Source organism: Balaenoptera musculus, chromosome 15 (genome assembly GCF_009873245.2).
Source record: "Balaenoptera musculus isolate JJ_BM4_2016_0621 chromosome 15, mBalMus1.pri.v3, whole genome shotgun sequence".
In the NCBI taxonomy this organism is placed as follows: domain Eukaryota; kingdom Metazoa; phylum Chordata; class Mammalia; order Artiodactyla; family Balaenopteridae; genus Balaenoptera; species Balaenoptera musculus.
In genome coordinates this window covers 68,452,278-68,575,563 of record NC_045799.1, presented here as the reverse complement: position 1 = coordinate 68,575,563, position 123,286 = coordinate 68,452,278, and the positions used below count along the sequence as shown (strand labels likewise).

Genomic DNA, 123,286 nt, shown 5'->3' with positions numbered 1-123,286 from the left:
GGACGGCCTGAGCCTGTGATCTGCAGCGGAGGACTCAACATCAGGAAGGCAGAAGATGCATTGCTCCACCAACCTGGGGTCCAGTCCTGATTTCTTGGGGGCATGTCTGGGGGACCACGGGCACGTTCCACGGTCACGGTGCTACAGACAACGCACACAGATGAGAGAGGTGGGCCAGATACGGCTGTGGCAGACAGGAGAGCTACATCCCAGCCATGACTCAGCTCCAACTGGGGGAACACAGGCCCAGTGGGACCAGACCTTCCAGTTGTCCTAGAAAAATGGGAAGTCCAAAAAAAAAAAAAAATGGGAAGTCCAGAATTTTTTAGCCTCATGATTATTCATCTGTGAGGGCTGATTGTGGCCCACTGGTCACTGGCATGTCACCTCTCACAGTTTCTCTGATTGTCAGGCTTTTTTGGCCCTCTCTTCGTGCTGTAAAGAATAGGAGAGAAGATGGTGCAACCACTTTGGAGAATGTTTTGGAAGTTTCTTATAAAGTTAACATACCGGGGCTTCCCTGGTGGCGCAGTGGTTGAGAATCTGCCTGCCAATGCAGGGGACACGGGTTCGAGCCCTGGTCTGGGAAGATCCCACATGCCGCGGAGCAACTAGGCCCATGAGCCACAACTACTGAGCCTGCGCGTCTGGAGCCTGTGCCCCGCAACAAGAGAGGCCGCGATAGTGAGAGGCCCGCGCACCGCGATGAAGAGTGGCCCCCACTTGCCGCAACTAGAGAAAGCCCTCACACAGAAACGAAGACCCAACACAGCCAAAAATAAATAAATAAATAAATAAATAAATAAAATTTAAAAAAAAAAAAGTTAACATACCCCTACCTTATGGCCCAGCAATTCCACTCTTAGGTGTTCATCAAAAGAAATGAAAACATAGGTTCCACAAAGACTTCACACACATGTTCCAAGCACCTTTGCTCACAATAGCCCCAAGGGGGAAACAACGCAATGTCCATCAACAAATAAATGGACAAACCGTGATGACTTCATACTGTAAGCAGATAGGTTAGGGGGTCCCTGGAGAAAGAGAACCAGGCATGGCTTTCTTGACATAAGAGAACCCATTTTGGCCGAAGACGTTTTGTGATCTACACCTGGCCACAATGCTTACCCTTGAACACAATATTCAATGATCTTAAGGGAACAAAGGAATGCAGGAAGAGAAAAAAGGCAGTCAAACAATGGTGCTGTGATAAGTCAGGGTCCTGGTTCCTCAAGGAATATACATAATAACATACCTTTGAGTTCTGCAGGAACTAAGGCCCCCAGCCAGTTGGAGGATGGAAGGATGATGTTGACCCTCTTAACTTCAATCAACTAAAGCTTGGACTCTGTTGACCTTTGCCCCAATTCTACGCTGAATTCTCCTCTGCTCAAGTCCCCTCATGAAGATGCATATACCCTTCCCTTAAAACTTCCCCAATTTTGCTGTTCTGGGAAACACTGCTTTGGGAAGGATCCCTGGTGTTCTCCCTACTTGCTTCAAGTAATAATAAATCCTTCCTTCTTCCGATCTTAGGCTTGGTTGTGTCTACTGACACCATTAAGCTGCAAACCTGTTAGGGGAACGAGTGACTGAAACCGCCCGCCCTGGCCAGGCCTGATAGTAGCCACTTGCATGTGTTATCTTACAACAGGAGGTCCTGGTAAGGAACGCAGAACTAACAAGCTACCACCAACTGGAAGAATTTGGGAAAGGTCAAAAGGAGAGAGGAGATGCCAGTCCATATGTCCTACCAACCTCCCAGAATCCTTCTCGCTGGAATCCATCTTGGCTGAGCAATGCTCGTGCCACCAGGAAGGACCCTGAGTCAAAATGATTGGCCAGAGACAACCCAGAAACTAACCCCATTACCATAAAACCCGAAACTGCGAGCCACGTGGCAGAGCAGTTCTCCTGGGTTCCCTTACCCTCCTGCTCTCCACCCGGGCCCCCCTTCCCAATAAAAAGTCTCTTGCTTTGTCAGCACGTGTGTCTCCTTGGAGTCTTAGACTAGAGCCCGCTCTCAGGCCCTGGAAGGGGTCCCCCTTCCTGCAACAAACCCATTTTTTGGGTAGCAAAACTCCATGGAAAACCACATTCGTTTTCAGTAAGACAAACTAGTGACACATAACGCCATGCATGAATCTCAGAATTATGCCAGGTGCAAGGAAGTACACACCTTATGATCCATTTATGTGAAGTTCAAGAACAGGAAAGATGAATCTATGGTGATAGAAGTCAAGAGAGTTAAAAGCATTTTCTGGAGAGACGGAAATTTCCATATCTTAACTTAGGTGGTAACTATATGGGTATATACCACTGTTCAAATCCATTGGACTGAATAAGATTTGTGCATTTGATTACGTGCAAATTACACCCGAAAAAAAAATTGGGCAGAAAGTGTGAATGATGAGTTTGGCAAATGCAGCTCTTGCTTCTCTGATGGTAGAGACTGTGGTCTTTACTCAAATCTTACCTCCCAGGATTTAGTTCCAGCCCATTGTCTCACGTAAGAATGTGGGTCCCATGAAGTGCCTGATTTTTCAAGAGAAATCCCAAAGTCTGGGCTTTTATATGAACGCTCCTGTTTATAAGGTTTGGCAAGTAATTTGGAGTTAACAAAAACCGTTGAAATGCTGTACAGTCAACCCTCTGTATCTGCAGTTCAGCATCCTGGAATTCAACCACCCACAGATCAAAAATATTCAGGGAAAAAAAATCTGGAAAGTTCCAAAAAGCAAAACTTGAATTTGCCACGTGCAGGCCACTATTTATATAACATTTACATTGTATTAGGCAGTGTAAATAATTTAAAGATGATTTAAAGTATACAGGAGGATGTGATACGTGTAGGCTATATACAAATACTACACCATTTTATATAAGGGACACGAGTATCCTCAAATCTGGATATCCATGGGGGTCCTGGAACAAACCACCTGTGGATACCAAGGGACCATTGTGTGTATCAAGAGATGCATGTGTGATGTTGTGATTTATAGGAAGAAATATACATTTGGTCTTCGCCCCCATTTCTGGCACAGAGCTCCTAAAACTTTTGGAATTTTCTAAGTGACCAGAGTGAGTAAGTTGTCTTTTGTTTTGTTAATGAGGCTACATTGGGACCTCACCTATTGTTGGGGCCTGGTTACCAGGACAACTAACCAGGTGTTTAGAGGGTTGGAACTTTCAGTCCCACCCTCTGACCACCGGGGAAGGGAGAGGGGCTGGAGGTTGAATCAGTCACCAATGGCCAATGACTTAATCAATCATGACTATGTAATAAAGCCTCCATAAAAAATCCCAAAGGACAGGGTTCTGAGAGCTTCTGGGTTGATGAACACGTGGAGATTTGGGGAGAGTGGTGCTTTTGGAGAGAGCATGGAAGCTCCTGGCCCCTTCCCCATGCGTTGCCCTGGGCATCTCTTCCATCTGTCTGTTCCTGAGTTATATTTTTTATAACAAACTGGTTATCTAATAAGTAATATGTTCCTCTGAGTTCCGTGAGCCACTCTAGCCAATTGATCAAACCTGAGAGGGGCTTCCCTGGTGGTGCAGTCATTAAGAATCTGCCTGCCACTGCATGAGACACAGGTTCAATCCCTGGCCCAGGAAGATCCCACATGCCACGGAGCAACTAAGCCCATGCGCCACATCTACTGAGCCTGCGCTCTAAAGCCCGCGAGCCACAACTACTGAAGTCCATGCGCCTACAGCCCGAGCTCTGCAACAAGAGAAGCCATGACAATGAGAAGCCTGCGCACCGCAACGAAGAGCAGCCCCAGCTCGCCGCAACTAGAGAAAGCACGCGCGCAGCAACAAAGACCCAACACAGACAAAAATAAAAACAAATAAATTTATTAAAAAAAAGAAATCAAACCCGAGGAGGGGGTCTTTGGAACCACCGATCTAGAGCCGGTGGGTCAGAAGCACATGAAGACCTGGATTTGCAACTGACGTCTGAAATGGGGGAGGAGGTAGAGGAGGGCAGTCTTGTAGGACTGAGCCCTTAACCTTTGGTATCTGATGCTACCTCCAGGTAGTTAGAGTCAGAATTGAGTTGAATTGGACACCCCGCTGGTATCAGAGCATTGCTTGGTGGCCAGGGGAGGGGGCTGGGGAGAGGGACCCACATGCTGACATTGGTCCCAGAATCTTGCCCAGTATCCCCAGGGCACACCCTCTGCTAGACTGGAATCCAGGCTGAGCTCCACATGAGGTCATGATTTTTTCCTGTATTTTCTACAGACTTTTAGAAACACACCTTCATCCACCCACACACTATACTCCAGTGTTGCTATTTATAGTAACAATGGAAAAGAGTTGTTAAAAACCCTGAAAACCCTGAAATAGGTGAGTTTTCCTGACCAGCAGGCAAGGGTGGTGCAGTGAGCCCAGCTGGGGGATAAAACGGGATACATTTTTTAACTTAGTAGCTGTGAGACCTGGGTGCAAACTGATGTTCACACGCCTGCTTGGCAGGAGATGAAACAAACGAGATGCCACAGGAGAACGAGAAACACCGGGCTAGTAGAAGGTGCTTGGTCAATGCTGGCTCCTTCCCTCTGCCTGAACATAACCCCCAGTTATCTGTGTGCTGCCTGCCTTACGTTTAGTTGCCACTGGGAATCTCAAGCCTTATTCTTTCTCTTTATGATGACTTCAACCAGGAAACACTGAGCATTCTCTCTCTGTCTCTGGTTATGTTTGTTCCCTGCTCCCAGAGTCACGTTTCCCACAAATCTGTGACTTGGGTGGCCTTTCATCCGCAGCGGCTGCAGGACAGTGCGCAGCTCAGGAGCCCAGAGATGGGGGCAGGCGGACCCCAGCCTCCTTCTGATTCCTCTGCTGCCGGCTGTGTGTTCTTGTGTAAATGACTTAAGTGCTCTGAACTCAGATTTTCTCATCTGAAAAAGGGGATGTCATAACAATAGTCCCGAGCCATTTTATCAGGAAGACTCGAGATAATCCATATAACATTCTCCATAGTACTAAGATGCTATTTTTTTCTTTTTTCCTCCCATTATTTCGTGAATGTCCAGTTGAGTTTCTGGAAAACTACAAGACCTGAGGCGTCACGACAGACTGAAGGCAGAAGCAGATGTCGACATCCAACTCTCTTCTATTCAACCAGTCATTAAAGAGATTTGCAAATGTGTAAAACAATGCCACTCTTCTCACTAAATCTTTTGGGAAAATATGGTTGTTTTTCATAAAAATGTTATTTACTTAACACGCAAAGGGTTTGTTATTGTTCTTCTGAAATTAATTAATATTTTAAATTGTTTCTTCATTTAAACACCTAATTTGGTAAATATCTCTACCTATAACCCACATCAATGAAATGAAGGTGTTCTTCCTTATAATGGGATCCTGAGACAAAAAGTTTGAGACTCCCTGCGCTGTGACAAACTTGAAAGGAACCTGTGGATCTGGGAAAACTCTTGGAAATGGTCTGTCTAAACCCAAATCCATACAATTCATTAAAAGGTGTGTTCTGATCAAGTGGACCCTACCTGGGAAGCCTGTTCGTGGCCATAGGGTCTGTGGGAGAAAGTTGTTTGTAACTCAGGAGACCTTGCCGGTCAGTGTATAGTGTGGATCGTTAATGAATCAACAAGGATCCTCCTTAATCACTAAACACTTTAACAGCAGGTCATCTGTGACAGCGAGGTTGAAGTTTGGTGTGTGACATGGCCACACTTGGAGATCATTGGAGTGGAACAGGATCCCGTGAAAGCCAGCTTGACCAACACTGCCCCCACTGCCCCACCAGACACTGCACGCGAGTCTGGGTTACAAGAGGTGGTTGTAGTGACAGCCCACGGTCATTGCCATCATGTGAGTTCCAGCCTGGGGCCAGCCGTATGGCTTGTACTTGAGTCCCTGGGCTCTGCCTCCAGTGTTTGTTGAAATCCTGGCTCTACTAACTTGGTGGCTTACAGCCACCTCTCTGCTTTACTGTGCTGTGCCTCAGTCTCCCCCATTTGTCAAATAGTTAGGGTTGTTGTAGGGATTAAATAAAAGAATTATTTGAAGTAGTGACTGACCAGCAAAATCTGCCCTTCTCCCTCCCTGCATGACATGTGAGAGGGGGTGGAACGAGAGGGGGTGTGATCTAGGTGATTTCTGTCTCCCTTGCTTAAGAGAGAGCCATTCTTTCCTGCCTTCCTGCTGGTCAGGATGGGGATGAACCGGAGTGACGTTGGAGGCACATGTGGAAGCCAGAACTGCTGCCAGCAGCCTGGGTTCCTGGTGAAGCAGAGAAGCCGCCAACGTGGAGCCTCCCCGTGGATGGAGAAATGAAACAGACAGTGTTGCAGGAAGGGGGACCCCTTCCAGGGCCTGAGAGTGGACTCTTTTCTAACACTCGGAAATGAATAGTCTGAGGAGACACACGTGCTGAGTAAGCAACAGACTTTATTGGGAAGGGGCGCCCGGATGGAGGGCAGGAGGGTAAGGGAACCCAGGAGAGCTGCTCTGCCATGTGGCTCGCAGTCTCAGATTTTATGGTGATGGGGTTAGTTTCCGGGCTGTCTCTGGCCAATCATTCTGACTCAGGGTCCTCCCTGGTGCCATGAGCATGCAACCGCTCAACCAAGATGGATTCCAGCGAGAAGGATTCTGGGAGGTTGGTAGGACATATGGACTGGCATTTCCTCTCTCCTTTTGACCTTTCCCATATTCTTCCTGTTGGTGGTGGCTTGTTACTTCCATGTTCCTTACCAGGATCTCCTGTCGTAAAATAAATCATGCAAATTGTTTCTGTCTTTGCCTGGCCACGGCGGGCAGTTTCAGTCAGTGTTTTCCCTAACAGGAGTTTGGAGCAGAGAAAGGTTTCTTGCAGGGCCAAGCAAGGAGAACGGGTGGCTTGAGCTCAAGAAACCTGAACTCCCCAATTTTTTTTTTTTTTTTGGCCAGGCGGTGCAGCATGTGAGATCTTAGTTCCCCAACCAGGGATCGAACCCATGCCCCTTGCAATGAAAGCACAGAGTCTTAACCGCTGGACTGCCAGAGAAGTCCTCCCCAGTGGTTTTGGGGGAAAGTTTTTATAGGCAAAATTTGGGGTGAGGGCTGCAGGGTGTGTGACTTTCTTCTGATTGGTTGGTGGTGAGGTAACAGGGAGGTGCCCCAGGGATCTTGCTCTCAGCCTAAAATTGCCATCCTCCACCAGGGTGGGGGCCTTAGTTCTACATCAGAACTCAAAGATATTGTTATGTATGTTCCTTGCAGAGGAACCAGGACCCTGCCCCATGGCTGCACTATTGTTTCTTGACTGCTCCCTCCTTTGTTTCTGCATTATTTTCCTTCCCTGATTAGCAAGTTTTGCCCTTGCTCTCTGCCCTTTGGAACTCAGGGAAGGTCATGGAGGCTAAATGAAGCCTATTTCCTACAAACAAGAAATGGGACACACAGAAAGGATTTGTACCCGGGAGCCCCACAGGGTCCTGCTCAGTTCCACCCACCAAATATGGCCCCCTGCTTGTTTTTGTAAATAAAGTTTTATGGGAACACAGTCATGCCCATTTATTTGCATATTGTTTCTGACGGCTTTTGTGCTACAGTGGTAGAGTTGAGTACTTGTGACAGAGACCATATGGGCTGCAAAGCCTAAAATATTTATCATCTGGCTCTTTACAGAAAACTTTTGCTGCCCCCTGACCTACAGTACCACCCAGTGAGTTAGTGTCCCCAGAGTTTAGGGCACTAACAGGAAAGATTTTCATCCCCAACTTTCCCTCTCAGAAGGTAGTACAACCCTCTGGTTGGGGAAATGTGAGTGGAAAGAAATGTAATCCAAAGCAACTCTCTGGTAAGAAAGATAAGCCATTCTCAGAAACCCTTCAGGGGACTTCCCTGGTGGTCCAGTGGTTAGGACTCCGCCCTTCCACTGCAAGTTCGATCCCTGGTTGGGGAACAAGGATCCCACAAGCTGCTTGGTGCAGCAAAAAAAAAAATGTCCTCCAGTCTGGTTAACAAGCCATGAACATCAATATGGTTATTTTGAGGCTTTTAACGTAAATATAATCCTTCTATATCTTTATCAGCTCCATTGAGAAAAGCAACAAACAGGATGGGATTGTGAACAAAGCAATCTCTAGAGACTTCTCTCTGTTACATGCTTTCATACTTAAAATCTCAAAATAGTTTGCTGAGGGGAAGAAGCCGGACGAAAAAAGAGTACAGACTGAATGATTCGGTTTACACAGGATTCTAGAAAATGTACATGAATCTGTTGTGACAACAGATTAACATTTGCCTGGGGGTGGGGATGGCAGGACAGAGGGATATGACAAAGGGGAACAAGCAAATTTTGGAGGTGACGGGTCTGTTTATTAGCTGGATTGTTGTAATGGTTTTATCAGTTACACATGTGTCCAAACTCTTCCCACTGTACATGTAAATATGTGTCCTTTATCGTAGGCCCTTTATACTTCAACAAAGTTGTTTTTAAAAACTATGAGTCTTAAAAAAAAAAAAAGTATGAGTCTTAAATATCATATCACTTATATGTGGAATCTAAAATATGGTGCAGATGAATCTATATATAAAACAGAAGCAGACTCACAGATATAAAAAAAACCTTATGGTTACCCAAGGGGAAAGTGGGGGAGGGATAAATTAGGAGTTTGGGATTAGCAGATATACACTACTATATATAAAATAGATAAACAACAAGGTCCTACTGTATAGCACAGGGAACCATATTTAATATCCTGTGATAAACCATAATGGAAAAGAATATGAAAAAGTATGTGTATATATATATAACTGAATCACTTTGCTGTATACTTGAAACTAACACAGCATTGTAAATCAACTATACTTTAATTAAAAAAAACAAAGAGAACTCAGATTAAAAAAAAAGTGTGTCTTAAAAATAGAATAAAACAAAATAAAAAGTATAAGTCTTCTGTAAATGGGTTCTTATGGAGAAACACAGACCATTGCAACATGAAAGGGAAGCAGTGAGGACCTCTTTCCAGTTCTTCCTCTACAAACTTCCAGAAGGAGATGGTTAATTTCCACTGTTCAACCACATCGCCCACCCAGGATTCCTTTTCTACTCTTCCCGCTGTGCTCTGTGCCCCAGGAGGCTGACCTCAACGAGCTGTATCACCTGGCCTCCTTTGCTTTCCGGCCTCGAGTTAGATTTGACCAATGGGAGGCACCAGCAGGAGATCGGAGGGTAGAGGAGAGTGGTCGGGGTAATTTGTCCCTTCCCCTGGGCCACACTACCCCTGCTCCCTTGCTGCGTCCCTGTGGTCCTGGCAGTGGCTTCGTTCTTCCATGGCCACTGCTCTGCAGAAGCTGTGTAACATTATTGCCTCCTTCTTTCCAGTCTAGGAATAACTGTTCCCCACAGTGACTATACGACTATACCAACCCTTGTTGGTACCCCTAACCCCGCCTAAATCTCAATAAACAGTCCCTTTAATACGGTGTCTTTGGTTAAATTCTTTAGACTGTGATATCTCTTTCATGCTGGAACCCTAACTCACAAGGCTTCCCATTGTCTGTAGGATAAATTCCATATGACACACTCTGTTGGGATTATTCTCCTCTCCTCGGTTCCTGGGACCTTGGGTGTGAAATTCTACCTTTTACTTACTTACTTACTTATTTATTTTGGCATAAGTTTAGGAGATTTTCCAGGAGAAAGGCTTTCCTGGGTCTAGTTGTCTGCTCTTCTAAACAATGGTTAAAAAAATTTTTTTTTTCCTGCAGGCAATGGGGAGTGGTGTCTTTAAACACCCTCTTGAGTGTGAGCTACAGAAACCCAACTCAAACTAGCTTATGCAAAAATATTGGTTCACACAACTGGAATATCCCAAGCTTCAGGTCTGGCAGGATCCAGTGTCTCACGTCATGTCATCGGGCCCTGATTTCACTGGCTGTGATTTCTGGTCTTGTCTTTGCTCTCAAGCAGCCTTCTTCTTCACCATGGTCTTGAGAGGCTCCAGCTAACATCCACTCAGGTTCAAGTCCAGTAGGAAATGAAGATTCCCCAACAGATTTGACAGCAGTCCTAACGGTCCTTGGCCTGACTTTTACTGGTCCACATTGAGTCACATGCTTATTCTTGAACCAATCACCTGAGCCACGGAACACAAGCTCTTTTTCCCTGCCGTCCTTGAGTTGTTGCCAAAGAAAATCAAGGTTCGTATTTCTAGAAGAAGGGGGAAGGTGTGCTGGACAGGCAAAACCAATGCACATCCACCCCTTTTGCTCATTGGTTCATTATGAGGATTGAGTGAAAAGTGCTTGGCTGGGGCATGGTTTATGATGGGTTCTCCCACAGACATGTGGCTGTATCCTTTCCCTCCCAGAAATTGAATGCCCCAAATCCCTTCCGTGAGAGGGTAGATGTGCCCAAGAATGGAGACGGTCCTATGTCATCTTTCTGTAACTCCTTTCTATCACATAATCCCCTGAGGAGCCATACCCTCCTGTGAACAATTCCAGACTCTTTCTAAAACTAAGCAATGTAGACATAGAATGCACGTGTGACCCATCAACTTTATTTTCATCCAAATAAAAATGAGATTATCCTAATAGGGTTTTCTGTAACTGTACTTATTTTCACTTAACTATGTCAGAGATGGCTTCCCATAGTGGCTTATCCATATCTATCTCATTGTCTTAGTGGCTGAATATTCCAGCTTCTGGACAAACTATAGTTTATTTAACCAGTCCTTTCTTGGAGCAAATACTGCTGATGTCACCCAAAATCCAGTTTCCACTTTTTCACTAATAACAGAACACTCACATTGTCTATGGGGACATGATATTCCAAATAAAGACTCCAAGTCACAGCCCCCCAGCTCGGCGTGATTAAGTTCTGCCTCGTGGCAGGTGAGCATAATTGAGACATTGACATGGGGGTCCTGCCCTTAAAGAGAAGGGGCATGTACTCTCCATGCCACTGTATCTCTTCTTGCTGGCTGGGATGTGACCAAGGGAAGGAGATATCTCGGGCCATGCAGATGAAAGAAACACTGCAAGGATGGAGGGAACCTGGGGTACCAGCCCTGACTTCTGACAGCCAGATTGCTCAGTGACAAAGAAGCCACAGCAACATGGTCTTGTTAGTGAAGCCACTACTCTTTGGGGGTCTCTAGTCCAGCGGGTGAGCCAATACCCTGAATATGTGGTCCTCCAACCAGCATCAGCGTCACCTGGCCACACCCCAGACCTCGGGACTCTGACTCTTGCCTTTTAACAAAATCTCCAGGCGAGTCCAAGCACGTTCAAGTTTTAGGACAGATCTGATATCCTTAATGAAGGGCGGTTCCACTGTCTGCAGTTTTCTATTACAAGCAAGGTTGCAGTGACGATTGCGGTCAACGTCCTCTCCTAGACTGGAATCTCTCTAGGTCAGATCCTAGGCATGGGATTGCTGGTCCATGGAAGATGGACCTTTACAAAAGTTTTTGAGAGTATTTGTTTGGCTGTTTTTGATATTTTTGTTTTGTTTTGTTTGTTTTTTTAAGATTTAAGAAGTTTCTAGTGGGAAAATCTCAGAAAAGCTTACTTCTCATAACTTCTTCTAGAAAAAGGGAAATCACGGTACGCCCCCTGGTGGCTGTCTTCTCCATTTACAGGCAAGTGGGTCCAGGGCTAAAAGACCTTGCAACCCCAAACCTGCCAAGGGTTAGTAAACCCCAGAGCAAATGAGGATTATGCTCTCACTGGGTGCCTTCAAGGCTACTCCCCACAAGAACCGCTGCAATGGTCATGCAAGCAAAGGGCTGTATGCAAGAGGACTGACACGCCAGTGCAAGACTGACAAAAAGAGTCTGAAAAAATGGCTAGATGGAAACATAATTGTTGCACAACAAACCACACATATAAAAAATGTCCAATGCTTCCCTGGTGGTCCGCTGAGTAAGACTCTGCTCTCCTTATGCAAGGGGCCTGGGGTGGATCCCTGGTCGGGAACTAGATCCTGCATGCTGCAACTAAGAGCCCATGTGTCACAACTAAGACCTGGTGCAGCCAAAATAAATAAATAAATACATAAATTTTTTTTTTTTTAAAGTCCAATGGATGAGTTTTTTTTTTTATTGAAGTATAGTTGATGTAAATATTATATCTTTCAGGTGTACAACACAGTGATTCACAATTTTAAAGGTTACATTCCATTTACAATTATTATAAAATATTGGCTATATTCCCTGAGCCGTACAATATATCTTTGTAGCTTATATATATATATTTTTTAAATTTTTTATTTATTATTTATTTATTATTTTTATTTTTTATTTTTTGGCTGTGCTGGGTCTTCGTTTCTGTGCGAGGGCTTTCTCCAGTTGCGGCGAGTGGGGGCCACTCTTCATCGCGGTGTGCGGGCCTCTCACTATCGCGGCCTCTCTTGTTGCGGAGCACAGGCTCCAGACGCTCAGGCTCAGTAGTTGTGGCTCACGGGCCCAGTTGCTCCGCGGCATGTGGGATCTTCCCAGACCAGGGCTCGAACCCGTGTCCCCTGCATTGGCAGGCAGATTCTCAACCGCTGCGCCACCAGGGAAGCCCTGTAGCTTATATATTTTATACATAGCAGTTTGCACCTCTTAATCTCCTACCTCTACCTTGCCCCTTCTGTCTCCCCACTGGTAACCACTAGTTTGTTCTCTGTATCTGAGTCTGTTTCTTTTTTGTTATATTCACTAGTTTTATTTTTTATACTCCACAGGTAAGTGATATCATGTGGTATTTGTCTCTCCCTGTCTGACTTATTTCACTAAGCACAATACCCCTCAAGTTCATCTATCCATTTGTTACAAATGGCAACATTTTATTCTTTCTTATGGCTGAGTAGTATTCTACTGTATCAATATATATATCCCACATCTTCTTTATCCATTCATCTGTTGGTGGACACTTAGGTTGCTTCCATATCTTGGCTAGCATAAGGGATGAAATAAAATTTATATTTTAAGGCAAGACAAGAAAAATTAAACAAAAAATTCTCTGTGTTTGCTTGGGCTTCTTCCCTCCCTCCCTCCCTCCCTAATGTGCAGTGTGCATCTGCATTACACATTAACCAGAGCTCCTCAAAGATGGGAGTGCCTGCTCAACTGTAAAAATCAATTTTTTTCTTTCTTCTGACACTAGCAATGTAAATTCTTAAAAGAATAGTGTTCTTTCCCAACTCTGCAGGGGGTCATGGTGACCTGCTTCTCGCCTTGTACGTGCTTACTTGGACTATGTATCCTTGGTGAACTTTATGTAAAATTATCAGTATGTCATTTTGATGTATTGTCCTTAGTCTCAAAAATGTGTATGACTGTGCTTTTGGCTCCTAACAGGCAAGTTAGCTCTCAGAGCTTTCTAAGAGTCTGTTTCCTGGGTTATAATCCTCAATTTGGCTCAAATAAAATTCTTTTTTTTTCTCCTTAACTTGATTGTTAATTGAATTTTTGTCAAAATAAGTAATGCTGTTATGAACATTGAGGTGCACGTATCTTTTTGAATTAGTGTTTCTGTTTTCTTTGGGTATATACCCAGGAGTGGAATTGCTAGGTCATGTGGTAGCTCTGTTTTTAGTTTTTTGAGAAACCTCCATACTGTTTTCCACAGTGGCTGCACTAATTTACGTTCCCACCAACAGTGTACAAAGGTTCCCTTTTCTCCACATCCTCGCCAACATTTGTTATTTACAAATAACTTTTTGATGATAGCCATTCTGAGAGATGTGAGGTTATGTCTCACTGTGATTTTGATTTGCATTTCTCTCATGATTGGCAATGTTGATCATCTTTTCATGTGCCTGTTGGCCATCTGTATGGCTTCTTTTTTTTTTTTTTAATAATTAATTAATTAATTTATTTATTTATTTATTTTTGGCTGTGTTGGGTCTTCGTTTCTGTGCTAGCGGGCTTTCTCTAGTTGCGGCGAGCGGGGGCCACTCTTCATCGCGGTGCGCGGGCCTCTCACCATCGTGGCCTCTCTTGTTGCGGAGCACAGGCTCCAGACGCACAGGCTCAGTACTTGTGGCTCACAGGTTTAGTTGCTCCGCGGCATGTGGGATCCTCCCAGACCAGGGCTCGAACCCGTGTCCCCTGCATTGGCAGGCAGACTCTCAACCACTGCGCCACCAGGGAAGCCCTGTATGGCTTCTTTGGAAAAATGTCTATTCAGGACTTATGCCCATTTTTTAATTAGGGTGTTTCTTTTTCTGATGTTGAGTTGTATGAGCTGCTTATATATTTTGGATATTTACCCTTTGTCAATCATATTATTTGCAAATATTTTCTCCCATTCACTAGGTTGTCTTTTCATTTTGTCGATGCTTTCCTTTGCTATGCAAAAGCTTTTAAGTTTAATTAGGTCCCATTTGTTTGTTTTTGTTTTTATTTCCTTTGCCTTAGGAGACAGATCCAAAAAAATATTGCTATGGCTTATGTCAAAGACAACCATTAAGTTTTGACATATGCATGCACCTATGAAACCACTGACACAAGAAAATATCCAACATCCCCTGAAGTTTCCTAGCACCCACCCCATCCCCAGACAGTCAATGATCTGTTTTTTGTCTCTATAGATTAGTTTGCATGTTCTAGAATTTTATATAAATGGCATTATGTAGCATGCACTCTTTTTTGTTTGGCTTTTTACACTTCGCATCATTATTTTGAGATTCATCCATGTTGTTGGGTTTATCTATAGTTATAGTTCCATTGTATAGATTGATTGATCAATTGATTTTTTTATTTTTTTAATTAAAAAATTTTAATTGAAGTATAGTTGATTTACAATGTGTTAATTTCTGCTGTACAGCTAAGTGATTGTTATACATATATATACATTATATATACATTCTTTTCCATGACAGTTCCGTTGTATGGATATACCACAATTTGGTTTTTTATAAATTTATTTATTTATATTTTATTTTTGGCTGTGTTGGGTCTTCGTTGCTGCACGCAGGCTTTTCTCTAGTTGTGGTGAGCGGGGGCTACTCTTCGTTGCAGTGTGTGGGCTTCTCATTGCAGTAGCTTCTCTTGTTGCGGACCACAGGCTCTAGGCACGCAGGCTTCAGCAATTGTGGCATGCAGGCTCAGTAGTTGTGGCTAGTGGGCTCTAGAGCGCAGGCTCAGTAGTTGTGGTGCATGGGCTTAGTTGCTCCACAGCATGTGGGATCTTCCCAGACCAGGGCTTGTACCCATGTCCCCTGCATTGGCAGGTGGATTCTTAACCACTTCACCACCAGCGAAGTCCTTGTTTGTTTTTTTTGTTTGTTTGTTTTTACAGTCCAGGTCTTTTATTTTCTTTACACCATCATGCCATGAATTAATAAGGAACAGGCTCCAACAGTTCAGGCTCCTTTTCATTGGTTCTCACGAAGTGTGCTTCTCTGGGTGGAACAGGCTGGCACTTCAGTTGAACCCAAGTACCTTTCTCTTTGGCTTCTTTTTTTTCTGATCATTTTCCTTCACACGCTTCAGGAAGCTATCTCGGCTCTTAGAGTGCTTAATATGCTCCATATGCACATTAATTTTCTTGGCAAGAATCTTGCCCTTAACTTGTTTGTTTACAATGATGACAACAACATTCTGGGCAACATGGTAGACTCTGCCAGTTTTGCCATGGTAACATTTATGGGGCATTCCTTTTGAACAGTGCCCATTCCCTTGATATCTACAATGTCAACTTTCTTGTACATTCTCATATATGTGGCCAAAGGAACAACTCCATGTTTTCTAAAAGGCCTAGAGAACATGTAGCGGGTGTCCCTCCTCTTTCCCATTGTGTTGGTCATTCTGGCGAATTACTGGAAGATGGCGATTCCGGCCAAAAGGAAGCCACAATTTGTTTATCTGTGCATCTGTTGGCGGATATTTGAGTTGTTTCCAGTTTGGGGAGACTGTAAATAAAGTGCTGTGAACAACAGCATAAGTCTTTGAATAGACACATTTCTTCCTTTCTCTTGAGTACACGCCTAGGCGGGGAATGGCTGGATTATGTGGTCAGTGTAAAATTAGGTATTTAAGAAACAGCCAGGACTCCCCTGGTGGTCCAGTGGTAGAGAATCTGCCTTCCAATGCAGGGGGCACGGGTTCGATCCCTGGTCAGAGAACTAAGATCCCACAAACTGTGCAGTGCAGCCACAAAACAAACAAACAAACAAACAAAAAATTGTAGATAAGGGATAGTGGACTCAGATTGTATTATATTTCTGTTGTACAACTAAGGAAGCAGACTCAGGGCTATTCAATGTCATCAGCAAGGCTACCCAGCCGTGCAACCGTTCAGCACATCGTTATTATCTGCCTGCCACCAACCACACACTCTTCCAGGCACTGGAGAATCGAGAGGGGGAAAAACAGACAACCACTGTCTCTTAGGAAGCTAATGCTCTCACGCAAAAACTGTGCATGAATGTTCATAGTAGCATTATTCATCACAGCCAAAGAGTAGAAACAACCCAAATGTCCATCCGCTGAGGAATGGATAAACAAAATGTGGTCTATCCATACAATGGAATATTATTCCATTTTCTGACACATGCCACACATGGATGAGCCTTTAAAACATTATGCTAAGTGAAATTTGCACTAAGCCAGACATGGAAGGTCACATATCATATGATATAGATGGTTTATATAAAATGCCCAGAATAGACAAATCTATAGGGGCAGAAAGTAGGTTAGTGGTTGCCTAGGGCTGGCAGACAGAGAGGAGATGGGGAGTGACTGCTAATGGTACAGAATAATGAAAATGTTCTAAACCTGACCATGGTGATGACCCCACAACTGTGAATATACTAGAAACCACTGGATTTTATGGCATGTGAATTATCTCTCAAACTTGTTATGAAAAAAAAAGAAGCAAATGCTCTTGGAGTGAAAGTAGATCAATAAAGACAAAAATACAACTGATTTTTTCCAGAAGTGGCAACCTACTGGAGGAATACACTTAAACCAGCTTTAGTTTGTCTGATCACTGCTCCTAACTATTCTACGTCTAATAGCTCAGTTATTATGCTTTCTGTTATGAGGACAGTCTCACTCTGGGATTTAAGATTCTGTGTTAGTCAGGGTTCTCCAGAAAAATAGAAACAATAGGACATTTAAGGAATTGGCTTATGTGACTACAGAGGTCAGCAAATCTAAAATCTGCAGGGTAGTCCAGCAGGCCGGGGACCCAGGAAGAGTCAACGGTGTAGTTCAAGTTCAAAGGCCATCTGCTGTCAGAATTCATTCCTTCTTGTTCCAGGGAGGATCAGCCTTTTGCTCAATTCAAGCCTTCAACTGATCGGATGAGGCCCACCTGCACTATGAAGGACAATCTGCTTTAATCAAAGTCTACGAATTTAAATGTTAATCTTGGGACTTCCCTGGTGGTCCAGTAGTTAAGAATCTGCCTTCCAATGCAGGGGACATGGGTTTGATCCCTGGTCAGGGAACTAAGATACCACATGCCTTGGAGCAACCAAGCCTGCGTGCTCTAGAGCCCACGTGCCGCAACAAAAGCTCCTGCATGCCGCAGTGAAGATCCGAGTGCCACAACTAAGACCCAATGCAGCCAAATAAATTAAATAAATAAATATTTAAAGAATAAATAAAATGAAAAATTTTTAAGTGTTAATATCATCCAAAGACACTCTCACAGAAACATCCAGAATAATAACATCCAGGGGCAGGGACAGATGGCTGCGGGCCAGGTCACTTCAGAACAAGTCCCCCCCCCCCCCTTTTAATGGTCATTTTCTTGGAGAGCCTCTCCCTTACCCTACCCCTTCCCCCCACCAGGGTGGCAACCTCTTTCCTTAGCCTGTCCCCTCACTCCCAGGATGGAGACACCCTTCTTTAGTCTGTCCCCCCTCCCCAGGGTGGAGACCCTCACTGCCAGGGGTGTGCAAGTGCCCTTGGGAGTGAGTGCCTCCTTCCATGTCACACCCCACGTACCTCCCTTGCCTCTCCATCATCCCGGTCCTGCCTCTCCAGGGAAACTGCATCCCCATCCCCCAAAGGGTCCAGTGGTCCAGTGGACCCATCCCTGAATACGGATGGATTCAGTTGTTCTCAGTAGGTCTTGCAGGGAGGGCCTGTTCCCCCCAGCTGTGACTGGAGGATGAGAAGGATGTCCCCAGCCCCCATGTGAGGTGCATGAGGAGCTGATGGGGGTGGGGGGTGGGGGGTGGGGGTGGGGCAGAGCATCCAGCCATTGCCAGCAGGGAGCCAAAGGCTGGTGGGGAGAGAGGGCTGGACGTACTGAGGGACTGGAGGCAAGCCAGTGGAAGGCTGGTGAGCGGGTGGAAAGGGCAACAGGGGAGGTCGAGGCCAATAGGGCAGGTCCTGCAGGGCCTTGAAGGCCATGGGAAGGAGCTTGCGGTTTTGCCAAGTGCAGTGGGAACCACTGAAGGACTGGTGGCTGGGGAGTGACCGGATCTGATCTTCACTCCGCAGCCTGATGGCAGGATGACAATGCGTTTGTTCTGGTAACGCACTTGGGCTCCTTGGAGATGGCAAGAGATGCTGTGAAGGAAATAAAAGAGGTCACGTGCTACACCTGGCTTCTCATCCTCCGCGCTGTTGGCACTTGGAGCTGGATCATCCTTTGCTGTGGGGTCTGTCCTGTGCATTCAAAGACATCTAGTAGCATCCCTACCCACTGGATGCCAGGAGCAGTCTCCCCTCCCCCTAGTTGTAACAGCAAAAATGTCTCCAGACATTGCCAACCGTCCCCTGGAGCGGGGCCCCAAATCACCGCCAGTTGAGAACCACTGTCCTGGACTAGAGAACAGCTGTGGGTGGGAGGGGACTATTCGAGAGGAGTCTGGGGAAGGATTCCGTGCAAAGGCACCTCTGCTCGGGGTGGGATCAGGAGTCAGCCAGCTGAACACCTGGGTCACGACTGATTCAGAGGAAGAGGGGATGCCCCGGGGCAGGAGTGAGAAAGAAGGTCTGGGGAGGACTGAGGAGAGGAGAGCAGGTGAGGACAGGGGGTGACAGCCTTGGGTACACCAGCTTGCAGGCTGCGGTAAGGGTTTGGGTTTTTTCCTAAGTGCTACGGAAAGCCATCAGAGCGTCGTAAACGTGGTGGTGATGCAATTGAGCCGAGGCCCTAGAGTTTAGTGGTACAAGAGGACTTTCTGGGGTGATAGGCTCAGGTTATATCTTGACTGGGATGAGGGCTGCATGAATGCATGCATTTGCCCAAACCCACTGAGTGGTTCACTTTAGAACTGGGCTCCAGCACTGTATGGAAATTATGTTGGTTTTTAATTTTTATTTTTAATTTTATTTATTTTTGCCTGCATTGGGTCTTCGTTGCTGCACGCAGGCTTTCTCTAGTTGCGGCGAGTGGGGGCTACTCTTTGTTGCGGTGCGCGGGCTTCTCATTGCGGTGGCTTCTCTTGTTGCAGAGTATGGGCTCTAGGTGCACGAGCTTCAGTAGTTGTGGCTCGCGGGCTCAATAGTTGTGGCTCACGGGCTCTAGAGCGCAGGCTCAGTAGTTGTGGCGCACGGGCTTAGTTGCTCTGCAGCATGTGGGATCTTCCCGGACCAGGAATCGAACCTGTGTCCCCTGCATTGGCAAATGGATTCTTAACCACTGCACCACCAGAGAAGTCCAAAATTTATGTTGGTTTTTAAAAGGGTAAAAAGCAAAGCTCGCGCTAGCTGTTGTGAGGAGGGTGGACTGTGGGGCAGGAGCAGAAGCTGGGAGAAGAGAAGTGGCTCCAGCAGGAGACGTCCGGGCTGAGGTCGTGGGGCTGAGGATGGAGAGATGGTCAGATTAAGGATCTCTTTCAGAGGAAAATCAGATGGATTTTGGATGTTGGGGGTCAGGGACTGAGCTAGTAGGTGGTCTGATGAGAATTTCAACCCAGAGTGGTCTAATTCCAAAAGCCATGCCCTTAACCAATAAAGGTTATTTTACCTACTCTCGCCCTCTCTCTTTTTTTTTTTTTTTTTGGCCACGTGGCATGCGGGATCTTAATTCTCCAACGAGGGATCGAACCCATGCCCCCTGCATTGGCAGGCGGATTCTTAACCACTGCGCCACCAGGGAAGCCCCAGGAGTTGATTTTTAAAACTATGAAATCAGCGAAAACCCAGGTGGTTCAGTGATATGGTGAAACTGAGCAGGATCCTGTGGGGCTCCTGGGCACAAAAGCCTTTCTGGGTCCCCCATTTCTTGTTTGCAGGAAAAAGGCTTCATTCAGCCTCCATGCCCTTCCCTGAGTTCCAAAGGGCAGGTTTAAACACTTGCTAATCAGGGAAGGGGGGAGTTGGGGAGACAAGGGAGGAGCAGCCTAGAAACAAGAGTGCAGCCTTGGGGCAGGGTCCTGGGGCCCCCTCAAGGGATACACATAACAATGTTTCTGAGCTGTCTTGCAGACACTGAAACGCCCACCAGGTGGGAGAAGTTAACTGTACGCTGTCCACAGGCACAGACCCCAGACTGGATGGATCCAGAAGGTTGATGATGCTGACTCCCAATTGCCTCACCATCAACCAGTCAGAAGAACGTCCACGAGCTGACCACACCCTCTTGGAACCATTACTATCAATCTCCTCACTAACCCCTCCAGGTCAGGACACACAGTTTTGAGGGCACTAGCCCGCTGTGGCCCATTTTGCCTGGCAAAGCAATAAAGCTATTCTTTTCTACTTCACCCAAAACTCTGTCTCTGAGACTCAATTCAGTACCGGGTACAGAGGCCAGATTCTGGCTACAACGGTAACATGGTAATGGGGTCCATGAATTGGATTCAGGCTTGCAGACTGTTTAGATCTTGGGATCCAAGTTTGTCCTCTTCTGGAAGTTGCTGGACTGTGGATACAGCTTCCCTCACTATCCAAAGCCCAGCCCTGCTGTACCAGAAGGTTGGGGTGCTTCCCTACCTAGTGAGTCAATGGCTGGCCAGGACAGGGGCGTACTGGTCCCTGAGGGCTGAGACAGGGCCCAGAGACCCAGTGTAACCTAGCAGGACCCTATGGGGGCCTTCCCCCAGATACTCTGCTTAAGCTCCTCTATGAAGTACCTAGATAACGGTATTTGATGCAAATTTCCTGAGATGTTCTGCAGATGTGAAACTGCCCCCTCACCAAACGGAAGATGTTAACTACTTGATGACCATGAGCACGTAGCCCCAGGCCTCCTGGAGCCTAAGGACTGATAAAGTTAACCCCTGTGACACCACCCTGTTCCCCCATCATCAGCCGATCAGAGAACTGTGCACGAGCTGATCACGTACCCTGCAACCCCCGGTCCCTCACCTGGCTTTTAAAAATGCTTTGCTGAAACCCTTGGAGCTTGAGGCTTTTTAGGGCATGAGCCACCTTGTCTCCTTGCATGGCCTTGCAATAAACCTTTTTCTGCTCCGAACTCTGACGTTTCAGTTTGTTTGGCCTCATTGTGCGTCGGGCACACAAACTTGTGTTAACATCAGGACTGGGAAATCACTCTGATGCCCCTTTACCAGAGTGATCTCTGCCACTCAAGTCATCCGGAGCTGGAGCTCTCCAGCCCTGCTTCTTCAATTCAAATAGGGTTCGTGGGCCTTATCATGGCCCATCTTTCTGAAGCACCAGAGACTTTTTTGAAGAACAGCAATTTAACTGGCTATTTGAAACATTATTTCTAGGTGAAAATGGGTATGATGGAGCCAAATGCAACATTCATATGCAGCTTTAACCTAAAGTGAAGAGTTCAAAACTCTGCCCCCAGATCCCAGCGAGATCCACATCTTCCATCCTCTCCTTAACTTTGGGAGTGTGTTGGTGGACAATTTGAGCCACACTGTACTAGGACTTTGTGTTTCCTGTTCTAGAGCCAGGCTGGGGTGCTCTGAAAATGAGAAAACACGTACAAACACTAGGTATGTAGAGAAGCCTTTAACATACTGTTACTGTTATCCCCTCCCCCCAGGACGCTGCAAACACCTACTCAGAGGCAGGGCCAAAGCCCTGGTCTCTGTAAGGGGCTCTGAAGTTTCATCTGGGTGGTTTCTGGCTCTCGTCCAGGGACCCCGCCGCTCACATCTGAAATCAAAGGATCGACTGGAAAAGATCTCCTAAGTTTTGAAGAGGGAAAATCAGTCAAGTCCCAATGCATGCAAATTACCTCTCAGCCAAATATTAAACCAGCTTGCTCAGTGCAACCTCGTTGCCGTTCCCGTCTTGATTCAGCTACCTCCTCCTTCGCCTCAGTCGTTATCTTAACACTATTTAGACCCTACCTGTCAAGGACTTCACCTCCACCTCCACCTGGTTCATCCACCCTCACAGTTTGACAGCACGGCACTACCACAATTTTTGGTCCTCAAATGTCAACCGGCAGCAGCTGTTATCCCTTCAATATCTACTCAGCAGCTACTGTGTGTGTGACCACGTGGACTACAAAGACTAGCAAGAGATTATCCACCAGCTGCAGCTCATTCGTCAACAGCAACGACCAGAAAGGGGATCATGGTTCTGAAGCACGCACCAACGGGAGGAGGTACCTAAATATGATGGAGGAAGAAAACCACCCCGTGTAAGCTGAACCCAGTGATTACTGTCTTTGAGGGGAAGGCAGGGTTGGGCGGGCCTACAGGGGAAGGAGAGTGGAGCCAGAGCAGCAAGGCACAGCAGCTCAGGATGTCCAGAGCTAACACACGTCCAGGGGCACAGGAGCTGTGTGGCCCTTGCGAGCTGTATTTGGAGATGCATGACTGGACGTGTTAAAATGTTTAGATCAACTCTTACAGGCTGTTAGTGACTTGAGGTCACAGAGCCAGGGGAATGTCATGGTCAAACTAATGGCCTGGACTAAGGACTGAGGGACGGGCAGTTGGGAGAGATTAAGAAAGATTTAGGAGGAACACAGTCGCTTAGGGACCAGAACTGTTGTATGTAAGGACTAGGCAAACACCAAACCACTTTTTAATTTTTTAAATCAAACACTTTATTTTCACATAACAAGCGCAAAAAACTCCCAAACACTTTAACAATACAATTAACGCAGTTATGAAGTCAATTATATACTACTCAAAGCCCCAAAAGGTCAATCAGCTTAACGTTCCAAACATTTCCAGACGTGGTTTTTCAAAGCTACCTTTGGTTTTTGGAAAAACCAGTATGGAAGTCAATATACATTGAATGCATTGAACAACATTTGCTTATATTAAGGTGTCCAACAACATTAGCTTACACCTGGCAAGTTGGAGCATGATTTGAAGTCATACACTGAAATACGTACACAGGTTCTGCCCCGGAGCTCCTGCAGTGAGGAGCGAGGAGGGCCGTGAAGGGGGAGGAAAAAGGCCAGTCCAGGCTGTGGCATTTCTCATTGTGTAACAGAGGTATGAGAGTTTAACACTAGAACACTGTCAAGTCATTAAGCTTCATGTTCCAAATGGTCTCTTGCTGAGGCTTGAGATGGGCACAAATGGTGGGGAAGATGAAGTCACAGAAGAGTTTTGAGCAACAAGATCCCAAAGATGCTCAAAGAGGGCAGGAAGGAGCAAGCGACAGTTTCCCATTGTCCTCACATTATTTCAGGGTGAAATTGTGTATAAGTTCGGATAAAATATTCAAATATTTGCTTAGATTTTTACCGGTTGCTCTATGAGAACCCTCATACATAGCAACTTTGAAACTTTCATTATAAAAAAGAGCGTACAAATAAATTCACAAAAAAGAGACAATTAATGTTGAGCAGCCAAAAAGTCATGGTTTATTATATCTGAAGAAATTTCATAATTCAAACACAACCAAACTGTACATTTTACAATCACATTCTATTTGTAAACAGTTAAAAGCCACTGACTTCTTTTGCATCTTAGGACACAAACAGTTAGAATCAAGGCAATGAAATGATGGCAAATTCTGTACTGTTAAAATTTTTACCCTTGTTTAGTCTCTCTTCTTTGACTAAGCAAGCATTATAATACCATTTGTGGGCAAAAAAAGGGGAAAGGAGAGAAAGAAATTTTAAAAATGGTGTAACTCGTTAGTTTGCAACAACATTTAAAATTTTCTTTATACAACGAACAATCCTGTAAGCCCAATACCTTGGTTACAGTATGCATAGTTACTGATTTCGGCTTTAAGGTACAACAGTTAAACATTAACACAGTCACAAGAGAGCAGAAACATATAGAGCCACTTGATGGGATTACAAAAAATTATTACCTACTGATAATTAGCAAACCATCATCACTCACTAATAAAAAGACAGCATCTGAAAGCAGAATCTCAAACTCCAGCTTTAAGCGTTTTTTTGTTTTTTGTTTTTTTTCCTTTTTGGCAGAGAAAATTCTTTAACAGAGCAATATGTAGTATCAGTGCTAAAAGTTGGGGTTTTTTGTTTTTTCCTATAAGAAACTACAAGGAGGTTTTTTTTTTTGTTGTTTTTGTTTTTTTTTAAACTGGGGAACTGGTTTTCCTGAGAACCATGCTCTTTGATTTAGGACAGGAATAGAAAAACAAAAGAACATGGCCAAATGCTGCTCCTTTTTCCCAGAGATAGAAAGCATCTTTTAAATCATCCTCCATTTTTTTTTTTGTCTTTTAATTTTTTTTTTAAATGATGGAAGAGTAAACATTTTTTTCTCAAAAAACAAACAAAAAATCTGTAAACAAGAAGGTTCAACGTGGGAACCTTCAAAACAAAATGGAAAGCCTATTCAAAGTGCAGGGCCCGTCCTGGGTGGCAGGTGGGCTGCAAGTCACAGCTGTGGCCACAGTTTTTCAAACTGCAGAGCGAAATTCTTTAGTTTTATAACATGAAAAAACTGGTGCAATACTTTCATTTATAGTCCTAAGTCAGTATCATAACTTGATCTTTTAAACTCCACGATACCACAATAAGGTAGGCAAACATCAAGGCATAGTAGAGAGCGCACACCTTTTAAGAACATCCTTGAGTAAACATTTACACTGGAACAGCTGCCCCCCCATATTGCCGATTAGACGGAGAGAACATCATTCAGTGCAAAGTTAAAAGCTCATACATTATCAGCCCAAAAAATGGTTTTGCAAAAAGAAGAGAAAAAGAATGAATGGGGCGAGGGGGGGGGGGGGCGGGGTAGAAAGGGGAAAAAAAAAGAACCCAAAGGCTAAACATGATGAATATACACAAGTGAGCTCATTCTATACGGTGTAGCATGTATGGCGCTATTTGGGAGTGTAAATAGATAGATACCTTTTCACATTATAATATTGGCCTGCATGATTCAAGTATTCAAACTGATATGTTTCAGGGAAAACAAAGTGGAAAATGTGCAGAGAATAGCTGTTCCCACAGGTGGCCCTGGCTGCAGGCGGCGAGCCCAACTTAGTGCTCCTTTCTTTCGCGTCTTGAGGTCGCAGTTCTGAGTCGAGTCTACACTGTTACATGGACTCTCCACCCCCACCCAGGTGGTCAACAGAAAGAAAAGCGTTAATGGGGGATGGGCTGCTAATTCCCCGGGGGTCGCTGCTGCTTGGAGGACCCCACAAGCTTGTGGAATAATGTGGGGTCCCCCAGAGGGAAGTGCCATGAAGGTCTCCACAGTTAGTTCCCGACAGCCCAGCACCATTCCAGTGATTGAGATCGGTCCGGCTGGAGAATGAGTGGGAACAGTCGAGGGAGCCCAGCCGGCTCTGGCTGGACCCGAGAGACTGCCAGCTGGGAGAAGGGGTCAGAGACTGACTTTGTGCAAAGAAACGACTGATCTCCTCTTCACTGGCAAACTCAGCAAGAATAGTAGTGTTCCCCAGTACACACCTGGAGGAGAGAGACACAAGCGGGCTAGCTGAGGGGTCTGAGTCAAAGTGAGGGTGACACTGTCTCTGCTACAAAAGCAATGGAGGGCGAGAGGGAGAGGGCGGCGCACACAAGGACCCAGCGTGCCCTCCCTTCCAGCCAGCGTGTGCCCCGGAGGCTGCACACGGCGGGGGCACAGCGCCCCGGGCTCTCCGGGCCCAGCCGTGCCACCCGGTGCTGTTGTGGCATCAAGATCATGTCCTCTTGTCTCCTACCAGGCAATTTAAGGGATTTTCTAGGGCCATTTGGATCTGGTGTGACGCACGCCCTTCTGAGCACTGCCCTCGGAGCCCAAGACACAGCGAGGCTGCAGCTTTTAGGAAGCGCTCACCGCGGGACCCCGAGTGCTGGCCCCGAGATGGCACACAGAGCCACCAGCTGCGTTTTCATACACACAAGGGAGCCCTAACGAGAGAATTCCAAACTTGCAATCCCAAGGGCATTTTCCAGGTGCCATGCGCAGAATGGCCAACTTACATGTGCAGAGACTTTTGTGCCTTCACTACCTCTTCTTTTGAACTGTAACGGACCAAAGCATTTCCATGTGGGAGGTTCAGGTGGAATGTTATCAGTGGGCCATGCTGCATGCACAGAGTGCGCAGAGTCGAGCCATCGATCTAGGAAACAGAGCGTGGCAACTGCCAATTAGATGCACCGCCATGAAGACTGTCCAGGTAGCTTGTCCCAGGCTGGGACTCTGGTCCTTTCTCTCTTGCCCAAGGCTCTGCACTCCTGGTGCCACTCTTCACTGGGACTCACTGCTGTGACAGGGTACAGTGCCCCCCTCCCCACCTCCACTGGTCCCAGAGCCATACCTCCGTGGCCTCTAGACTCCCGGGCATTCCCCAGATCCCCAACTCCTTAGTTAGTCACTGCCCCTGCTGTGGCTTCATGTCTTCTCTCTTCCCTGCCCTGAGGACAGGATGCAGCAAGGCACTGCTCCCTGGGGAGGAGGGGGGTGGGCTCTTAACACCCAGCCTCCAGAGGAGGGGGCAGTCCAGGGACTAAGAAAACGTTCTCATCTAAAAGGGCAGACAAGTTTTCTCAAAGTGCAGTACAAGGACCACCTGCATCAAATTCATCTGAATGCCCTTATAGAAATGCACATCCCTGACCCTAGCCCAGATATACTAAATGAGAGTCTGTGGGGTGAGGTCTAGGACTCCGTATTTTTGGTCAGCTCCCGTGCATTTTAGTGTAAAAACCACTGGATCAGACCACCAGCCTGCCTGAGGCATCTAAAGACCATTCTCTGCTATTTCCTCTGCCCGGCCTTGACATCTACTCAGCACCACTTGGAAGGCCTGGGCAGTCCTCATCTCAGACTTAAACCAGAATGGAAACCTTTGCTTCCATGCTGCCTGGCGTATCCACGTAAGCCAGGACACCTGATGTTCTTACCTGAGGTGTAAGGTTTTTCAGAACAAGCCAATTTGTTATTCTCCCTGAGCTGCTCTCACCCCAGCTGGAACCTAAACAAGGAAGAAAGAGGACAAGTCAGTTTTCCAAGACTGTGGCCTGAATGACTGTTCAGGACAAACATACTCCAGTCACACTGCAGACATTCAGGAGGATCATCTGGGCGCGTGGCGTCCTTCTCTTCCTTCTTACTTACCTGTGCGTCTACATGGGGTATTTTCTCTGTGGGCCCAGGATGCCAGCTCGCTCCAGCTCTGACCAGGTGTTAATTTCTGGGGCACGGGGCTCTGCCTCTGGGGGGTGGGGGCTCAGAGGGCTGCCGGCTCATCACATGGTGGGCTAGTGAACCAAAGGCCAGATGCCTTTGGGGTCTTCCCATTTATAAAGCTAAAACTATCGCAGAATGGTAGCCTTTGGGGAATAGCCTCAGCTCACGATGATCTCAGGTTATCAAGTGATGACTCTGCATGCATGTCCCACAGGCTGTGGAGTTCGAGGGGATTTAAGGGCTGGCAGTCGTCCAGACATTGCTCGCTTTAGTCTGGGCTACCACAGGGCTCCACATCTGGCCCTCCTGCCCAGCCCTACAGCATCGTCTCTCTCCCAGCAGCACGGGTTTAAGACATGATCAAGTCACTTCTGTCTACAACTATTTAAAAGTGCCTCAGACCTGATGAGGATGATTATAATTTTTGTGACTTTCTGTTTGCATAAAAAAAAAAAAAAATCCCACAGGACTCAGAGGCAAAAAATATACACATCAATCTTCACTGCAAAGTAAAGGAGCTGTTACAGTGGAGGATTACTGGACTGAATGTCAATATTATGACATAGTATGAGTGTGTTTCGTGTTTGGTAATTGCAATCATTGTTGCTTTTGTTGTGGTCATCCATGTACAATGCTTGGTGTCAGTCTCTTCATCTCTTGTAAAAATAAAATACAGTGTGTGTGTGTGAAAAAAAAAAAAAAAGTGCCTCAGAAACACTCCGGGTGGCTTAGGAAGATGGCTGCATGACACAGCCCGTGACAGCTCCAATAATTCCAACAGGAAACGCTTGTGCTTTCCCAGGTCTCTGCGCCTGGCACATGCTGCTCCCTCTGCTGGCCTGGCTGACTCTTACAGGCTTCCTGAGCCCATTCAACTCCACCAGCCCTCCTGAGGGGGAGGGTGCCACCAGGCACTTAGCTGGCACCCAAAAGACGTCTGTGGCCTGAAAGAACCACTTACACATGACACCAATTACACTAACTTGCATTCAGTAGCTTGGTACAGACTCATGTGCTTTTTTCACACAATTAAAACTTTCCCCCAAAGGAAACACTGCAAGTTTTATTTCAGCCAATCTACCTGTCCTAAGATCAGAAAATTATTAATGAGGTTTTACTACAATTTTCAGCCTGGAGATGAGAAAGTGTGGTGCATTTGGGGGGCGGGGTAGAATGGATGAACTGGTAGACGAGCTCTGAGTTGTGTTTGTGGCTGTGTGTGCTGTGTGTGTTGTGTGTGTGTGTGTTGGGGGGAGGCGGGTGGGGACATGATGCCAGTACAAATCCAGCGCTAGTCATTTACGGAAGGTGTAGAGAGGTAAGGGAACCATCTGTCCCAGTTTTCCTGGGACAGTCTGGTTTAGGCCTGTACAGTTAATTAACAGCACCCCTTTTCACTCTCAAACGTCCCTGTTCAATCAATAAATTTTATGATCATCCTAAGTACAGGCCAAGCTTTCACCCAAACAGACCCCATTCTTCAAGGCCCAGATGGGCTGCTCCCACCTCCCCAGGCCTGTCACATGACACTTCTGCTCCATGTGACACGGTATTATGACAAGCCTGCCATGAGCAGGAAGTTACTATACCTAATAAGATGAGCCCTTGAGGAACTTCTGAAAGAAAGGAGATCCCCATTCCATTAACTTTATCACTGACAGGTGTGTGTCTTTGGGGACATGTAAGTAAACTGGGCAAAATTTAAAATAAAATTTAAGACTCTCAAAAGCATGGCAATTGCAGAAGATAGCAATGAACTAGGAATCTTATGTTTAGTTAAGTTCTAATCTTACTTTATAGAGGATAATGCAACAGTCTGCTATTTAGGTCTCTGTTAAACTAGACTGTTGGTACTGGTTAGTGTTCAGCAAATAAGCCACATGAAACCACCTTACGCATGTCGTCTCACCTGGGGTGTACCTGGCGTCAGAATTTCCCCATCCTCCACCTACACGAAGGGGAGAATTATCCCACGTAGACAAGGGTGGCTTCTGACCAGTCAGTCCCGGAGGTGGGCGGGACGGAGCAGTGATGTTTTTAGGTGGCAAAGGGACCTTCCACAGCTCATGAGCCAGAGACGTGTTTGTAACTGAACCAGGAGACCATGTCAATTTGGAATCACTATTTCTGGCTACTCAAAGGAAGAAAACAAAGTGGGAAAGAGGGGAGACAAATGCTTTCAGAAAAGAGGAAATTTAAATAATGACAACACCCATTCCCCCCACTAAAAGCAAATCAAACAAACAAAAAAACTTTTAAAAAAACCCCAAATCAAACTAAACTGCAGAAGAAAAACAAAAAGCCAAAAGGAAACTGCTCCCTTGCCTCAAAACAGACTGTCTCTTATTAATAATAGTTTTAAGACCTGTGAGACCCTTAGTCCAGCGTATACAACTACACTGAACACTGCTTTGAGCTGCTCTAAAGTAGCAAGTGGGAACTCCATACCTTAACAACCATAATGAGTTGCTCAAGACCAACACTTAGGCCGTGAGATTTCAGCATTCTGTTATTCATTCATGAAAAAAGGACTACAAAAGCAGCCCTAACTCAGGGAGTCTTCAGAGCAGACATTCGCCGGGGGCTGCTCTGTGCTGAGCGCTGGGCTGCTGGGCACTTGGCGTACGCCACCTCTAATCCTCACACACATTCTACTGAGGTTCAGAGAGGTTAAGCAACGTGCCCAGCGGTCCAGTGCACAGCCAGGAGCACAGAAAACTAAATCAAAATAATGCTAAAAAAAATGAGAGAGCAGAAGGGGATAGAAAATTTTATACCTTCTGTCACCATCAATTATTTTTTCTACCTGCTCATAAGGAGCATGTCTTTAAGTCAGCACGTCTCAAAGTGTGATGGGAAGACTGGTCACAACACAGTTTATTACTGGTCTGTGACAGTACAAATACAGAAATTCAGAGTGAGTGTTTGTAAACTCTAACAGCAATATGACGCTGCTGTAACTCCCGTGTGTACTTTAGCAATTCCAAGTTCAGGTTTACTATATTTTACAAGTTATCAGTCTGCAAAGGATTGGGCATTAAAAAAATAAAAGGTCCTTCACTACAGACTGTTGAGGACTACTGCTTCGAACTGAATTACATTTAATCTGAGACAGCTCTCAGATGAGAGTGGCTATTCAGTGAAACCTGATTATTTCAGTAAATGACTACTGGATACAGTACATTTTAAAAGGGGGCAAACGGTGTTAAAAATATCTTCCCAGGCTCAGAAATATACTCTCCCAGCTCCCTGAAAAGAAGACTGAATCAAAAGAAGAGGTAAACACAACGGCCCTGGCCCCAGGTTCTGCCCCTTCCTCTGCCAGAGCCTTGGCAAACTCAGGACAAGGCCCACCTGAAGTGCTTTGTGCTGTACTGCTGAGGGGAACGTTGTAGTTGGAGGCACGAATGGATGACCAGGCACTAGTTGAAGGCAGCGTGGTGTTCAAGGATGAGGATGACCCTACACGGGGAAAGAGCACAATCAGTCACCCCCAGAGCAGGGGACACGGCATTAGAGAAGAAGCAAAAGCACCCAGTGAACCTGCAACTTAACAGTATGCCACAGAAAGGAAGCAGCCGTGTTCAGGGCCATGGGAACGGCGCCCATGACTGTAGCTTCCTTCCTGCCTTCAAAACAGCATGTGGAGAGCTTGCTCACTGTTTCCACCGTGGCTCAAAAGAGGTATCCCTCCCATTCCGGTCTTCTCATAACTGTCTGTGAGAACGCACCCCAACAGTGGGATCCAGCAAGAGACAACACCAGCCCTGCTTCTCAGTAGTGGGCTCCACCGGAGCTCCCAACCTGTCTCTGAACTCTGACTTCTTATTGGGCAGCTCACCAAGGTGCCCTGGCACTGGCACTACCAGCGAGCCAGGCCTTTGTCCTCTCCCATCGTGCCCCACGTTCAGTCTCGAAAACCTAGCCTTTCTTCCTATTTTTTAAAAAACCCCCTTGACCACTACCCTAGTTTAGCTCCAGGCCCGACCATTATGTGGATCACTGCAACAGCTCCTGCTGCCAGATTCTTTCATTAACTACCAGGCTGTGAGGTTTTATTGTTGGCTCTGTCCCCACGTTCTCCTGTGAAAGTAGTGGCTTTAACTATTTCTATACATAGTTGTCTGCTAAATTCAGTCATTTTAGAATGATGAGGATTCTTATCTTACCATTGTGATCTGGCAAACACCTGTTAACAAATTATGTATTTAACAGAAAGTGTTGACTGTTTTATATTTTCTTTATTACAAACTGTTTAAAGGGAGAGCTGTGAGGCTGTATGTTACAGAAAGAGAAGATACCGTCATTCATTTCATTCACCTTTCTTCTACTGCATGCATGGAATACTTGTATATGCCTGGGGTGAAAAAATAACCATGTGGTAGGTAGGAGGAAGATTTTATTTGATAACCCATTAAAAAGTGCATCTGGACTGTAGGGACCCTTAAATTTTTCTTATTTTCACTCTCTGTGAGACAAAGAAAGCCAATTCCTTCTGCAAATGAAAGTTCTTTAACATCCAGAGTGTATAAACAAATAATAATATAACATCTTCCTTAAGAAACACCCATTTCTTAATAACCACAGTACAGAAACTTGTTATAAAATGGGTAACAACCTTCAGTTGTTAATACAGTTACTGGAAAGCAAATGTTTGCTGGTCCTTTGCGTTTACCATATCAAGTGATAATAAATCCTCATCATTTTAAAAGTGGCTAAAGAGTCACCTACGGGAAATCGAGAATTCTGTTATCACTGTCACGAGCCCCGTGGAGGTCAGGCGCTGTGTTGTGCTGGAGTGACTCTCGCTGCTCAAAGTTTCACATCTACTTTGAGCCACTGGCCTGCATCATTCAGAAATCCTGAGTCGTATCCGCCTACATACCACTATTCCTGTCCCTGAGGTGGTCGACTTCCCGCACAGTATTAATTGAAAGATTGTTTATGACACTGCCAGGAGTGACATAAGGGTCAGTTTCAGGGTCAATGTTTGGATAGCCTTTCCATGGTTCACCAGGGCGAAATTCTGGAAATAAAAATTTAAAATTTGTTCAGGCTTAATCATCATCTGAAAATCCATCAGTCACTACCCAAAAGTTTTATTCCTGAAGTCTATGCAATTATCAAATATCTTCCAATACTCTCAAATTATTTTCCAATACCCTAACAGGCTGACTCAACACCACAATTAATATAAATTGTTTTTTATGAATAACTTGCAAATTTTTTCTGGGTTTATATATTCTTAAAAGTAACATTTTAAAGTGCTTTATTACAAATCACAAAGCCACAACAACTTGGATAGAATGAAACAGGTCATAGGTGCATTTCTGGTGATTCCTCAGTAAATGGAAATGCTGTCACCTCTGTCCCCAGACACAGCTAGAGAAGAACAATGAACGAAGGTTTATATCATTCTTCCCACTGGCCTAATCCCTCTGTGGGACTAATCCCACCTTCACAGATTGGAGCATAAAGGCACTGGTAATGGGCCAGGTCACTCATCAGCCCAAGACCTGGGCTCAACTTCCCATTCACATTTCTGTGTTCTTGCTCATCCTTCGCGTAGTTCAGTCCAATCACACAGAATCGGGGCCAAATCATTAGTATATCTAGAGGTATCGACATCTTAATGGGCACAAACTCTCATAAAAGAAGATGTCGGCATCTTACCTGGTGGCCAATTAACACTGCTAGAGCCGCTGGGCGATTTGGCACGTGGCCAGCCGTCCCCTACGGAACCCGGAGGGCTGGCTGGTGAAGCACTGCTGTTCATAAAGTCATAGGGAACAAACGGAGACTCTTCCAGCCTGAAACCACTTGAAATAGCACCTACAAAGAGAAAACGGAAGGGAACTGTCAGCAAAATATAGTATCACATTTATTTCTTGTAGTTTGTCAAATATAGTAAGACAACTTTTTATTAGATCTGTGGGTTCCAAACTCTTCTGTAGATGATGTGAAGATGTGAGGAGGAAAGAAAGCCCTGTACTTTCTTCCAGGCTTCAATCACTTCTAGTCTCTGATATGAATGAGGTCCTTGCCCACAATGACAGTATATTCTCACAAAAAGCCAAGTAAATGGACAGAGGGCAGAAGGAGAGAATGTGTGTCAAGGAGGGGGCAGGGACTGCATGGAAAGAGTCTGGGGGAAAAGATTCTAGCCAGTGGGTGCGGCCTGCACAAAGACTTGAGGAGAAAAACTGTTCGGCACATTTGAGGAACTGAAAGATCATTTTGCCTGAAAAACAGTAAACGGGAGAGAGAACAACATGAAGGAGTGGGGCCCTGATCTTGAAGGGCAGGGATGACCAAGTACATTTTGTTTAAAATGTTTGGAATTCAAAGGTCCTGAGGTGGGGTGTGCACACTCTAGCTGTCCCAGGCCCTACCACTCCAGACTGGCCTATGCCCTGCCTGTTCCCCAAAGGCATCAGAATTTACAACACCCTCAGACAGGGCTTTGTAGGACTTGGCAAGGAGTTCTTTATACTGAGGGGTTTTAGGAAGGGAAGTAATACAATCCCATTTGTTTTGAGGTCCCATTTGCTGCAGCGTGGAAAATGGAAGGAAGGCTAGCATAGAAGCAGGGAGACCATTAGGAGACACAACAGATGCATAAACTATGTATTTGGGAAGCAGAATGGGTACTATTCACAGATGGACTCAATGTGCAGATTGGAGGAAGGAAGAAATCAAGAACATCTCTTAGGCCCAAATATCCATCAACCGATGAACTTGCATAAACAAAATGTGGTATATATTATCCAATTCAACTATAAAAAGGAGTGAAATACATGTGCATGCTACAACACGGATGAACCTCGAAAACATTACGCTAAGCCAAAAATGCCAGTCATAAAAGACAAGATATTATATGCTTCCACTTTTATGAAATGTCCAGTACAGACAAATCTGTAGAAAACAAAAATATTAGTTTTTACTTATGGCTAGAGAGATGGGAAAATGGAGGTGGGAGGAATGACACCTAAGGGGTTCTTCTAGGGTAAGGAAAATGTTCAAAAGTTGATTGTGTGGGGCTTCCCTGGTGGCACAGTGGTTAAGAATCCGCCTGCCAATGCAGGGGACACGGGTTCGAGCCCTGGTCTGGGAAGATCCAACATGCCGCGGAGCAACTAAGCCCGTGCGCCACAACTACTGAGCCTGCACTCTAGAGCCTGCGAGCCACAACTACTGAGCCTGCATGCCGCAACTACTCAAGCCCGCGCGCCTAGAGCCTGTGCTCTGCAACAAGAGAAGCCACCTCAATGAGAAGCCCACGCACCACAACAAAGAGTAGCCCCTGCTCACTGCAACTAGAGAAAGCCCTCGCACAGAAACGAAGACCCAACACAGCCATAAATAAATAAATAAATAAATAAATAAATAAATAAATAATAATAATAAAAAAACCCCACTTGGAAATAAAGTGGGATATATAAAGTAGTAGTTGCAAGTAATACAGTAAGCAAGCATAACTGCCAAATTTTAAGTGATTAATTCTTACGCAAGAACCAGCAATGATAAAAGCATCTGCCCCCGTTTTTAACAAGAAACAATATCTACTTATTCAAACTTCACTTTACTAAAAAGGACAATAGACATAACTTAAGCGGCAGCCACGATCCAATTACATTCTATTAGACACTGCATGGGAGAGCATCAGAAAAATGAAATGTAAAATTTATGTGGTAGGTTTAGTTTAAGCAAACAGAGCTGGATTTACACTGGAGAAATGGTGCTGTCTTAGAGGCAGGGCGCTCATGAGATGACAATGATGGCAATAACAGTAATGCTGAAGGCTGAGACCCACTGGCCACTTACGTGTCTAACCCTATTCTAGTGCTTAGGTGCTTCAGAGTTATTGCCTTATCAATCCTCAAAACATCACAAGGGGTACTATTATTACTCCCATTTAGCAGATGAGGGACCGAAGTTCAGAAAGGTTAAGTTACTTGCCAGTAGCTAATAAACAGCAGAGCTAATTAGTAGCGGAGGCAGGTGTCAATTCTAGGGTCCATATTTATTTTGACATTTTGCCATTGTCTCAGCTCCCACTCCCTCTCTTAAGGAAAATTCCAAATGTGATATACCACCGCCTGGCAAATTAGCTTAGAATTCAGGGCTGCTTGATTTCATGCTCCAATGTTCCTTCAATTACATGACAATTTCACTTTTTAATTTCTGATTATCATCATCAGTCCAATGTCTACAAACCAGCAAACTGACCTTTAAGCCAAGTTTAGTCAAAGTTTCAAGATAAAATCCAATGAAAAGGGAAGGAATGAATGTAACAAAATATCCTTTTAATACTAATCAGAGGAACAATGATTTGGTGTTACTTAAGTCAGAAAACAAGAGTTTCTCCTGGCTCTTCCCTATTATTTTAAAATCACTAAGTCCTGTCAATCCTGCTGTCTACCTAGCTCTTTTTTCTCCTCCTGTGATTGCAAAGATTTCTGAATTATTTTGTTCTGGGTCCCCCGGTATACAGAATAGAGTCAGATTTTGCTTTATGGTTCAGTATGAATTTCTTTTCATTTCTTTATAGATTCTTTAAAAACTCTTTGAAAATGTTGATTTATCTTTTCTGAAACTGTGGAAGGCTTACAGTTTTTGTTTAGTGGGTATCCTTATAACTTACACATTTAATCTTCATTTCTTTTTAGAATACTTTGAGATATAATTGACATACAACATATTAGTTTCAAGTGTACAACATAATGATTTGCTACTTGTATATATTGTGAAATGATCATATAGCTTTTGAATAACGACACATGAGATCAGACTACTGTGATCTCTCGTTTGGCCATGCTCTGGATTAGGCAGAAGTTTCCTAACTAATCTCTCTGTCCACTTCAACTCCCCAGTTCTTCGCACTGCCTCTTCAAAAATGCCAATCTGATCATGTCACTTTCCAGCTTAAAACTCTTCAACAGTTCTCCATTACAGAGGAGTAAAATTCAAACTCTTCAATAGTTTGTAAGGCTCTTAAAACTCTAGCCTCTACTCACGCCTTATGGTTTTCCCTCCTTCCACCTCTGCCTGGCTAATGCCTGTTTATCTTTCATATCTCAGCTTAAGGGATCACAGGCCTCCTGGAAACCGTTCCCAATTGCCCTCAACTAACTCTAAGACTAAAATAAATGTATTCCAGCTCCCGAACATTGTACTTCTCTCTGGGCAATGAGGAGGGGAAAGGGATTTTATAAACTCTGGTAGGTCACAGAATCTTAGGACCATAAAGTATCACAAATTCCCCAGTCCAAACCTCACTTGACCCACGATTCCCCTGTTAAACGGCCTTGCCTCCACTCTACTTCCCTTAATGAATCTCGTTTTTTGACTCTGGAAGGTGTGCAGTAAAGGGTTAGCACAGGGCTAGACTGCACATGGCAAAGAGCTTCAGGGACTAGCCCTTGATGGCTCCTGGGCTCCTGTAACTCACAGAAAGTAGCATGCCAGATAAGAGTTCCTCTGCATACACTGGGTCATGGCCACGCCAGAGAGTTTATGATAACAATGTGATTTATGGTGAACATCTGTTTTTGTTTGCATGGGGCCTGGGTCATGCTGTTTTTGTCTGAACTCTGAAGGGTCTGCAGGGGGTTGGAGATTGACAAGCAGGTGTGCTCCATGTCTATACAACTGACCCCTGACAAAAAACTGAGGACACTAAGGCTTGGGTAAGTTTCTCTGGCTGGCAATACTTTGTGCACGTTCTCACACATTGTTGCTGGGAGAGTTAAGTCTGAGAAACTGCACTGCGAGATGACAACAAAAAGCTTCTCCTGGTTTCTCCTGGACTCTGTTCTGTGTGCCTTTTTCCTTTGTTGATTTTAATCTGTATTCTTTTGCTGTAATAAACCATAACCATGAGTATTACTGTTTGTCTGAGTTCTGTGAGTTCTTCTAGGAAACCAGTGTCCTTGGGGATCTCTGACACGGAAGATTCTCTCGAATTTGCCCTTTCTTCTCTGCTCCACAACTATCTTACTAGCCCTCTAAGCTTCACTAGATGGGGATAAAAATAGAACCCACGTAAGACTGTGATGCAAAAGATCAGAGCCAGCCAAGCGTCCCCACAGGCCTCTCCTGTCTCCAGGCTCAGCCCATCTCAGCCCAGCCTGACTACTGCTATCAGATCATTCCCCCTTAAAAAATGATCTCTACACTACTCTGGTTACTATGGAAAAACAACCCCCGTTTCCTACAACGTGGAAATACAAATGCCAATGAGGCCAATCAGGTTTTATATACAAGTGAAGCAAGTTGCCTACAGAAAAAAAATCCCATGGTCCCTCCTCAGATAGAAACATGACTACAGGGAAATATTTCTCTGGTTAGGGGGTACAGAAAAATATTTCTCCACCAATGGGAGGGAAGGTACAGGTGTGAGGGGAATGGGAAGAATGAGCCAGTAAGCACATGGGCAGGAGCCACTCAACTCTGGGTGGTGACTGCTCTCGAGCTTGGTGCTGGCAGATGTTCACATTTCTACAGAGATGCCAGAAATCTGAATCTGTACATGAAATTTCCTGAATGTTTAAAAAGATGTTGGTTCAAAAAAATTATTTTCAAAATAGTGTCTAACAAAACATAACACACAGACCAGCAGTTTTGGGATCTCTTCTAGAATACAAAGTTAGATGCCAATTTTATCTTTGTAAGGACAAAAGAACAAACTGCACCAAAATAATAATGGAAATAAGATGATTAACATTTCTCTATTTTTTTAATATAAGGAAAACTGAAAACAAAGCAAACAAATAAAAAGAGTGTGCCTGAGAAGAAGATTCTAAGTCTCTACCAGGAGAAAGAGAGATAGTAAGAGACGGAAAAGAACCACAGAGCAAAGAGGAGCACTTCTGGGAGAAAATGATAGTATAAACAATTAGAGAATTATTATGATAAGAAAAAGCACTGTCTTTAAACAGACTGAAAAGCTTAAAAAAAAAACCCCAAAAAACAAAACCCCAACCTTTTAAGACTTGAAATTTAGAGGGTTCTTATATACAGATATAAAACTAACCTGGTCTTTCTTTCTAGAGATGAAGACCAAAACCACACCAGGTCAAGGTATATTTCTGAAGTCATTTTTACAAGGAAGGAAAAAATACAACAATGAAGAAAGAATAAAAGCAACCATAGAGGAGAAATTCTATCAAACATTCTTGATTTTTAAGGGGATAAAGTAAAAGCCTGGAGATCTCAAAATAATATCCATGAAGGGAAGACTACTAGTCTTGGGCTGGTTCAGATTAGTTACAGGGCCTGCTAAAGTAAAGAAAATGAGAACATTTTGGGGGTGGGGAAGCATATAAAAATTTAATTTGTATTAACAATACAAAAATAATTTTAAAAAAGAAAAAATGACAGTTTCAAGGTGTCAAGTAAATAAAGAATAGTAGAATAAACTCACGCACTTATGGTCAATTAACCTACGACAAAGGAGGCAAGAACATACAATGGAGAAAAGACAGCCTCTTCAATAAGTGGTGCTGTGAAGACTGGACAGCTGCATGTAAAAAAATGAAACTAGAACATTCTCTAACACCATATACAAAAATAAATTAAAAATTGATTAAAGACCTAAATGTAAGACCAGAAACCATAAAACTCCTAGAGGAAAACATAGGCAGAACACTCTTTGACATAAATTGTAGCAGTATTTTTTTTGGATCCGTCTCCTAAAGCAAAGGAAATAAGAGCAAAAATTAAAAAATGGGGCTTCCCTGGTGGTGCACCGGTTAAGAATCCGCCTGCCAATGCAGGGGAGACGGGTTCGAGCCCTGGTCCAGGAAGATCCCACATGCCGCAGAGCAACTAAGCCTGTGCGCCACAACTACTGAGCCTGCGCTCTAGAGCCCGCGAGCCACAACTACTGAGCCTGCGTGCCACAACTACTGAAGCCCACGCACCTAGAGCCTATGCTCCGCAACAAGAGAAGCCACTGCAATGAGAAGCCTGCACACCACAACGAAGAGTAGACCCTGCCTGCCACAACTATAGAAAAGCCCGTGTGCAGCAACGAAGACCCGACACAGCCAAAAATAAATAAAATAAATAAATTTATTTTTTTAAAAAATAAATAAATAAACAAATGGGACCGAATTAAACTTAAGAGCTTTTGCACAGCAAAGGAAACCATTGACAATGAATAGACAACCTAATGAATGGGAAAAAATATTTGCAAATGATATGACTGATAAGGGGCTAATATCCAGAATATATAACAGCTCATACAACTCAACATATAAAAAAAACAACAACACCCAATTTAAAAATGAGCAGAAGACCTGAACAGTTTTGCAAAGAGGACATGCAGATGGCCAACAGGCGCATGACAAGATGCTCAACATCGCTGATCATCAGGGAAATGCAAATCAAAACCACAATGAGATATCACCTCTCACTGTCAGAATGGCTATCATCAAAAAGACCACAAACAACAAATATTGATGAGGATGTGGAGAAAAGGGAACATTGCACACTGTTGGTGGGAATGTAAATTGGCACAGCCACTGTGGAAAACAGTATGGAGGTTTCTCAAAAAATTAAAAATACAACTACTAATGACCCAGCAATCCCACTTCTGGGTATATATCCAAGAGAAATGAAAACAGGATATCAAAAAGATAACTGGGGCTTCCCTGGTGGCGCAGTGGTTGAGAATCTGCCTGCCAATGCAGGGGACACGGGTTCGAGCCGTGGTCTGGGAAGATCCCACATGCCGCGGAGCAACTGGGCCCGTGAGCCACAACTACTGAGCCTGCGCATGTGGAGCCTGTGCTCTGCAACAAGAGAGGCCACCATAGCGAGAGGCCTGCACACCGCGATGAAGAGTGGCCCCCACTTGCCGCAACTAGAGAAAGCCCTCACACAGAAACGAAGACCCAACACAGCCAAAAATAAATAAATAAATAAATAATTAAAAAAAAAAAAGATATCTGCACTCCCATGTTTATTGCAGCATTTTTCACAAGATATAGAAACAACCTAAGTGTCCATCAATGAATGAAGAAGGTGTTGTATACTCATACAAAGGAATAATATTCAGCCTGGAGAAAGAAGAAAATTCTGCCATTTACAACAACATGGACGAACCTTAAGGGCATTACGCTGAGTAAAATATGTCAGACAGAGAAGGAAAAATACTGTATATCACCTATATGTGGAATCTAAAGAAATACAACAAACTAGTGAATATAACAAAAAAGAAACAGATTCAGATATAGAGAACTAGTAGTTACCAGTGGGGAAAGGGGCAAGATAAGGATAGGGGATTAAGAGGCACAAACTATTAGGCATAAAATAAGCTACAAGGATATACTGTACAGCACAAGGAATTTAGCCAATATTCTGCAATAACTACAAATGGAGTATAACCTTTAAAAACTGTGAATCACTATATTGTACACCTGTAACTTATATAATATTGTACATCAACTATATTTTAATTTAAAAAAAGAATAACAGGAACCTACACTGAAGTAAAGGAGGAAGAGCATCAACCTCCTTATTCTGAAGAAGAGAACGTTACTAGAATATGTTCATTAGATTGCTATGTATACAGGACTAAAACTATTTATTGTTTAAGCTAATTACTAAAAAACAAAAACTCACTGCTCACATTCCAGGTTTATGCAAAATCAAACAATAAAATGCATGATGAAAATGATAAAAAACAGATACTAAGTTTAAAAAAAGAGAGAAGATAAAAAACAAAATTAAAAATTAAAATATAAAATTACCAATTGAATTGAATGAAAAACAAACTTATAATAGGCTGCTTATAAGAAGACACCACCACCCACTACCTGCATGTCACGTGCCAGGCAATGAGATAGGAGCTTAACAGTTATTATCTCATTCAACCCTCAACAGTTCTATGATGTATCGTTTCCACTTTACAGATGCAAACACTGTGGCTTAAACAGGTTAAGAACTGGGATCAAATCCCCAGTCTATCTGCCCTCAAAACCTATGCTGCATGATGACACGCCATTTATATAACGCATACTATATACCAGTATGCCCTAGGTAAGTATGCCGAGCGCTTGAGAATATACGATATACATTACACCTAAAACAGCAGTGAGAGGAAGGAAACATTTTTACAAAGAAACTGAGGGTCAGACATGCAAAACAGACATGGAAAAATTCATTTTAATCAGAGGAGACAGAAAACCATACGGCAGAAACATTTTTCTGGGTCTCCACGTCCTATCTCTCTACCCATTCTTCTCCAGGTTTCTTTACTACTACTGGCTCTAGGATTGTGTGTCCTTATTCCCTTCTATGTACCGTCTCTCTGGGCAACCTCGTCCATGTCGACGACATCAACGTTCTGATGAACACAAAATCTTACTCTTGCCCAGATTTTTCTTCTGAGTACCAGGCCTCTAATTTTAATTTCTTACTGGGCTTTTCCACGTTGAGCTATCCCTAAAATACCACACTCAACAAGTCTAAAATCCATCCATTACCTGTCCCAGCAGGCCTGCTTCAATTCCTACATTTACTCTACCATTAACTGCATTACCGTCCACTCATCCTTTCACCTAGCAAATGTCCCCCAAGTGTGGCAATGTGCTCAGTGGGGCTACAGGTAAGCAAAGCATGGACTCTCTCCTCCAGGAATTTATGTCCTGTGACAGAAACAGGCCTAAATGGATACTTACACAAGACAGATACACATAAGAGGTGCTATTCGAACACAAAGCCTGGAGGAGGCTTCTTGGAAATGACTCTTGAGCCCAGGGTAAGGTATAGGGTTGGACTGGGGAAGGCAAGAAGCACAGGAGGCACATCACAGATAATCATATATTTGCAGAATGAATTAAGTTAGTTACCAAGCTCTTTTGTCCTTAATTCTAACACTCTCTTCAATGCACTCCGTCTTCTCATGTCCGTTGCCCTCTTTCTCACTTATGACTCCTTTAAGCCTTAGGTGCCTTTAGATATCCACCATTTTCCTGTTTAAGGTGATTTTTTTGGCACAAAAGTTTTCCATGATTGCTCAGTACCTACTATTGCAGCTACACCTTCCTTTCTCTCACTTGTACCTTCACCCCCAGACATGCCCACCTAGCAGAACTCACCAGGAGGTCCTGTCTTTGAACGTTTCACATGCTATCCTCTCCATGGTGTTCTTTCTCCACTCCTTTGGTAAGCTTGAAGACTCAGCTCAGACCCATGGTTTGTTATTCCTGACTCACTTCTCCATTAGATTTCACATTCTTATACTATTTATCCTATTGTATGTATTAACTTTTATAGCACCTATCACAGTGTAGTAAAGCTGTTTACATGTTTATTTTTGCTACCAATGAGCTTCTTCAGGGCAAGTATTTTTACTTGCTTACACACAGTCAATTGTGTGCATGTATGTACATATGTATCTATGTATATTCCAGGGGGCCTAGCACAGTTCTTGGAAAGCAGAAAATACTCCATTAACAATTACTAGATGAATGGAAAGAAACTGTTAGAAATCAAATTATGGTGGAAGTTTTTAATCCCTTATATCAGATTAAATTGAGTGAATGTTAAGTAGAACACTAAAACAATAAAATAATAGCAAAAAACTAAATGACCATCTAAAGAGGGAATAATTAAAAAATAAATGTGTAATCTGACCTGTTTTTCACAATAGCACAATAAAGGTCAATTTTTTTGGTTTTAACTAAGACTTAATAACTAACAAAGCACTTTTTAATAATGAGAAAAGGTTCTTAAGAGAATTTAGCTATGAAAATATATATTTAAAATAAAGCCTAAATTTAGTATTCTACAGTTTTTTTTTTAAAGTCAAAATATAAGAATGTATTTTATACCATGTTTGCTGGAGTTTTGATCCAAAGATGTGTTCACAGAAATGCTGTCCACTGTAGTCCACTTCCTTAGTCTTGACTGTGGCTCTTTAATACTGTTCATATCCATATTTACATTCAAGTTTGAGTTCAAGCCTAAAAATAAGATAATAATTTTTAAAAACCACTTTATAAAATATAGCATATTTTCCTTCTGGTACCACACCTTTCATTTTCTAGAAAAACATATGTAGCTAATCTAATGTTTTCAATTCTAATGTTCCTTAATAAATATCATCCTGCAAATGTGGCACAGCCAAATGATTATAGACAAAGGCAAGGCAGGCAGGACAGACACTCTGGACTCCTGGCCGATGCCACGCAGAAACAACGTCAGAAGAAAGAGCCATGGCTAGATTATCAAAGAAAGCAACACACAGAAATCCTAAATAGCTTGTCTAACACTCATTAATATAACATTTTCAAAACTGTTAGTACCATAAAACTGTTCGTACTATAATTGCATTAACTGTGGGAAACTACTCCATATAATTTTGATTATTTTTAAATTCCTTGGCAAAATAACAGAAAATTCTATGACAGCCAAATATTAAACTTTATCTATTAAAATATACCTTTTAGGTACTTCCCAAGAGAAGAATTACATATGATCACTTTCAGTTGCTAACTTTTGCTTATAAACAATTTTCAACTGCTTCACCCGCCAAAGGATATTATCATTTAAAAGTAAAAATGTCTTGCTCTAACAATTGTACCTTAGGGCAAGACTCCCGTATCCCAAGGTGCAACTTACCTGAACTTTGCTGATGACACACATCAGACTTAAGATATTCTCTTGGAACAAAGATGGAAATTTCTATCTTAGATACTATAGTCAGAAAACTGACCATTAAGCCAGTGTTTCTTAAAGTGTGATCGTGGGGACCAACATCAACAGAATAATCTGAGATGCTTGTTAAAAATGAGAACTTTTTGGAATTCCCTGCTTCCACTGCAGGCGGCATGGATTCGATCCCTGGTCGGGGAACTAAGATCCCAAAAGCCGTGCAGCGTGTCCCACCCCCGCCCCCCGAAAAGAATTGATGATAGATGTTTTCTTAAACTGAAGTATGCACAGGGTAAGAAATTACAAGTATAGGGACTTCCCTGGTGGCGCAATGGTTAAGAATCCACCTGCCAATGCAGGGGACACAGGTTCGATCCCTGGTCCAGGAAGATCCCACGTGCCACAATTACTGAGCCTGCGTTCTAGAGCCCACAAGCCACAATTACTGAGCCCTCGTGCCACAACTACTGAAGCGTGCAGGCCTAGAGCCCGTGATCCATAACAAGAGAAGCCACCGCAATGAGAAGCCCGCGCACCGCAACTAGAGAGAGCCCGGGAGCAGCAATGAAGACCCAACGCAGCCAAAAATAAATAAATAAAATAAAGAAATTTATTTTAAAAATACAGTTTAAAAAAATAATAAAAAAAATAAAAGTATATAAATGGGCACACAACGAAAAGTCAGGATGAGTTCTTAAAAAGTAAGTCAGGTTCTATTACTTTCTTGCTTCAATCTTCTCAGTGCTGAAACTCACACTAAGATCCTGCATGCCATGTGGCACGACCAAAAAAAAAAGAAAAGAAGAAAACTTTTCAGTGGGAGCCAGAATCTTTGTTTAACACACATCTAAGTGGTTCTTAATCTTAAGTTTCGAAACAAATGTTTTTTAGATACTTGCGTCTGATGAGTCCCTGTGATACCAGGTCAAGCTTAAAACTTTAATAATATAAATTCTCTAATATCACCCCTATTTGGAGAAAGTAATTAAATTTGCTGCTCTCCGGACTCATTAATTAGACCCAATACTTGGCAAGTTTTTTCTGTGAAGGCTTAGATAGTAAATATCTTAGGCTCTATGGGTCACATGGTCTCAGTGTCTCTATGCAACTATGTTGTTACAGCACAAAAGCAGCCATAGGAAATACATTAACAAAAGAGCATGGCTGTGTTCCGATAAAATTTTATTTATAAAATCAGGCAGCTGGCCAAATTTGACCAATGGGCTGTAGTTTGCCAATGCCTGATTTAGACAACCATACTGGTGCTTGCCTGGGTTAAGCAGACTTCCTTTTTTTTTTTTTTTTTTTTAAAATAAATGTATTTATTTATTTAATTTATTTATTTATGGCTCTGTTGGGTCTTCGTTGCTGTGCGTGGGCTTTCTCTAGTTGCGGCGAGCGGGGGCTACTCTTCGTTGCGGTGCGCGGGCTTCTCATTGCGGTGGCTCCTCTTGTTGCGGAGCACGGGCTCTAGGCGCGTAGGCTTCAGTAGTTGTGGCTCGCGGGCTCTAGAGCGCAGGCTCAGTAGTTGTGGCGCAGAGGCTTAGTTGCTCCGTGGCATGTGGGATCTTCCCAGACCAGAGCTCGAACCCGTGTCCCCTGCACTGGCAGGCGGATTCTTAACCACTGCGCCACCAGGGAAGCCACTAAGCAGACTTTCTTAATCAAGAAAATGTCTCTTGCTGTAAGGGCAGCGAGGCTAGGAAATCCCTTACTTAAAAACTTATCTCCTCATTGGCCCAATTTATATGTCCAGTATGTAATCAGTGAGAGTCACTTCCTTTCACTAGTGAGACCAAAACCTCTCAGTGTACACTTGGGTATTCTTTTACCACTATACTGTTGTCTCCGGGATGACCCGGCTTCTCTGGTATTCACCTACAGTGGTAACTGACAAGGGAATGTAAAGAGATTGCTAACAACCCCTAAAACTCAAAGTTCCACCTATGTCCTAGCTGAGAGTCCATGGCAATACCAGGGAGAGCCAAATCATGTATCAGGTTCAGCCAAAGTGAAACGGCACCAGGGGCAACAGCAGGCCCAACTCCTGCCCACCGCCCAGAACATGCTAGTTAACTGACTGTCTTCAACAAAACTGGGCCTGTTAACCAACAAAGCTGGTTTACAAGAGAGAAAGCAAAAGTAAAATGAATAGGGTGTGAACAATCAAAGGTCAAAATATATTCAAAGGCACAAGAAGAAAAGGGACCTAAGGAAGGAGAAGACATATAAGCCTGAAATTCCCAGAGGGAATAAAAAGCCTGGAGACATCATAAAAAAAGAGAGGGGGGGAGCTACGGCAAAAGGAATAAAGGCAATCCCTTCTCTCACCCCTATTTTCTACATTTATGCCAGTAATCATTTATAAATATTTAAACAGTAATTAAAATTTCAGATGTGACTGTTCCCAGTTGTTTCCTCAAAGCAGCACTGCTCAAAATTTCTCTGGCGTGCTCTAATAATTTCAGTCCTCCCCTCCAATTCATATCCTACAATTAAGATATCTGAGTGTTAAAAAGAAATAATATCTTTACGCTAACTCATTTCAAAAGAGCATGGGATTTTTTAAATAGTGTGATTTTCTCGAATGGAGAAGGGCCTTCCTGAAGCATGAAGAGGTTAACGCTAGAAGGGGCGTGGCCACTCTCTGAGAGGGAACAGCTAAAGATCAGCGTGGCACTCACAAGAGAACATCTGGACAGGTAAGAGAGCAGGATGTTAACTTGTGGTCATGAAGCACCAGCCGAATGCTTTGGCCAAGGAGAAACCCACCTATGGGGAAGTTGCTGAAAGCATTTATTGGTGATGGCCCTTTTTGCAGCTCAGGTGTAGTGTGGGGCATGACATTTTCAAGGAAAGATTTCATGGCTGGCTGATGGAGTGACTGCTGCTGAGACGGCGGAGTCTGTTGCTTCACCAACAGGTTTGGATCAAGTTGACGAGATGGTTGCATCATCTGCTGCTGCACACTAAGAGGTCGACCCTTAAAACGACAAGATGACTGTGAAAAATTGTGGAGAAAAGTCTTTACAGACACCTTCATTCCCCTTCGTTTTTGAATTCACTTCCTTCTCAGCAGGAAGGTGAAGAATCACTATATACCAGTTAATAAGACTTCTGGGCAGACAGAAGACTTAATAAACAACCTTTTCCATTATAGTTTAATAAAGGCATTTCGACTGTCCTCTTACGATGGAACTGATATAAGTTGAGAACAAGCAAAGCAAAGGGAAGGATCAGATCTACCTGCTGGTCTTGCTGCTGCCGGTTCCCAGAAGGCACGCTTCTCTGACTCTGCGCCCTTTGCTGCTGCGCTAACAATCGCTGGAGGGAAGATTGCAAAAAGGTCATCAGTATCACGTCATCATAGACTAGCGTGCCCTAGAGTGACGGTGGCAGAGGGACCTACAAAGGCATGGTTTCATCTAGTCAATGCCCACATGCCCTGCCTCATCTAATATCTCTTGTTTGGACTCTCTGGCCTCCAGCCATTCTGTTGAATTCAGTCTTTTGCTCAATCTAAACTTCCACTTCACCAGGGAAATTTCTCCTGATCATCATACCCCGACCACCAGCCCAGACTTGGCTGGCCTTGCTCACAGAGCACCCTGCCCTTCGAGTTCACCATCTGTCTTCACACATGGACTGTACGCTCCCTGAAGGCCATGACTATGCCCGTTTTGTTTCCTGCAACACTTCCTGGGCACATTCTAGTGTTTAGCACACAGCAGACACTCAATAAATGTACACTGAATAAGGCTATTATTCTACTTACCTGTAACTGGGAGATCTGAGAAAGCTGGTTTAGTTGGGATAGCTGGTTCAGCATGGCTACCTGCTGAGGGCCAAAGAGCGGATTCAGGCCACCGTTGTTTGGTGCATACTTCAGCAATGAAACTGGAACCTTAGGATCACAATGGTAGGTTAATAATAACAGTAAATAAAAGTAACTCAAGCTAACAAAATGTACTGTGTATTTTAAATTATCAGTAGAGCAATTAAAATTTGTGGACTATTACTGGGGGGGGGGATTGTGTTCTAATAATTTTCTTTCTTGACTTCACTAATTTATTGTTCACATATATTTTCACGTGTTAAGTATACAGCGACAGAGATGAATCTTAAGCCAGTCAATTTACTTTGCTATTGTCTTCCTCCCCTCAAGGTATTTTATGAAAGAGAATGATAAATTTTAGATTTAAATTATCTTTGACTCATTTTCTTCACCCTACCCACATCCCTCTGTAATAATAACTAATTCAGAATTAGTTTCATCTCAAAGTTGCCAATAAATACTATGATGATCAACTAGTCATCTCATTCAAATAAAAATGTATTCAAGGTTCTTTTCCAGATAGAGAGCAGAGAACACAGTGGGAACTTATCGACCTGAGGGGAGAGTAACGGAGGAGGCACTTGAGCACGGAGATGAGGCTGAGATGAACTGAGAGGCTGTGCTGGCGGCTGCTGCATGCCCCGGGGTTGTGCTGCTGTGTTTCCAACACCAAACATACTGGGATTGCCATTCTACGGAACAAACAACCGCCACCAAGTAACACTGGGATTCTTTAGGGATAAACACCTCATTACCACACTGAAATATTGATTTAAACACAGCAACTACATGTAAGAGAGATCTTATTACTTATACAAATCAACAGAGAGCCTAAAATACTCATGTGGACTTACCTGTCTAACAGAATTCAAGTTTTGCATACCCAGCCCTGCTATGGAGCCAAGGGCCTGGTTAGGTAGTGCACTATTTGAAGGGGGAAGCTTCATGCTTTGACTGGACATAAACTGCATGTTTTGGGATTCATCTGCTACAATGCCATCCTGATTGGACAGACAGAAAGATGTGCAACACCAGCCAAGCAAACAAGTGGAAGGGAGAAATCATTGCAGGAACAGAAGAGAAGTCATATGACATTCCAGCATCAACAGGAAACAGGTAGAAAACAGAAGAGATCGGATTAGTGTTAATTCTAGAGTACATAAAAAGAACCAAACATACTTTATGGGATTAAGAGGAAAATATAAATGCAACCCCTATGATAAATCGAGACATAAAAGGACAATGAACTACAAGTCCAGTAATATTTGGCACTGGGTTATAACACTTTATATTATATTAAATGTTCTAAATTGTTAATGAGAAAATTATGCTATTAAGTGTATTGCTTTCTTAGCCACAGGGTAAAACAAACAAAAAACAAACGAACAACTTACCTTATCAAAATAAGGACTGCGCTCCATGGAAGACTCTTTGGAAATCTGAGGCCGAGAACCAGGGCCTTTCCCGACCGTTCGATTGTAATCACCAATATTTAGGCTATGTTTATCTATCTCCATTCGTTTGTCTTGTAACATTCCTAATAAATGCAGGAGACTACGTTATCAAGTAGGAAGATAATTAACCTAGATGGTTTCAGATAAATGTACAGTAGAAAGAAAAATACTCACTTCCAAACCAAAATGACTTCTGCCTTGACCAGGACATGTGAAGAATGCACTAGCATTTAACAAATCTTGCATTCCTCACAAGTTGGGTTTAGCGAATACTGTTATTTTATTGAACCAAATTAACTTGAAAATAGACTAGGAAATAGACGGTTAAGACATCTTTGTTCATCTATAATCTGCTTAATTTTAAAATAACAACATAGTTTGCAATAACAAACAACAGAAGTAGCACCAAGACAAGCCATCATCTAGCAGATGCTTACAAAGTGCCAGGCACCGTTCTGAACGTGCATTCTCATTTAATGCTAATAACTCTACTATCATCACCCCCATTTAGCAGACAGGGAAAGGTCTTCCTCTTTTCTCAGGGTTTGCTCCGCTCTCCTCATTCTGACTAAGCTGCAATAAATATGACCTCCTCTCATGGAAAGCCCCGGTCCGGCAAAAAATCTTTACTCAAAATAGCCAGCTCCCAGGCTACAATCCTACTTAAACAAATCTCTAACTTCACATCCTTATCTTATTATACCCGTTCTGGGTTCTCTTTCTCCTCCTCTTTCCATAGCTGAGCCCACTTCTTTGTGTTTCTTCGATGCTGGGATGTACTCAGTATGTTCAAGGTCTCACTCTTTCAATTCTCTCTCTCTCAAACTGGCCTCCCTCAGGCTTATTCACTACCAAGGTGACCCTCAAATACAAATGCCTACTCTGACTTCACTCCTGTGCTCAGTCGCACATCTTCAACTGCCTGCTAAGCACAGCCACTTGAATGCCCCTTTGTCACTTTTGACAGGTGAAACCAAGCACATGATATCGCCCCTAGATCCTCATGGGACTCAAAAGTGGCATCTTCATTCTCCTAGTCACACAGCCTTGAGACCTTGGTTTTTACCTTGCGAAAATACCTTCTCCTCCCATTTCCCAGTTCCTCAGGCTCCACATTTTCTCAGTCCTCAGATCTCACCCATAATTTCTTTGCAACTGCTGTCCTTCTTTGACATGCCTGCTGCTGCAGCCACCACAACACTCACCCCTACTACCCTCATCCTAGGCAAGTGGAAAAGAAAAATTTTAACAAAAGGAAAGTATTCTTAAAATAGGTACAATTTTCAAATGCTGCTGCTTTCCAGAAGTACTGGTCCAGATATGTGAATAACCCACCTTTCAGCACTTGTAATTAAGAGCTCTCCCTTAAATGGCAACGAACTTTTTTTTTTTTTGGCAACGAACTTTTGCAACAACCTCTCCTCTGTTCTCTTTCGCCCGTTAACGGTGTCACCATTCACTGACGCACCCAAGCTAGCCATCTTGAACTCTTTTCCTCACTCTCCACATCTAATCTTGTAACCAAACCCAACCAACTCTTCTTCCAAGTCTCTCTCCAAGCTGTTCTTTCCTAACAATCCACATTATTTTTGCCTACCTAAATAAAATCTTTTCAAAAAGTGGCACGATACATCCTCTCTCCAAACCACTCCTCCAACCATTCCGCGTCACTTTATTCATTCAGTCATTCATTCATTTATTTAGTTTTGGCTGCGTTGGGTCTTTGTTGCTGCGCGCAGGCTTTTCTCTAGTTGCGGCGAGTGGGGGCTACTCTTCATTGCGGTGCGTGGGCTTCTCACTGCGGTGGCTTCCCTTGTTGCGGAGCATGGGCTCTAGGCACACGGGCTTCAGTAGTTGTGGCACACAAGCTCAGAAGCTGTGGCTTGTGGGCTCTAGAGCACAGGCTCAGTAGTTGTGGTGCACAAGCTGAGCCGCTCCGCGGCATGTGGGATCTTCCTGGACCAGGGCTTGAACTCGTGTGCCCTGAATTGGCAGGCAGATTCTTAACCACTGGGCCACCAGGGAAGTCCCCGCATCACTTTAAAAACCATCTGAGTGCCAAATGTGGCAGCCGCCCCTTGACCAATCCTTTAAGAAGGCCCTTGGCTAAAGTTACCAATGACTTGTCCTAACCCCCAGGATCAAATCCATTCCAAGACAATCACTTTCCTCTTCTCAAATCTCTATTCTCATCTGACTACTGAAAAATTACTCTATTCTACTCTAACTTGTTCCATTTCTCCTCAGATCTTTCCTTAAATGTCATTATTCCCCCTAGAGTTTGTCTTTGGTCCATTACTCTATAAGCCTCCAGCCAACCTTCTTTTTTTGTTAAACTTTTTTACCTTTTTTTTTTCCTGGCCGTGCTGGCGCAGCTTGTAGGATCTTAGTTCCCCGACCAGGGATCGAACCCAGGCCTTTGGCCGTGAAAGCGTGGAGTCCTAACCACTGGACGACCAGGGAATTCCCTAGTCAACCTATTTTTGAGGCTGTACTATCATCAGTGTCTAGTTACACTTACTATCTCCAGCCCTATCTCTTCTAAGCTCCACATCCAGATTTTCTACTGCTTACTGGACATCACCACATGGTTGTCATAGCAACTTTAAACTCAGTAACCTTGTCTATCAAACCTGTTTCTCCTACTATATTTCCTATCTCAAATAATGGCCAGTTATTGATTTATTGTCTCTCAGCTCCAAATTCACACTTTTTGACTGCTCTGTGAAAATATCTGGGCTCTACATTTCTTTCCTTCGCCAGTTGGCACTGAGGCTTTGTCACTAGAGGGCGCCGGAGAGACACTGCAGGCGGCAGTTTTGCCTATGTGCCCTTGGCGGCTTTGGCAGTGCTTCCAGCTTCTCCTGTGCCCTACACTTGCAGTGCAGGGTGGTCAGCCTCGCTCGGAGGCCACCTTCTCCCAGCATTCCCACGTACCTCCAAGCAGCTTTGTAGCAGAGTGTCTAAGGTGAGACATCTCTCCATGAACAGCTTTTCCCAGCACCCTAGAAGGGTAGATTTCCAGCAAGTTCCAACAGCACAGCAGCACAGCAACCTCTCTGCCATTCAGTGAGCCATGGAGGAGGCAGAGCCTTGTCATCACAGGAATAGACACATATTCTGGATACGGACTTTTCTCCCCTGCCATCCATGATCTCACAAAAGGCCTTATCCATCACTCCTCACAGCACTGTGAGGACGTGATCAAGGAACTCATTTCATAGTAAAGGAAGTAGAGTAATGGGCTTAACTAACTGGTCTTACCACATATATCATCACCCAAAAGTAGCTAGCCAAACTGATAGGTACAAGTGGTTCCTGAAGACCCAGTTACAAAGCAAGCTGAAAGACAACATCCTAAAAGGATGGGCTTCTGTCCTACAGGATGCAGTTAAGAACCGATGTCACTGAACCAGCTGGCAAGGGGGCGGGGGGGTCACCTGCTGGCTGGAGTGACTGACTCTGATTACCAAGGGGGACCTGGTTTCCTGCTACAAAATGAAGGCAGCGAAGACTCTGGAATCCGGGCAGGTGGGCAGGGGGTGGGTGTGTGCTTCTGGGGGTGCTTCTTAGTAATTCCATGCCCAGTAGTAAAGGTTAATGAAAAAACTATAACAACCAAAAAAGGCAAGGTGACTGAGGGCTCAGACCCTGCAGGAATGAAGGTTTGGGTCACTCCACCAGCAGAAGAACCCAGAGCAGCTGAGGTGCTGGCTGACAGTGGGGAAGTATGGAATGGGTAGTAAAAGAAGGAAGCCAAAGATACCAACGAGAGCTTGTGACCAATTACAGAAATAAGGATGGCAGTAGTTTTGCATGTTATCTATTGCTTATCTGTATAGGCCATTTTCTTTTCTCTTCCCTTTTTTCACTTTTTAAGCTGTTGAACAGCTGTTTAAGCTGTTGATTTTACAATTTAGTCTTTAGGTTACTTCTTATACCTGCTATTCATATATTCATATATTCTTGAGGAGTCTCGTTATTACCTCTTCCTAGCCAATCCCTCATTAGTCTAATAGTGATTCTTTACATTTGTATTAAACTTTCCCTGTTCAAATTACTATGTAGTTTCTCTCTTCTGCCTGGACTCAGACTAATACAACAGCAACAGTACCACATACTAAACTGTCCAGGCAAGAAAGCTGGGAATTATCTTTTACCACACCCTCACCCTCATCCTCCATAGCAAATCGATTCAAGCCAGTTATCAACTTTTATTGATTCTAATTCCTATATCTCCACTGAATTAAGATTCCTCCCACCAACTGTCTTAGTTTAGAGCTTTGAAAATTCTCACCGGCTACAGCAACAAATCTCTAACTGGTTTTGCTATGTTTAGTATCTTTTAGTCTTCCTCTGCTGCCAATGTTTTCTGCCCCAAGATATTTTCAATCTACAGCCATGATTATTTTTGTAAAACATAAAATCAAATCATTTCATTCTCCTGGCTTAAAATTCTTTAATCCCATACTTTCAGAATAAAGCTCAGACACCCAAGCTCCTCATGATTTAGCACCTACCTCGTTTTCTAGCAACCTCACCTAGGTAAAGCTTTTACCGTCACCACACTCCCACCACCTCAACCAATTTATATTTCTTCTTCCATTACGTGGAACTACTTGTTATTTCTCCAGTATGGTTTAAGATATCTCTATCATGTATCTGGGTCTTTGTACACACTGTTCCCTAAATTAAGAAGACTATATCACTCAACCTGGATAACTTATTCTTGACAGGACTACATTTGAGGTAACCAAAGACTAACAGTACCACTACCTTAGATCTGCACAGTGACTTACACTTTAAAAGGCACACTAACTCATAAAATCCCCACATTCTAATGTATGCTAGAGAGAATAGGAACACTGAAACAGAAACCCAGGTCTCCCTCTCCTGGTCAAGGTCAGTGCTCTTTTAGTAGGATCATGTCACAGATAAGTTTCTCCATCAATGATGAATATAAAACTCAAACTGATTTAATTTTTTCTTACCTCCAGAAAGGTCCATCTTATTGCTCTGTACATTTTCTTCTGGTGAGTCTCTCTGAAGAAGCAAAAAGTAGCATGTTAGTAGACCTTAATTTATCAATGAAAATAAATTAAAAGTGAAGAATTTTACTTTATTTCCTTATCTGTGAAATTTAAGTGGCTCATAAAACTTCATTTTTCACTAATATGATAAAAAAAAATTTTAAAAATAAGACGTGAAAAAAAAAGATACGTGATCAATGTTTTTAGCTAAAACTATAAAAATAAAGAAGACCTCAAAGCCAAAAAAAAAAAAAAAAGAAAAGAAAAAGACCTCATGGAAAATTTTATTCTAACCTCAGCATATTCATAAGGACTCAAAAGAATTATTTGTTAAGAAAACAAAAAAATGAAATTAGGGTAAGTTTATGGATCACCATTAAAAGGGGAGGAGGTCGCCAAGAAAACATACTTACCGAAAAACTGATATTTGAAAACTGTTTAACAAATGGATTTATCCATGCTTCTTCTTGTTTGTTTCCACCTTTCATCATTCCCTTTGTAAAATAAAAGAGTAGAAAGATGCCATGGCCATCTCTATTTATCTGGGTATAGTGATGGATTAATAAAACTTCAAGACAATTCCCAACTCTCATTTTTAGCCAATAAATTTCTCCTCCAACCAACTCTTCTCACAGAGTTGTTCATAATTAAAAATCAACTTATTTGATTTTCAACTTCCTTTGCTCCAGTCCTCTGGTATAGCTGTAATGCACAGAGAAATCTCTAAAGGCAAGCAGTCAGAAGGAAAAGACAGAAGCAAAGGGCCTTGATGACCCACAAAAAGTAAAAAGGTCCTCTGGATAATGGAGAACTATTCATCCGACAGTTTCCAATTTATAAATGAACTGTGTCCTACAAGATTAATTATAATTTGGATTTGTAGAATTCTCACACAAAACCAAAGTAAGAAGAGTCACCAGGTTTCAGGTTAGTCCAAAGAAACCAATTAAACCCATAATTTAATTATGCTATGTGCACTGTACTGAAAAAACACCATATGTTTCCATATGAAAGAATATTTTAAAATTCCAATTTATGCTGCCAAGAACACAATATCCCCAGCAGCAACTAAAGCTGGGATTCCTCCTACTTGGTGTTGGCTTTCTGTGGCTGCTTAGGGTATGGGAGGTACGGAAACTACTTGGAGACATGACTTGAGATAATAAATGGTCCATGATTAGCAGTCTGGTAGATGGGGAGGCTGGAAGCCATAGAGACCAAGGCCTCCCATTAACGTGAGGATCACAGAACCATTCTCAGTTTGTTGCCTTCATTTCCCTTTCCCATTGCTACTACCTATTCCTTCTGACTGTGGAACAGAACACAGCTTCGTAATTTCCCCCTAACTGCAGGTCTCTGAAGCAAGCATCTAACCCTTTCCAAGGTTTCTGAAGTAGGCTTTGATTCCTTTTCCTTTTTCACCCCCACCCCATGCCTAACTGGTTGCCAAGACCTGTCTCTTTTATTCCAAATGTCTCTCACAACAATCCCTTCTACTAAATATTTATTCTTGCTTCCCAATTCAGGCTGTCCTATCTAACCAGAATGAATGCAGAAGCTTCCTAACTAAGATCACTAACTCTGGTCTCTCCTCTGTTCCAATTTATCTTTCATACTATCACTGGTTAGCTTTCTTTAAAGAAATTAATTTTAAAAACCAAACTGATGTTGCCTTCTATTCAATTTGATTGGCTCCATATTTTATACAAAATAAAGCTCAAATTCTCTGGCATGTTACTGAGAACACTTTGGTATCTGCCCCTAATCTAACTACAGATTAGACTGTCACCTCTTCCCTAAAATTCTGTATTTTAGTAACATCAGGCTAACACTTTCCCTAACACACCCCACTCCCAGGCATCTTCCAAATTCAAGCTAACACTCCTTAGAGCAACTCTTAATGCCCCATACTAGACCCTGAGCTCCTTGAAGGTATGCTCTTATCCTAGTGTTTCTGAACCCCCAGCACCAAGCACAGTACCTGGCACACAGCAGAGGCTAAATAAATATTTGCAGTTGCTTTCTAAAAGATTTTTACTAGTAGAAACAAAGGAGAAAGAGTAAAAAGGCTACACACCCTTTCCCTTCTCCTTTTTTTGCCACTCAGACCCTGTAAGGAAAGACAAAGTCACAAAACAGCATGGTCCAGTGGGAAGAACACAGGGTTTGGAATTGGAAGACCTAAACTTAAGTCCTTGCTCTGTCACTTACTAGTTATGCAACTTTGGGCAAGTCACCACTTTTTCCAGTCTCAAATTCCTCATCAGTATTCTATCTCAGAAGGTTATGAGGATCAAATGATTTATGTAAAATATGGGAAAGCACTTCATAAGCTATATGGTGAGGCAATAGGCAAATTCAGCCAAATGAAAAATTTTTAAAATGAAAATGGCAGGTCCTAGACTTAGAATCCCAGGATAAAAAGGGAGGGACCCTGGCAGTGAACTACTGGGTATTTGACTTCTAAGGTCCCTCAAAAAGAAACTGTTCTCAAATAGGGTGGAGAGGATATATCAGAATCACCTGGGGGACTAGGCACATATTTTCGAAACGGTCCCCAAGAAAATCTGACACCAGTGTTCTCAAACCTGGCTCTGCATCAGAAACATTCAGAGAGCTTGTTCAGGACAAGAAACTTGGTCCAATTTCCAAAACAACAGTAGCCTAGGGTATAGGAAATTATACTTTTTAAACAAATGCCATACAATTCTGATGAACAGCCAGGTTTGGGATAAGATCTGTCCACATTTAAAAGCAAAACAAAACTCTATTCATTCCTAGGGATTTTTGTCACAGGACCTTTCAGGGTGGAGAAGGGACAAAGATGGGGGATGAATGAGGAGGATGGTAACTCTGGGTAATGGGGAGGTCGGGGACTCCAGCTGAGGAGGTGGAATGGGAGACGAACTGGCAGTGGGATGGAAAGAGTCGACATGGAGATTTGCCCTTCTCTTCATCCTCGGCACTGCAGGCACCACCCTGGGGCGAGGGGTTGTCCCAGGCAGCACTGGTGGAGGGGGAGGAGGAGAGAAATCCCAAGCTGTAGCAGTGGGGAGAAAGGAAGTTCCTGTAGTCTCGTGTTTTTCTAGGTGGCTGCCCATACAAGAGGTTCTACCTAAGTTGGGGACTGCATAGACTATACTGATTGCCATAAACGGGTAGGCAGGACATTAGTTTTCTGTGGGTAAACTACCTTTGGAATTTAAAGTTTCAAGGGCTTTGCCCTTGAAATGTTTACCTTCGACGACATTTTCTTTGTATATGGTGGCCAATTTAAAGATGAATTAAGCTCTTGAGATGAATTACTATTCCACATTCCAATCTCTACATCCTCTTCCTCTTCCCAGCCAGTGGGGCGATTTCCAGGTAATGGCATATCATCACCACACCAGCCATCTTGCATAGATTTTGGCCCTGATTGTGGATTTGTGATAAAGAGAAACATGCTTTAATCAAACAATTCTCTCTGGAGGCTGAGCATTCATTAAGCAGGCAGAGCTGGGGGAGAACCTAAAAAACCCTCTTTTATCTCCCTTACCAGATCTGCATGGCAAAAACGTATGTTATATGCTGAGCTAAAAGCTACGTTAAACAAGAATTTATTTTTATTAAAATTTTCAATAAAACACCTGCCATGCTTTTACAAATCAGAGGGTTCCTAAACATGGGACATCGGTGGCATTCTTGTTCGTACTTGCTTAGCAAGCTGCATGGTGACGCACAGGGCCAAGAGGATGAACAGAATTTTTAAAAATTAATTTTAATACATATTTTTAAGGAGAATGGCCCAGAAGTACAGCAAGTCAAAAGCAGAAAGTATTTCATCTCTATACTCGGCCTTTGGAATTCCTATGGGAATAGTGACAATGTTCATCTGAATATTGAGGGTCCTTCCTGAACTCTGTTCATTTTCTGTGTAATATTCAGGGAATTATCTGGAACCTGAGCCAGACAGTTTGGACATGTGTCCCCATGACTATTATACTCAGCCTCTCGTGCTGGATAGCATGAAAGTTGCTTGACTATTTCTAAATAATCCAGTTTGGTAAAATATAATTTAGATTTGGTGAAGTACATGCAAATCATTAATAGTTATACACTTCTAAGAAAAAGAAAAGATAGGAAATTCAGAAAGGTAATAAAGCAAACCACGTTAACAAGTTCAAAGAGCCAAACAGATAGTGAAATCTTCTAGTATGATAATACACAGATACATTATCAATGACGTAAGCGTTATCCAATTACTTAATTATAGTCAATGAGATCACCACTGCTACAAAACGGAAACCAGGAATTATCAATAACTTACCAGATTTGCTTAATGCTTGTGGACCAACAGAGCTGGAGCCCCACGTGGACGTGCTGGATGCCGCAGCAATGGGTTCGCCCCAGCTGGGACCACTGTCTACGGGTTTACCCCATGCCGAAGTACCATTATCCACAGTTGTGGCTGGAGTAGAAGTCTCACCCCAGGGCTCACCCCAGCCTTTAGAAAGTGTGGGAAAAGAAGTCATCAGCACATGGTAGGGGCAATAAGGAATACTTAGGGAACAAAAAGAAGAAGACCTTCACATTTATGTATTAAATAATAATGTTGTGATAGGCAGAAAGGATGGCATCTGTTTTATGTAAAGAAGACAAATAATTTCCCATTATTGTAATTTAACTATACGGTATGAATTTTTTTTTCACCTCTTCTTTCAGAATTGCCCTCTGGGTGTACAGCAGATTCTTTTGAATAACCTTAATTATGGCAAGTCATCCTCCTTTGAAGATGAATTTAACTCCTGGAAAAGTCAAGTCATTCTGAGTCAAACCTAGTGAATTAAAGCAGGTGATCAAGCTGGGTACAGTATGTGTATAAAATTTTTACTATACTATTCAACATCACTGTTCTGGAAAAAGCAATTTACTATAAGACTAATAATAGGTAGGCATCCTACTTTTATACATGCTGAACAATGCTTCTTAAAAATTTTTTATTAGGTTGTCCAAAGCAAGGCAAAGCCAAGCCATAAACACATTGTTTAAAAGAACCAAAACAGCCTTTCCCTTAGACACATACCTGTTTTTTCTAAGAATTATATCTAAATTAATAATACTCAGAAAAAAAATTAGGTGCTGAAAGGTTAGTTCATGAAAACACTTCTGTCTCTACATCCAATGGGATTAATTATTCAATAAAACCTCCATTAACAAAGACAACACATCTCAATGACAACTAATGAAAAATGTCATTGTCAAGATAATTTGCAGAGGATAGGAATTAGTTCCTTGCTATAAGACATAAGTGGAATATACTAGAAAGATATTATTAAATGTTTTAAGCAAACATACATACACGCTATATCCAATAGACTTAGATTTCATGCTCACTTAAGTAAATTCCTTCTAAGGCCAAATATAGTACCTAGTTTTTTAGAGAGCACTGTGCTTATTAGATACTTGTTTTATTTCTGCGGATATTTCAGTCAAATAATAAAACCAAAACGTGATGGCTTGACTCAGAAGAACTGAAAAATGTGTACAGCATTCCAGCTTGACATCACTTTTCCAATTCTGCCTTCTACAGCATTCCTAACAGAGAATGGAGTATGTGGGATTCACAGCCAACACTGCCAAAGGCAGAGCCCTGTTCCCTGATGGTAAACACCTTCCGCATAATTTTCTTCCCTATAAACTTCTCCTGGATTAGAGTTAAAAAAAGCTTTGTGTGCACATCCAAATACTTCGTTAAACAAATCTTATAATAACAGTAACTTGAAACAAGGTTCACAATACTGTGAAGTACTTTGTAACACAGACTCCATAAAATAAAAACTTACCAGAGCCACTGCTTGCCTCTTTGTTTGAGATGGCACTTGCAGATGGTAGCAACTGATGTACCTGTGCTTGCTGGTCTGAACGGCTGCTGCCATTTGGGACGTTTTTGTTCCACATGTTCACATTTTTGTAGTTGTATTTGCTTGGATCTCCCCAAGCTGAAGTTCCATCATCGATCTCCATTTTGCGACGTATGGATTCTGGGGATGGTTCCTCCCAGCCTGTGGGCTCTTCTTCTTTTGTTGGGGCTGGTATAGGTCCTCCCAGCCAGCCTGTACCAGGAGGTTTGCCTGTAGCTGATGGGATTCCCCAAGATCCGACATCTTGTTGCTTGTTCCAGTCTGGAGAACTGACTGGCTTTGACGAATCTCCCCAACCTAGAGACTGATTAGACTTTGGAGGATCTCCCCATCCCTGGGAAGGATTCGGTTTAGAAGATTCATCCCATCCTGATGAATTATTTGGATTTATGTTATTTCCCCAAGTAAAAGAACTAGTTTTACCAAGTTCGTTCCAACCAGAAACGGACCTATCACTGTCACTACCTCCTGAGCTAGATTTCTTATTAGCCTCACCCCAATGGTTACTCCTTGAAGTTTCTCCCCAGTTATCACTGGCAGAAACGGACCAACCTTGGTTTGATTTTTGTCCATCACCCCATCCCTGTTTGTTCTTTTGCGAATCATTCCATGCAGACTTCTCTTCTTTGCAATTCCCCCACTGATTGCTCTTGGCCATTCCTGTAGCAGCAGAATCATCTTCCCATCCCCCCTGGCAGTTTGAGCCTTTGGAATCTCCCCACCTCAGAGTAGGTTTGGGATCTCCCCACCCCGATACAGATGAGGTATCATTACTACTAGGGCTAGTCTTATCTGTACATGCCCCTGAGTTAAAAGTCTGTGTTGCAGAGCTTCCCCAGGCCTCTGTCCCATTGTCAGTCTTTCTTTCCCCTCTAGGTGATGTTTCGGTATCCCAGGCAGTATTCTGCTTAATAGGAGTCTGTCCCCAACCAGAGTTGGATAGGACACGTGGATCTAAGTCAGTTCTGTTTACAATGCTTTGGAGTAATGTGTGCTGATCAATTTTTCGTCTCTCTCTACTCTGATTTTCCCCAGTTACTTTTTCCTCGAGGCGTCCAGTGCTTTCTGTACTACCTTCACTCTCCACTGTACCTCCCGTTTTGGCCCACACACTGTTTTGCTCATTTGTCTGAGATGTGGCAGAACCCTGATCCTCTTCCTCAGTAGATTTCCATCCGTTTGTAAACTTCTTACCATTGCCATTTGCACTGTCACTGGAATGCTGATTGCTAGGCAGTTTGCTCCATTCCACGCTGGGTATATTAGTGCCAGTGTTTTGTGCAGGAGTTCCCCATCCTCTTCGACTTCCTCCAGAATTTGCACCATTTCCCCATGATGCACTCTGGGAATTCACTGCCCCAGACTCCCACACACCTCCTCCTTTATTTGTGTTAACTTGAAAGTTAGTGCCCATAGGCCCGTTTATGCCAGGCTGCATTAGAGTTGCATTCACAGTGTCACCATTAGCTTGGCCATTAGGGCTTGAACATTTGTCTCCAGAGTAATTAGAACCATAGGCACCCCATGTAGTACCGTAAGAGCCTCCACTTTTTGACTCTCCATTGCTAAGGTGAGAAAGGGAAGTGCCATTTACAACCGACGGAGCCTGTATCTGAGGATGATTCATTGTGCTCACACGCCAGGCCCCTGTATTACTAGGCAGTTCGTTATTCTGTACTGAACCGGAGTTTGGTAAACTAGAGGTCACAAAGTTAGTAGTGTTATTTGGTCCAGTCATTTCAGTGGTAATATTTTGAGGTTGACCACTGAATGAAACCTTCTGTGTACCACTTACTTCAGATTCACAAGTTTCCTGAAGGCTTCCCCAGGTACCATGGGTAGAAGAACCACCCACTTTAGAGTTAATACTCTGATTGTTAGGCATCTGGCCTAAGGTACTGCACTGAATACTGATGCCAGAACTACCACTCCCTACAGGCCCTTTTAGGGCAAGTCCGTTGTTCTCTAACACTGGCCAGGCACCATGGTTGCTAGCTGAATTCAAAGTGCTTGGATTTAACCCTCCATTTGATGAAGAACTTACAGTGCCCCAAGCATTCATTCTATTGTTGCTACTTTCTGATTTGCTTTCAGGAGCATCCACAGAGACCTGACATGTGCTTATTATGGCTCCATGGGAAAAACCCCATGGCCCAGTACTACTTCCATGGCCCACATTATTGCTGCTGCTACCAACCACAAACTTGTTTTGGGATCCAAGTCCAGTGCTATTCCGAAGGCCATCATTTTCACCACCTGTGCTCCCTGAAGCCATGATAGTGACGTTTCTCTCTGATTCAGAACTGGAGGCAGAATCAGCGTCCACACATTCTGAGGCCAACTCTGGATCACTGCCAGGGACTGAGGGCCATGCTTCTTTTTCAGGCGAGTCGTTTACAACAGCATTCTTACAGTTTGTGCTAGAGTCACCTGTAGAAGACACAGGTCCCCGCTGCGAATTTTCATAATGGGATCCTGAAGTATTGTGGTTTATATCTAGAATAAAGGAGAAGCACAGAAATGTATGAAATGTTTGGAAAACTGATGAATATATTATAAATGTACGTGGCTCCTCAACATCAACAAGATATAATACTTGGCAGTGTAATTACAAGGGCATTGGTTATATCTCAGCCACCAATTTTCCATATCCAATAATTAATTCCACATAGGCAGGGAATTTTGCTGCTTTGTTCATGGATGTTATTCCAAGAGCCTAGAGCAGTACCTGGAACATAAGAGTTCCTCAATAAATATTTGAATGAGTGAATTGTTAACATATCAGCAAGTAAAGAATTTGGAGTCAGGAAGGACAAGGTAGTAATGATGTATTAGGATAATGGAGCAACCCAGGCTTGGAGGCCCAACATGGGAAAGAAGGGGCTGGGATATAAATGGTTAAGGACAAGTGAACAGGCCAAACTTGATAAAATGTATTAGAAATATATTAGGAATCCTTTTCTGTCCATACTTTTTTAGAATAGCTTTTTCACACAACTGTTTTGGGTATTACAACAAGTTTATAAGAATTATAAAGCCTTTTCCATTATATTTCCATTTCATTAGTGTTCATATTCAATCTGAAAAATACTGCATGCAAGTAAAAATAATTTTAGTTCTACTCTCCTTCATAAAAATGTCTTAATAGCCATGTTTATTAGAAGACAACAGAAAAATGGCTGATATGCTGAAGATCAAAGTTATTATGATTAAAAAACCAACTGCTGACATTTGAAGACATTAATGACGAGTCACATAATCCTATCTTAGACTTACTGCTATGTACTGATGTTATCATCTAGTTATTGTACTGCATGTACGGCAGGCAGTTTTAGTGCTTCTAATGCTTTCCCAAATTCATTACTCTCATTCAGTTTAAGGATCTGGTAGTTAGAACTCCTCAGAGATATTAACCTGCATAAGATGTTTGCATTTAGACTGTCCCTAGCGGGTTGCTCATACTGTAGTTCTCTACTACAGTAGTAACCAGAATCATATGTAGTGTTTCTAAGTAATACATATGCTCAAGTCATGTCCCAGATGCAATGAACCAACCACCAGGCATTGTAAGCCCAGAAAGTAAGTGTCACTCACTATAAGGGTATTGCTAATATGGAAAATCAGGTTCATCTTGCATCATTTTCTCTCAAAGCACAATTGTTAAGCAGCAAAAGGTGATGAGCTAGAAAGAGTAGCAAAAAAAAGGACTAGACAGAGACCAAAAATGTATACATAATTCACCAGATATAGATATACAGATATATATTTTAAAGTTCTGTGACTCTGACTTCTGCTCTCTGATTAAGAATCATTTGGCAGTTTTAAGCTGCCAAGTAAAGCTTTTCATCTTTCAGTGCCCATGAGGAGGATTCTTCTCATGAAATAAAGGACACTAAAATGTCACTCAGTCTCACTGGGTAAAAGCAAATCAACAGACCAGCACTGCACTGTCAGCAACACCATTTGACACGCTGGAGCACGTGCTTTATGTGCAATGTTGTCACAGAATCCTTGAAACAACCCTAGAGCACAGGCATTACCTTCACTTTACAGATGAGGAAATCGAGGCTCAAAGGTGGTAGAAAATAAGGTAAGAAAGGCAAGAATCATCATTAGGTAAAAAAGCAAGGTGGCCCAGAACATGGCTGGAACTCTAGAGATACCCAGGTGCAAGTCTGGACTCTATGTAGTAGCTGTATGACCAAACCTGCAAAATGGGGATACAAACAGTACGTACGTACTTCTTTACCTGGTTGTTTAGTTAACCTACTGTCATACGCGAAGTATGTAGCTCAGTGCCGGTTTCAAGTAAGTGCTCCATGAAGGGCAGTTTGGCGTAGTGATTTAGAGCAAAACTCTGAAGCCAGCCTGCTTGGGTTTAAAAGTCGCTCTGCCATTTACCAGCTATGTGACCACAGGTAAGATCCTCAATCTTTCTGTGCCTTAGTTTCTTCATCTGTAAAGTGGGAATAGTAACAATACCTATCTCACACAGCTGTGAGGATTAAATGATTAATAATTAAAAGTGCTTTGAACCATATCTGATCCAGATTAGGTACTTAATAAATGAGGACCATTATTTTCACTAATTAATGTGTATCAGTGATTATCATTATTTTTCAGTCCTATCTCTAAAGCACATGTCATTCCACCATGCCTCCCTCATGAAGAACAAAATTAGAAATCATATAAGAAATTGCTTACTTTTAAATCTCCATTTAGGTATCTCAAAAAGGATGCCAGCTCCTAGATTATACCCCTACAGGTGCCTCCTCCCAAAGGAAAAAAACAATCATGCTTCTTTACTAGTTTTCCTCATCTCAGTAAGTTTCCTAAAACCTAACATTTATCCTTGATTCCTTCCTGTCCAAAACATCATGAAGTCCCAAATCCATCCAGTTTTCTCCAAATCTAAAACAAGCAAGTCATCATCATCATCATCTCATGGACTACAGCAAAATGGGATGAAAAAAGATACTAACTGTAATGGCCACAAAAACTATAAAGGAAGTTGGGGGACTTCCCTTGTGGCGCAGTGGTTAAAAATCCGCCTGCCAATGCGGGGGACACAGGTTCAAGCCCTGGTCCCGGAAGATCCCACATGCCACGGAGCAACTAAGCCCGTGCACAACAACTACTGAACCTGCGTGCTGCAACTACTGAAGCCCGTGCGCCTAGAGCCCGTGATCCTCAACAAGAGAAGCCACCACAATGAGAAATCCGCACACCACAACAAAGAGTAGCCCCGCTCGCCGCAACCAGAGAAAGCCCGCACGCAGCAATGAAGACCCAACACAGCCAAAAAATAAAAAACTATAAAGGAAGTTGGAATAAAGCTAACATAAATACTTAAAAAGTCATATATGATAAAACTTTACTGCAGGCCATAGCAGACAACTTGATTAAGTATAGAAACTTGTTCCTCAATAGGAAAATATAACAATGTTCCTTTTAAGTTTAATTCAATTATAAAAAAATTACTAACAAGAGTCTGTAATTTGATTAAAGTGATTTAAAAGTTCACGTAAAACAAATAAGAGGATTAAAAAAACTCTTGTTATCATGTAACAGTTAAATAGCACTGTACTACCAGAGTACATAAGAACTTCAATTGAACAGAAAAAGTAATCCAGAAACAGACCCAAGTATATTATCTAAGGTTATATGTCAACGGTTAGCATTTTAAATCAGCAAAAGAAAAGGAATATTCAATACTTTATAAAGATTTTTAAAAATGGACAACCTATCAAAAACAATTCCAAATGATTCAGTGTTAAGACGAAACCAAGAAGTTATTTGTGAATGAGAATTTTTTATACATAAAAGCAAAGAAAGAAACCATTAAAAAAACAGAGATTTGACTACTTACAAGTTTGTGCTTTTTTTTAATGCCCAAATACATCAAAAGCAAAAAGCCCCAGAAAACAGCAGAATACACTTTGCAAACCAATTCTATCACCTTTAATGTTAGTGAAACTTTCTCTCACAATCTGGTCATGACCTAGTTTGGAGGTGGTAATGTTCTAAATTTGCCTTTTGCCGTGTACTCCCATGCATTTTAGGAAAATAAGAGATGCCATCAGTAATTATTAGCTAAAATTACATTTTTAATCTGGAATCTACTTGACACTTTCCCAAAAACCTAAACTAAAAGGTATCTCGGGCTTCTCTGGTGGTGCAGCGGTTGAGAGTCCGCCTGCCGACGCAGGGGACACGGGTTCGAGCCCTGGTCTGGGAAGATCCCACACGCCGTGGAGCAACTGGGCCCATGAGCCACAGCTACTGAGCCTGCGCGTCTGGAGCCCGTGCTCCGCACAGAAACGAAGACCCAACACAGCCAAAAATAAATAGATTTATTAAAAAAATAAAATAAAATAAAAAAGGTATCTCAAAACCTGCATTTACCAAGGCTGGATCACAAAGACATTTTTGTTATGAAAAACACTGCAGCTTAGATAGAAAAATAAAAATCTAAGAGTAGGGGAGTGGGGTAGGGAGTCGGGGTGGGGGTGGGGAGATTACTAGCCTGACTAAAATTATAAAAAGTGCAGGACTCCTCAGCAATCACGACTAAAACATTTCCGAGTCGGAGACTACTTCAGAATTGGAAGAAGTCAAATAATATATTTCCCTTACACATAAGGAAGCCAAAAGCCAACATTACAAATGATCTGGAAGATGAACATATAGAAACATCATTAAGTAGAAGATGATAATTACACTTTTCCAGGAAATGGGAGGAAAGGGGACAGTTCAGTATTACTGAGTGTAATGCAAAATACAAATTTTAAACTAAGATTTGGAAGACTGCACTGAGAAACATCTGAAATCCAAAATATCACCAGCATCCTACTCTCATACAAAATTGCCTTAGGAGGACTGAGGGCAGCTCTAGTACCATACCTCAAAAAGAGTATTAAAAAAAAAAAGGAATTCCCTGGCGGTCCAGTGGTTAGGACTCTGCGCTTTCACTGCCGAGGGCCCTGGTTCAATTCCTGGTCGGGGAACTAAGATCCCGCAAGCCATGAGGCATGGCCAAAGGAAGAAAAAAAAAAAGGACATAGCAGTGCATTACGTAGCACCTATTCAGAAAGAAGATATGTGGGGTAGAGCAAAGACTAGTGATAATTCAAGGGAATTGCATAATTCACTCAGGAAGAATTTAGATCCAGGAAAATTCATACAATTTTCTAATTAAATATGTATCATGTAACAAAATGGCTAAATATGTGCATTCTGCCTTAAAGACTTCCAATCTCACCAAAAAGAAAGACCTTCAGAAGTTAACAGTATATAGGTTTTATAGTATTTCCAGGAAGTATGAACTGTTATCATTGGGAATATGAGAACCTTAGAGGCACAATTTCAAATAGTATTTGAGTGAGAAAGTTAAAAATGTTTCCTTAGGGACTTCTCTGGTGGCACAGTGGTTAAGAATCCGCCTGCCAATGCAGGTTTGAGCCCTGGTCCGGGAAGATCCCACATGCCGCAGAGGAACTAAACCCGTGCGCCACAACTACTGAGCCTGTGCTCTAGAGCCCGCGAGCCACAACTACTGAAGCCCACGCGCCTAGAGCCTGCGCTCCACAACAAGAGAAGCCACCACAATGAGAAGCCCGCGCACCGCAGCGAAGAGTAGCCCCCGCTCACCGCATATAGGGAAAGCCTGTGCGCAGCAACGAAGACCCAACGCAGCCAAAAAAAATTAAAAAAAAAAATGTATCCTTAGTTATTCTAGCCTCTAGTCCAGGGGCTGGCAAACGTTTTCTGTAAAGGTCCAATTGGAAAATATTTTAGGTTTTGCCAGCCAGATGGCCTCTGTGGCAACTACTTACCACAGTAGCTAGGAAAGCAGCCACAGATACCATGTAAGTGAACGGGCATGGCAGGTTAGAGAAGACAAATGCAATACCACAACCAAATGCAATGTATGGATCATGACTGGTTTCTGGGGTAGGGACTGTGGGGAGACGGCTACAGAAGACATTCATAGGGTTGTTGCTCTAGACCAGGTGGTGAGTGTCTGAACCAGGTCAATGGTGGCAGCAGTGCAGAGGAGAGAGGAAAGCTGAGAGATGTTCTGGAGTTAAGATCAGCAGGGCATGATAAACCAGTGGCCTGTAGACATGAAGAAGAAGGAGAGTTAAGCATGATTTTAAGAGTTCTAGATGGGTGACTGGATGAATGGGGTTGCCGACCCTTTGAGCAACGGGATCCAGAAGGAGAAACTGGTATGTGGAAAGATAATGAGTTCGATTCTGGACATGCTGAGTTTGAAGGGCCCAACATCAGCTGAAGACATCCAGAAGACATGGAACCTAAAACTGGGGAAAGAGATGAAACAAAGCCATGGGAGGGAATAAAATCTGAAAACTGGTCAAAGAAAAATGAAAGAATGAAAGAGCTTTAAAAAGGAGGAAATGGTCAATGATAAAAAATGTAGATATATATTAAGATAAGAATGAAAAAGTCCGTTTTTTAACCACAATTAAAAATAAAAAAAGTCTGGATCTGGCATACAGAAGATCAGTGCCCTTAGTAAGAGCCACTTGAACCAAGTGAGCAGGAGCCAGGTCACAGAGGAATGAAGTAATGTATTAGAGATTCCAAGTATAGATTATTTTTTTAAGAACTCTAAAAGTAGACAGAAATTCTACAATAGCCCCAAGAGAATAGGAGTTTAAAGGAATTTATTTTAAAGATTATAAAGACCTGATTATGTTTACAGACCATGGGACAAGCTGAGAGCAAGAAGTGGAAGTTCCAGGACAGCGAGGACGTGTACTATACTGAAAAGACAGCTAAGAGCATAGGTGGATGGACAGTATTTTAATCTTTAAACATCTCTGGAAACTTTAAGTTTCTTAAAAAAATCGAAATGTAGGAAACTCTATAGTGTAATATAAAAAACACTCACACACCCCTCACCTTAAGAAATATACTACTAATATAATAGAAAACTCCTGTGTACCCCTTTCTTGATTACATCTCCTTTCTTCTACAGTAAGTAACTGAGTGGTAACCACATAAAATGCTATATTTGAGTTTATTCATAAGCAAAATATGTTGTTTTGCAAGCTTTGTATTTTATATAAATGATATCACACTATAAACAAAAAGACATTCTTGGTACCATCTGCAAAAATGTGAACATGAACTACGTATCACAGGATATTGCTGAAAATATCCCTCTTCTGCTTAACGGTGACTGTGGTATCATGGTTGTATAGAAGACTATCCTTATTCTTTAAGAAATTACCTGTGGAAGTATTAAAGGTGAAGTGCAGTGAACATCTGTGCACACGTGTGCATATGTATCTATATATAATGTACTAGTAACGGATGGATTTGAATCTATTTGTTTAACTTTTCTGTATGTGTCATGTCAGTTGGATGATAAAAATGTGGGTTGGAACACTCTGGCCCATAAGAACAATACTGCTGCCAGCCCTGTTAGGCATTAAGTCCCCCCAAATCCTTTATCACATAGCCTTCAGGCCCCCCAAATTCAAGGGTTTTTTGTGGGAGTAGCAGGGCCTGATACCTTAAGGCTCTAAGAAATCAACTGCAAAAGAGAGGTCCTTCAGTGATGACTGAAACCATCACTAAGTGTTTGAGGCACAGCCACAAACTGGCAGCTCAGCCTGCAGAGTTGTGTGGTTTGACCAGCACAGGGTTCTAAAAACTTAAAATGAGAATGTAAAGGTAGTCAGGCAGGGTACAAAATTAATACATTTACCACAGTTCCCATTACTTCTTTTCATCCTTTACTCCACTTACCTGCTAGCCTATGAAGGCATTTAGTTTGTGTGACCTCTAATTTAGAAAATACCTAATGTCATCTAGGTACTATCCCTCTTCCTTGATTGCAGTGAATAAACAAGAAATGCACTCTGTGAGTACAAGGGAAGTGCATCCAGCACTCCTCATCTTTACCATGCAAACTTTTAAGTAAATGTCTATGTATGTATTGCATGTATTGATTTAAATGTCAAATCTATTCCATTACCTATCTCTGTTCAGGAAACAAAAAAACCAAACACAAGTACAAACAGACAAAACAGTTAAGATTATGTTCCCCCATTTCTGAACTACATATAATTCACAACATGCAATTTTTGGGTTTCTGGGCTATTGTTCATGCTGTTTGTACTGTCCAGTACGCTGCTCTTCATTGATTGCTAGGCTATTCTCTAATCTGCAAAATGAAAATTAAACATGTTAATACAGTGTGTGGGTCATAAGCACCCCATAAGGGTTAGTCACTATATTATTATTATTATTGGTGTTATATTATTATTAGCCCTTCGGGAGCCAGGACAGACCTAAGAAGTCCTCCCTAATTCACAGACACCCAATGCTCTATTATGTGACTAGTGTTTCTATTATCATTTCTAGTAGCACCTAAAAAATATTTTAAGGTAAATATGTGACTATGCTGTTAAAGGGGGATTCATAAAAGTTTAAAAAAAGACAAAAGCACAAGTCTGGTTCTTCTGCAGAATGCTTTGCCTTCATCCTCTGCAGTCTCTAGCTGTGTGGGGATTTAATTTTAAGCCTCAGTCAGATTGCTGCACCCTCCTTATTTCCATCTTAACCTCCACATTCACTCAGTCCACCTTTGTAAAGTTGTTTTAGAAACAGGTGGGATATTTTTCCTTCTCAGCCTTGTTTTGAAGCCTTCTTCCTATGCCCACATCTTAGGCTTTCTTTTCATCTGAATGTATACCCATAACACTTTTGGGTTTCTTGACCCATATCAATTTTTGAGAAATAAGATTCTTATACTCCCATTGTTTCCATTTCAAAAACAGCTTTGCTTTTTCATTTCCCAAATTGAAAAAGCATATTCAACATATATTTTCTAAATTTACTATCCCACTTTCCTGTTTGTTAATTATCACACCACTATTACTTAGCTTGCAGTAGGTACTCAAGCATTTGTTGTATAAATAACCTCTCCTAGGTTTTAACCACAATGCTGCTGATGACTCAGTACATCTGCTTTGCTTCCAGCCTGACTTCCCAGAGGAACTTCAAACCAAATTATTAATTGCTTGGCATTAGATCTAACATGTCTAAACCAGACTCTTCCTCCTGAAAAGTGCAGGTCCTTCGGTAAAAGTTTCAGGGAAGTTAATTCATTCAGTGCCTAAATATTAGGCACTAAACTAGCTGCTTTAACATGTCACATAAAATCATCCTCAAAGCAACCTTACAGATTGGGTACTACGCTTTACAGATTAGCAAAGACCGTCAGATAAGTTAAGTGATTTGGCCAAGCTTATGCAAGAAAGTGTGTAGGGGAGTAGAAGTAAGTATTAACTTGGGCTGATAATTTAAGTTTGCATCCTTTCCAATAATGTGCTTCTCTGATTACCTATGCTAGAAAAATCACATCTGTGTCCTCTTCCTCCTTACCTATCACTACCAATATGCTGCCAAAGCAAAGCACGGTTGTTATGAACACAGCTTTGGAGTCAGACAGATCTCGATGTGAGTGCAGGCTCTGCTACTTATTAGCTGTGAAATACCATATTACAATGTAGAGTAGTTCCTGGTATATATAAGAGAGCATAGAGGTAGAAAGTGAATATTCTACCTGGGATAGTTAGGAAAGGCTGCTCAAACGAGACTCGAACACACGGAACAATTAAGTAACCTGCCAAGGTCACACATGCTGGTATATGGTGGAGCTAGGACTTCAAAACCAGGTCCATCTGGCTCTAGAGACTCTGTTCATTACCAGTCTGCTACTGTTTTCATGTGTGGGAACCCTGATTATCCTCAATTCTCTATATGACTTGTGGTAAAAGTGTCAAAATAGTTCAATAAGTGAATGGACAAACCAGTCGTCAGAACATATCAAAACAAACTGGGCTTTGAGAAAATTGTAATCACATACTGGATATATCTTCTGCCTCACAATCATTACTGAGCTGAGAAAAGCCATCCTGAGGCAATAACTGAAATGCATGTGCTCTGAATAGAATCTTCATGGGTGGTAGTCTCTTTACTGCACGTGGTAACTGATCTCAAGCCATTTTTGTCTTGGTGCCTCAGTTTCCTCTACTGAAAAGCGGAGATAAGAACAGCTTACACCTCTCAGGGTTGTTGAGGATTAAATGCAATAACGTGCACAGTTGCTTAGCACGTAACTTAGGGGGGGTGCTCAATTTTAGCTATAAGCTGTATATTAAAATGGGTAAGATCTGGAGAGAGAGCTCTAGTTAACCTACAGGAAACATTTTCAGATTCCCCATTCATAACTTCTGTATAGAATTCTTATTTTTACAACACAGATATTGATGAATACAAATACATCACCAAACAGGCATGAATTTATAAACTTGCTACACTGCTAATGATGACAGTTGGAGTCTCGTAAGAAATGCCTTCTCTCACCTGACTGGTTTTTGCTGATCTGCACCTCTCCGTTATTTTGTGGCTGTTGATTTGTTAAAGCACTGCTCTCTGACTGGCTGCTTAACACTTTAACAGCAGATCCCAGGTTTGCTGCTATGACAGGAAAATGCTGACCCCTCTTTAGAAGCTGCTTATGTTCCTGGTGGCGAAATCGAGGTGGAACTTCGCGCGGATACCGAGGCAAGGCCTGTGGTGGCTGCGGCTGCGGCGGCTGCTGTGGCTGCGGCGGCGGCTGCGGCGGCGGCTGCTGATTGTTGGCTGTGGCTCGCTTGGCATTATTATTAGTGCTGGTTGCTGTGGAAGTGCCGTTATTAGAGTTGGCAGGCTGAGGCTGGCTTACACTGGGCTTTATCTGTTCTGGCACTAATCCCAACAAAAGAAAAGGGGTGGAAAAGATTAGCCAGGAAAGTGCACCTCCATTGCAAGCCATCTAAGTAAAAAGGCACTAAGAAAAACAATCCTAAAGGAACAGAAGCTTTACGTGTGCAGGGGTGTCCTCATTCACGGGCTCCAGTTTTCTTGAGAAGGATCACTGCCAAGTGTCAAATTTTACTTCTGCTAACTACCTATCCGGTAAGGGGATGGACACCAGTCAGCACTCCCTGTCCTGGCTGACAGTTCATGCTCACCATCTCTTTCCCATATTATCTCCAATTAGAGAACAAGCACTGATTACACAACGCTGGAACTCACAAGAACTAAAAGAACAAAGGTGACAAATCAAGTTTTGGTAATCCCAAAAGAATCCTCAACTCCCCAGTAACTGCTCTTAATCTGCCTCATGTTTAATGTGTTTGGTCCCTATTTTTCATCTTTGAAAGACAACACAAGAGTAAGGGTAGAAAATAATCCTGCTAGTTCCCTTACAAAACAGCAAAGTTAACATTGTTTTTTGTTATTAAAATATAAAGCCTGAATCAAATAAGACAAATTCAGAATTGGGATGTAAATAAAAAGATCATAGACTGAAATCTATGAGACTAACCAAAATTGGAGAAATAACTTGGATACCCTGTCTTAAGCGAGTCTGAAAAATAGCTATCTGTCTACTGTATGAACAGTCAGAGACTACAGTGAATTTCTGGACTCCTAAAAGAGATTAAATAAGTAAATAAACTGATGGAAATGCTCTAAACCAGTGAAAATATACCCCATCTCTAAAACTACAGGGAGGCAGCGTGGTGTATGAACTTTTGGTGCCAGATGGACCCAGGTTTCAATCCCAGCTCTGCCTTTAGTAAGCCTTGTGTCTTTGGACAAGTTGTAAAAACCCAAGCCTGTGGTCTCCTCTGTAAAAGAGGGATAACACCTATTGCTTGCAGAGCTATCCTAAGGTTAAATATATTTATGTTTACAGAGCACCAAACACAAGGCTATACACGCATACTCTGGTTTATTGTGCTTCGCTTTATTGCACTTAGAAGATACGGTGGTGGTTTTTTTGTTTTTGTTTTTTTTACAAATGGAAGGCTTGTGGCAACCCTGCACCGAGCAAGTCTATCGGCGCCATTTTTTCCAACAGCACCTGCTCACTTTGTGTCCCTGTTTCACATTTTGGTAATTCTCGCCATGTTTCAAACTTTTTCATTATTATTAGTTATGGTGATCTATGACCGGTGATCTTTGATGTTACCACTGCAAAGAGATTACGATCCACAGAAGGCTCAGATAATGGTTAGCATTTTTTAGCAATAAAGTATTTTTAAATTAAGGTATGTACATTTTTTAAGACATAATACTATTAAACACTTAACAGACTACAGGATAGTGCAAACATAACTTTTATATGCACTGGGAAACAAAAAAATTTGTGACTCGCTTTATTGTGATATTCACTTTATCATTTTGTGTGTGGCAGTTTTAAGTTATTAGTTTTTAAAATAAAAATATATATTCACTTTACTCCGGTGGCCTGGAACCGAACCCACAATATCTCTGAGGTATGCCTGTAGAGTGCCTATTTTTTAATGATTGGCATAATACCACTTTGTACTTTTGTAGCAGTTTAATGTTTCTCTGAGATTTTGATGCATCTTCACAGATGTCACTGTCAGATAAATAAAGTGATTCGTCTCCATGTGATCGGTGAGGACACTCAGAGAAAACTGTTCAAGAGTTAAGAGCTCCAACCCCACCACTCACTAGCTACGCTATATCTGTGTCTTTTCCCTTGTCTATATGGTATAGACAGTCTTGATCTAGTACCCAGTGTAATGTAAACACTCAGTAAACAAAAGCTATTGCTGTGGCCCAAATAAAAGAAATATTTATCAAATGCCTAAAATGTATACGATTCTGTGATAAAGTGTTGGTCACACGGGTTGTTTCCAATAGCCACCCAACTTCCTCTTACAAACCCTCAGATCTAGAGCCACCTTTCATTTAACAGTCTAGCCTCACTATTGTCTTCTTTCTCTGAACTGGTGGATTTAGTCTATATCACTAATACTGATACTTTTTAATATATGATCTTGACCTCTTATTTTTTAAAATCTGATTGTGATTTTTCTAAAGTAATACAAAGAAATTGTATTTCAGGAGGAATTACACTGAAAAATCACAAACATTACATCTATTGCTTGGAATTCCTTCCATTCTTGAAGGCAACCGAAAAGCCTCTTATTAGCATTTGGGCCAAGTGCATGCTAGGTCTAATTACTTTATGTAGAAAATTCTGTCTCCTAGACAATTTTATGCTCCCAGAATGTAACAATAATGTATATTCCTCTGTCATGAGGAAAATAAGGAACTAGAATATTCTAAAGTACCTCTGAAACCAAAAGAAGATCAAGTATATGTAACTATGAAATTATACGGCACATAAAAACTCTTAACTCAGCTTTTACATGCCTAGTATTGGGCTCAGTATGGTATTTGGCAATTGAATGTAACCTTAAAGTGGTACAGTTACCCACTGCTAAAATACAAATTTGCCCGCCACTTCATTACTAAAGGGAAAAGATTGTGACAACAATTTAATACCCAAACAAGATGTTATTTATGTGAGACAGTAAAGTGTTGTTTAATACATTCAAGGAATTAGAAGATATCCTTCATGCAAACACTGTGAATAACCTACATGAAGACGTGTATAAGAACCCTAACACTACTTCAGAAGTGACTAGGAACTCAGAAGCAGTATTTACATCGGTCACCCAGCAACCCCACACCTACCTCAAAAATTCAAAGAACTCCTGTATTTCTAATCAATAAAGCCCCATGGGGAAAATAAGGCTGAAATAGATACTAGTTTCTAGGGCCAGAAAACTTCACTGACACCAGTAAAAACATTAAGACACGTAACTATTGATTATAAAACTAAACTAAATAATCTAAAGTAAAATCTCAGATGTAAACATGGGATGTAGTCGTAAAGAGTAAAGGAGAAGCTAACAGTGCGTGCAGGTGTGCCAGGGTAAGGGTGGAGCTGCTGGGTAACAGATATAAATACTGAATAATTTTCGCTACTGTATATGTGTAGTTAAAATTTAGGTTAATTATGTCAGTAAATATCTAAACCATTGGAAGGGGGAAAAATGACAAAACGATCCATTCAACAGACACAGAAAATGCAATAAAGAGAATTACTTTTAAATTGTGGTTAACATGAAATACAAAATGAAATGTCAAGCGTAAGACTCAAAATATCTGTAATCACAATAAAAATGTGAGTGGGTTAAATTAACTAGTTAATTAAAGACCTTAAACAGGGTTAAGAAAAGAAAAAACAAACTTAAGGAATATACTTATCAAAAATCACTCCTGAAACGAAACAATGCAGGAAAATTGGTGGAAAAAAGTACAGAGACAGATATACTAACAAGAAATGCTAACAAAACTTAGATGAAAGCAACACTAATATCAGACTTTTAAAGTTCAAAGAGAAAGCATTATAAAGATTTTGCATATTGATAAAAGAAAACAACTAAAAAGAAATAAACAGCTAAGAACCTTTATATACCAAATCTTAGTATCAAAACATGTAAACCAAGTGGGGACAGAAAAGAAAAACTGAGAAAAAGCAAAACCATATATCTTGAAATGAGGTAACACCTTTTTTGACAAGTACCCAAGAAACAGTCATGAAGTGCACACACAAACTATTCAGCACTAAAGAAAACATCAATAAATTACAAGAAGTAGGAATAATACAGATGGTATTTCTGGATTACAATGGCATCACACTAGAAACACTAGCAAATACAACTGCCTTACTTAAATAAATTTTGAGTTGAAGAGGAAATAAATACCAAAACTGTAGAATTATATATAAAAAAAAATAGTGAAAACAATACACATAATAAATTTTAAGATACCACAGACTTAATTATTTTCAACAAATGAGAATGAATGTGAAGCAACCAACTCAAGTTAAAAATCGAACTAAAGGAAGCAGTAAGAAGGAATCAGTAAAAATAAAAGTAGAAATCAATGACTTTAAAAGTGAACCAATAGCAAATAAAGATTTGAATAAATATATGACACAAATATAAAAAAGGAGTATAAACAATATATGCTATAATTTTACATTTTGATCTCTGGAATATTTTACATTGTTGATTCAATAAAAGTTTTTTGGAATGCAAATAAGAGAACCAATAAATCCAAGGCATGGTTCTATGAAAAAAGTAAACTATGAATTAACCTAATTTTTAAAAAAGAAAATGGAAAAAAAATAAGAAATGATTTTCTAAAATTAAGATATTTCTTAAGGCTCCACTCAATAAATAATTGGAAAAACTGGAGGAGGGAATTATTTAACACTGATCCCAGAAGAGGCAGAAAAAAATAGATTAATTAGTATAGAAGAAGTGGAGAAATTTATGAAATCATCAATCAGGATCGCATAGTTTGATCAATACTACCATGCATACTTCTTCATTTTTTTTTTAACTAGCATACTTTTAAGAAATATTTATCTCTAAATCAAATGCTATTTAAACTGTTATAGGGCACAGCATAAGATGGGATACCAACATTAACACTGTTACAAATAAATCAGACAAGATTTTCGTAATCCTAAACAATGGGGGAAATAAAAGAAGAAATATAAATAGTTCTGGGGAAAAAAGGACATAACTTCAAATACAGAGATTCTGTAAAGACAAGAAAATACTATAATCTATACCAATAAAACAGAAAACCCAGCTAAACTGAGTGTGCTACAACATGGCTTGGCAAATCTTTCCTGTAAAGGGCCAGAGAGTAAACATTTTAGGTTCTGCAGGCCATACAGTCTCTGTTGCGACTACTCAACTTGCTGCTGTAGCACAAAAAAACAGCCATAGACAGCACGTAAATGAATGGATATGATTGTGTTCCAACAAAACTTCACATAAAAAAAACAGGCAGTGGGCCAGATCTGGCCTGCAGGCTGTAGTTTTCCAGCCTCTGCTCTGTAAAATGTAATTTACCAAAATGAGCTCACAGAGGAGTAGAAGATCCTATGGAATAATGACAGCAGAGGACACTGAAAGATCCTGCAAGATTTACCTCCTTAACGAGCACCTGGCTCAGATGACTTTACAGGGAGTATGTAAATAAAATCCTCAAGAAGCATATATAATATCAATCTTACATAAACTGTTCCAGAACAAAGAAGTAAAGGTTCAAAAGACTGGCTGGATTCAAATTTTGGCTCTCCAACTTACTAGCTACATGACCATGGGCAAAGTACTTATCCCCTCTGTACCTGTTTCCTCATCTGCAAAACAGAGTTAAGTATTAATACGTACACCCATCAGGTTTTTGTGAGGTTTTAACAAGATAATAGACGTAAAGAACTAAAAACAGTACCTGGCACATAGTTAGTACTCAATAAATGTTAGTGATTACTATTACCATCTGGGTAAAAAAAGGGAGGAGGAATTAGGATGAACCTCAGGTTTCTGGCCTGGAATCCAAGTAGACAGTAGTACCATTTACTAAGATATGAAATGGAAGACAAAAATTAAATTTGGGAAGTATGTGAGAATGAGTTTAGTTTTTTTTTGTTTGTTTTTTTAATTGTTAGGTTTGTTATTACTATTGGACAGCCATTCTCAAACTTTTTGGTCTCAAGACCCCTTTACACTTTAAAAAATTACTGAGAACACCAAAAATCTTTTGTTTATGTGGGTTACATCTATAGATGTTTACCATACTAGGAATTTAAACAAAGAAAATTTTAAAATATTTATTGACTCATTAAGAAAGTCCTTTATATATTAAAATAAATGTTTTTTTTTAAAAATTTTCCAAAACAAAAAAAGTAAAGTATGCATTGTTTTACATTTTTGCAAATCCCTTTAACATCTGGCTTAACAGAAGGCAGGTGGATTCTCACATCTACTTCTGCATCCAATTTGTTGTGACTTGCACATTATGTACCCTCTAGAAAACTCCACTATATACTCATGAGAGAATAAGTGGCTAGACAAAGTCTTTCTACTATCATTATGAAAATAGTTTTAACCTTGTGGATCTCATGAAAGCTTCAGGAAGCCTCTCAGGTGTCCTCGGGTAAACTATGAAAACCACTGCTATAAGAATGCTACTGAATATATGGTTCTAGAATTTAGTAAAAGTTTGAACTAAAAATATGGATTTAGGATTCAGCATACAGGTAGAAAAAGAAGTTATGAAGTTGTAAAATAAGAAATGGCAAGACCTAAAGAATAGGTTTAAATAGCAGACAGAAGAAGAGAAGTCATGGCAAGAATAAGTTACAACTGCCAGAGAAGTAGGAGCGCTGTTGTTTATTTTAGTAAACGGCCTCACTATCTATCTAATTACTAAAGCAGGGACATCTTCCTCAAATTCTCCCTATCCCTTTAGGTCCAGTCAGTCTAAAGGTCCAACAGATTAATTATCTCCTTGATACAATCCAAATGCATCCTTGTATCTCCAATGTCACTGCTGTGATTTAGGCCCTTATCAATTTCATCTTGCAAAAACCTAATTGGTCTCCTTGGCTTAAGTGTTGATCCCATCCCACCCCCTTTTCACTCTCCCCAAATCTATCATCTCTCTGCCCCACATTATCTATATTATTAAAGTGCTCTCAGAATTAACACAAAGTCCTTAGCACAGCCCCTATCTACCACTTTTCCAGATTCATATCCTGCTACATCCACACACATCTCCTCTTCTGCATCAAATACCTCCAATTCTCTGAAAGGCATCATGCTCTTTCATGACATTCCTTTCTTGAAAATCTTTCTGTCTACCACCTTTCCTAGGAAACAACTAATCACCCCCCACTACCCCCCTATTCAGCTAATCTTAGAAGTATTTTATGACAACATCCCCTCCGCACTCCCATAAAACTCTTAGGCATTCCCTACACCAGAAGTCCCCAACCTTTTTGGCACCAGGGACTGGTTTCGTGGAAGACAATTTTCCACAGACGGGGGTGGGGCGGTGTGGTTCAGGCAGTAATGCGAGAGATGGGGAGCAGCACGTGAAGCTTTGCTCCCTGGCCTGCCACTCACCTCCTGCTGTGCGGCCTGGTTCCTAACAGGCCCGGGGGTTGGGGACCCCTGCCTTACACTACATGTGTTCTGTAAGTGCAGGTTTCTTACTTCTTCTTCCTTTTTCCACTTGGTGTTCCCAGCACCAAGAACAGCAAATGGCATGTTCAAAAATCCTAGAGAAATATACCTTTGCCTGGGTCTTAGCTCTGCTTCTTCAAGGAACTCTTACCTTCCTACCCAAAATTTCCCATCTTAAATTACCAACACAAAGAGGAACATAGCTGATTTGTCCTACAATCCTCTAGGTTTAGCTGACTGAATAAATTCTTCCACCGAGCTTCATTAATGAATTTCTGGATGAAACGACCCTATTAACAAATTCTGCTCTTCAGCAAAATACCTCAGGCAAGGTACATCTGTTCTAACGTACAGATCTTCTTTAAGAGCTAGAGGATACCCATACAATATTCACAATATGGTATTTCCAAGATATTGGTTAATCTGTCCATCAAATTTTGTCCAAATATGTGAGATGCAGAAAAGGGGGATGATGAAAGATTTATTTTTCAGGCAGAGGCACGTGCTTTAAAAAAAAGTCACCTACTGTATAGCACAGGGAACTCTACTCAATATTCTATAATAACCTATATGGGAAAAGAATCTGAAAAAGAATGGCTATATGTATAACTGAATCACTTTGCTGTACACCTGAAACTAACACAACACTGTAAATCAACTATACTCCAATATAAAATAAAAATTAAATTAAAAAACTCAGATTGCCCTCAAGTCTCTCTTTCATAACTAACAATTCTAGAAGTGGTCCCCAAATTTATTTAATTAAAAGTGCTATGGGGCATGTGTTTAAAACAAAAACAGGTTTTTCAAGCCTCACAGATATACTAAATCAGAATCTGCATTTTTAAAAGCACATATCACATGTTTCTCATTTCTGAGTAAATTTGGAAAACTGTTCTACTAGATACTGTAGCAACATCTACAGAGCTTTTGACTTCCATCTGTGAGTCCAAAACAAAACAAAACAAAACAAAAGATAATACCTAACAATTCAACTACAAGTTAGTGACAGGAACAACAAAAAAAGTCCCAAACACATTGGGGGAAAAAAAAAGTTTGCCAAAGTTATATAATAAAGGAGTTTTTAAATTTAATTTTTGATTAATTTGATTTTTTTAATTAGAAAAAATGGTCCCAAATATATATAAAAATGAAGTTCAGATAAATTAAACAGTTATACTATACAATGCTAAATTTTTTAAAAGCTTTCAGAAAACACAGGCAAAGCTTCTTCTAAAATCTGGATAAACGGTGGGTTTTCTCAGCATAAAAATGAGTCAAGAAATCAAAGAGTAAAAATTGGTTAAGTCTGAGCAAATAAAATTATGCAGTATATTTTATTTTTTCAAAGGTGTCTGTGTGTATATATTTATTCCAAACTAAAAGGCAAACTGGAAAATATTTGTCCTTTGGAACAAGTTAAAGGGATCCATTCCCTCCCCTCCCACTGCCCACCCCAATTTTCCCTAACCAAAGGGGAAAAGGTACTGTTTTGGTTTAAGGCTGCTAAACCTAACATAGGAAAGCATTCAACAGAGTCACTAGAGTTTAGGACCGGAGTCTTAAACTAAGAATATAAATGTTATTTAATTTTGCTTTCCTTCTTCTAAACATATATTTGCATCTTCTGCATATGTACCCCCTATGGGGTCTGATACTTAGATATTTCTACCAGGTATCTCATCCTCAGAACAACCTCAAACATATAATACAGTCCATAATCTTAGAAATTTTTGCATCAAACACATTAAATGTAATGTTAATGAGCTTCTTATACAGAGAGCTCATGTAAATAGATAACAAAAACTCTAGGCCCAAGAGGTAAACGGGTAGAGAATGGGCAATTCATAAGAGCAAAAAAGTACAAACAATTAAACATATGATACTCCATTTTATCAATAAACAAATTGATTTATATTTAAATCAAAGCAATAAAATACCAATTTTGGCCTGACAAATTTATAAAGATAATATATCCCATTCTTATGTTGCAAGACATATTCCTTGCACTATGGCAGAGACACTGCACTGTGATTCACCCATGCTGGGCTGGGTTCTACTTTAATGAGAGGAAAAAGCAAGTCATCGTCTGGGTGAGGAGGAACTCTGAAATGACTGGGGAAACTGCTAGTATGATGTTTCAAGGGACTAAAAGGTTGCTAGGATACTGCAAAACCATAGTTGTGGGAGCTACAATTTACCAAGTATCGGTTGGATGCCACACAATTTATCTAATATCTCTTTATCCTCACCATGATTCTATGCATTTGAATTATTACTTCCATTTTACCGATAAGGCAACTAAGGGCAGAAGAAGGCTGTCCATGACTAAACACCTAGTAAATGGCGAAGCTAAAATTTAAAACCAAATCTGACCTCCCAACTAATGTTCCTCCCAGTATACATTTTCATCTTACTTATAAGAGCAAAATCAAACTCTCCAAAAATAAAGGAATGACTAATTCTGGCTTAATGACTTCGAAAGCTACAAATCAAAATTTTCTAACCAGCGTTTACAATAATAAGTTATCTATTACACACTCAGCATTAACTACCCTCCAGTGACTTATGTTCTATATTATATATCATTTCATTCCCACATTAAGTAACCTGGATTATCTCCTTTTAACAGAGTCAAACCGAAGTTTAGAGGTTACAGTACTTACTCAAGGTCACAGAGATAAGAACTACAAAGGCAGTATTCAAATCCAAGTTTATCTGACTCAGAAGACTGGACTTTTAACCACTATGCCTGGTTTACGCAAAAATTCCAGGATTATCTTATTAGATGAATCAATGCTTTTTGCTTCTGGCAAAATGCTGCCTTTAAGTAACATTTTATCAGGCCTACTTTCACTAAGGCTACTGGCACTGAGAGAGAGAGCTCTTAGTAAGCATTCTGAAGCACAGCTACTATTCTAATTAGAACTACAAGTATATAAAAGTGAAAATTATGATATATAATGTGTTTTTTCCTAGTCTGGAGCTTTCTTTTACCTGGTTATAACTGATAAAGCTATTCTTGCTAATCCATCCCGACTTCTACTCCAAAATTTAAACCAGAAGACTCCTGATTTGTTTTCTTTGAAATTGAAGACCTAATTGTTGCCCAGGCAGAGTATCTCAGGGATCAGGACACAACCATACGATGCCTCCAACAACTATGGGCTCATTAGTCTCTGAATCTAGTTTTTGACAATAGTTTACTTTGTTAACTGCAGTAATCTCTGCTTTTCTCATATCTATTTCCTGTCTCCTTTGTCCTGCTCCAGTCTCATCAGACATCTGAATTCACCAAAATCTTTAATTTCTACTTATTTTAATAATTTATTAGTATTTATAAGCAAACACATCTACATTTGGTAGAAATAAAATGGTTCTTACCTAAAACAAAAAGGGGTCCTTAGCATTCTTCATAACCTCCTGAGTACATAAATCTAGATTTACATGTATAAATCTAGATAAATCATTTTTCTTTCTCAATAGGAGAAAAGGAAAAATGGTGACTCTGATATACCTAAAAACAGTACTTTTTATTGACTCCCATGGAAGTAGACGCCCATTTCCCCCCTTCCTGTTAGTGCAGAGTTAGAAATCTTTTTGTTACACAGCTCAAAGACATCTTCATAGAAACACATTCACCATTAGTAAATTCTTAATCAGTAACAACCTCTTCTTCTTCAAAGAGGTCAGTACCCATTTGCCTTCAAAATCTCTCATAAAGCCAAAGTACTATCATGGCACATTTGGAATCAGAACCTGGTCTTCCAAATATTACCTAATACCTGCCTGTAGTACAAAAGTCATGTTTCTACCATGCATACTGTGGAGAGAAACACTGAACTGAACCCCGATTCTAACAGCAGACCTTTCCAACCTGTGTGACAGGAATCGGTTACAGGGATGCTGAGGGGAGCAGCACTTCAGAGGCCAGGGGACCAGACTCTCTAGGATCGTCATCCTCAGCTGAGAGCAGCCTCTTCTGTTTACAATAGCCCCACCAATGTCATTTTCTACATGTGCCATTATGTGAACAAGGTCAGGCAATGTGCTTCAAGTCACAATCTATTTGGGTCTCAATTTTCTCCTCTGAAAATTTATGCAGTACAGTGATCCTTTGTCAGGCCACCAAAGTTCCTGAATTTCATTATCGTAGGTGGCTTTGTGATTGAGAAACTTATGATCTCATGGGAAAACAGAGTGCTAAGCTGAGATCACAGGTAAAAACATTTAAAACAAAGATGAGAATGGAAACACAGCGGGGTCAAGGACTTGGAGTTTGTTTTGTTTCATGCACAACAGTGACCACAACAGTGCATGAAACAGGGTGGGCACACAATAAGTATTTCATGAATGTTAAATGATTCCTGAAAAGTCAACCACTTCACACATCACAAAACTGTCGAAACCTCTCTGATTCAAAAAATTTTGCTGGTAATACAATTTTTTTATTTCTTTGTGCTCAGTCAACAGGGAAATACTATAAAATCTGCTGGAAGATCTTTCTGTAATATTTTTAAAAGATGCATTGTTTTAGTTCATTCGTTGCATATTATTAAAGCATGGGCAATGGTGTAGCTCTCCTGTTCTGTCTTCCATGTAACTAACTACAGGGATATTTTCAAAGAAAAAGAAGCAGTACAGCCCAGTAGGGTTAGTAGTCCAACCCTTACTCAGACACCAATCAGCTGCATAACCAACAGGCAAGTTACTTAACCTTTCTTAGTCTTGATTTTACCTGTAAATGGTGATAATACTATCCACTCTCATAGGGCTGTTGAAGCGATTAAAAGCAGGCTTATATTGTGCTAGTATACACTGATGAAGCCCTATTCCTGTATTAGTTTTTAAATATCCACTGCATTAAATCTCACAGTTCCCAGGCTGCTGCCCTAGTCCCTTCGCTGGGTCCCACACACTTCCCAAGATTCAATAGCTAAGGGTTACTCTTAGCACATTAAGATCTTAGGTCTGCTCCAGTACAGTGTTATGAACCACTGGTGCCCATTCACTATTCGTAATTAAATATTTAGAATCTCACCTTGACTAAATGAAATATAATCAAGCACAATATAAACATAAAGCACAGTGCATGCTACAGAGTAAGTGCTCAGAGTTAGCTATCATGACGCCTCCAATATGATGTGACATGCAGCTGATTTAACAGCTCTTGAATATTTTGATCACTCCCTAGATCAATGGATTTAAGTAATGAAATTGTGTTTGATAGAAAAACAGGCTAGAATTGAATACAAATAATGGTTTCCAACTATGGCAGGAACAAAAATGTGTTTTAAATGCTGATTCAATTCTCATGAGTTTTTAATTAATCCGGAAAGAGAATAGCCACAATAAACTATGCTTCCCTATGTGATCACCAGAAAACAAAAAATCTGTATCAAATTTTCTCTATTCCTGCTTCCATCCCAGGCTCCCCTCATCTCCTTTAGGAGCTCTAGGGTTTGTTATTCTCTGTAATTAGCTTGCTTATGAAACCACTTGAAGAAAGCACTGGCATGATATAGACAGACAGACAGAAAAATAAATATTAGCTGTCAAAAATTAACAGTGCTTATTCTTTTGCAAGGAATGTACAATCAGTATGCTTCTAAAACAAGCCAGTGTCAGAGCTGGAAAGCTGTTTTTAAAAAATGACATTTATTCTTGACAGAGTTCCCAGTCCTTCCCTGTCTTTACAATGTATAGGTCCACAGGATACCCATCCGTTCCTATACCTCATCATAATTTTTTTAGCACTTCATTCCCCTGCTGTTTCAAAGAGATACTCATCATATACATATTTTAGAAAGGAATTTCAAATATTCAAACGTTCAAATAGCTATGCTCCTTACAGTTTTTCAAAGTTCAAGTCACAAGGTAAGAATAAAATTTTCAGAAATTTCATGATGTCACTCATTATAATGGTCCACATTTTTATGAGATGACGCATGAGTCCACTGCACCAAGAAATAAACATCATATTGTTTTCATATAAGAAAGCTGGTCAAGAATTTAATTTATGACACCTTACAAAAATCCAGCTTTTATACAGTTTCACCACTGAATGAGAGCAGCATCGGTAGGTATTATTTAGTCGGGAACGGCAGTAGCCTTAGAAAAGGAAATAGCTCATTAAGGCAGAAGTCTACAGGGAGTGCCGGGCCTAACCAGTTATGCTCAGTCTGAGCACTAAAATCTTGACTCTTAACAACCAAGAAGGCTCTAGAGCTATGTGGTCCAATAAAATTTAAAATTCAGTTCCTCAGTCACATTAGCCACATTTCAAGTACTTAATAGCCACATGTGACTAAACCTGGGCTTTATGTAGACTCTATAATACAGAAAGACAGAAATGATGCTGACAGTATAAACTATAATCCTGAATTAGGTGAATTCTCCTGATTTTTAAATGTTGGCAATCAATTAAAAATTTAAAGGGTAACAATAAAAACACTGTGTGGAGACCAGAGGAGATCAGGGAGAAATGACAACTAAACAAATTATCTTGCATTGGATCCTAGAACAGAAAAGTTAATGGAAGAACTGGTGAAATCTAAATACAGTCTGGAGTTCAGTAATATCAACATATGCCAGTTTCTTAGTTTTGACAAATGTACCACAGAAATGTAAGATGTTAATAATGGGGAACTGGGTGAGGTCTATATGGAAACTCTCTGTACTATCTTCAACTTTTCAGTAAATCATAAATTATTCCAATAAAGTTTAGTAAAAAAAACAACTGTGTGAGCCAAACCCATATACCACAAGCCTCCAATTTATAATCTATTCACTGCCATAAACACCATATATTGTACACACCACAAAAATAAATACATTTTCATGAATCAGAATAAGCGTGACCAAGTATGAAGGGAGCTGCCATCAAAAGAAGGATGAAGTGAGTAAAATAGTGGGCAAAACAACACAGACAGCATTTTGAAGTGACTTTCCTATACTCAGCCTAACATTCTCAGGATTGTGGAAAATCTAAAAAAAAGATTCAAATACGTTCATGTTTTATGTATGGATGTAAAAGAATGACTTACATTTGGAAAGGATATAAACAGTAGGTACTCAAAGATCATGTCTGAAGAAACAAATATCCATGGACCAGTTAAAAATCTAAGATAGAATATAAGTGAATGCCCCAAGCTTAATACACATCACAACATCCTAAGAAACTGGAAAGGGAAGGATCAAGGGCAGTTAGAGGGATCCATTAGAAGATGAGTTCTGAGAGGGTTAGAAAAGCTGAAAGGCATCCTTGGCTAAGAAATGGGATCAAAAAGAAACAAACAGGAATGAACATGAAAAAGATAAGAATGATCTGAAAAGTATAAAGGAGTGATGGGAAACAAGTTGGTTAGATCATGGGAGGTCAGATTAAAGAGGGACTTGAAAGTCAACCAGGAGTTTGGTTTTGAAGCAAAGCAACAAGGAACAACTTAACATTCCTATCCAGGCGAGTGGTGTGAGAAAAGTGGAGTTTTAAGAAAATTAATTTGGTCATGTTCCTACTAAAATTTATTTTTCTGGGGGCCACGCCGCAAGGCTTGTGGGACCTTAGTTCCCCAACCAGGGATGGAACCTGTGCCCCCTGCACTGGAAGCTCAGAGTCCTAACCACTGGACGGCCAGGGAATTTCCCATGTTCCTACTAAATTAATTTGGCAGTGCTACTCCCTACATCATTCCACATCCCTGTGACTTTCCTAGACATCCAAATTCAAAGCCGCAATATCACCTTCAGGTCCTCTTCTGATCTCACCAGTTGCCAATCCTGTCAATTATATCTCAAACATCTGTCATCCAACTCCTACCTCTACTGTCAAGACCTCAGTTCAAATCCTCATTACCCTCTCTAGTCCTTCTCTTCTCTCTCTGGTACTGCTCCTTTTTGGTGACACTAGACACAACTGACAAAGAAATGTTCTTAAAGCATAGCTTACGACCATGACCTCTAAATGCAAGAACCTTTGCTAGCTCTCCACTCTTTAAGCAGCACGAAGTCCTCTAGTTCCCCCTACCTCTATGCCTATATTCGGCCCCCTCCCTTTAACACTCTTATACTCGTTCTCTGAATATTCCCTCTTCTTGTCCACCTGCCTCTTCTGCCCAGTGTCTTTTTTCTGTTAGCTCCATCTTTCAAATCCCTGCCCATCTTTCAACCAAAACTTTCCATGTAAGTGATTGCTAGATTTAAAAGAATGAAAAAACAAATGATGTCACCCTCTTCTTAAGCTCTTCAGTGGCTCCTTGAGTACATTTAGCATATAAGGCCCTCTCTGACCTGGTCCCTGCCTACCTCCTTCAGAAAAACCCTTCAACCCTGACCACTTATCACTAGGTATTTAATGCTCTTGGAATACCACCAATGCACATAACATCACATTATGTCTTGTCTCTGTGCCTTCAATCATGCAGATCCCTCTGCCATTTCATTCTTTCTTTGACCGGCTGTCTCATCTTTAAGACTCACAACCTCAAAAAGGTCTTCCTTATCTGTTCTTGTTCACTCTCATACAGCCGCACCTAAAAATGTTACCTTAAGCAATGCCTTGGACTTCCCTGGTGGTGCAGTGGTTAAGAATCTGCCTCCCAATGCAAGGGACACGGGTTTGAGCCCTGGTCCGGGAAGATCCCACATGCCGCAGAGCAACTAAGTCCGTGCGCCACAACTACTGAACCTGCGCTCTAGAGCCCGCGAGCCACAACTACTGAGCCCGCACATCACAACTACTAAAGCCCACGCACCTAGAGCCCGTGCTCCACAACAAGAGAAGCCACCGCAATGAAGAGTAGCCCGCGCACCACAACGAAGAGTAGCCCCCGCTCGCCGCAACTAGAGAAAGCCCGCGCGCAGCAACGAAGACCCAATGCAGCCAAGAATAAAAATATAAATAAATAAATTTATTTTAAAAAAAGCAATGCCTTACCTTAACCTCTAATAAAAGCAAGCAGTTTTGAGCGCAGGTATCAGCCAAATGCAGAGATTATACTTTTGGTATAGCTTACGTAAAAATTCAGAATCTTTCGGCCTAACAAGTTCAGCATCAGAGAGCCCTACACCTTTCATTACAGGTAGTCAACTCCTGGGAAGGTGAAGAACTCCTGATTCAGGATGTGAGAGGAATTAGGTTCCTGTTTCCTTACCACCCTGAAGTCTTTTGCTTGGCATGTACTGGGGGCTGTTCAACCTGACCATAAGGTTAGCAATCTACTATTCTCAGTGATAATATAGAATGGATGTCACTGTCTGCCTACAGGAAGGAGTGGGGGACAATATTATACAGAGAACAAGGAATAAAGTCCTAAAGGTAGCTCCAGACAAGAAGACTCTTAGATGGAAGACTGAAGGAAAGGCACATGTGCTCAAAGACTCCAATCAAGGAAGTATGTTAGGAAGTGGTGTTTATTCTAGGAGATAAATGTAAGGTAGGTCTCGAAACAGTATATTTTTAAGGTGGTAATATATACTACAATAAATCATAAACCCCACAAGATGACTCCACGGTGATGTCACTGAAGAAGTCTGTCCCCACCCCCTGTTCCTTTCATGCTCTTCTCTCTCTCATCCTGGAGGTGAATAAAAATGCATATCAACAACCTTCCTTTAATGAAAAAAGAATAAAAAATAGCTTTAAACAACGTACCTTTGATTTTTTGTTCAGTGGCCTAAAATAAAAACAAACAAACAAAAAACAATGTAATTATGAAACTGAAAGAAATGGATTGTTATGATAAAATGCTCATATATTACTATTACATAAGACATATACATTTTTATTAAATAAGGAATTTGTCATTTAGATGAACTGCATAGGAAAAGATATGCAAAGAAAGCATGCTTTTCCCACAGATGTGCCCCATTGTCCCTGACACAATGTTTATTAGTAAAAAAAAAAATCTTGAAATGCTTTAGGCACAAAGCAGAAGAGACACCACTGTACGACAGTATATAATAATAATAATGATAAATGGAACTTCACTTCTCTCATCATTTAGCTTTAAAATTATATAACTGTCACCTTTACCTTTTAATGGATCTAATGAGTTTTGCAAATGTTTAAAGGGCTTCAAATTTTCTTGTTTCACATGATAAAACATGAATTAAGTTTTCTGGAAGAAAAGCTGCATAAAGCTTCTTCGGCCAAATTAGTAATACATTTAACTCCTGGAAGTTAGGCTGCTACAGTTAAGCATGGTGAACGTTTAAGTATTTTTGGGTGGGAAAATTTTTGAAACATTTGTCACTTCTGACACATCTGACAATTCAATTAAAATTACTGTCTTCTGAAGTTAAACTGACATGGGCCCTGCTTCCCATGCCTGCCCCTACTTCCACTGTCTCTGACACAACAGGGAGAGGGGCTTGAGGACAGTAGACCTGCCTCAAGGTGTCTGGCTCAAACTTCATGAGCCTCAAAAAGAACTGATTACAGACAAAGGCCACAAGTGAAAATCAACTTTTTGATTATGCCCAACTGTGTGGGAATCCTAAAAAAAAAAAGATACAAGGATAGGCAGGGAGGTGAGGGAAGATTGAATAATTACTAACTGAATAACCAGGAATTGTTTCTAAATGAAGATAAAGCTTTTCTTAACTGTCATAGGGCAGGATAATTCATTTTGCTTAGTCATATTAAATTGTTACCAAAAACACCATTTTAAAAATTATATCATTATAGAACTATATGGTAAAGAACTATATGGCAATTACCATAATACTGAAGCCACACCAAACATTAATCTTTCCCCGGAAAGCCAGAGAGTCAATCTATGCACTGAAGCACTTTACCAAGTTTTAGAGCACTAGTGACACATAAAATAATGGAGGCCCATCTTTTACTTTATATGGATCGAAAATTTAAAAAAAAAAAAAAAAAATTGATGGAAGGACAATGGCAGAAGACCAGTCAACTAGCTTGAACACTTAATTTATTTCTGGAAGAAATTGTTTTTAAAATCTGGTAATAGAAAAATAGTCTTATTAGAGAGAACTCAGTATCTGAATACCTCCAAGTATTACAAGCATCACGTCAAACTGTAAGATAACATAATTTTCTGAAACCCAAAAAATAAACACGGAAATTATTCTGCAAGTTGAAGACAGATTTTATGTGTTGTTCTGTGCGTTGTTTTGTTTTTTTGTTTAACTCACCTGGTCTCGTCCACGGTTTACTTCCAAAGGAAACTAGGCTACAGTACATAGAAACCATGACCACATTACTAAACCCCAAGATATACAGTGTTGCTCTTCTAGGCCTTACAACATGAAGGATATCTACTATGCCAACCCCTTTGGGAAGAAAACCTCCATGTTGCTTGAGAACAATGATCAACCTCATTCAGTACTGTGTCATCTACAGAGAACAGCACCAAGGGGACACTCAAAGGAGTCTGCCCATCAGAACACCAACTGATCTAGTGAAAGAATGTAAGTAATAGAACCCAAGAGCTCCTGATTAGGAGGAAATGGAACTGAAAGAGTTCCATTTCGTTCAAATAGGTTTTGTTGGTTGGTCCAGGGAACTTGTGTATTACTCAAACTATTAAAAAGAGAATTTTCCAAGTGGGGTCAGTGATTTTAAGAATATTTGTCTGCACTGTTCAAAAAGGTGGCCACTATCCCCATGTGTTTACTGACCACTGAAACAGAGCTAGTGTGAAGTGATATGCACAAAATACATACCAGATTTCTATTATTTAGTATTTTTTAAAAAGGTAAATAATTTCACTGATAATATTTTATACTGATTACATGTTGAAATAGTAATATTTTGGATATATTGGGTTATATAAAATATATTAAAATTAACTTCAACTTTTTTTTGTTTGTTTTGTCTTACTTTTAAATGACCTTGTCATTTAAACCCTCTGGGTCTCAGTTTCCTAATCCCTCAAATGGAGGAAGAGAAAAAAAACCTGTTCTGCTTACCTTTTCAGGGCTATTATAGGGCTCAAGTAAAATATAAAAAGATCTTTTCTGGATAAATAATACTATTCAAACGTGAGGTATCATTGTGGATCTTGTACAACAGAATTAAAGGATTCTGGCAAACTGAGAAGCAAAAATATTTCTATTTTGAATATTTTTTTCTTAAAAACAAACAAAAAACCTGAGCTGTGATTCCACAAGCAATTATCACAATTGCCTCAGTTTATTAGTGAAGGCATCAGACAAGTGGCAGACACACCCATGCCAGGTCCATGCCAGGTGCTTTGTTTCTGTCAGGCTCTGCACCACTTATCCCAGCTCCTCGACCCCTAAGTATACCTCAGAGGTTAAGAGCTCAGAGTCTGAAGCCAGACTGCCTGGCTTTGACTCCTGGCTCCACCATTTACAGTGCGACCTTGGTCAAAATTAGTTAACTTCCCTAAAGCTCGGTTTCCTCACCTATAAGACAGGCAACAAAAACACCTACCTCAGAGTTGTTGTGAGGCTAAAAGGATTGAACTCATATAAAGAGCTTAGGGGAAAAAAAAAAAGAGAGAGCACGCTTAGGACAGTGCCTAGCATACAGAAAGCATTCAACAGATATTCCCTAGTGCCCTACTCGCCCATGCTTTGGCTCCTTTCTCTCACAAACTTGACTCAAACTCACTCCCAGCTCCCAGGTCTTACTTTTTCCCTCTTTTTCTAATCATCTAAAATGTCTTAACAGTGCCAGGTATTAGAAACTAAAACAAGGAATAAAGAATTAATAGTTTGATTCACTTATTTTAAATGAGATAATTACTGGTTAGAGATCTTTTGTGTGATTTCTCAGCAAGCAGCACGCTGTCTAGAACCCAGGTCTGCTGAATGATTTTTTTAAAAAAATAAAAGAGAAGAGTAAGCTTAAATAAGGGCCAGGACTGTAAAGACAATACCTAACTGCCCTTGATGAGTGCAATGCTCCAGGCCTGGTTATATTACCACTTAGGTTACTGAGAAAATTTGCTACTTAGACTGCTGAATATGATCTCTAGTCTCAGAACAAAACAGCCTTTGGGAGACATAACTAGTAAATACTAAAATTTCCAAAAAGGAGGAATGAAACTGGAAGTTTTCTACAACGAAAGTCTAATTTAAGCTCGAAATGAGTACATTTAAATCCACAAAGCCTTTTATAAAAATCCCTTCAAGCTTTTAACACAATAACAAAAATATCCATGAACACTGACTTTTAAACATTCTCAACCGAAAGGTCCCAATTTGTGTTGGTGCCTCCTTCCAACCCTCAACCATTATATGCTTTCTAGGAACTACAATTACATGTTTAAAGTAAAGTTTATACTAAATGATCCCTCTATAATTAACCTATTTCTCATCCTCCTTTTTCCTCCTCACTACATTTCCCTCAAGATTCCATCTAGAAATTTCTTCTAAAAACAGAACCTAGAGATAAATCCATGGTAACAACCTACTACTACTATTGTTACCCTTTTCTTAAGTACAGAAACTACATTCCTGAGCTATATCAAATTATTTTCTGAGCCTAGAATCAGAAGATAAGCAAATAGCCATAATTCTTAGATGTGAAACAGAAGGCTTTTCAAAAAATAAAAAATAAAAAATCATCCATTGATTTCTATTATTAACTAGAGATGTATGGAACTGAAATAAAATAAAAACCATGTATTTTGTGTCAAAAAATTTTAAAGGAATTTAAATATTTAAATTGATATTTAACTAACTAACAAAATTAGAAAAACTATCATAGTACAAATAGTGCACTGAGCTTTGTTTGGTGTCTAATTGTTTATGTAAGGAGTTGTGTATCTAGTTTTTTATTTAAAATAGAAATTAAATTAACTCTGGTCTGAATTTAAATTTCTTTAAAAGACCACAGTTAGGGACTGTTAAATCTGTTTCTGTATTCATGGCATAAAGACTTATTAAATGCCTTATAAAAACCACCATATTATTTCCAGCTTTAAAGTTCACCTTTAGTTGGTGAAAAATAAAGTAAGAGTATAAGATAATGTTCTGTACCAAAAGGATAAAGCCATAGCACCGAGTTTTGGAAAACCTGGGGGAATTAGAAGATTTCAATTCTATTCCTGTTCTGTCACGCTGATGGTGACACTTAACTCATTTTAATGCTTGTGCTCCTTATACATAAAATGAATGGATTAAAACAGATAGTATCTGAAGTCTTTTTCAGAAACAAAAATATATAGTTTTTTTCAAAGTGTGCATAGATTACATAAAACAAACAGATTGTTTTTACCATAGTGAATTCATGTTTCAACATTTATATAAATGGGCCTGTCTCCCTAGCTTATGGAGATCTCTGTCACCTACCTGGATACACCTGCTGGCTCCTACTACAGACAAAAGACAAGCTCCAGGAAACTTATCTTAAAACTCCTGTGACTCACAATCTTTCATATGGGCTATTAAGTGTGCCAACCTGGGATAGTTTTCCTTTTATTTTGTTTTTAAAGAGCTATGTGGTAACAGCCTACAGAAATACCAGCTGTCCTCATTTCACCAATGGGTTGTATTCAAATTCAGTTGTAAGCTGGTTAACTAGAGAACAGTCTTATTTACAGTGGCATTAGTCTACTAAGCTTAACATTTATTAGAGATATTATATATTCCTTTATATTGTGTTCAATCACTAGATATTACTTTTTCTATAGGATACATAGGAATCCCTATCAATGCTGAAGATCTGACAAAAGAAAGGGGAAAAAAAAACCCTCCCCATCTCTCTAATGGTTATGGAACCACACCTCTGATGATGGTTCCAGTGGGACATAGTTGGGGTGAGAGTCTGGAACCCTCAGTGAGGCAGGGATGGAGTGGTAAACAGTATGAAGAACTCACTTCAGATTTTGTGAGGGGCCAAATGCCACGAAAATCATCATTCGTGTGTTAAAGACACTGCCTTGGTGATTTAGATTTGGTTATAAAGAATAAGGTAAACTTTACAATTAGAGTCATTTATTTATATACGTTACAACTTAAAAATTATACTCACATTACATATTTAAAAATACAATATTTAAAATTTTTAAAGTTCTCATTACAGGAAAAAAAATTCTCCAATTAAGTATGGATACGATTAACCAGATTTACTGGGGTGATCATTTCACAATACATACACAAATATTGAATCATTATGTTGTACAAATGAAACTATTAAAATGTTGTATATGCCAGTTATACCTCAATTAAAAAAAAAACACACTAAAGAAATCATTCGAGGGACTCCTCTCTTTCTTAGAATTTCCTCAGTAAATAGAGTAAATTCCAAATAAACATGCTTCATTATATAATAACTTAAGGCCTCTTCTCTAGTCATTTCACATACATCCTGACTTACCAGCTAAATCTTGAACTCCTTAGAAGCAGGGATCAACATGGCCTAATGCATCACTCAGATGCTTGCCAAACTAATGATTCTACACAAAGTATACTCAAGCATCTTCCTCAATATATCTCAAGTTTCTTAGAGGCTCTTTTCATTAAGTAACTGGCCTTCACACACAGAACAAGAGTCTGATAAGCCTTCCTCCCAACCTTAGACTTAGAGGACACAACTTTTTCATAACAAATCCTAAGCAAAGATTGATCAAATTGCAAAGACCATCCTATACCACCAACAGGCCTCTGACAACGGCCTAAGGCATCATCAATGCCAAAACTCTATACTAGGAATCTATTCCAAACCCTATGACAATTACCAATGAATCTCTTCCCATCACTCCTGAGTAAACAAAAGGCCGACAACAAGGGTCACCTATTAAATCAACTCATCCTCATCACTCTTAATCCTCCACAGTGCTCTGTACTCTGCTCTTCCCCTGTTTACTTGCTTCATCACACCCTAAACTCTGCAAGTTCAGAACTGAATTATATTTCTTTTCCCCTTTCTGTGTATCCCCTAGCCTGGTTAACTGCTCCCAAAATGTACTCAGCCACTCCCTCTGGAACCTAAAAGTCAATCTAGGTTACTCTCCCTTCATATCCTTTCAACAAGTTCTACGGATTCTTTTAATAGTCCCTTCACCAATAACTCAGCCTCTAGTTTCTACCCCTTCCAATCCAATTCCACAATTGGCCAAGGTTCTAAATACAATTCTAAAATACAAATTTTTATGTCACTCTACTAAAATGTCTTTGGTGTTTTCCCCAACACCCGATGGCCAAAATGGGACAAGTGCCAACAGCTATGACCAACCCCTCCAGTCTCATCGCGACATTTCTACACTTGGCTCCTTCCCACCACCACCCCCTGCAATCAAAACCCATACTTTAACACATACAGGCTATAGACACTTAATTCTCAGTTTATACTGCTGGAATCATTTTCCATTCTGCTCCTTATTCACTTGGCTAATTTCTATTCTAAGAAAATTTCCCTGTCCCTCTACCCCATTTCAGGCTGAGTTAAGCACTTCTCTCTGTGCTTCAACAGATCCCTACCTGCCATAGTTTTGTATCCTGTTTTTCTCTACTAAATAGTGTGGAGATAACGATGTTGCTCTAGTCTATATCCAGTTCCTAGCACAAAAAAGGTATATATTAAAAATTAAAATCATAACTTTTCATTAGAATACAGAAATGGAACAGTAACGTCACTGGGTCTTCTGGAACATTTTTAAGGTCCTTGAAACGTTGATGTAGTAGGAGATGAGTGCCTAACTCGGTTAACTGTCATCAGCCTCTAGTATTAATTTGGAAAAATCTTTACAGGCATGTTTTATTTTTCTGCAATTTGTGTTGCTTTGATTACAGTTTTTGATTAATGTATTGGTTAAAGATCTTTTGCAGCAATTATGTCTTTGGCTTATTTTTAAATATCCTAACATAATCTGCAAATTAAAAAAATCAGCCCAGGTACTAAATAAAAAGAGAAAAGGAAATTGACACTTTGTTTCCTATTGTTTATTACTATTTCCTTTATTACTTTATTTTCTATTATGTGTATGTATTACATTAACTTATTTTATTCAACTCTCATTTTACAAAACATAAGGAAACTAAGGCCCAGAGAGGCTAAATAAAGTTGAAGGCCACACTGTTCTGTATGCTATGTGGGAGAGTCCGATTTCAAAGCCTCTCTATGCAGCTACAAATTCCATGCTCTTCTCACTATAAAATGATGTATTATGAAAACCTAGGAACACCTAATCGAAAAATAAAGACCTATGCAAAGCACTTACCTTCGAAAAAAATTATTGGCAAAATCAAATAACTATGCATTAAATTGTACACACTTAACAAGTTACTATTAATGCATATTCAAAGACATTAAATATTAAAATGAATCTCCACTGAAGTTAAAACATTAAATCAGATGCTTTAAATAATCCGATAAGAGTAATTTTCTTTTTTAATCTATGTTTAAACTGCTTAATATAAATAATTAGTTTATACATATACTACCTTCTTTTGAGCAGCTTCCTTCTTTTTCTTGTCGTCTTTTTTCTTTTTCTTTTCTTCCATCAACTGTTCTTCTTCTTGCACTAAATCCCTGAACCACACAGTTGCAATTAACTTTCCCAAAATGAATTAATAACAGTAATGTTGCATATAGATTCATTTTCACTCTTATTAGAAGTAAAGACATGGCAAATTATTCTTTTATCATTCATTGAAATAAAAACACAACTTGCAACCTCAGTCTAACTATACAGCCACTGCACAGTACTTTTCTTTAGTAAGCCACAGTAGTAGAGCTTTTATCTTAATGTTATATCAAGGAAGACAACCTAAAGTTAGCAAATTTTACACTGGGAAACAAGCAACTTCCTCCAATTCTAGAATGTAAACAACATCTCATGAGCAGAGTTACCTTGCTTCTGGCCCCAATTATCAATTAGTAGCTAACAGCAATGCCTGGAACCTTCCCCACAATCCTCTCCTGACCAGGTATCTGGGGTATCTTCAGCTCTCCTTGCTCTAAAAAGCTTTATACCTATTTTTAGAACACAACTTATTCATAAATAGATGACTTGTATTTTAGCATTATACTACTTTCATATCCTATAAACATTCTAAACTATTCTATCAATACTTGGGAAACAATCCATAATGCACTAACATATATAAGTTTGTTTCAATTCTTAAAATCAGAAATGTTCAAATTTGTCAACAGAACCTCTGGCTCGGGATTTCAAAACGAATGGGCAAATGTATTTGTCTTCTCCTTTCTACTCTCCCTCACTGAAATGATAGGGAAAAGGGTACTAAATCTATTCAGAGCTGATGAATAAACAAGAGCAAAGGAAGCTGCAACCTAAGAATAAACACAAGAGAAGTCTTAAACGGCTGTATGTGCCATCCTCTGGTAGAGCTCCAGAGAGGCTCCAAGATTAGAGCTGGTTGAGCAGAAATAGGCACAGAGCAAAGACTGCATAAGGAATAGAAAGGCCACAACTACTCAGCTCTTTCCATCCACTTTCCATTCCTATATGGCTACATGGCCACAGGTAGCAAATGCATTTAAATCCAGCCTAAAACCAAAAAAACAACTCTCAAGTGAAGCCTAACAATCAACACCCTTCACATACACAGGGCTCCCCATCAGCATCCCCCCAGCCCTTTCAAGGTAGGGGGCTACTGGGTAATGAAATCTACACAAAGTTGGAGGAAACATACTCAAGTTACCTACATTAATTACCCTAGAGTCTAGAACCTAAACCTTCATTCATAGTATCAACAGACAACCAAAAATCACGAGATAACTTAAAGAAAATCAATACACAAAGAAAAAGTACCTAACTCTGCCCTGAGGAAGCTTTCCAGAGGGGACATTATGAACACCAGGCAGAGAAGGTTCAAGGGACATGAACTAGACACTTGGGAAACTGTAAATAATTCATTAAGGCTGGAATGCACATGGCAGTGGGGATGCAGTAGAAGATAAAATGGGAAACACAGACAAATACATACAAAACTAGAAGGGGTGCTATAGGTGCATTCCACTGAGATTACACAAAACTTAAGTTGGCTTTGCTGATGGAAGAAACTGAGAGGAGACGCAGGGAGACCATGAAAAACAAAATGAGTGACATTATGTAAATTGATGATAATTTAGTAAAGTATACAACTGCTAAAATCAGAAGTTGGAAGAAGAGGATGGTAACTGTTGCTGTATTTCATTCCGTTTTGTTCAAAGCAGCACTGTCATGTGGCTAATGGAGTAGCAAAACAGATTCAAGCCAACTGTAACCATGACTCATTCTCTAGCGTTCTGTGTGAGGGAGGTAATGAGAGTGAGCAAGCTCACTCACTGTAATCCTGCAAGCCAAGGCTGAGACAGCCACAGCATGTGACAGAAAGAGTAAATTCGTAAACAAAAGCAAATAAGTGACATCATTGTCATGTTACTCAACCGAAGCTGTTTACTAGCTCCAAATACCTAAACTCCTTCAGCCTCAGTTTCGTCATCAAAACTGGGGATAAATTACCGTATGCATCTACTTCCTAGCGTTTTTGTAAGGTTTAAATGAAGAATGCTTACTTAACACATTTGAGTAAGCAACTCAAATGCCTAGTCAGGAGCCCCTCTCACCAATTCTCAGTGGCATCTCTAAGACTGTACTCACTCTACTTTTGTCAAGATATTTAGGGTCACTTATTACGCAGAAACTCAGGAATCTTTAGCATTTGTTCTTTGTGTTTGCCTGTGAATTACAGACAAGTCCTTTTCTAACCTTGTTCTACATCACTATAATTTTACTCTACGGGATGTTCCTTTACTATTTACCCGGAATTTTTTTCTCCCTTCTCAAACTTCATTTTGAAGACTTTTTGATGACATTAGCAAATGTTTTCCTGACTAAAACTGGTCTCTTTAGTACTTAAAAGATGAACCATATTTCCTCAAGGAAATATTATAGTATCAGTTGATACCAGAAGCATAAGAGAAAAAAGTTCTCTTCTTCAACACCGTCATCACCACCAACTAACCACACTTTTCCCACATCTCCTTCAGAAAGCCAACTGGAAAAAAATATATAAATATACCCAAACACTTCGACTTTCAGAATTTAAATGCTAGTAGAGAGTCATTTAAGATATTTAATTCTATCTTTCACCATACCTATCAAAAGGAATAAGGGTTGATGGATTTGATAGGTCTAAGTTGTCCATGTTGTACATGCTAAGTTGCACACGCTCCACAAAGACAACATTCCAGTCAGCAATCATTCATCCCTTGAAAGTTAGTAGCAAAATATCTCAAATATGCAAGTTCTGGATCTAGGAATGAGAACAAACCTCTGAGTGATTAAAATGTTACAGTGACTATGCTGGGCAGTTTATTTTCCCATTTGTCACTTTTTTTAAATGATAGGGACAGGTTTCCCTTCTATAGATGAAGAAACTGAAGCTCAGAAAGGTTAAGTGACTTGTCCAAGGTCATATGGCTAGTATACAGTGGAGTAAGGATTCAAATCTTGGTTCCCAAAGTCATGGTCCTTCCTTTCCCCTACACCATAATACCTCCCAAAGTACTAGCTCTCTTTTCAGAAGCCACAGAGAATAATCCTTTTCCTTTAGATAGGTTAAGTGATAGATCTTCTCACTTTTATCTTTTCTCCAGACTGTGTGCCTCCACAATCCTTTTCTTATTTCCTTCCACCTTTTATAAGAACACTTAAGAACAATGTACTACAGGAAATACAAAGTACTGGAGTTCCAAAAACCATGGGGTGTATAATCAGGAGCAAGAACTGCAGAAGACTCAAAGACAAAGACTAAACAACCACTGGTTTTAACAAGAGGGGACCAGGCATTGGTGATATTTAAGACAGCAATTTCAGTATTTTTTATTTTATGAATGTTTGTGGGAGGACAATGTGGGAGAAACAACTCGACCACAACTAGTGAATAGTTGTAAGGTCCATATTTGAGGAGTTCAATATTTTTGTGGGGGTTTTTTGTTTGTTTAAGAAGAGAGAGAAGTAGGAGAGTAGCTAAAAGGCTATCAGAAGTGAGCAAAAATGCCTGTCTTTTTAAAAAAAACACTCATGAAAAATGCAAGGTGCATGACAGAGTACATAGTATTCTATCATTTGTGTATAAAGCGAGAGAGCCTATGTATTCACATTCATCTGTATGTGTCTAAAATGACTCTAAAAGAACACCTAAGAAACTAACAGTAATTGTGGGGGAGGAAGCAGAAGGAACTAGGCATCTGGGGCCCGAGAGGAAGGGAGATCTCACTGTATAAACCTTTTCATACAGTATTTTAGTTTCTGAGCCATGTAAGTATTCAAAAACTTAAATATTAAAATTTTTCCAGTATTAATATTAAATTTTAATATTTAAAAAGTAAAAGGCTAGGGCTTCCCTGGTGGCACAGTGGTTAAGAATCTGCCTGCCAATGCAGGGGACACGGGTTCGAGCCCTGGTCCGGGAAGATCCCACATGCCACGGAGCAGCTAAGCCCGTGCACCACAACTACTGAGCCTGTGCTCTAGAGCCCGCGAGCCACAACTACTGAGTCCGAGTGCCACAACTACTGAAGCCCACGCGCCTAGAGCCTGTGCTCTGCAACAAGAGAAGCCACCGCAATGAGAAGCCCACGCACCGCAACGAAGAGCAGCCCCCGCTTGCCGCAACTAGAGGAAAGCCCATGCGCAGCAACGAAGACCCAACGCAGGCAAAAAAAAAAAGTAAAAGGCTGTTCTGTTTCTGGTTTGCTCGGAGATTCAGTCATGAATGCATGCTATATTCTGTTAGATTTCTTTTCTGTATCTATTGAAATGGTTACAGAATTTTTGTCTTTTGATCACTGATAAGATTAACTCTATCGACGGATTTTCTAGTATTGAACCAAGCTTTGTACTTCCTAGTATAAAGCCAATTCAATATATTATTTTTTAAAATAAATTGCTGAGTTTTCTTTCTAATAAAGGCAAAAAACTATAATGCTACACTATTTTTTTATGCTAATTTCATTGGCAAAAATGTTCAAGAATAACAATATCCAGTGCTGGCAAAAATGAAAGTTAAGAGGTTCTTGCTTATATTACTGGTAGAAAACTACTATAACCTTTTGGAAAGTATTGTGGTAACAGTTTTAAAAATTAAAGTTACACATAATCTGAGACTTCCCTGGTGGTCCAGTGGGTAAGAATCCGCACTTCCACTGCAGGGGGCACTGGTTCAATCCCTGGCTGGGGAACTAAGATACCTCGTGGTGCGGGTGGGACGTGGGGGGGGGGGGTTGGAAGGGAGGGAGGGAGGGAGGGAGGGAGGAAGGAAGGAAGGAAGGAAGGAAGGAAGGAAGGAAGACATAACCTAACCAGCCACCCCATGCTTCAGAATGTGTCTTACAGAAATGAAGCACTAGTACACAAGGCCATATGCGTATGAAGGTTCACTGCAAGGTTCACAAGAGCTGAAAAGCAGAAAAGTTGAATGTCCATCAATAAAGAAATGGCTTTATAATAGCATAGCATATTGTATTGAAAAGAAGTTGATCTGTTTATTGATTTGAAGGAATGTCCCTAACATTGTTAAATGAAAAAAAAGCAATTTGCAGAACTGTGAACAGTGTTAGCCCATATTTTTTTAAAGTTGTCTGTATACTTGTATAACCTTATACAAATTTAAGGAAAGACATGAGGAAATACCCTCCTGAACTAGGACATCAGAGTAACCTCACAACTGAACCAACTGTTTGGGGAAATTGTGACTTTTTTAAAAAGCATATCCCCATGGAAAATGTTATGGTAAACATGCATTATTTTTGTAAATTAGTACCAAAAAAATGTTTTTTAAAAACATCACGTCTAGGATTTGCTTTTACTACTCCAGGCCCCACCCTATCTTCCCAAAAAAGGAAAACAGAAAAATGAAACAAGATTGACAAAATGTTGACAATTGCTGAAACTGGGTAATAGGTATATGAAAGTTCTTTATTCTGTTCTATTTTTGTGTATGTTTGAAATTTTCCATAATAAAAGACAAAAATGATCACAAGCCTCCACCCAAATGATTAAAGGCAACAAGGTGGGAGATTAGAGATAGATGAAGCAGATAACTGTGTGAACCAAGTGTCTTGGGAACAGGAAGAGAATGGGTAAGACAAGTGTCCATAATGGCAGCAAGACAGACCTGGGATCTAGAAAGCCCATCCTGGAACTGCTCTTCCTGATGCTTGGTCAGTTTTCCCTACATTCCCAAAAGGAGTATCATTAAAAGCAATCACTTCCAAAGGATACTCTTGTAAACTGCTGTTGGATATGGACTAGCAAGGACCTCTGGTGAGCAACTTAGAAGCATCTATTAATACTAAACTTTTAAATGTCACTATGTTTATGACCCATCAATTTCAATCTAAGCTTCTACAAAAGGAAATGTACAAGAATAGATACTGTGAAATAACAGCCTAAAAGCCAATCAATAGGGAAAAATTAAACAAATCATAATGTACTCATACCATGAAATACTATGCATTAGTTTAAAAAAAAAAAAAAAAGGAGGGGAGTTATAGATTTCCATGATGTGCAGAAAGGAGTTATTAACACAGCAGGTTTGAGACTGTGATCCTAAGAAAGGACTGCAAGGTTGGCCACTGGCTGGTGTCAAGGAACTTGGATTTCAGGGAGGTTCCCACCAATCCCTAACTGATATGGGTAAGCTTAGTACAAACAGTACAGTTATGCTGAAAGCCTACTTTTTTTTATGGCAGTTGGGAATTTTGGTACACGTTAGGCAGAGGGTACCTACATAACCAGCCCCTAAGAAAACCCCTAGGCACTGAATTTCTAATGAGCTTTCCTGGTAGACAGTTTACATATGTTATCATAACTTGATGCTAGAGAAATTAAGCACATCCTGTGTGACATCACAGGGACAGAAATCTTGGGAGCTTACACCTAGTTTCCTCTGGATTTTGTCCAATGTGTCTTTTCCCTTTACGGATTTTGTTTTGTATACTTTCACTGTAATGATTCACAGCCATGAGTATGACTATATGCTGAATCCTGTGAGCCTTCCTAGTGAATCATCAAACCTGAGGGTGGTCTTGGGGAACCCCCCCAAATGTGGCCTTACAGAAAAGATCTCTAAGACACACTGCTGAGTTGAAAAAAGGTCAAGGTCCAGATCAGTATATCATTTGTTAGAAAAACAAAAACAAAATCCCATTAAAAAAAGTACACATCCACAGGACACCTGGATGATCCGACTCTCTGCGTCCAAATCATTTAATAATAACCTACACAATGTTTAATCAATAAATCAATAAGAATGTGCCTGGGGATTCCTAAAGTCAAGCAGTCTGCTGTGTACTGGGAGAACCCAAGTAGAATACATGGTTTTAAACTACAATTTTGTAGGAACAACAACTGAACACACCCGCAATATGGAAACAGGAAATCATTTGGTAGAGGCCATAAGCAAGTTCAGGAAAATAAGACATGCATATGAGCTGTCACAGCTAAGCAAAGCTTCATGGAGCAGTAAGAAGTTGATCTGGGTCTTAAAGAAGAGGCAGGATTTCTAAAGAGAGGTGGGCTTTTTCAAGCAAGGGAGCACAAAAGGGCATGGACACCAGCAAAGCATGGAGACCTGTTAGCATGGCAATTTCAGGGGCCAGTGTTGACTGGGATAGAAAAGGGAGGAAAAGCACTGGGTAAAAGTAGGAAATAAATTTGCTAAATAGGGTGAGAAGACTGTTGCAGTAATCCATGTAAAAGTGCTATGTCCTGAACCATGGTGGTGGTAAGTGGAAATGAATAGCAAAGAATAAATCCAAGATAATCACAAGAAATTGGAATAGTTGACAATATTAATAAGAATGACAAAAGAGAGACAGGTTAATGACAACTCCAGACTGTAGAAAGCAAAAATTTTTAAATGGAGGCGCTGCTGTTAGAAATGATAATAGAGGGGCTTCCCTGGTGGCGCAGTGGTTGAGAATCTGCCTGCTAAGGCAGGGGACACGGGTTCGAGTCCTGGTCTGGGAAGATCCCACATGCCACGGAGCAACTAGGCCCGTGAGCCACAACTACTGAGCCTGCGCGTCTGGAGCCTGTGCTCCGCAACGAGAGAGGCCGCGACAGTGAGAGGCCCGTGCACCGCGATGAAGAGTGGCCCCCGCTTGCCGCAACTAGAGAGAGCCCTCGCACAGAAACGAAGACCCAACACAGCCAAAAATAAATTAATTAATTAATTTTAAAAAGAAAAAAAAAAAAAAAAGACATGATAATAGAAAATAGGGGGTTACTTTCCACAGGGCCCAACTAGCCTATCAGTCACAACTTACCATAAGTCAGCTCACCTTCACACAGAAGCCAACTGTATGTTACAAGCTAGTTTTGAAAATAATTTCACATCTTCTGCCAAAATATGTTCACCTACTTTTTCCCTTACACTTTATTCTGTATTCTCCCAGCCTTCCTGCTTCCCCTTTTCCTATCTGCTTGTCAGCCTCTTTTTTCCTCCTTCTTGTCCTCCTATGCCTAAATTAATCACCAAAGCCAGTCTAGCACCACACAACAGGAAGTCACTGGTAACCTTCAAAGCTATAATTTCACTAGATAGTAAAGATGGAAACCAAACTGCTGCAAGAGAGGTTAAGAGTGATCAGATTTTCAAAAATTTAGCCATGATATGAAAAAAAAAAAAAACAGGATAAAACTGAAGTTTTTTTTTTTTAAATAAGGAAGACTAGTACTTATTTGGAAGTAGAAAAGGGGTTAAGGAATAAAGGTATCAGAGAAGGTGATAATAAATGGGGTAACACAAGAGAAGCTTGTTTACAGTCACAGGTAGTTTATACCTGCAAATGCTAAAGTAGTCAAATAAAATTGATACATCCATAAAATGGAATAACTACGCTGCTGTGAAACAGATAAGGAAGGCCTCCATATTCTGATACGAAAGGATCTGAAAGGTATATAGTTAACTGGGGAAAACACTAAGGTTCAGTATACTATCTTTCGTGTTAAAAGTGGGGAAGAGATAGGAATATATATCCCCCATATGCTTGTATTTGCGTAAAGGAATTCTAGAAGCACATACATACAGAAACTAATAAAAATACCTATTTGTGATAGTAATATGTGGAGAAAAGAGGACAAAAGACAGGGTGGCAGCAACACTGTGTATTTCTGGATAGCATTTGATTTTGAACCATAAAGCATAGGCAGGTAGTGAAGCATAGGTGGTAGTGAAGTCAGCATATCTTCCTCTTAAGAATGAAGAGAAAATAAGAAAATAGGATATGATGAGATAGCAGTGAAGATACAGATGACACACAGTCTGGATCTCCTCAAAAAGTAGGAGGCTGAGCTTGAAGGGGGCTTCTACTGGCCTCATAAACTAAGCAATAAAATAATGCTAGAAAAGGATTACAACCCACTGAATAAATGGAGAATCCATGCGTCCCTACTGATATGAATAAATGGATGAATTAACAGGGTAAAGGGACAGATCATACAGTAGAATGTCAACTAATGTAGCAAAAATAATGGACTTAGAAAATCACTATTTAGCAATCCATTGACTCAGGCAAGAATCTTGATGAGAAATAATATATTTACATAGTCTCAAAGTACTCCCAACAATATAATTATTAATTACAAAGAGAAAGTACTAACTTTACAGTGGTGAAACCTGACATATACCAAGTAGTTGGTATTCAACTAACCCAAGTAGTGTAAGTTACCATCGCCAACAATGAGATGAATGGACATGATGCACCTCCTTATGTGAGGCACTAAGCAAAACAACATCAGCCCTGTGCTATTCCTGCCAAAAACACATAATGTAAATCTAGTCAAGAAGAAACATCAGACAAATATAGATTGAGGGACATTCTACCAAATAACTAACCTGTACTCTTTAAAAAATATCAAGGTCTTCAAAAACAAAGACAGACTGAGAAACTGTTCGAGAATACAGGTGACTAAACAAACTTGAAAACTAAATGCAGCCTGTATTCCTAGATCGAATCTCTGACCAGAAAGAAGTTTTGTTTTTTTAAATTTGCTCTAAAAGGTATTACTAAGACAACTGGCAAAATTTGAGTAAGATCTGCAGATTTGCTATTAAGACTGTACTGAATAATACTTTTCCAATTTTGATAATGGCACTGTAGTTACTAAGAAAATGTCTTTGAACTTAGGAAATATTTATTTTATTTTTAAATTGAAATATAGTTGATTTACAATGTTTCAGGTGTCCAGCAGTGATTCAGTTTATACACAAACACACACACACACATTCTTTTTCAGATTCTTTTCCATTATAGGTTACTATAAGATATTGAATATAGTTCCCTGTGCTATACAGCAGGTCCTTGTTGTTTATTTTATATATAGTAGTGTGTATCTGCTAATCCCAAATCCCTAATTTATCCCTCCCTCCCCTCCCCTTCAGTAACCATAGGTTTGTTTTCTATGTCTGAGTCTGTTTGTTTTGTAAATGAGTTGATGTGTATTATTTTTTTAGATTACATATATAAGCGATATCATATAATGTTTGTCTTTCTCTGACTTACTTCACTTAGTATGATAACCTATGTTTGCAGCAACATAGGTCCACCCATGTTGCTGCAAATGGCATTATTTCATTCTTTTTTTATGGCTGAGTATGTTAGGAAATAAATAAGTTTTTAGGGGTAAAGGGACATCATGTCTCTAAGTTACTCTTAAATGGTTCGGGAAAAAACCCAGTACGCATGTAAAAGAGAATGAGAAAGCAAAGGTGGTTAAATATCACCATTTGAGGAACACAGATGGAGGCTATTCAGGAATTTTTTGTCTATTCTTGTAAAATTTCTCTCAGACTGAAATTATTTTCAAATAAAAAGCTCAGGTCGAGGATAGTGATATTAGAATTTTAAAAGAACTGGAACCCCCCACCGTAGTAACAGGAGCACTGTACAGTTTACAAGGTGCTCTGAAGAGATCATCCATTTTGAACCCACAATGCCAAAACACAGAATTTATGTTATTCCCATTTGACACTAAAAGAAACCAAGGATTGGAAGCTCTAAGTGACCTGTAGAGTATAAGACAATGGTAAAGGCTGACCCCAAATCTGGTTTGCTAAACTACTCTCCTAAATCTGCTCCTCTTTTGAGGCTTAACAATTACTAGTTCCTTCATAATTCTTTCCAACTCACACAGAACTCACCCTTGACCTCTGATTAAACAATGCTCATTTTCTAATTATTTCAGATGTTAATCTCACTCTTCCAAATAGAACTAATTACTGTTCTGGGGACAAAAACCAGTTCTACTTATGTTAGTACTCCAATTTAATACCAATTCCTTCTTCCCTGCTGTTACTAACACTCTAACCCCATCCACCACCACACATGCACTCCTGTCACTCTTTCTTCTACCCACATTCTACTTCTTTAAGGACCAGTTTAAATCCAATCTATTCAAACAAGCATTTCCTGGGCAGCACAGCATGAGGTTAAGAGCTCTGGCTCTGATCCCAAAGAGGTGTGGGCTTAAATCTCAACTCCACTACCGACTTGTGTAAGCAACTTGTTTAATTTCTCTAAAGCCTCCATCTCCTCGTTTATAAGAGGTCTTAAACTGCACCTCCCTGAGAGGGTTGTTGTGAAGATTAAATTAGGTAATGCAGAGGAAGCGCTTAAGAGATGCACATAAGTGTACACTAAACATTAGCTACAAGAAACTAGGTACAAAATATGGCACTAAACTAACATTAGGACACAAAGAAGACTGCGACCAAAGAAAGGAGAGGATACGGTAGAAAACGGAATTGACACACCTCTTAGAATGGCTGTCATCAAGAAGACAAGAGGTAACAAGTGTAACAAGTGTTGGTGAGGACATGCAGAAAAGGGAACCTTTGTGCACCGTTGGTGGGAATGTAAATTGGTGCAGCCACTATGGAAAACAGTATGGAGGTTCCTTAAAAAACTAAAAATACAACTACTAATGGCCCAGCAATCCCACTTCTGGGTATATATCCAAGAGAAATGAAAACAGGATATCAAAAAGATATCTGCACTCCCATGTTTACTGCAGCATTATTCACAAGATATAGAAACAACCTAAGTGTCCATCAATGAATGAAGAAGGTGTTGTATACACATACAAAGGAATAATATTCAGCCTGGAGAAAGAAGAAAATTCTGCCATTTACAACAACATGGACGAACCTTAAGGGCATTATGATGAGTAAAGTAAGTCAGACAGAGAAGGACAAATACTATATGATTATCACTTATATGTGGACTCTAAAAAACCTGAACTTGCAGTTACCAGGGGCTGGGGGATAGGAGAATTGAGGAGATGTTGTTAAATAGTACAAACCTGCAACTCCTGAAACTAAGGGGAATAAGTTCTGGAAATCTAATGAACAGAATAGTGATTATAGTCAACAATACTATGTTATATGCTTCAAAGTTGCTCAGAGACTGGATTTTAAATGTTCTCACCACAAAAAAGAAATGATAATTATGTGACATGATAGAGGTGTTAGCTAATGCTTCAGTGGTAATCATATTGGAATACTGTAGACCCTTGAACAATGCAGGGGTTAGAGGCACTGATCACATGCAGTCAAAAATCTGCATATAACTTTACAGTTGGCCCTCCAAACCCACAGTTCCACATCTACCGATTCAACCAACCACAGATTGTGTAGTACTGTAATATGTATTTAGTGGGAAAAAAAAAAAATCCACATATAAAAATCCACACAGTTCAAACCCATGTTGTTCAAGGGTAAACACGCATATAAATATTTCAAATCAGCAAGCTGTACACCTTAAACTTGCACAAAGTTAGATGTCAATTATATCTCAATAAAACACACACACATACAGGGGCAATGCACTAACTGCTGGGGGGAAAAAGAAAATGGAATTGATTTTGTTAATCATACCTTAATAAAGTGGGAAAAAATTAAAAAGAAAAAATGGAACTGGATATGTAAAAACAATTATTAATGCACAATGCAGAATGAGGTAGATGCCAAACCAAACAGCTCAAGACCCCAGATTCTAGATTCCAAACCAGACCATACCCAGTACCAAAAGACAAAGATATCACAAGAAAGGAAAACTACAGATCAATAACCCTTGTGACCACAGACTCAAAAATCCTTAACAGAAGACTAATAAATTGAATCTAGCAACATATAATAAGGACTATATGCCTTGCCCAAGAGGGATTTATCCCAGGAATGCAAAGTTGGTTTAACATATGAAAATCAATGTAATACAACATTAATAGAACAAAGGATAAACCAACATGATCTCAATAGACACAGAAAAAGCATTTGACAAAATCCAACACCCTTTCATGACAAGACAAAAACATTCAAACTAGGAATAGAAGGAAACTTCCTTAATCTGATAAAGGCCATCTACAGAAAGCCCACAGTTCACATTATACTTAATGGTTAAGACTGAATGCTCTTCCTCTAAGATTAGAAACAAGACAGGGATGTTCACTCTTGCCATTCCTATTCAACATTTTACTATAGGTTCTAGTCAGGAAAATTAGGCAAGAAAAAGAAATAAAAGGCACCAAGATTGGAAAGGAAATTATAAAACTTTTCTTTATTCACAGTTAATATGGTCCTATATATACAAGTCCTAAGGAATACACACACACACACACACACACACACACACACACACACACAGAGTTCAGCACAGCTGCAGGATACAGGATCAACATACAAAAATCAATTGGCTAATGTGCTAAAACATGTATGAACCTTGAGAATGTTATGCTAAGTGAAATAAGCCAGTGACAAAAGGACAAATATTACGAGTGGTTCTAGGAACCACTCAAGAGAGGTTCCTATAACAAATTCATAGAGACAGGAAGTAGAATGGTGGTTCCCAAGGGTAGAGGGGAGGAGAGAATGGGGAGTTATTGTTTAATAGGTACAGAGTCTCAGTTTTGCAAGAAGAAGAGTCACTGGTAGTGACAGTTGCACAACATTGTGAATGTGCTTAATTTCACTGAAATGTACACTCAAAAATGGTTAAGACAGCAAATTGGCCATACCAAAATTTTAAATTTTTGTGCTTCAAAGGACATCAAGAAAGTGAAAAGGCAACCCACAGAATAGAAGAAAATATTTGTAAATCATGTATCTAATAAAGGACTTGTATCTAGAACATATAAAGAACTTTTACAACTCAACACTAAAAATATAACCAAATGTAAAATGGGCAGAGGATCTGAATAGACATTTCTCCAAATCAAATACACAAATGGCCAGTAAGCACGTGAAAGGATGCTCAGCAGTATCAGACATTAGGGAAATGCAAATCAAAACCACAGTAAGATATCACTTCACATCCACTAAAATGACTATAATCAGAAAGAACAATAACAAGTATGAGTGAGGATGTGGAGAAAATGGAATACTCATACACCACTGGTGAAAATGTAAAATGGGTGCAGCTGCTTTGGAAATAGTTTGGCAGTTCCTCAAAAAGTTAAACATAGAATTACCATATGCCCAGCAATTCCACCCCAAAGTATATACCCAAGAGAACTGAAAATGTACGTCCACACAAACACTTGCACACGAATGTTCACAGTATCACTATTCATAATAGCCCAAAAGTGAAAGCAACCTTAATGCCCATCAACTGATGAATGGATAAACAAAATGTGGTACAGCTATACAATGGAATGTTTTTTGCCCATAAAAAGAATTAAGTATGTGCTACAACATGTATGAACTGTGAAAACATGCTAAGTGAAACAAGCAAGACAAAAGGCCACATATTATACTATTCTATTTATATGAAATGTCCAGAATAGGCAAATCCATACAGAGTATAGATTAGTGGTTGCCAGGGGATGGAGTGAATGGGGAGTGATTGCTAACAGGTATGGGTTTTTTTTTTGGTGGGGGGGGGGGTATAAAAAATGTTCTGGAATTAGGTAGTTGTGATGATTGCACAATTCTGTAAATATACGAAACCACTGAATCATGTACTTTAAAAGAGTGAACTTTATGGTATGTGAATTTAATCTCAATAAAGCTGTTAGAAAAAAAAATTGAGGGAGAAATTGAAGGAGACATTCAGAGAAGGAGGAACTGAGGACAGGGCAAAAGGTAGACGGGATAAAGCTAAACAGATAAGCTTAGCACAGACAAGAGTTTGGTCTTCAATTCCAGAGTCACTAGGGAGGCAGCAGAGGTTTCTAAGAAATAGTGAGTGACAGGCTCAGAACTGTGGCTTGAGCATGATTAACTTGCAGCAGTGTAGAGAATGCACATTTTATGTCCCTTTCTATTTTTACATGGTAAGATTCTCACTTATATGCCTCACATCACCTAGGGATTCACAAGAAGAATATTAAGTAAAACATATTTCTCTGACAGCCTTTGTATGGTCAATTGTCAAAGTAATGCTTAAAAATACATTTTAAACTAGTGCATATTTCACACCACACAGCACTATTTCCTTGTGTTTTAGGGGGATACTCCAAAAGAATAAGAGAAAGAAGGGACCCAAGTCAACAAAACACAGATGTCGAAATTATAAAAATATTCAATATCACTGCAGCAAGCTGTTCAATAAATGCTGGCTGACTCAAAACCACTAGTAAGAATAGCAAAACAAGTGACTTGGTTTAATCTTGTTTGTTATTATACAAAATCCAATCAATTGCTGTTTGCAGAAAATATCTTGTAAGGTTCAAAGTATAAAATTCCTTAACCAAGTTTCAATCTGTTTTGAACATTCCATCTGAAACGGGAAGTCAGCTGAGTCATGGTCACACAACATACTACTGCCTAAAATTCAAAATGCTTTTCCCTAGTTACAAGAGTAGAAATGTTAGGATTTCTGCTTCATAACCAGCTCACACAGAGTATGCAATTCATTTTAAAAATAAGACCACCTTAATATGACATTTAAACTATACAGTTGGCCCTCCATATCCCACGTTCCAAATCCACAGATTCAATCAACCAAGGATCAAAAAAAATTCCAGAAAGTTCCAAAAAGCATAACCTGAATTTGCCATACGTGGGCAACTGTTTACATAACATTTACATTGTATTTACAACTATTTACATAGTATTTACATTGTATCAGGTATTATAAGTAAACTAAAGATGATTTAAAGTACACAGGAGAATGTGTACAGGTTATATGCAAATACTATACCACTTTATATAAGGGATTCGAGCATCCTTGGATTTTGCTATGGGCTGGGGTGCGGGTTCTGGAACCAATCCCCCTCAGATACTGAGGGACAACTGTATTTTCATGTTGTTGGTCTTTTGGGTTTGTTTTTTTTTAGAGAACCTATGCCTTAGTCGAATTTTACTTTCTCTCTTTTAAATCTTAAAATCTCCCTTTTACTGACATTATTCAGCTCCTCTAACATCCTCCCTATAACACAATGTTTCTTAATATTTGGGGAGCCATGAGCCTTTGAAATCTGATAAATGCTGAGGATCATCTTTTTCTTTTTTTTTTAAAGCACACATTCAGTTTTTCAAACTACCTCATACCACCTGTGGTCCCTCTGTGGAATCCAGGATGAGAAACCCTGTTCTGGTGGCACAATGCCACTCTAATTTCATTGGGGTATTCTTCTGAAGAATGCATATCACAAGCCCAGTCCTATGTTTCATTTTCTTACCAGGGTTCAGTTTACTACTGGTGAAAGCCAAAAACACGCAACTTTTATGTCTAACAATAGAAGAGCTACCTTCAGAATAACCCTTCAAAAAGCTGCAATCATTATAGCTGGCCAATTTAAAAAAGATTGTAATTATTGTAACCTCAACTATTTAAAATTATACCTCAGTTCCAACTAATTGTTTGGCATATCCTAAAATGGAGGAAACACTGAGCTAGTGTAAAGGTAAAAGTACTGGGCAAACTTTTAGCTAATTTCCTTCAAAGGGGTCAGGGAGAGAGCCTGATGTGATGCACTAAGAACAAACACGTCACCTATGTGATATTCCTGCCAAAAAGGTTTAACCTGAATCTAATCATACAGAAACAACCAGACAAATCCAAATGGAAGCCTGCAAAAACAACTTGTCTGGACTATTCCAAAATGTCCATGTCATGAAAGGGGAAGAAATGCATAAGGATCTGCTCCTGATGGAAGGAAATTACAGATGACTAAATGCAACCCTGGATTAAGGAACTGAGAGAAAAGAACAAACTACATTTTAAAAGATACTATTAGGGGTTTTCCTGGTGGCGCAGTGGTTAAGAATCCGCCTGCCAATGCAGGAGACACGGGTTCGAGCCCTGGTCCGGGAAGATCCCACATGCCGCAGAGCAACTAAGCCCGTGAGCCAAAACTACTGAAGCCCGCGCGCCTAGAGCCCGTGCTCCGCAACGAGAGAAGCCACCGTGATGAGAAGCCTGCGCACCAAAACGAAGAGTAGTCCCAGCTCGCCCCAACTAAAGAAAGCCTGCGCACAACAACCAAGACCCAACGCAGCCAAAAATAAAATAAATTAAAAAAAAAATTAAATAGCTACCCGACCCCCCCAAAAAAATGTCCACAAATAAATAAAAAATAAAAGACGTTATTAGGACAACTGGGAAAATTTGAACATGGACCAAATAGTACTGTAACAAAGTTAAACTTCCCCGACTGTGATAATTTGATTGCTGTTATGTAGAATGCCCTTGTTCTTGGAAGATACATGTTGTCTTATTTAGGGGTGAGAGGGCATGATAAAACAAATTTAGCAAAATATTAGTAACTGGTAAACCTAGGTGGAGATACAGGTGTTCACTGAACTATTCTTGCTACTTTGCTGAAGATTAGAATGATTTTTTAAATTTTTTAAATGAGAGGACATTTTCTTGATTTTGAGTGAGAGACGTCATAAGTCAGTCTGACAAGAATATATACAGCCATATCTATTTTAGTCTTTCCAATTATGGGCAATACTTCTGAGGTTGTCATAAAACAGAACTGTAAAGGACTGTATTTTATACTTGCACACTTACTTCAGATGCCAAAACTCCCAAGAGTTACAGAATGGTACTCAGATTTTTTAATGATGTTTATATTTAAAATTTCCAGAGGGTTGTTACACATTTTCAAATTAAGCTTACAGTTTGTGATTCATTTATTCTACCAATTGATATACCACACAGCTACCAAATAAAGCTAGAAAGAAACCTACTAATATGAAATTGCTGGCCTACAAACTACATCACAGGAAAGCAACAGAAAAGCTTAACAAAATCATAAGGTGATTTTTTTTTTTTGTCCGGATAAAGTTTGGTGAATTCCAAGAGCAGGGTCCACCTTATCTAGGAAGACCTAATGCCCTGGTTTACTCCTGCTGTCCCTAGTCTTTTCTTATTTAGCATGTCCCAAGTAAAGGTGTCTCAGATAAAAACGTTCCAATTTAGATGCTACATTATATGGTACATAGCATCTTTAACGACTTCTCTTAAATGATGGCATTTAATGGTTGGTTTAGGGAGAAAAAAAATCAGCATAACATGAAGCATGTAGTTCTACTGTAGACAACACACCCTACATTATAGTAAATTAGTAAAATGGTCATGAAATATATTGAGGGAATTGTTCTCACATTTTCAGAAAAAAAAGGAGAAACCAAAGTTATCTTTCTTCTATTGTGCAATATAAAACACTGCCTAGCTGTAAGAACCCTATAGTGAGAGTCAAAAGGCCTGTTTGAATCCCAGCTCTGTCACTTGTTAGAGACTATAACCTTGACCATAGCTTTCTCATCTGTAAAATGAAGGGATAAGAATGTTGGCTGGGATCATAGTCTAAATCTAAATATTCAATGATTCTATCACTTTGGAGATATATATATATATATATATATATATATATATATATATATATATATATTTTAAGTTAGATAAGTTGAGTTACAAGAGATTTTTTACAACTATAAACTGTAACTTACCATCTTCTCTCTCCAAACTCCTATTTCTGTTCTCACATCTATTCTGTTCAGAGGCTGGGTCAATCTCCCATTCAGCCAAGATAGAGACCCCGTGCATTTAGACAACTAATCACAGACTAAGTAGCTGCCAAACCCCAGATTCCACATTTTCAGTATCTCACACTCTCCCCTCTTTTCTACTACCATTTTAATTCAGGTCTTCATCACACGTCTTGCCCAGATCACTAGTTATCATTTTTCTATCCTATCACCACTCTACCTAAAAGCACCTAGTAGCTTCCCACAATGTAAGATTTATGCAAAAAGTCCTCAACCTGATATTCAAGAAACTCTACACCTGCCCCCACCCTTATATGCCAATCCAACTGAACTACTTACTGCTATTCCAAAATTCCCTATACTTTCTGGATTTTGTGCCTTCATTTCTGCTGTTGTTCCTACATTGCCTTTTTCTCTGCCTTTCAAAACTGATTCCATTCTTTAAAATTTAGTTCCAATGGCAATCTCGCAGATCTAGACATTACAGTTCTCTTTTGAATGTCCAGGATACCGACAAAAAGTGACAATTTTAATGGCCAACAGTAAATTAAGATAGTTTACCTCGTGTGGGCAACTAAACTTATCTATTGTGCCAATTTTGTTTAACTGGCACGGGCTACCTGGCATGCTGTCTTGAGGGTTTGCAGTTTAGCAAAGGGAAAGGAGAATGGCAATATAACTTTGTCATTCATTCAGAGACTAGAGTTTCCAAACACAGGGTCTACACAATGGGAATTTGGAGTTCCGTGGTATTAAAACATATCTAACATTTAAAGATTTAACGTTAAAAATCCAAATGTTTGGTTATCTTCGTGAAACATGAAGATCTACAACAGTGTGGGTGATTTTGCCCTCCAGGGGACCTCTGGCAGTATCTGAAGACATTTTTGATTGTCACATCTGAGTATTTCTGGTAGATGCTGCTGAACATCCCACAATGCACAGGGCAGAATTCACAATAATAAATGATCTGGTCAAAATGTCAACAGTGCCCAGGTTGAGAAATTCTGATCTAGAAGTGTTGCTTATATATGTGGGTTGTGCCTCCCCAAAGATTTTTTCAAATTTTTCAAGGTGAAGAACCATGCCTCTTGTGAAGCAACACAATACAGTCCAAAGCATAACAGTGGTGTGGCCTCCTGAAAGCTACTTAACCTCTCTGTACATCAAAGTCTTCACCTATAAAACAGGAACAGTAAAAGTACCTACCTCACAGTGTTCCAGGATCAGATGAGTCAATATAAGACCTTCAGAAAAGTGTGCCAGGCAGACAGAAAAAACATTCAATAAATTCAGCTACTTCCATTCTTCCCTTCCCTAGTGCCTAGTCTTCCATTTGGAACATATAAGATGCTCAAGAAATGTTTACTGAATGAATATAGGATAATGCCTTCCTGGGGAGAGCACAAATAGGTAAAGATATACTCTCCTTATTTGTGAAAAAGGAAGCACAGAGCTAAGGATGGAGTTGAAAGGAAGCATTTACCCACCTAATCATCTCTCTCCCTCCTCAGGAAACTTTTAACCTTTAGGAAATGTTCCCCTCTCACAGGGTCCTTAGTACACAGTGCCCTGTTGTTTTTCCTTTTCATTTCTTCTGACCAACTGAAGAGCCTTAAGTATATGAATGGAATGGTATCTTCTTTTGACTCTTACATCATCTACCTTGTATTAGTTATTTATGTACCCATGACAGTCCTCCTCCTAGATTGCACATGCTCTCTGTGGCCAGGGACAACACTTGACTCCTTTTTATAAAACCCTAGGGACCTAACAGACCTTAGCAACTAGCTGGCCCAAACCTCTTGTTTTATAGATTAGGAACAGAGAGGCTAAGTGATTTGCCAAGAGTCAAGGTCATATTGTAAGTGCCAAAGCTGGGATTCAGACTCTGATACATAGCTGATACAGCGACTCCAAGTTCTATCCAACTGTAATAGCATATAAAAATTATACCTGTGGTAGAGACCATTTTTAATTTATAGTCCCAGAAAACCTCCACAGGAATTACACTGATATAGTTACCTGACAAAGCAAAAACAGAAAGAGAGACTGATACCTCCAAGCTCCTTTCTGAAATTACACCTTAAAAACTCAACCTGTTTTATTTAACGGTTTCATATCTTAACATTTCTTTAATAGCTTTTGACAAAACTTATTTAAATATCCAACAGTTATTTAGTCAGTGACATCGGGTTTAATTTCCTTTAAATGATCCTGTAATTATTTTGAATAACAGAAAATCTCTTATTTGGTAAGACGATGACGTCCATCCTTCACCGACTGAACAGATTCTTTAATGATCACTTTAACAAATTAATATCTATAAAACTCAAAAGACTAGCAGCTTGAAATTATTCTATATGCTGAAAAATATTCAGATGATTTGAACTGTGAATGTTAAGAACCTCAACACAAGCATAAAACTTACAATCACCAAGCACAAACTACATTAAGATCTGAGACAGAGAAATTTTATTTTATTCTGTTCAAGTGAAAGAAAGCTGCTCACTGATTAGGTTTATCTAGAAGTTTCTCTGAGTGTCCCAATACGATGCAAAAGAAAACGGCGAATAAGAAAGGAAAAGACTGTAAGACAGAAAATGAATGTGAAAAAGAGTTAAATACGGTGCAATGCCCTTACGCTTAAGCAATTACAGCTCAATAAAGCTCAACGTTTCCATAAAGGCATCGTTTAAAAAAACCAAAAAACCCCTTTGTGGTGATGATTTAAATTACCAGTGCAAAAGCACTCAGGTCCAAGAGGAATGAGAACCACTTACTGGGAACAGATTTTTAATTATTTTACCAGCTGATAAAAAGAGCACACACCGAACGTAGATAAAAATGTATTTTCAAAAGAAAACAAAACGCAGCTTATGCTTGGTAAAGTTCAAGGGCAAAACTGTTTCCAGTGCAACAGAATCCGCCTGACTACAATGTGTTGAAAAAAAATGCGAACACATAGTATCTTTTTATAAAGGCAACAATTTGAGTTACAAAGTAATAACGGGGAAGCCAAAACAGTTTGACAGCCCGCCATAAGGGCCGCCTCAATCATGAGTCACACAATGCCTGCAACCATTTACAATAGTAATTAATGCACAAGTCCTCTAATTAAATTCTAAAAGGGTGAGAATGCTTTAACTAAGTTTACAAGAATTGCTTTTCGCTGTGGTTCCCCCCCCCCCAAAGAAAGGAACACACGCGTAATTACGCATCTCCCCGCAATCCCTCCATCCAGTATTCCCTCCGGCCTCTTCTCCGTGTCTGCTCCCTGCGTGCAAAAGAAAATGACACCGGGTAACTTCTAAACCCAGCAAGGGCGAGCCAGAGTGGAAATACAAGATTAATAGGTCGAGAGGCGGTAAGCTCGCCCATCTTACCTGCTAAGATTTCTTTCTACGTCTTTGGTAGCTTTAGCTTCCAATTCTCTGGAACAGAAAAGAAAAAGGGAGAGAGAGAGAGAGATGCGCATGAAAACGGAGCTGCTGCGGCAGAGGCTCGCGCCGGGGCCGGAGGGGGAGGGGGAGGGGAGCCCGTGGGGGCTCACAAAGCTGCGGGGCTGCAACCCCGACTGCGGTCAGGCGGCGCGGGCGAGCCGCAGCCCCCGGCCCGGCCCCAGCGGCGCAGCGCGGCCCCTCCGGGCCTCCCGTCCGGCCTCCGCAGCAGCGCAGCCGGCTTCCCTCGCGCCGAGGCCCGCGGTCTCGGGGACGCCCGGCGCCGCCGCTGCAGCCCGCGGTCGCGGGCCCTGCGGCAGCGCCCGAGGCTCCTCCCGCCCGGAGGGAGGCCCCCGCCCCGCTCACCTCATGTGTGTAAAGTGCACGAGCAAGTGGGGCGCTGCGAGTGAGGCTCGCGAGCCTCAAGCCCTCCGTAGCGCCGCGGGGAGAGGCCCGAGCCGCTGCACCAGCGCCATTTTCTACACCGACCCGCTGCCGCCGCCGCCGCCGCCACCGCCGCCGCTGCAGGCCCCAAACCGGAAGTGAATGCCCCACTCGGCAACCCCTTCCGGGGGTGCCGCGGCCACCGGCCTCAAGATGGAGGTCCTAGCAACTAGAGCCGCTGACGGGGTAGGCCCTTGGCAACCGCCCCGGCGCGGCGCGGCCCCCGGCTGGACCTCCCTGGGGGGATGGGGGGTGGGGGGTCACAGCCTCCGAGGCGCCCCGCACAGCGGCAGGGGGCCTCGCCGAACTCCGAGCCCAGCCTTTCTTGGCACGGCCGCCTCGGATTCTGACTTGAGTCCCTCTCCTCCTCCTTCTTTGCTGCGACACAAGTTTCCTTCCCTGCTGCCCGGCCCCTCCCCCACCAAAACACACCAGAAAAAAAAAAAAAAATCGCCTAAACCGCAAATTCTACCCCAGCCGCAGCATGATGATCCCGCGCTGCTTTTGAAATCCGCCACTTCTAATTATTTTTGACCTTGGGCCAATTATTTAACCTCTCTGCTTCTCTGTTTCCTCCTCAGATAAGAATGCATACCTGAGGATGACAGTGAGGTTTAAAAGCGATTTTTATCCTTCGAATTTGGCAGACCATTTGACTCAGCAATTCCACTTGCATGAACTTCTGTTCAAAAAATAATCCTAGATAGCTACAGATAATGTCACCGTCGTGATATTGTCCTGCGTTGATGGTGGTGAAAAATTGTGAACGGCCAAAATGTCCAACATTACGACGTGGCTTTAAAAACTAAACTCCTGTAAATAGTGCTGCAATGAACTTTGTGGTAAATGTCTCTTTTTGAATTATGGTTTTCTCAGGGTATATGCCCAGTAGTGGGATTGCTGGGTCATATGGTAGTTCTATTTTTAGTTTTTTAAGGAAGCTCCATACTGTTCTCCATAGTGGTTGTTCATTGCAGCACTGTTTACAATAGCCAGGACATGGAACCAACCTAAATGTCCATCGACAGATGAATGGATAAAGAAAATGTGGCACATACATACAATGGAATATTGCTCAGCCATAAAAAGAAATGAAATTGAGTTATTTGTAGTGAGGTGGATGGACCTAGCGTCTGTCATACAGAGTGAGTCAGAGAAAAACAAATATCGTATGCTAACGCATATATATGGTATCTTAAAAAAAAAAATGGTACCGATGAACCTAGTTCAGGATTAAAGAGGTAGACATAGAAAATGGACTTGAGGACATGGGGTGGGAAGGCGAAGCTGGGGTGAAGTGAGAGTAGCATCGACATATATACACTACCGAATGTGAAATAGTTGGCTGCTGGGAAGCAGCAGCATAGCACAGGGAGATCGTCTCCGCGCTTTGCCATGACCTAGAGGGGTGGGATAAAGAGGATGGGAGGGAGGCTCAAGAGAGAGGGGATATGGGGACATGTGTATGCATATGGCTGATTTGCTTTGTTGTGCAACAGAAACACAGTATTGTGGAGCAATTATACTCCAATAAAGATCTATTAAAAAAAACTGAACTACTGCATGCGTTAGGATACTATAAAAATGCTGGAGAGGAAGAGTAATGGCACAGCGGAAAATGGTTACAATAGAATAAGTAAAAAAGCAAGTTCCTAAGTAGCTCATACTGTGAAAGCAGGTAGATACAGTAAGATACTTATATATGAAGACAGTAAGATACATATGTGTACATAAAGTAAAAATATATACCTACATGTAGATACAAGATACATACCTACGGGTAGATACAGCAATATACATACCTGTATATACAATAAGATACATATATTCCTGTGCGTATGTGTGTATTCTTTCCATCCTCTCAAAACGCTTTTTCTTTTTTTTCTTTTCTTTCTTTATTTTTGGCTGCATTGGATCTTCGTAGCTGCATGGGCTTTCTCTAGTTGCTGAGAGCGGGGGCTACTCTTCGTTACCATGTGCGGGTTTCTCATTGTAGTGGCTTCTCTTGTTGCAGAGCACGGGCTCTAGTCACATGAGCTTCAGTAGTTGCGGCACGCAGGCTCAGTAGTTGTGGCACATGGGCTTAGTTGCTCTGCAGCATGTGGGATCTTCCCGGACCAGTGCTCAAACCCGTGTCCCCTGCATTGGCAGGCGGATTCTTAACCACTGCACCACCAGGGAAGTCCCTCACAACGCTTTCTTCCCCCTAAAGATGATTCCAACTCTGTGCTTGCAATCCATTCCTTCTCAGGAACCTCACTTTATGGATCACCCCATTTTCCTCTTTCTACTGGCTTTGATCCTTTCATTGCCTTTAAAACATGCCCAAATCTCTCCCATTAAAAAGAAACAAAACCTCCCTTGACTGCCCAGTTCCTGTCCTCTCTCAGGGAGATGTGTAATAAGTTAATGAATAAGGGAATGAATGGATGCACAGAAAGTCCTAAAGCATATGTACAAAAATGTTAACTGATGATATAGTTAAGTTTTTGATTTCCTTCTCTTAATGTATCTGGCTTTTTATTTTTTCATTTTTATACAATGAGCATGTAAAAAAAAATTTTTTTTAATCTGGTTTACAAAATGTAAAATGTAGGGGGCACCAAATAAATGCTAGCGACTTTCCTTTTCTTGCCATATCCCTAAGTTTGATTCATCCATGCATATATTTGGGTTTGTTTTCTTTTATTGTTCTTTCTACTTAAAGCATTAAAAATTACATTACAGCATTTCTTTAGGAGTTAAAAAAATGAACATGTATATATAGAACAGTATGCTTTCATACCAGGTTTGTGAATAGTTTTCCACAAGAGCATAAAGCAATGTAATATTTATCAACATTTACACAGCTGTTAAGATTAACTGATTTTTTTAAAAAAATTAGACTTTCTTAGGTTTGAATAAATCATTGATTCTCATTTGGGGCAATTTGGCTCCCTAACCCTCACACAAAGATTTAGCAATTTCTGGTTTCTGATGGTCACGACTGGATGCTACTGGTACCTAGTGGGTAGAGGCCAGGGATTCTGCTAAACATCCTACAGTGCACAGCACAGCCCCACTCCCCCCCAGCGTGAGAGTATCTGAACCAAAATACCAATAGCACCCAAGGTTGAGAAACCCTGGAACTAATTCTCAGCTCCAGGGAAGCTGAGAAGATATAATTTCTTGAAGATCTTTTCAGAGTGGTTTGACACAATCACATATGACTTCTCCAGGGCTGCATTATGAAGTC

The 123,286-nt window shown here is 40.7% G+C and overlaps 1 protein-coding gene and 1 pseudogene across 4 annotated transcripts; both read right to left on the bottom strand.

Moving 5' to 3' along the window:
- Positions 1 to 15,282: 15,282 nt before the first annotated feature.
- LOC118881878 lies at positions 15,283 to 15,763 on the bottom strand (annotated as a pseudogene).
- A 7,118-nt stretch (positions 15,764 to 22,881) lies between these two features.
- TNRC6A (trinucleotide repeat containing adaptor 6A) lies at positions 22,882 to 120,132 on the bottom strand. 4 transcript variants are annotated; one of them, XM_036825871.1, is made up of 26 exons: positions 119,974 to 120,132; positions 119,554 to 119,601; positions 119,385 to 119,444; positions 97,658 to 97,745; positions 89,928 to 89,949; positions 72,723 to 73,106; positions 60,240 to 62,813; positions 58,724 to 58,900; positions 57,653 to 57,828; positions 56,492 to 56,524; positions 54,828 to 54,908; positions 54,376 to 54,427; positions 49,325 to 49,467; positions 48,785 to 48,931; positions 48,485 to 48,622; positions 47,871 to 47,999; positions 47,342 to 47,419; positions 46,868 to 47,078; positions 43,273 to 43,404; positions 33,104 to 33,262; positions 32,316 to 32,456; positions 30,785 to 30,892; positions 29,340 to 29,561; positions 27,145 to 27,215; positions 26,221 to 26,360; positions 22,882 to 25,704 (listed from the first exon to the last, which is right to left on the bottom strand). In XM_036825871.1, the coding sequence occupies exons 1-26, from the start codon at positions 119,976 to 119,978 to the stop codon at positions 25,329 to 25,331; spliced, it is 5,895 nt and encodes a 1,964-aa protein (XP_036681766.1). In that variant the 5' UTR covers positions 119,979 to 120,132; the 3' UTR covers positions 22,882 to 25,328. The 4 variants fall into 4 exon arrangements, with proteins under 4 accessions (XP_036681766.1, XP_036681769.1, XP_036681767.1 ...); XM_036825874.1 differs by lacking the exon at positions 72,723 to 73,106; XM_036825872.1 differs by lacking the exon at positions 119,385 to 119,444.
- Positions 120,133 to 123,286: the final 3,154 nt, after the last annotated feature.

Excerpts from the sequence above, each read along its gene's own strand:
- TNRC6A (XM_036825871.1), bottom strand. Across the intron at positions 54,909-56,491 it reads AAAAAAGGAGAAGGGAAAGG|GGAATGATGAAAGGTGGAAA; the intron begins GTGTGTAGCCTT and ends TATTTTACAAAG. Across the intron at positions 29,562-30,784 it reads TACAGCACAAAGCACTTCAG|CCAGAAATAGTGATTCCAAA; the intron begins GTGGGCCTTGTC and ends TCCTTTGAGTAG.